Source organism: Oryx dammah, unplaced genomic scaffold, assembly GCF_014754425.2.
Source record: "Oryx dammah isolate SB20612 unplaced genomic scaffold, SCBI_Odam_1.1 HiC_scaffold_27, whole genome shotgun sequence".
Lineage (NCBI taxonomy): Eukaryota > Metazoa > Chordata > Mammalia > Artiodactyla > Bovidae > Oryx > Oryx dammah.
In genome coordinates this window covers 110,923,228-111,067,406 of record NW_024070211.1, presented here as the reverse complement: position 1 = coordinate 111,067,406, position 144,179 = coordinate 110,923,228, and the positions used below count along the sequence as shown (strand labels likewise).

General features: G+C 40.9%; 1 protein-coding gene and 1 non-coding gene across 2 annotated transcripts; both read right to left on the bottom strand.

Moving 5' to 3' along the window:
- Positions 1-94,987: 94,987 nt before the first annotated feature.
- On the bottom strand, positions 94,988-126,965 carry LOC120854918 (cytochrome b reductase 1). The gene is made up of 4 exons (XM_040229333.1): positions 126,665-126,965; positions 112,131-112,339; positions 99,064-99,218; positions 94,988-98,505 (listed from the first exon to the last, which is right to left on the bottom strand). Exons 1-4 carry the CDS (start codon positions 126,855-126,857, stop codon positions 98,205-98,207), a joined length of 858 nt encoding a protein of 285 aa, XP_040085267.1. The 5' UTR covers positions 126,858-126,965; the 3' UTR covers positions 94,988-98,204.
- Positions 126,966-131,828: 4,863 nt separating this feature from the next.
- Positions 131,829-132,041, bottom strand: LOC120855226. The gene has a single exon (XR_005719193.1). It is a non-coding gene; the product is annotated as a small nucleolar RNA U3 (small nucleolar RNA).
- Between the last annotated feature and the right edge of the window lie 12,138 nt (positions 132,042-144,179).

The window sequence follows — 144,179 nt, the reverse complement described above, 5'->3', positions numbered from 1 at the left end:
ACTTGCCTTGTTCCCTAAGGGGAAAAACTTACAGCCTTGAAATTACTTCTTTTTTTTTAAAGGTCAGAATATCTCCTCCTTTCATTGGAAGAGTAACCAAGATTATTTCATGGAGTCTGGTCTCTCTTAAGACCACGGGAACCCCCTCAGCTGTTATTTGGCCCTACTCACACAGGAAACTGTGTCAGCTCTGGACTGGAAGAACTGATGACTCCAGCTTTCAGGCACTGAGCTGAAAGAGGTGTGGGAAATACCTAGATATAGTCTGTAATTTCCATCTACTTAATAGGGAATAGAGACTGTGTGAAACCCTTTAAATAGTTTCTATCTCCTAGTGTCATGAAATTTCTATCTCATTGATTAAAGAATCACTGCCGAAACAGGGATGCATATCTGTTTTTCAAATTCTAAAAATCTGATTAAGTAAGTAAAGGTATATATAGCCTTAGAATGCAGTACCATAAAACTTGAGATTAGTGTGGTAGTTCTCTATATGCTAATGGAAAATGACCTTCATTATAATTTACAATTGAAAAAAGTAAGGTACAACCCATGGCTGATTCATGTCAATGTATGGCAAAAGCCACCACAATATTGTAAAGTAATTAGCCTTCAATTAAAATAACTAAATTAATTTAAAAATAAAAAATAAAATCTAAAAATAAAGTAAGGTACAGACTCTCCAGAATGAAAACTACAATCACAGAAAGTTAACCAAAATGGATCACAGACTTGTGTAACTCATTGAAGTTATGAGCCATGCTGTGCAGGGCCACCCAAGATGTGCAGGTCATGGTGGAGAGTTCTGGCAAAATGTGGTCTACTGGTAAAGGAAAAGGCAAACCACTTCAGTATTCTTGCCTTGAGAACCCATGAACCGTATGAAAAGGCAAAAAGATATGATACCAGAAGATGAGTCCCTTAGGTCGATAGGTATCCAATATGTTACTGGGAAAGAGTAGAGAAATAGCTCTAAAAAGAATGAAGAGTTTGGACCAAAACAGAAATCACACCCAGTTGTGGATGTGTCTGGTGGTGACAGCAAAGTCCAATACTGTAAGAACAATATTGCATAGGAACCTGAAATGTTAGGTCCATGAATCAAGGTAAATTGGACGTGGTCAAGCAAGAGATGGCAAGAGTGAACACTGACATTTTAGGAATCAGTGAACCAAAATGGACAGGAATGGGTGAATTTAATTCGGATGACAATTATATCTACTACTGTGGGCAACAGTCCCTTAGAAGAAATGGAGTAGCGCTCATAGTCAACAAAAGAGTCTGAAATGCAGTGCTTGGGTACAATCTCAAAAATGACAAAATGATCTTGGTTCGTTTCCAAGGCAAACCATTCAACATCAGAGTAATCCAAGTCTATACCCCAAACACTAATGCCAAAAAAGCTTAAGTTGAATGGTTCTATGAAGACGTACAAGAACTTCTAGAACCAACACCAAAAAAGGGATATCCTTTTCATCATAGGGGATTGGAATACAAAAATAAGATGTCAAGAGATCCCTGGAATAACAGTCAAATTTGGCCTTAGAATACAAAATGAAGCAAGGCAAAGGCTAACAGAGTTTTGCCAAGAGAATGCACTAGCAACAACCTCTTCCAACAACACAAGAGATGTCTCTACACAAGGACATCACCAGTTGGTCAATACCAAAATTAGATTGATTATATTCTTTGCAGCCAAAGATGGAGCAGCTCTATATATCGGCAAAAACAAGACCTGGAGCTGACTGTGGCTCAGATCATGAGCTCCTTATTGAAAAATTCAGACTTACACTGAAGAAAGTGGGGAAATGATCTAAATCAAATCTCTTATGATTATACAGTGGAGGTGATGAATGGATTCAAGGGATTAGATCTGGTAGACAGAGTGCCTAAAGAACTATGGACAGGGGTGTGTAACATTGTTCAGGAGGTGGTGACCAAAACCATCCCAAAGAAAAAGAGATGCAGAAAGGCAAAATGGTTGTCTGAGGAGCCCCTACAAGTAGCTGAGAAAAGAAGAGAAGTTAAAGGCAAAGGCAAAAGAAAGATATACCCATTTGAATGCTGAGTTCCAAAGAATAGCAAGGAGAGATAAGAAAGCCTTCCTCAGTGATCAGTGCAAATAAACAGGAAAACAACAGAATGGGAAAGACTAGAGATCTCTTCAAGAAAATTAGAGATACCAAGGGAACATTTCATCCAAAGAGGGCCACAATAAAGGACAGAAACAACAAGGACTAACAAAAGCAGAAGATATTAAGAAGAGGTGGTAAGAATACAGAGAAGAACTATACAAAAAAATGTCTTAATAACCTGGATAACCATGATGGTGTGTTCACTCACCTAGAGCCAGAAATCCTGGAGTGTGAAGTCAAGTGGGCCTTAGGAAGCATTACTATGAACAACTAGTGGAGATGATAGAATTCCAGCTGAGCTATTTAAACTCCTAAAAGATGATGCCGTTAAAATGCTGCGTTCAATATGTCAGCAAATTTGGAAAACTCAGCAATAGCCAGAGCCTGGAAAAGGTCAGTTGTCATTCCAATCCCAAAGAAAGGCAATGCCAAAGAATGCTCAAACTACTGCACAATTGCACTCATTTCACATACTATCAAAATAATGCTCAAAATCTTTCAAGCTAGGCTTCAACAATACGTGAACTGAGAATTTCACGTTCTTGAGCTGAGCACAAGCTGGATTTAGACAATGTAGAGGAATCAGAGACCAAATTCCCAGCATCTGTTGGATCATAGAAAAAGCAAGGGAATTCCAGAAAAACATCTACTTCTGCTTCATTGACTATACTAAAGCTTTTGACTGTGTGGATTACAACAAACTGTGGAAAATTCTTAAGGAGATAGGAAAACCAGACCACCTTAGCTGTCTCTAGAGAAACGTATCTACACATTAGAAAGCAACAGTTAGAACTGGACATAGAACAACGAACTGTTTCAAAATTGGGAAAAGAATACATCAAGGCTATATATTGTCATCCTGCTTATTTAACTTATATGCAGAACACATCATGCAAGCTGGAATTCAGATTGCCAAGAGAAATATCAACAACTTCAGATATGCAGATGATACCACTCTAAGATGGCAGAAAGTAAAGAGGAACTAAACAGCCTCTTGATGAAGGTGAAAGAGGAGAGTGAAAAAGCTGGCTTGAAACTCAAAATTCAAAAAAGTTAAGATCATGGTATCTGGTCTCATCATTTCACCGCAAACAGATGAGGAAAAAGTGGAAACAGTGGCAGATTTTATGTTCTTGGGCTCCAAATATCACTGCAGAATGTGACTATAGCCACAAAATTAAAAGATGCTTGCTCCTTGGAAGAAAAGCTATGACCAACCTAGACAGCATATTAAAAAACAGAGAGATCAACTTTGCCAACAAAGGTTTGTAGAGTCAAAGCTATGGTTTTTCCAGTGGTTATGTACAGATGTGAGAGTTGGATCATAAAGAAGGCTGAGTGCTGAAGAATTGATGCTTTTGAATTGTAGTGTTGGAGAAGACTCTTGAGAGTCCCTTGGACTGCAAGGAGATCAAACCAGTCAATCCTAAAGGAAATCAATCCTGAATATTCATTGGAAGGACTGATACTGAAGCTGAAGCTCCAATATTTTAGCCACCTGATGTGAAAAGCTGACTCATTGGAAAAGACCCCTATACTGGGAAAGATTGAGGGCAAGAGGAGAGGGGATAACAGAGGATGAGACGGTTGGATAGTACCACTAATTCAATGGACATGAGTTTGAGCAAACTCCGGGAAATGGTGAGCAAGCCTGGCTTGCTGCAGTCCATGGGTCCGCAAAGAGTCGGACATGACTTAGGAACTGAACAATAACAAAATAAAGAATAATTTGTGTAGAATTAAAATTCTGAAAGAGATGGGAATACCAGACCACCTGACCTGCCTCTTGAGAAATCTGTATGCAGGTCAGGAAGCAACAGTTAGAACTGGACATGGAACAACAGACTGGTTCCAAATAGGAAAAGGAGTACGTCAAGGCTGTATATTGTCACCCTGCTTATTTAACTTATATGCAGAGTACATCATGAGAAACGCTGGGCTGGAAGAAACACAAGCTGGAATCAAGATTGCCGGGAGAAATATCAATAACCTCAGATATGCAGATGACACCATCCTTATGGCAGAAAGTGAAGAGGAACTAAAAAGCCTCTTGATGAAAGTGAAAGAGGAGAGTGAAAAAGTTGGCTTAGAGCTCAACATTCAGAAAACGAAGATCATGGCATCTGGTCCCATCACTTCATGGGAAATAGATGGGGAAACAGTGGAAACAGTGTCAGACTTTATTTTTTTTGAGCTCCAAAATCACTGCAGATGGTGATTGCAGCAATGAAATTAAAAGACGCTTACTCCTTGGAAGGAAAGTTATGACCAACCTAGATAATACATTCAAAAGCAGAGACATTACTTTGCCGACTAAAGTCCGTCTAGTCAAGGCTATGGTTTTTCCTGTGGTCATGTATGGATGTGAGAGTTGGACTGTGAAAAAGGCTGAGCGCCGAAGAATTGATGCTTTTGAACTGTGGTGTTGGAGAAGACACTTGAGAGTCCCTTGGACTGCAAGGAGATCCAACCAGTCCATTCTGAAGGAAATCAACCCTGGGATTTCTTTGGAAGGAATGATGCTAAAGCTGAAACTCCAGTACTTTGGCCACCTCATGCGAAGAGTTGACTCATTGGAAAAGACTCTGATGCTGGGAGGGGTTGGGGGCAGGAGGAGAAGGGGACGACCGAGGATGAGATGGCTGGATGGCATCACGGACTCGATGGACGTGAGTCTGCGTGAACTCCGGGAGATGGTGATGGACGGGGAGGCCTGGCGTGCTGCGATTCATGGGGTTGCAAAGAGTCAGACACGACTGAGCGACTGAACTGAACTGAACTGAATCCATTTTTATAAAAAAGAAACATCCATGTGTGAGCTATTTTTGCAAGGATACATAAGAAGTGAGTAATAATGAATGTCTAGAAAAGAGGGTTCGGAGAAGGCAATGGCACCTCACTCCAGTACTCTTGCCTGGAAAATCCCATGGACTGAGGAGCCTGGTGGGCTGCAGTCCATGGGGTCCCTAAGAGTTGGACATGACTGAGGGACTTCACTTTCACTTTTCACTTTCATGCATTGGAGAAGGAAATGGCAACCCACTTCAGTGTTCTTGCCTGGAGAATCCCAGGGATGGGGGAGCCTGGTGGGTTGCTGTCTGTGGGGTCACACAGAGTCGGACACGACTGAAGCGACTTAGCAGCAGCAGCAGAAAAGAGCGTTAGATATCTAGGGTAAAATGATTCTGTGGCCCATTTGAATTTTTTTAAAAAAGTAACATGTGACAACAACTCCCAAAAAAACCCACACGAGTTTTTATTTCATTTCATTTCATTTTTAACACTTAAAAAAAAACATTATCAGTGTTGATTAAAAAGATTGTAATGGCTGAGATAAGATCAGTACTCCAGATATTATTTAGTTCAAACTACCATGCCATTCCTGATTCTTAAATTGGCATGACTGAGGAGGAATCAGGCAAGCAGTAGTACTGAAGGAGTTTTTTATTTTAGGGGGAGAGCTGAGAAGTTTGTATTTTAAAACTTCCTAGAATAGTTTGTAAGAGAATGTAAAATAGATAAAAATTGCATTTGTTGAACACATTCATATCTACAGTTACACTTGAACTCAATATGCCAACATATAGAAAATTTTAGAAAAGAAACATATTGAACATACTTTCAGGATTTCATTTATATGAAAGTTTAAAGCAAGAAAAACTAATCTTATGATATAAATCAGAATACCAGCTATGAGTATGGGGATATTGCCTTGAAGAGGAAATGGTGAGGTTTGTCGGGTGCTGGTAACGTTCCATATTGTGGTGTGGGAGGATTACGCAAATTTATATATGAAAAATTCATTGTATAATTATACACTGTAAAATTGTATGAATTTTATGGATTTATATAATGTGAAAATAAATTCTACCTTAAGTACGGTCCTCTTTACTGTAGATAAACTATATTCAAACAGTTCTGTTCAGTTGCTCAGTCGTGCCCGACTCTTTGCGACCCCATGAATTGCAGCACGCCAGGCCTCCCTGTTCATCACCATCTCCCGGAGTTCACTCAGACTCACGTCCATCGAGTCCGTGATGCCATCCAGCCATCTCATCCTCGGTCGTCCCCTTCTCCTCCTGCCCCCAATCCCTCCCAGCATCAGAGTCTTTTCCAATGAGTCAACTCTTCGCATGAGGTGGCCAAAGTACTAGAGCTTCAGCTTCAGCATCATTCCTTCCAAAGAAATCCCAGGGCTGATCTCCTTCAGAATGGAGTGGTTGGATCTCCTTGCAGTCCAAGGGACTCTCAAGAATCTTCTCCAACACCACAGTTCAAAAGCATCAATTCTTCGGCGCTCAGCCTTCTTCACAGTCCAACTCTCACATCCATACATGACCACAGGAAAAACCATAGCCTTGACTAGACGGACCTTAGTCGGCAAAGTAATGTCTCTGCTTTTGAATATGCTATCTAGGTTGGTCATAACTTTCCTTCCAAGGAGTAAGCGTCTTTTAATTTCATTGCTGCAATCACCATCTGCAGTGATTTTGGAGCTCAAAAAAATAAAGTCTGACACTGTTTCCACTGTTTCCCCATCTATTTCCCATGAAGTGATGGGACCAGATGCCATGATCTTCGTTTTCTGACTGTTGAGCTCTAAGCCAACTTTATCACTCTCCTCTTTCACTTTCATCAAGAGGCTTTTTAGTTCCTCTTCACTTTCTGCCATAAGGATGGTGTCATCTGCATATCTGAGGTTATTGATATTTCTCCCGGTAATCTTGATTCCAGCTTGTGTTTCTTCCAGCCCAGCGTTTCTCATGATGTACTCTGCATACAAGTTAAATAAGCAGGGTGACAATATACAGCCTTGACGTACTCCTTTTCCTATTTGGAACCAGTCTGTTGTTCCATGTCCAGTTCTAACTGTTGCTTCCTGACTTGCATACAGATTTCTCAAGAGGCAGGTCAGGTGACCTGGTATTCTCATCTCTTTTAGAATTTCCACAGTTTATTGTGAGCCATACAGTCAAAGGCTTTGGCTATAGTCGATAAAGCATAAATAAATGTTTTTTCTGGAACTCTTGCTTTTTCCATGATCCAGCGGATGTTGGCAATTTGATCTCTGGTTCCTCTGCCTTTTCTAAAGCCAGCTTGAACATCAGGGAGTTCACGGTTCACATATTGCTGAAGCCTGGCTTGGAGAATTTTGAGCATTACTTTACTAGCATGTGAGATGAGTGCAATTGTGCGGTAGTTTGAGCATTCTTTTGCATTGCCTTTCTTTGGGATTGGAATGAAAACTGACCTTTTCCAGTCCTGTGGCCACTGCTGAGTTTTCCAAATTTGCTGGCATATTGAGTGCAGCACTTTCACAGCATCATCTTTCAGGATTTGAAACAGCTCAACTGAATTCCATCACCTCCACTAGCTTTGCTCGTAGTGATGCTTTCTAAGGCCCACTTGACTTCACGTTCCAAGATGTCTGGTGAAGAATAGAGTAGCAAATTAAACTGTTGCAGTTAAACTTACAAACCATCAGAAAGATGTAACACCCAAATCAGAAGAGGAAGGAATTTGAAAGGGTTAAAAATGTGTCACCCCAGTGATCCAGGTATCACTAAATATTCAGGGGACTCCAGTCTTCCCCAGGTAGTTGACTCCAGTGTTTATCACCTTGTGGTATGCACCCTCATCATACAAAATTTGTGAAATGATGTAGAAAAGAAAGACCAACATTAGTGATACACAAAACTTTCTGATAATTATACTTTTATTATTTTTCTGTAAATGTCACTTGCTTGATTATAACTGTGCTAAAATGAAATAAACTTAATATATACATTCCTGTGAGCTTTTTAGCAGGCTAAGAACGTATTTCCTGGGATCGTCTCATAAATGTTGCATCTCTCGTTTTTTTCCCTCATGTTATTCATAGATTCTATAAGATTTCACTTTGTTTGTGTTCCTGATGTTTCCACCATCCTGCCTTTGTGCTTTGAGACTGCTCATCTTTTTTTTTTTTTTTTGAGACTGCTCAACTTTTTCATGTTAACGATTCCTTCCAAGTCACTTGAGTTTTTAATATTTCTAAATATTTCCACTTCACCTTCAGGAAATGTATCTGACCTTGTCTTTTAGAAACATTACACAACTAACTGTTTTCTTCCAACTTTGAGATCTATCTTAACTTTCCCATTTCCTCTCATGCCTAAGGGGAAGCTCTTTAAGAAACTAACTGCCTGTCAGGGAAGTGTTTATGAGCTGACCAGCAAATCCCTCCTCATAATTTAACAGCATTACTTTTCTATTATCCTTATTATTGTTCTAGTGTGTATTTTTCCCTTTGGCGTGTTTGCTGCATTGTTAACTTAATATAGGTTTTTTTTTTCCTTCCATTATTTTCTCTACTTGTCTTGATGCACATATTTTCTCTCTTAGTGTCAAAATAAGGTGATGGTGAATTATGAGTCCCTTCTGAGCTGAGGACACTTTTGTAATCTGGTAACCTTTGGCAGGAAGTACATATCCTAGTGAATGATGGAGCTCTTAAGACTGATTCACCGTAGAGCATTACAGAAAATAGGCTGAGGGTTCAAAAATTCCAGGCAAGTTTCTTCCCCTCAGCGTGGTGTATATACTGTGCTCTCACTTTTCTACCCCCTATTATGTGGTTAAGAGAGAGGAGATAATGATGGCTGCTTAAAGTTACCTATAATGTACTCAAAACTCTGTTAGGTGTAATGGTTTTAAAAGGTAGAATGAAAACACAGCTAGGAGATCAACACAAAAGGAATCATTTTCTGATAGAGACAGCAAGGCTTGTGTGCCTCTTGATACACACCTGCAACTTCCATTAACTGTAACGGGAATTATGAGTGCCACATTAAAGGAGTGTATACCCCCATCCCAAAGGTGGTAAGGAGAAGCCTTTCTCCCCCAGAACTTCTATTGATCCAATTTCTTGTGGTAGAACCAAATCTTCTTATCACTACGTATTCAATATGTCATCTTTCTAATGTAGGGGTGGAAAACAACAATCACTAATTGTCCATTGACTCAGTGGACATGAGTTTGAGCAAACTCAGGGAGATGGTGAAGGACAGGGAAGCCTGACATGCTGCAGTCCATGGGGTTGCAAAGAGTCAGACACGACTTAGTGACTGAACGACAACAACCACGATAATATACTTAAACAACCGTCAACCCTATGTAAAGGCCAAATCAGATCCAGATTGATTAATTTTCAGGTTAGAAGCATTGATCTGTAATATCCCTCTTTGAGTAAATATTTATTCAATATTTGACCTTACTGACTTTAGGCAAATTTCAGGGTGGTTAACACAGAAATGAGCTTCTAATTATACAGAACTGTTGATTAATGACACGTACAGATTTGTATAATGGGAAAAGAACTTTGGATTCCTCAGTGATCTTTTTAGCTATACATGAATATAGAAATCTTGGTCATTGACAGGTGCTGAGCTTCATATGTATATATCTCTCACTATCCCCCAAGCTCCCAAAGCATGCGTCCAACTCCCCACTGGATATATCCCGGAGATCTACAGGTACGTCAAATTGAGCATGTCTGAAACTGACAAGTCATCTTTCCCAGCAAGACTGCTCCTCCCCATTCACCATCTCACTGAATGGAAACCACAAATCCTTTGGTCATTCCAGCCACAGTCCTGCAAAACCATCCTTTCACCTCCCACATCTATCACTGTTGATTCCATTCCCTAAATATTTTCTGGAGGCAGCAGAAAGACATCTGTGGTGCTGAGCAGGCAGGCTGTAGCAAGCGTGACTCTGCTTCTGCTGCTAAGTCGCTTCAGTTGTGTCCGACTCTGTGCAACCCCATAGACGGCAGCCCACCAGGCTCCCCCGTCCCTGGGATTCTCCAGGCAAGAACACTGGAGTGGGTTGCCATTTCCTTCTCCAATGCATGAAAGTAAAAAGTGAAAGTGAGTCCCTCAGTCATGTCCAACTCTTAGGGACCCCATGGACTGCAGCCTACCAGGCTCCTCTGACCATGGGATTTTCCAGGCAAGAGTACTGGAGTGGGGTGCCATTGCCTTCTCCAAGCGTGACTCTAGCTAGCATCAGATCCAGGCAGATGGTCCTCACACTTCCCAGGAAATGTGGCAGCAGGAAATAAGAATCCAGGCACAGTGACCAACAGGGCTAAGGTTCAACCTCAACAGCCCTGGGCTCAGAGAACTAATAGATTAGTGAGAGAAGCCAGGGGTGGAGACACAAAATAGGGGTTCCCAGGGTTGGGATGGTAGGCAGGGACTAGGTCACACATGGTCTGAAAAAAGAGTCAGTTGCTGGAAGCCACAAGGTGAGAACTGAATCAGCATTAAGGGTGACCTCAGGCAGAGCCACAGAGCAGTAGATCCCATGGTCCTTTTGTTTCCCTGGTCTTGAAGCCAGTTAATCTCAGAGAAGCTGAAATGGGAATAAAGGAGCAGGTGGAGTTAGATCAGCTTTGGGCTTCTAGGATTTTGGGGCCAGTGGGCATCACATCAGCTGTCACTGGGTGCTTTTTATAACTGTCTCACTAACATCTCCCTCACTGTTTTAACTTACTGTCTAAGAAGCTTTTCTCTGAACAATTGCACAATATCACAGGAATAATAATATTTGTGCCATTGATTTCACTGTTCTCAAGTGTATTCCAGACTATCAAGTCACCAAAGTAAAGACAGTAAATTGCAGATCAGGCCTCTGTCTTGCTTGGCGTCAGTGCTTCCCTGGCGCTGAGAACTGCGCCTAGCCCATGGCGAACACTCAAGAAATAGTCATTGAATTTTGAATGGATTACAATGATATTGTATTGGTGTTTATCACTTTGGGCCTTATAGATTTACAATTCTAATAGTTAAAGACTCATGAAATCCTTTGTTATAAAGGCAAGTGAAAAAATAAAAATATGTTTGTAAATAGAGTATGGTATCAATCACTTATAAACAATTACGCAGGGAAAAAACTAGAGGGAAACTCACCAAAATGTTAAGAATGTGGCGAGACAACAGGGCCCAGAAGAGGAGTTGATAAAGGAGAGTTGGATGGTCCTAGAGGGAAAAGTTTTCATTGACTGGGTGGGGATATAAATAAAACCACTCAGGGAGAACCAAACTTTCTCAGAAAGCATGACATCCGCTATGCAAAGGCCAAAGGGAGTGTGACATCAGAGGACATCACATCGTTAGCAGCTTTTAGACAGTTAAGGCTGAGAAAGTCCAGCCCTGCAGAAAGAACTTGATGTTGAAACAGTGTTTGTCAAATTGTGTCCCACAGAACCCAGAATTCAATATGTAATAATATTTAGGAAAACTGTAAGTCTCTGATTCAAATTTCTTCAATGTTTACATCACTAAAAGAGCAACGATCATCCATTCACCCTAGTTTCAAGTGTATGTTTTTATCCAAAGTGTGCTCTTTGATTAACTTTATTAGCAAATGTTGAGTGTTATAAAGCTGACTTTATAAAATAAATCTGTGCTGATAAAGTGTTAGTCACTTAGCTGTGTCCAACTCTGCAACCCATGGACTGTAGCTCACCAGGCTCCTCTGTCCAAGCAGGCAAAAATTTTGGAGACAAGAATACTGGAGTGAGTTGCCATTTCCTTCTCCAATGCTGATAAAACATTGGCCTTATCTTTTTCCGTATTGGGCTTTGAGTTTTATGAGAAAATTTTATTGGGGGAAAAAAAGGTTCTACTGCTTAAAACAAAAGTGGAAACTACTGCCTTCGGGTTCCACAGTCCCATCTGGAAGCTGCCCACTGTGCAAAATGGAGGAAGCTGAGCCAGGGCCCACATTACAAACGCTAGGGAGTTTTATCTTGATGGCAACAGAATCACTGATGCATTTGTAAGCAGAGGGGTTACATATTCTAATTTTGAGACATATCTTTGGTAGCTGTTTGAAGATGGACAGGTGGGCAAACCAAGAACAGAGGCAGGGAGATCAGTTAGTAATTTAAGTGAGAAATGATGAGATGAAAGAGGACAATGGGAGAATTGGGAATAGTGTTGAGAAATACTTATTAGATAGAAACAGTAAGATTCCAGGGCATAGTACACATGAGAACTCTGAGCAGTATTATAATCTGGTTCATTTAATGAATTTAGGAGCAAAGTGATATTCTATGAACACAATTTGAATATAAAAGCAATCAAATGTAGAAATTTGTGTACTAATTTACTTTTATTGAACAAAAAGCATAGTCAGTAGACTAAGAGATGACACATTCAAATTAGAATAAGTCAAGGAGAATGCATTTACCAAAGGGACCATAACTTCCCCAGATATGAGGGGTTAGGGAAGAACCTAACCAGTCCTGAATAATCATTGAAATCAGTCCTGAATATTCACTGGAAGGACTGATGCTGAAGCCGAAACTCCAATACTTTGGCCATCTGATGCAAAGAACTTACTCATTAGCAAGGATCCTGATGCTGGGAAAGATTGAAGGCAGGAGAAGGAAACGACAGAGGATGAGATGGTTGGATGGCATCACCGACTCAATGGACATAGTTTGAGCAAGCTCCGGGTGTTGGTGATGGACAGAAAATCCTGGCGTGCTTCAGTCCATGGGGTTGCAAAGAGTCGGACACGACTGAGTGACTGAACTGAACTGAGGGAAGAACGATAAGTGATACTCAGGAACCAGCGTGGAACTCAAAGCTGCAGAGCTGTCACCAGTCCTGAAGCTTGAAGGAGGAGAGGAAGGAGAATGACGGAATTCCGAGAGGAGAGAAGAGTCTAGGGTGTGAATTGACTTGAGAGGAGCAGTGACCGTCTAGCCAGGAACCCAGGCAGTTAAGTGTATCTTACAGGGCAGCCACTAGGGGACTATGTGTCCGGATGTCACTCTCACTCTAATCCTCCTGGGGCTGTCTGTTAGCCAAACCCACTCAGAAGCCAGAGAGCACAGGAGGTGATCTAGGCAGCTCAGCCTCCTGAAGCAGAAAGAGGGGTGGAGAAGGATAAAGCAGGGTGGAGGGGTAAAGTATCATAGGGAGAGTATCAGATGCCCTGTTAAAGCTGTTTTAATTCAAATAATAGAATAAACACCTGTTTCTGGTAGACATCTTTGCATGTTAAGTTTTGGATTTCAGCTGTTTGTAACTCCTGACTTCATCTCAGGGTAGGTACATATCATAAAACACTCAACAAAGATTAGAACAGTGCCTACAAGGAGTGTGTGCCTGTGTTTTCACTAGTCAAGGACAATATTTTCCAGGAATGAGAACAATGTGTATTTTGTCACTTATATAAGAAACTGCATGTGGAAATGAGTTAACTGGTACCATATTTTTAATTAATTATAATAATAGAATCTTGCTGGGCAACATCTCAATCTTTATTTTGAACTTATTGGATACGGAGGAGGAAAGGAAATGGGGGACTCTAGAAGTCTTTAAAGCCATTGTATTTTATGGAGATAGATCCATAACTTCCTTTTTTCTCCACCTAAATGCAGAATCATTTAAGAGAGGGAGGGAGAGAGATGAATTCAGGCAGATGGAGATCGCACCATCACCCTATTATTGGTAAAGCTGCAGGACACTGTAACATGCCCATATTCACTTTGAACTCGGCAGCCTTATCTAGTCAGTCACTCACAGCCCTGAACAGCACCTGCTCTCCTTGGAGAAGGGGGCACAGCATCTATAAAGCTCACATCAGAGAACTGAGGGTGTGCTTTCTTTAAGTACACGGATGCCAAAGGAAACAAGAAAGAACAGAGGAAGAAGGAAACTGATTATACCCAATGTTTTTTCTCCCAAACTCACCAGTTAGATAATTCTCTCTTCCTCTTACAGGGAGGAATAAGGGAAGGGATGGGAAGAGGGCAGGAGTGGTACTCTGGAAGAGATTTCATGACTAGGAAATGTAAGGTGAGGAGAAAGGAATCTCTTTGCTGAATGAAGGCAGTATCTTGGCTAACTGGATGCTATTAGGAAATATAGGAGAAGGGGAAAAATTGTGGCTTAGTTTGTGAAACGTTTGCCTTGACAAGCCACTGTACATCCCCATCTTCCCCTTGAGAGGAAAATGGAGATGTACAGCAGGCAGTTGTATACGTGGATCTGGAGTTCAAGAGAGGAAATGGGCTGGAAATGTAGATTTGAAAGTCGTATATGTACAGATAAATGAAAATGGATATGGATAACAATGCCTTGAATTCAATGTACATAAAAATAGAAGACAGCTCTATATGGAAGCCTGGAGAACACAAGCATTCAAGGAAACAGGTGGAACAAAGTGATTATAAAAAATAATGAAGAAAGACAAGAGTCAAGAGTGAGTGGGATTATGTAATCTACAGATTCCATAAAAAGGAAGCCACTACCTGTTACACTAGCCTGCTCAAAGTTGTGAAACTATCTTTGACTATGCTCTTCATATCTAACTTGGTCAAAGTCACCTTAGTGAACTAGTTTTAAGAGGAACCTAGTGACTCAATTCGGAGAAGGCAATGGCGGCCCACTCCAGTACTCTTGCCTGGAAAATCCCATGGTCAGAGGAGCCTGGTGGGCTGCAGTCCATGGGGTCGCTGAGGGTCGGACACGGCTGAAGTGACTTCCCTTTCACTTTTCACTTTCATGCATTGGAGAAGGACATGGCAACCCACTCCAGTGTTCTTGCCTGGAGAATCCCAGGGACGGGGGAGCCTGGTGGGCTGCTGTCTATGGGGTCGCACAGAGTTGGACACGACTGAAGTGACTTAGCAGCAGCAGTGACTCAATTGGGATGAGATAGAACACAGGTGAAGGTATTCAGGAGAAGAGTTTCTGAACTCAACTCAAATCAGTGGATTTTCATTATGCACATTTATAAGGTGTGGTGATTAACAGTCTAGTGGAGGAGGGAACACAGAAATTAGGAAAACATGGGGATTTGCCCCAAGTTGGGAAAATACCTTGATTTAATTTTTCTAGTCTACCCTCAGTTCTGAAACCTTTGACAGTATCTGAGTTGGGGTAGAGGTAGTAAGGAGTCATTCAAGAGGGTGGTCTGGACAACTTTATTAACAATGAAATAGGGCCCCACACTTAGGAAAGATCCAGAAGTCAGTGTCTCTTCTATACCTTATTCATAGAGATTTTTTGATTCAGGTGGTTTAAGGCATTAATTGGCAAACCATCAGTTAATTGAAAAAGTAAATTACCTATTACATCCAATTTCTCAACCAGACTAGATTATTATACGACTCTTAGTGACCCCATGGATTGCAGCCTACCAGGCTCCTCTGTCCATGGGATTTTCCAAGCAAGAGTACTGGAGTGGGGTGCCATTGCCTTCTCCAACTAGATTATTAAGATGTGTCAAATCATTGATTTTGATACTGTTTTGGATTCTACTTAAAGAAAAATCAAAGGAAATACACACACATATATATATATATACAGAGTAAATGGATCCTCACACTTGAAGCTAACTCAAAGAATAGTAAGGTCCATGCCAAAATGCATCTCTGCATGTGCGTGCGCTCATTTCTTAAAATCATTCTTTGACTGACATTTATTTTATAGGGCTTCAGGATGAAATAAGAAAAAAGAAAAATACATGAAACTTATTTAGAAAAGTGACTATCACATAGTGTCTAATGAACATTTTTAATTATTATTATCGTTATTGTTATCACTATTACTCCCCTCTTTTAGGAATATAGAAATAGAGGAAGTGTGCATGTAGATAGAATCTTTCTCCACTATACTTGCAACAAACAATTTGAGATTTAGAAGCCTCTGGAACAGTAATTTCTGAACTTTTCTAATTCAGAGAGGCTGGTGAAAAACGCAACCTCTCCTTGAGTAAATTCACAAAGTATTGCACAAATTTTGAAGGAATAAGCCCTTTCAGCATAAGCTCTCAACTTTCCAGGGTGGTGAGACAGGGAGCCAGTTGCAGTTACTGTAGACAGTGTCTAAAAGCACTATGTTAAGTGTGGAGATAGAACACAGACACATTTTTAAAAGATTTTAAAATAGCCGCTAACCTCATGCAGCCAACATTCAGTGGAATAATAGTGTGTGTCCAGGCCTCTGTTGAAAATTATGGAAAATGCAAATATCTGTAAGGCTCTAGATGTCAGGGTCTCACATTCTTGTGGTGGAGAAGTACTAGACCAGAATCATGTTCAAAGTTCAGAGGCACAGGGCTAGGAGGCAGCTTGCTGGAAGTGGCGACTGAGTGATTATACTTGTTCCTGTAAAACTAATGATGAATTTAAAATATATTTACTGAGCTGCTCCAGTCAGTAAAAGCTCCAATTAAGGCACCATTAAGGGACTTAAGAGTGTAATGGTGAGGAAGACATTCCTGAAAAGTTTAATGATCTCAGATCCTGACACAGCCAGAAAGTCATTAGTCATTAATGCCATGTCTGGATCTCAATTACAAAGTTCTTTATAAGAAAAACCCCTGGCATTTAATAGCACACAAGATTATACCTGATTTGTGACAGAGAAAAACATATGCCTTTTCAAATGTATTGTTAAATCTCCATGTTTTCAGTTAAGAAAAGTGGCCAATTATGAGCAGAAACTGCTGAGTAAAAATCCATAGCATGATCACGTGCCAATTAGATAAGTATTAGCACTGAATTGAAAAATAACAGAAATCCAAAATTGAACATAGTATTGTGCTGATTAATAAGACTATGACTGTGCCTATATTGCTTAGTTGCTAAGTCATGTCCAACTCTTTTGCAAGCCTGTGGACTGTAGCCTGCCAGGCTCCCATGTCCATGGGATTTTTGAGGCAAGAACACTGTAGTGGGTGGCCATTTCCTTCTGCTCGAACCTGTGTCTCCTGCATTGGCGGGTGGATTCTTTACCACTGAGCCACCAGGGAAGGCCCATCAAGTAATTCAGTTAATTCCCGGTGCAACGTGTAGCAACTCCTTCAGTGTAAAGCTGCAGTGAATCTAGAGAAAACTAAGCATATAGAGTCTCTTCTGCCTTCTTAAATATCCGTGCATTTATTCATTCATTCAACAGCTATTTACTGTGAACATCTGTATAAGGCTTAGTGATGGGCACTGGGAAACCGCGTGAGCCATACAGTCAAGGTACTCATGAATCGTACAGTCTAAATGAATGATGATCAACTGTGATAAGTACTGGGAAAGAGTCAACCCGGGGCAGGTAACAACAGACTGAAGATCTTTTAAGATAAGGTGGTCCAGGGAAGCCCTCTGGGGAGTTAGTTCAACAAAGATCAGAATCATAAAGAAGTCAGTCTTAAAAAGGCAGGCAGGGAAAGAAGGGAAGGGTGGAACTCTTGGGCTACTTAGCATCTGAATTCCTTCCCTGAATGCCTTCTCCTGAAGCAAGTCTCAGTAAGGGGCAGGCTTCTCCAAAGCCCATCTACTCTCTTTTCTAGCCTTCCTTGCAGTTAGGGTTTTGGAATGTGACCCAGGCTCAGTCAGAGTCATTTGCCCACGGAAGTAAAACTAGTGAGACCAAGAAGCAGAGTTGAGAATTTCTTTTGATGGCAATGAGTGTAGTAGCAACATTCAGTTTCTAGAGCAGTGATTCCAGGATTCCCTTGCAAAGGCAACAGAGCCCTCTTCAGGCTGGTTCTGGGTATGATTTTGCCTGAAGTTCTGTATGTCCGGCTCTGCTTTATTTCTCCCTAATCTTCAAAGCTCGCGTATTGCAGTCTTCCTGGAAATTCTGGGAGCTACCCAATACATTCCATTTCTCTTAGGCCTCAATCGGCCAGAGTCAGTTTCTGATGATTCCATCTAAAAGTCCTGATAGGTTGGAGCACATTGTAGGCAGAGGAATGTGCAATAGTCGTCATAGGAGAGTTAGAGAGAGAGCTTGGAGGAACGAAGAAAAACCCTGGGTGGCAGCATTAGTGAGAAAATGTGGCTCGTGGATAAGATGGGTGCAGCCAGCAAGCCTGGCAAGAGTCAGAGCAAGCAGGCCTCTAGAGCAGAAGTTGGAAATGTGCTGAGCCTACCTTTTCTCAGGGAGACTCTAACTCCTGATGCAACACGTCTCTACTGATGTCTGAGGACTCTGAGGCAGGACTAAAGGGTTCTGGATGGGTGGTTGCCACTCTGCTGTGCCAAGGAATTCCAGACCATGCTCTACTGAGAAGGCTAAGCCTGAACTTGCCATTTCTAACTCTGCAAGATCTCTCTCTCCTTGAAGTACTAAGATGTGTGTCTCTAAAGGCATTTATAGCATTAATTTGGTTATATGTTTTTCAGTGTCACATCCACCGTAGACACTAGCCAACTCCCTGGGGTCACAGTGGAGAGGTGGAATGATTTCATGCTTTGGATTAAGACAGATCTGGATTTGGGGGGAGGTTCTGTCAATAATAAATTATATGATCTCAGACAAGTTGCTTCACCTCTCAGAAGCACGATTTTCTCATTTGAAAAATGAGGATACCAGTGCCTCAGTGAGGATTATATCATTATATATTACTATGCAGTACCCACCACATAGTAGGCACTTGTAATGTCAATCCTTTTGTTCCTCAGTATTTCATTGAAGTCTTCTGCAGCTACGAAAACAATATATTAATAAATTCATTGCTTTTGTGCTTACTTTATTGTAAAGTGTTAATTTAGAATCAAGTAACAAACATTGCTTTCTTAGTTAAGAATTTGATCATGAAAATTTCCTTTTTTTCTCGAAAATTCCCTGAAAGTTTATTGCCATTTACTCAGTTCACTCCAGCAAAATTACTAACCAAAAAATAAAAAGTTTTTTTTCCCTTATAACATCCCTACATTAATAATGTAGAATACAAGTAAAACACTGTGTCCAAAACCACAAGGTGGATTTTGTTCCTCTTGAGAAGCAGCTGTACTAAGTCACATCAGTAGTGTCCGGCTCTTTGCAGCCCCATGGACTGTCGCCCACCAGGCTCCTCTGTCCATGGGGATTCTCCAGGCAAGAATACGGGAGTGGGTTGCCATTTCCTCCTCCAGGGCATCTTCCCAACCCAGGGATCGAACCCATGTCTCCTGTGGCTCCTGCATTGCAGGCAGATTCTTTATTGCTGAGCCACTGGGGAACCCCGGAGGAATATATTATTCAAATTCTGATTGTCCTAGACAAAATATTCCCTTATATAATATTCCCTGGGCTTGAGTCTTTTTTCATTCTAAGAACTTGAAATCATAGATGCTCTATAGATTTGTCACTGACCAAATATGTCACTCAGCTCTGAAGACATTAAAAACTTTGAAACGTTCACTACAAAACAAAAATCCTATAACCTCCCAAGCCCCTTGCTTACTGACTTGCTTAAATAATTCAATCTAATGAACTGAGAGTCTTTTAGAATCCTTTTCTTTCCTCCTTGCCTCCTGGTCTTTTAACATACATTTTCTGATCTCCATTTTCCTCTGATTTCTTTCTTCTGTTTCCTTGATTTTGGCATAGTTTCTCTTCTCAAGGCTGGCACTGTGCTGAGGAAAAAAAGAGGTTATATATGCAAATGCACAATGTTTCCCTTCAAATGGCAAATGAGACAAAGCAGCTAGGATACAGGATTCATTTGTCTTTCTTCCTCTAACTACTTTCTGTAAACCACAAGCACTTGCAACCAGTGAGAGACCAGTCAAGGTAGATCTTGATTTACATAAGGGGTTTGATAATGTTGTTTTTGAAAACCTGCACTCTCTCTTTAAAAATTCCTATCTTCTTGGCATTGAAGTAGCACTCTCAACACCAAAAATTCCTACTTAGCCCTGGTGATTGTAGCCTCAAGTGAAAACATTGTCACAACTTCCCACAGAGGGAAGGGAAGAAGCTTTTATTGCTGCTAAGTACAGATGTGAAAAATAATGAACAACTGAAGAATATTCTTACGGGATAATCAGGCGCTTGTAGTCATTTCTTGGCAGGTTTGCTTTGGAATTCTAATCACTAACAACAGTTCAGATTTTCAGAGAAAAGAGTACCTACCCGTGAAAACCCTTAGGCAAGACAACTGGAAATGCTTATTGTGAAGAAAAACAAAAATACAGCAAGATATATCTGTGGCACATGAGAGGATGCATAAGTGAGCATTGGAAAGTTCTTTTGGTATTGGTCTTGAGGTGCAATTGTTTTAGGCTTTAACCAAATCAACTTTGAAAGCATCTTGCCTTCATGTAAAGGGCTAATCATACTTAGTAGGAGGAATCAATGCTCAATTCTGCTCTATGTTATAAGTTTTACCCACAAGTGTAATTGATTTCCAGACCTCTGAAACCAAACTAGTTAATGAGAGTAAATGAAACCCCTGACTCAACGAACAAACTAATTTAGGGGACTAGCGCTATTATTCTATCTTTAACAGTAGGTTTCCAGTGGCCTACAGTTAGGTGAGTGTATTCACCTAACTCTCTGCCTCCCACATCCACATTTAAGGAGCCATGTGAATTCATTGGGCCCACTCAAATCACATCATCATCATCATCATCTTTTAAGATCAGCTGATTAGCAACCTTAATTCCATCTGCAACCTTCATTCCCTTTGCCATGTAAGATAACATATTCACATGTTTTGAAGAGTTAGGACCTGATTTGGTGGGTCCTTATCCTGCCTATCACACTTCTCAATCAGACTGTAAACTCCTACGTGTCATGTTTTTCTCTGCATTTCTCATAACAAGAAGAGGTCTAACTATATTTGCATTTTGATTGTTTCCTGAACTAATAAAGCTTCTCAAAGGGTGGTCTCAGGGGCGTTGGTGGTCTTTGACTTTCAGGTATATTGCAAGTTCTATTAAAATGCAAGTCTGAAAAATATGTAGCTAAAGAACCCTCAACAAGTTATCTTCATTGCCGATACAAATTTATATTATTAAAAAAAAAAAGAAAGAAAAGGAATTTAATGATATTTTTTCTACAAAAACAAAGGAGTAAGCCAAGACAGGAGACATAGGGCGTGGGAACCAGACGAGGCAATGCAGGGCAGGGGAGAAGGGCGTTCTCAACATCTAACAGGACTGGATACAACCAAGCCACGTGGGAGCTGGAGAAGGTTCGACTCCAGTGAGATGTCTGTAAGATGATTAAAATGGAACAGCTAGATTACTTGATGTGTCTGATGTACTAGAAGGATATTTACACTTCTTTCAGAGAGTTTGGGGGATGAATCAGAAAATTAAACAAATAAAAATATGAGGCAATTATTGTACCATAAAGAAAATGTATTTCTAGAATACTATGTAGCTTCACTGTGAATAATAATCATTAACAAAATGAATATTGAATTAAATGAAATATTGATTAGATCAATACTGAATATTGATTCAAATGAAAATATAAGTACATAGGAGAATGAAGAGAAGATGGTGAGGAGAATATGTGGATAAGAATGAAATTCTCATCTTCCGTAGTAGGAAGTCAAATAAAATCTGAAACTGAAAAAAAAAAATCAAGAAATAGTAGCCTAAGAATATTATTTAGAAACAAGGATAAGCAGCTAAAAGAGCAGATATTATTGGAGGGGAAGTTTGGGGCTGAGTCCTGGTATTATCATTTGACTGTTTAAACTACATATGTGTGTTAATTAATTAAAAATTAAAATGAAGACAAAATATGTCTTAACATTTTGAAAAAAAATTTTCTAATGGAGGGGTTATTTATAAAGGCAAAATTCTTTTAAAAGTTGCCCTCCCTTTCTTCTTTATCTCTTTCTCTTTGTCTCTTTTGCTTATGGCAAGTAGTCCACAGGAACTTTTATTCTGACCAGAGTGATGTTTATTTTATTTCTTGATTCTAAAACTGGAAGGACTACAGTATGATTTACCCTATTAACAAATCAACATGCAGGCCAGGTAAAGGTGATCAGATGGTGCCTGTACAAAGGGATCCGGAAGAACTGTACCAGGAATGGCAGGGCATTTCAGGAAGAGTATCGAACGGGGATGAGAAGGAGTGCTGATAAGGAAATAATCTGGCTTATATTTCTGTTAGACCGAACGACTGGCTGTTACCTAAGTGTGCTATGTTTTCTTTCCAGTTGGTTCTTCATATACATTTATAAACCAAACATAACTAGACTCATCATTACTGATATTCCTTGGATATCAAAAGATGCTGAACTACCTATGCCTGCATTATTAACTCTTTTACTTTATTTCTGGGGGGCTGTCCATGCTTGCTTTGTAGGATTTTAAATAACTCCTAAAATGACGTATCCAGAGGAGACAATTTAATTCAATTAAGCTTTGGCAAAACCTCTTCCCTCCTTCCTGTTCTCTCTTTGCCTTCTAGTTTAATAATTATGAGCACACAGTTAGGCAATGATTTGTGGGCCAATGAGACAAGATTTTAAAAATTAGAACTGTCTCAGTAGTTCCAGCAAATGTGGTTGTCCCAGGTTCTCAATTGTGGGTTTGTTTTTTTTTTAAGTGCCAAGGTAGTTGGGCAAGATTATGGATTTACAGATGAGTTTTCTTCTACTTGTGTTTTGAGTTAAGAGTCCCTAATCTTCATTGTGTGTGTGTGTATGCGCACACTCAGTCTTGTTTGACCCTTGGGAGTCCTGTAGTCCACCAGCCTCCTCTGTACATGGAATTTTCAGGCAAGAACACTGGCTTGGGTTGCCGTTTCCTTCTCCAGGGGATCTTCCGGGTCCCAGGGCTCGAACCTGCATCTCTTGTGTCTCCTGCATCACAGATGAATTCTTTACCACTGAGCCAAGTGGGAAACCCCAATCTTCCTTATATGTTTTCCCATTAAGTTGGGCAGTTTGATTAGTCAACCCCAGGAAGAGGCGTTTGGAAGCAGGAGGAACTGGAGCTACCAGTCCAAAGAAGCTAGTCAAAGAATGGCAGGCAGTAGATATAATCAGGCAAGAGGGCAACGTCTCTCCCTGATACTGACAATATCCCATGACGATGGCTCTGTTCTGTTACAGTTCATTCAATTTTTACTGAGCATCCCAGTGCCTGCCACTGTTCTAGATGCTGGGGATACAGATGTGAACACAGTGTCGTAATTCTGTCCAATCTTACCTTTTTCAGATGCAGCCACGCAAATTAAGAATACAATTGAATTTTCTAACCCCTATTCAAAACCCAGTCCAGCATTCTTACTGGCTTCATTTGACCAAAAACTTCAGAGGAAAGAGAGTTTCCCTTGAAATTTGCAGTGTCCCCAGCTTCTGATCCCTCAGGGGGAAGAAGCTTTATTTCTTAGGTAGTTTGTCTGTTCCAAAGTGTTCTCCCACCCCACCATCTCTCAGATAAAGGACTAAATTCCATAAAAAGCCACAGCTACCCCAAAGGAGAAATCAGCCCCTAATGATATTACACTTGCACAAATTGAAATGGGGTTAAAAGCTCAGATTGTGGATTCTTAGATTTTTTGCTAAGCTGGAAGCTTTTATGGGCTCACTTTAAATTGAGAGGCAGAGTTTAGATCCTTTTGTTACTTAAGAGACTGAGCAAATTAGCAAGTCCGAGGCAAATCTTTTTTGATTACTGAACTATTACAAATGCCTCCTGGCCAAAGAATAACCTCTCTCCAGAGGGAAATGTTCAGCAGGACCTTTTGCTTAAATTCATAAAATCTGTTAAAGCAAATCTCTCACATTTCCATTAAGTCGGTAAATTACTTCTAGGGGAAAAGGATAAAATGCCGGCAATAAAATGGCTGGACTATATTAATGATGGGAGGTGGGGCTGCAAAGGTGGAAGAATTGATGCTACATTTACAGCGCAGAGAATTTCAGGCTTTTTCACGTGTTGAGCTAAATGTAACTGATGTCACCTTCTCCTCCCCTAGTGAGAGACAAAGTTATCTGTCCGCAGAGGCTTCACCAAATGCGTTGTGTGGCTGACATTAAAATGACTACAAGGTTATTTCTTTCCATATCTATTCCCTTGGAAAATTTTTCAAGATTTTATTGTAGATGGGAAAAATGCATAATGCCATAGGAAACAAAGCCCTCGCTACATTCTTGCTACTGGATTATTGCCATTCTGTCTCAATGCTGATTGAAATCCAAGATTCGGTATCTGAGCCTTAATGAGATGCTGGCAAATATCTTTCTGCCCCGCTGGAAATGTAATCTTTCTATTGAACATTTTGTCCCAGTGAATCTCATCTGCAATAGCATTTTGCATTTGAATCAGGGAGGTCAGTGCTTGATAGCAGACCATGTGGTGCTGGCTCTGTTCACTTTTGGGTGAAATTGATCCCTGAAGGTGTTGAAAGTACAGCAGTGAGTCATTAACCACAATTATCTAATTGCTTCATCCAGATGATTAAAGTCATCATACCACTGCCCAATTTGTTGTGTCTAAAAATCGGACCTTCCTATAAAAATAACTTGCCAATTCCTGTGTCCACAATGCTTCCCAAATATATAGAATTAGCATATTGTCTCAATGCATCTAGTATACAGGCATTATATACTTACTTAGAGAAACTCATGTATGTCATAAGAGTTGTCCCTAAAAGGGTCATATTTTTATACCTTTCATACATTTTTCAGTTTTGCATGAGTGAAGAAGTAGTTCATGCTGTGAACGTAACTTAAAATTTTAAGTTAAAATACTCTGTCTCTTGTCTAACCATCGGCATTTTCTGTGCCTTTGAACAGAGTTAATCATCAAGCATAATGCTAAATTATACTTTTGTTTCCTAAGGCTGAGATAGCAGAAAAGGGAGTGTCTAGCTAGTGGTTTTTTACACAGAGCAGAAACAACAGCAAAACACATTCACAAATATTTGGCTTGGTAGTTAAATAATTTATTCCATATCTGCAAGCAATAAAGCATCCCTCTAGAATGCATGCACACATATATATGCATATTTTTAAAGTAAATGTGTGCTACCAAAATATAAAAACTTGCTTTTCATGCTGTGCTAATATCAAAAGACTGAGCATTTAACTGCTATGTGGACATGGCTTTGCACATGTAAATTGAAAATTTACACGTAAATTTGCACATCAAAAAGGCCTAGCATATTCTAATTTAAATTCACTTAATTTAAATAGTGACAGATTATGGTTCTTTGCAATATGATCAATTTAATCAAAAAATGAATAGAACTACCAGAGAGATTTGCCTATATTAGTAGACCAAAAGATTAGGTTGCAAACACAGTCATTGAAATTTTAAGTATTGAAGAAATTCTAGAAAATAAACAGCTGATAAATGAATGAATTTTAAGTTTGAGTAAATATAAGACCTAGTACAATTTCAGAGTACTAAACTCATTGTCATCATAAAGTAACCTTAAATAAAGAAAGAGGAAGGGACAATTTTGGTATGATGATTTAATAATAGACCAATACAATTTTCTCTAAGTAGAGAAATAAAAATATTTAAACATGCCTCAAGTTTTTGTAATATGTATTTTAAATCTTAACATTGTACAAGCACTTTGAGCCAGCAATTCCATTTTTCAGAAATTATACTAATGAAACTAAGAGTGTAATAAGGATGCTTGAAGGAGTTTAGCTACAATTATCATAGTGCTGTTCATTACAGCAAAAATAACATTAGAAAAGTCTAACAATTTTATATTAATGATTTGGTAGTGCACGTTATTTCCAATACAGAACATGGATTCTATACAATGAAATACTATGTAGCTATCAAAATTATGTTGCAGAAATATAATTATAGAAATGTATTTGTTGATATAGAAACATATTTTCAATGTTATGCTGCGTAAAAAAAAAGTTCAGTTTATACAACAGTACACAAGTATGAAGGACTTCCCAGATGGCATGGTGCTAAAGAATCTGCCTGCCAATACAAGAGACATAGGTTTAATCCCTGGGTCAGGAAGATTCCCCGGAGTAGGAAATGGCAACCCACTTCTTGCCTTGAAAATTCTATGGACATAGGGGCCTGGTGGGCTATACAAAGAGTTGGTCACAACTGAGCAACTGGGCATTCATACAAGTATGATCCCATATATATGAATATGTATATAGGTGTGTGTTTGTTTTCAGGAAAAGTTGTCATCAAAACCTTGAGTGGTGATCTCGGAGTGGCCAGGGATGTGATTTTTATTTTCATTTTTTGGGTCTATTTTTTTAATTTGCCTAATTTTAAAAATTAAAAATAGAACAGGAATGGATTGCTCCACAGTGCTATAAGTGTTATATATTATTCTAGCTAGGATTCTATCTGGCTTTGCCATTATTCTCTTAAAATTGAGGGAATCCAATCTCAGCAATTTTCCAATCCCCTCTCGTCTCTTGAGATTAGGAAAGAAACTCCAGGAAATTGGAGAAGAGCCTCTGCTCTTCAGTTCACTGTGGTTGGCACTTCTGATAACTCCTCATCCAAAAGTGAGTGGCTTTACTGGTGGCCATGTGCTTCCTGCTCAGTGTGGCCACAGGGGCCTTCACTGGGGTGTAGGCTCAGTCCCCAGGCATCTGTTCAGCCTTTTACCTTCATGACAGTGCTGGTGGGGCTTCGAAGGAGCTGATATTGCTACCCCCACTTCCAAATTAACAGTATTTAACAAATAGGATTTTTTTAAAGGAAGTTTCGAAAATGTAAACTACTTTGTTATGTCCTTTATTTTAAAAAAATGTACAAGGGATTACTCTCTTAAATATACAAACAGCTCATGCAGCTCAATAACAAAAAAATAAACAACCCAATTGAAAAGCAGATGGAACATTTAAATAGACATTTCTCCAGAGAAGACAAATAGGTGGACAAAAAGCACATGAAATGATGCTCAACATCACTAATTATTAGAAAAATGCAAATCAAAACTACAATGAGGTATCACCTCACACAGGTCAAAATGAAAATGAAAGTGAAAGTTGTTCAGTTGTTTTTGACTCTTTGCAACCCCATGGACTATACAGTCTGTGGAATTCTCTAGGCCGGAATACTGGAGTGGGTAGCCTTCCAGGAATCTCCAGGGGATCTTCCCAAGCCAGGGATCAAACCAGGTCTCCTGCATTGCAGGCAGATTTTTTACCAGCTGAGCCACAAGGGAAGCCCAAGAATACTGGAGTGGGTAGCCTATCCCTTTTCCAGTGGATCTTCCCGACCCAGGAATTGAACTGGGATTTCCTGCATTGTAGATGGATTCTTTTCTTTACCAACTGAGCTATGGGAAGCCCCAGGTCAAAACGGCCATCATCAAAACAATCTACAAGCAATAAATGCTGGAGAGGGTGTGGAGGAAAGGGATTGCTTCTATACTGTTGGTGAGAATGTAAACTGGTACACTCACTATGGAGAATAGTATGGAGGTTCCTTAAAAAGTGAAAAATAGAACTACTCTATGACCCAGGAATCCCACTCCTGGGATATATCTGGAGAAAACCATAATCTGAAAAGATACTTGGACCTCAGTGTTCATTGCAGCACCATTTACAATAGCCAGGACATAGAATCAAGCTAAGTGTCTATCAACAGAGGAATGGATAAAAGAAGATGTGGTATATATATATATATACAATGGGACATTACTCAGCCAAAACAAAGAACAAAATAATGTCATTTGCACCAGCATAGATGGACCTAGAGATTGTCATACTGAGTGAAATCAGTCAGACAGAAAAGAACAGATAGTATATGGTATTGATTAAATGTGGACTCTAAAAAAATGATTCAAATGAACTCATCTACCAAACAGAAACAGATGTAGAAAACAATCTTATGGTTATGGGGCAAGGAGGGATAAACGGGGAGATTGGGAATGACATATACACACTACTATATATAAAATAGAAAACTATTAAGGACCTACCGTATAGCCCAGAAAACTCAATACTATGTAATAATCTATATGGGAAAAGAGTCTATTAAAAAGAGTGGATATACGTGTAACTGATTAATTGTGCTGTAGGGCAGAAAGTAACACACAACATTGTAAATCAACTCTACTCCAATAATAATAATAATAATAATAATAATAATAAAGAAGGTAATGGCATTTAAGCCTTATTTTTAAATGTATAAGAACAACAGCTAACTATTCCTAACACTTTCAGGCAATGAATGACACCAATGAAGACACAATCTTTGTCCCCAAGAAACATAATTAAATTAGCCATTTTTCACTGCTTCCTGGAGAAAAATTAAAAGCAGGTCTACAGACAAGAAAGACTTGTTCAGCTCAGGCAGCTGCCTTTCCCTCTCTGCTCCCACCTCTTCCCAAATCCACCATTCCCAACCCTTGCCACTGTTGCAATGTTGGGTGTTCTGATAGTCAGCTGGTGAGTACAGCATTAGCCTGAGATCCCCTTCCAGATGAATGAATAGGACTTAATGCTGGGAGATCACTGGACTGGCTGGAGATGGTACAGTGTCTGACCATATACAGGCCCTTGGGAAAAAAACAGAATGATTTGTCATTGTCTATCAGGGGCTGCCTCTAAATGATTTGGTTTCTGCAAGGTTGGAAGAGAGAAGGAAGCTTTATACAAAAAGGTGCTGGCATCAATAACACCCACCAGACTTGGAAAGAGCCCATCTGCAGAGAGGAGACTGGAGCCCAGAGAGCCAACACAGGACACACCAGCCTGGTGTCTGTGTGTTGGACATGTGGATGGTGACATTTGAGCCCTACCCTTGTCTCAGGACTGTGTTCCTTTAGTAAGAGCACCATTTAGTTGGACATAATTGACAGTGAACGTTGTTAAGCCTAGGATTGGTGAGATTACTGGATTTCCTCTAGGGGTCTTTGCATATAAAAATTAATTAAAAATAACTACCCAGGTGATTGAAGCAGTTTTGCTGGATGAAGAGGACTTGATCAGTCAATTGTTTATTCAAAACCCATCTCTTATTTTTCTAGACACTGAGCAGGATGGAAAAGTATGAGATTCAGATTCTCTCCCAAAGGAGTTTACCAACTAGATGGCGAGGCAATTCCTCCTACACAAAACAATCAGATAAAAGTTACAGACACTGCATGGTTCAGGTAATTCTGGGTTAAACTCTGTTTTCCTATCTGTAGTGAGAGAAGGTTGGGCTGCCCACAAAACCTTTTGATTCTGACAGTGCTTTAAACTTCTGTAATCCTGTGATGCTTCTAATGCTATGAATCTGTCTCTATTTCCTCATCTCCATATTGAGACTTAATAAAGTTAAAACATGGGCCTAAAACAACACTGAGGCTAGAATCAAGGCAAATCCTGATACAGCAGGACACTCAGTTAATGGGTTTTGTGGGCTCCTTTGTTAGGGGAAAGCACAGCAAAATCACAGCAAAAGAATCTATGTCAGGTGGGAGTTTATACAAAACAGAAGAGAACTTCCAAGATAAATTGTGTGATCTTCTCCTAAGTCCTTAGTATCTACAACTAACAAATGAGGCCCCAGGATGGTCACTGAGATATCACGATTTAGCAAAGAAAGATTTAAGTATATTCATTGTGCCATTCTTATGAAAGAAAGCACTTAGCACATAATAGGTGATTAATAAATATTTATTGATATAATTAATTAAATAAAGTGATTGAATAAATGAATAAATTTTATCAAATGTTTCAGAATGATAAAGATGTGATACATATATACAATGGAATATTACTCAGCCATAAAAAAGAACCAAATATTGTCATTTGAAGGAAATAGATAGACCTGGAGACTATCATACCGAGTGAAGTAAGACAGAGAAAGACAAATATCATCTGATATCACTTATATGTGGAATCTAAAATATATTACAAATGAGCTTATTTATAAAACATAAATAGACTCACAGACATAGAAAACCAACTTATAGTTACCAAAGGGGAAAGGGGTGGCAAAGGGATAAATTAGGAGCTTGGGATTAATAGATATAAACTACTGTATATAAAATAAACAATAGGAATCTACTTATAGCACATGCAATGATATTCAATATTTTATAATAACCTATAATGGAAAAGAATCTGAAAAAAGAATAGATATGTGTGTACAACTGAATTACTTTGCATGTACACCAGAAACTAACACAACATTGTATCAATAAATCAACAATAGTTCAATTTTTTTATATTTCTTTATTTGGCTGTACCGAATCTTAGTTGTGGCATATGAACCCTTAGTTGGGGCAAGTAGGATCTAGTCCTGCCCAGGGATTGAGTCCAGGGCCCCTGCATCGGGAGCACAGAGTCTCAGCCATAGGACCACCAGGGAAGTCCCTATAGTTCAGTGTTTTTAAAAAGGGTTTCTGGCTGGGTTTCCTGTTAAGCAGAATCAAGAGACAGAGAAGAAGGCAGGGAGGAGGACGAGAATGACCAGGCAGAGAAATGAGCTCTGATGCAGTCTGAATGAAGGCCTCCACCAACCATAGTAGGGCTCTGGAACTGGCGTGGTCTTCCAGAGTCATTCCAAATTGGGTCAAGAAGGCCTAAGCTTTATACCCACTCTGATCAGCTTTGGATGTGGGCTGTCCATAGAAGGAAGCCCTGGACAAGGAAGTTCCTCAAAGAGACAATTCCCAAACAGAGCTGATAGTGGAGAACTGTCTTCTGAGAGTCCTACCAATAGGGAGAATACGTCTGCAGCAGATTGAATAATAGCCCCCAGATGATATGTACACATCCTAGCCTATGAATGTGACTTCATTTGGAAAAAGCATCATTGCAATCATAATTAGGTTAAAGATCTCAAGATGAGACTACCCTGGATTACCTAGGTGGTCCCTAAATCCAATGACAAGTGTCTTTATAAAAGAGAAAGAGGAGAAGACTCAGAGACATGGGGGAAATGTCCATGAGAAGACAGAGATGTAGATTGGAATTATGCAACCACAAGCCAAGAGGTGCCTGGAGCCACCAGAAGCTGGAATAAACAACAGAGCTTCTACTCTAGAGTCTTCAGAGGGAGCGAGGTCCCACCGACGCCTTGATTTCAGACATCTCGCCTCCAGAACTGGGAGAAACTAAGTTTTTGTTGTTTTAAATGGGGTAATTTTTCTTGCAGCATCCCTAGGAAACCAAGTCCTTCTTCCTGAGTGGGGATCTCTGGGTAACTCATCTCAGTGTCTACCAACACAAGGATTGAGAAAGATGGGGTTTCTGATTAAACCCATGAAAACTCAGAAACCTGTTTTTTAATGTTTCAATTCATTTAAGGTTTTTTGAGGAGGGATTGCTCATGAGAAGTGATACACAGAACAGACATTAGCAATCTTAACAATCACTGTACGTGACATAGAATGACTCTAGATTCTGAGGCTGGTATACGTTCTCAGTATAAAATGATCTAATTACCTGGTAGGATCCCTGTAGAATTCCCACAGAAGCAGGCTACACTGGTATTCTTTCAGAGACACCTACTTTACTTACCTTACATTCTTACCTAGAAAGGACATTTTTGCTATAATATATCTTATTTCCAAAAAAGAATTATAATATTTCTTATTCTAATGTGGTAACTGTACATTTATAGACTTTCTACAAAAATTCTAAATTATATACATTATGTGATTATAATTGCTTATAAACTGTGTGTGCTATAATTTAATTGTATTTTGAATAAAAGATTTGCATTTTGTAAGAGCATTAGGTATTTAGCTACCAAGTCAATAAAAGAAAAGAAATCAAATTAACATGGAAAGTTTAAAAATATTTACATTTTAACTAAAATAAAGGGGGAGGGAAACCCAGATTTTTCTTACAGAGAATTAAAGTGAACTTTACAATTCAGAAATAATGTTCCATCAAGAAAATTGCATTTGTGCTATTTGAAAGGCGAGGAGAGGGTATATATCTATGAAATACAAAGCACAGAACCGAAGGTTTATAGAAAAACCTGGAAAATCATCATAGCTTATTTTTGAAAAGGCTCTTGCCCCGATGAAATTTTGATGTGTTCTTTACATAGCTGAATTGTTTCCCTTCATTGTTGAGTGTCACAAGGCAGAGAGGTCTAGAATTACCATGTTATGAATGTGACTGAATTGGTTTCAAAAATATTTCAAAATAGGTAGTTATCAACAGGGGATTGAAATTCTCATTTAACAATCAGTATTATTTTAAATGACTGCAAGATTTTTTTTTTTCCACATCTAGGCAGTACTAATTGGTCACACTGAACACAAAGAAATGTTGTATTTGGTAATATTTAACATCAGTTAAAATATCCTGATACTTGGGTTTCAGCCCAGTTTCTTTGCTTCTTTTAAGTCAAAGAAACCCTTTAAGGAAGAAAAAAGTGACTATAGCAGGAGGGAGCAAGTAAAGAGAGAAGGAAGACTGAGGAGATGAGATGAGAGGAATCAAGAAGCTCAGAGACAAATGGAGCAAGCATTCAAGGGAGAGATTTCCAGTCTGAAACTCTTCTAGAGAATAGAAAAATAGAGAACACAAACTCATTTTATAAAGCTAGTATAGCCTTTATACCAAAACCACACAAGTACAAAAAGAAAATTTATAGGGCCTTTTTCTCATGAACATAGATATACAAACAGGTGAAATACTGCCAGCCTAAACCCAGCAATGCACGAAGAAATGATAAACCATGATGAGGTTTGGTTTATTTCAGAAAATAAGAGGTAGTTTAACATAGTTTTATTATCATTACAATATCAACAAAACAAAGAAGAAAAAGCACATAAACATTTCAATCAATGTAGGAAAAGGATTTGATATACAGTGAGAAGAATTCGTGATTTTAAACAATGCTTAGCAAATGAGGAGCAGGAAGAAACTTTTACTCTCATGAACGGTGAACATATTACATAGAGGGAACATTACATATTCACTTTTCCAATTACATAGTGAACATTAAATGTGTAATGTGAAAGTCAATCTCTTTAAAGCCAAGAATAAGACAAGGATGCCCACTGTTATTATTACTGCCAGTTCAATATTGTCCTGAAGGTACTTGAGGGGAGGGAGGGAGAAAAAGATACTAAACTGTCAATATTTTCAGGGGGACAGCCAAATAAAATGAGACCCCGCCATTATAGAAGAATTGCTTTGCTGCCAGTGCTCTAAAGACAATGTCCACGAGTATTTGCTGTTGAATCCCTGGGGTATCCCTGCTTCCTACATCTTACTCTGTGGAGTGTGCTTCTCTCTAAATCAATCCACTTCTTACCTATTGCTTCATCTCCATGTTCTTTTGCGATGAAGCAAGAACCTTAAATTTACCAGCAACAAGGGCAACAGTACGATCTGTAATCCCAGAGCTCAAACATTACAGTCTAGAATCTACATGAGTATAATACGAAGGCCCTATAGATCCTGGCACAAAAGGCCACTCCAGGCAAACACCAGTCAACAAAGTGACAAACAGACCCAAGAAACCACTCAGGCCAGTGCACCATTTTCCATTTCTGCCCTCAGTGGTTTTTCCAGCATCATCTCAGAGATCTCACTGAACTGCCATCTTGTATGAGAGCAGAGGTTTCTTCTTGGGCTGCCCGGTACCATTTTGGCACATTGTGGTACACTCAATTTTGGTTCCAGGTCAACATTTTCTAACGTGACCTATGCATCCAGTCAGGGATTTATCCTGAGTTGCTGACCATTCACAATCATTCTGTTATCTGCTTTGTATTGTAAATCTTCACTATGCCTTCTCTTTTGCAAAGCATGTGGCTACATCATTAGATCAATAAATGTTTTTAAATAACATTAAATTAGCATTTTTAAAGAAGCTACTGCATGTTTTGGCTGCAGTTAGAAGTCAGAATTTATCAATGTCATTGATAAAGTTTCCACCTTTGCACACACTCTCTTCTGTTCATCTCTCCCCACTACCCTCCGAAAGGTTGTTATTAAAACACCTCTCAGATGGCAACCCACTCCAGTGTTCTTGCCTTGAGAATCCCAGGGACGGGGAAGCCTGGTGGGCTGCCATCTATGGGGTCTCACAGAATCGGACACGACTGAAGGGACTTAGCAGCAGCAGATTGCCAGGGGGTGGGGGGTAGGGGTTGGTTATAGTGCCCTCAGGTGTCTCTGCTTTCCAATGGCATTTTAAAACTTTCAAAGGATATATTGTTTTCATTCATGTAAAATACAGTTGGGCTGCCCTGGTGGCTGAGATGGTAAAGAATCCTCCTGCAATGCTGGAGACCTGGATTCAATCCCTGTTGGGAAGATCCCCTGAAGGGGGGCATGGAAACCCACTCCAGTACTCTTGCCTGGAGAATTCCATGGACAGAGGAGTCTGGCAGGCTACAGTCCATGGGGTCGCAAAGAGTTGGACACGACTAAGCTAAGAACAGCACACATAATAAGTCATGGCATTTTAAAACAGTAGCAGCAAATCTAACATTCTTAAATTGTACATACAAGGTAAGACAGCTCTGAAGAGCCATAAATGACTCAGACTGGTCACCTTGGTCTCATGGTGAATTTCAAATTTAACAACAGAAAATCAACAAAGATTTGATACCAAGGATAAAACGTATCTAAGGGGAAGATGATGAAATTGTTACATCACCCTGAAAAATATACCTAAAGCCACCATAAACATTGAATTTCTATAGTTTTGAAACCAAGTTGCCTTTATCATCTCTGTTCACATTTTGAAGAATTGTAGTACATTTTGTGAGAAAATACACATTTGACAGTCACTCTCTCTTGTACTCCCCAGCATAAAGTCAGAACTATTTACTTCAGAAAGGTTAATTTCAAGTCAAGCTTCACTTTTTGTTTTAAAATAGGTCTTAAGAGAGACTATGTAAGCATAGCCTTAATTTAATTGGTTTAACACCCAGGAAACTCATGTAAAATTAAGGACATTTATGACAGAAACTGTCATGGCAAAGAAATTATTACATTCTCTGCTCCCTTCAGATTTTTAATTCATAGTTTTACAAGAACACCTCAACTTAATTGCTTTTTTTTTTTCTTTTCTACCCCATAAACTTATAAAACTGTCTCAGCCCAGGAAAACTGCTGCCATTTGCTGGAACTGGCAAATAGGTCATCCTAGTCAGTAATAGCAACCAAGAGCAGGTATCAAAAGATGCAATTTCAAAAACATAGCTTTTAAAAGAACATACATAGCGTTTTTCTCCTTGCTGAGAGAGCCAGTAAGTGTTAGAAGCAACATTTGAATTGAGATTTTCTGTGGACATCATCCCTATTCTTCATCCCACAAAACTTTGGAGAGAGTTAAGTCCCAGGTCATTCAGTCCAGTTCAGTTGCTCAGTCGTGTCCGACTCTCTGCGACCCCATGAATCGCAGCACGCCAGGCCTCCCTGTCCATCACCATCTCCCGGAGTTCACTCAGACTCACGTCCATCGAGTCCGTGATGCCATCCAGCCATCTCATCCTCTGTCGTCCCCTTCTCCTCCTGCCCCCAATCCCTCCCAGCATCAGAGTCTCTTCCAATGAGTCAACTCTTCACATGAGGTGGCCAAAGTACTGGAGTTTCAGCTTCAGCATCAGTCCTTCCAACGAACACCCAGGACTGATCTCCTTTAGGATAGACTGGTTGGATCTCCTTGCAGTCCAAGGGACTCTCAAGTGTCTTCTCCAACACCACAGTTCAAAAGCATCAATTCTTCAGTGCTCAGCTTTCCTCACAGTCCAACTCTCACATCCATACGTGACTGCTGGAAAAACCATAGCCTTGACTAGACGGACCTTTGTTGGCAAAGTAATGTCTCTGCTTTTCAATATGCTATCTAAGTTGGTCATAACTTTCCTTCCAAGGAGTAAGCGTCTTTTAATTTCATGGCTGCAATCACCATCTGTTGTCATTTTGGAACCCAGAACAATAAAGTCTGACACTATTTCCACTGTTTCCCCATCTATTTCCCATGAAGTGATGGGATGAGATGCCATGATCTTCGTTTTCTGAATGTTGAGCTTTAAGCCAACTTTTTCACTCTCCTCTTTCACTTTCATCAAGAGGCTCTTTAGTACCTTTTCACTTCTGCCATAAGGGTGGTATTATCTGCATATCTGAAGTTATTGATATTTCTTCCAGAAATCTTGATTCCAGCTTGTGCTTCTTCCAGCCCAGTGTTTCTCATGATGTACTCTGCATATAAGTTAAATAAGCAGGGTGACAATATACAGCCTTGACGTACTCCTTTTCCTATTTGGAACCAGTCTGTTGTTCCATGTCCAGTTCTAACTGTTCCTTCCTGACCTGCATATAAGTTTCTCAAGAGGCAGGTCAGGTGGTCTGGTATTCCCATCTCTTGCAGAATTTTCCACAGTTTATTGTGATCCACACAGTCAAAGGCTTTGGCATAGTCAATAAAGCAGAAATAGATGTTTTTCTGGAACTCTTGCTTTTTTGATGATCCAGCGGATGTTGGCAATTTGATCTCTGGTTCCTCTATCGTTCTAAATCCAGCTTGAACATCTGGAAGCTCTGGGTTCACATATTGCTGAAGCCTGGCTTGGAGAATTTTGAGCATTACTTTGCTAGTGTGTGAGATGAGTGCAATTATGTGGCAGTTTGAGCATTCTTTGGCATTGCCTTTCTTTGGGATTGGAATGAAAACGGACCTTTTCCAGTCCTGTGGCCACTGCTGAGTTTTCCAAATGTGCTGGCATATTGAGTGCAGCACTTTCACAGCATCATCTTTCAGGATTTGAAATAGCTCCACTGGAATTCCATCACCTCCACTAGCTTTGTTCATAGTGATGCTTCCTAAGGCCCATTTGACTTCACATTCCAGGATGTCTGGCTCTAGATGAGTGATCACATCATCATGATTATCTTGGTCATGAAGATCTTTTTTTACAGTTCTTCTGTGTATTCTTGCCACCTCTTCTTAATATCTTCTGCTTCTGTTAGGTCCAGACCATTTCTGTCCTTTATCGAGCCCATCTTTGCATGAAATGTTCCCTTGATATCTCTAATTTTCTTGAAGAGATCTCTAGTCTTCCCCATTCTGTTGTTTTCCTCTATTTCTTTGCATTGATCGCTGAGGAAGGCTTTCTTATCTCTGCTTGCTATTCTTTGGAATTCTATATTCAGATGCTTATATCTTTCCTTTTCTCCTTTGCTTTTTGCTTCTCTTCTCTTCACAGCTATTTGTAAGGCCTCCCCAGACAGCCATTTTGCTTTTTTGCATTTCCTTTCCATGAGGATGGTCTTGACCCCTGTCTCCTGTACAATGTCACGAACCCCAGTCCATAGTTCATCAGGCATTCTATCTATCAGATCTAGGCCCTTAAATCTATTTCTCACTTCCACTGTATAATCATAAGGGATTTGATTTAGGTCATACCTGAATGGTCTAGTGGTTTTCCATACTTTCTTCAATTTAAGTCTGAATTTGGCAATAAGGAGTTCATGATCTGAGCCACAGTCTGCTCCTGGTCTTGTTTTTGCTGACTGTATAGAGCTTCTCCATCTTTGGCTGCAAAGAATATAATCAATCTGATTTTGGTGTTGACCATCTGGTGATGTTCATGTGTAGACTCTTCTCTTGTGTTGTTGGAAGATGGTGTTTGCTATGACCAGTGCATTCTCTTGGCAACACTCTATTAGCCTATGCCCTGCTTCATTTCATATTCCAAGGCCAAATTTGCCTGTTACTCCAGGTGTTTCTTGACTTCCTATTTTTGCATTCCAGTCCCCTATAATGAAAAGGACATCTTTTTTGAGTGTTAGTTCTAAAAGGTCTTGTAGGTCTTCATAGAACCATTCAACTTCAGCTTCTTCAGCATTACTGGTTGGGGCATAGACTTGGAGCAGGATTAATCTTGGGAAAAATGAATGATATATCTCTGACATTACTTTTTAAGGGCTAAGTTCTGAAAGGTATTACTGCCTCTCTGGAAATCACCCTTCTGGCTCTTGGTTTCAGATTTTATTTCATTCCTCATGTCACTCTCCATATGATAGGTGGATGAATTAAGATCAAAATTGTTCAGTCTGGGAAAAGCTTTAACCTGAGATCTGAGGAAAAGGGGCTGGAGACAAAGAGCAGCCTCAAAAGTTCATGAAGAGACTATGACAGCTTATCAGGAAAGTACCAAAAGCCATACTCCAATAAAAGTCTGAAAAAATTCAGATATCAAGCAACAGACATGTATTTCCAACCATAGGGGGAAGCTTGCAAAATTTTGCTGGATGGCATTGGAACTGTGAGAGCTCCAGAAGTTCTTGGCACAAATGACTTCATATAAACCACGACAGTAAATATGTGACCAAATTCTACCACGGCTGCTAGTAGCCTAAGACCCAGGGAGGCTTAGTGGTAATTCAGAATCCAAAACCAGACAAACCAAAACCCCAAACAAACAAATGAACCCCAAAATGTTTAATGTAAACATTATAAGAACTCACAGCTGAAATCAATCTCAAAGCTTCCTTTTTGAGTGTCAAAGAAAAGGCTGGTAAATGTACTATGAGACATGAGGAAGAGGACTAAAGAACATTTTTGGGAAAACCACTGAAGTTCCTCAAAAATATCAGTCATGAGTTATATTCAAATGGTTATGATGTTGGCTAGAATGAAAAGAATATTTGTTATCATGATGTTAAAATTTATTTTTAATAATATTAGCTTCCAAGTTTGGAAACAAATCAAGATAAAACCATCTAAATGATTATAATATTTTAAAAATACTTTTTCCAGTGTTAATTTTTACTAGGAAACTTGCCTCAACACCTAAAAGTTAATGTGAAGATTTAGACCTACCTATGATGAAGTGGGAGAAGGCAATGGCACCCCACTCCAGTACTCTTGCCTGGAGAATCCCATGGACGGAGGAGCCTGGTGGGCTGCAGTCCATGGGGTCGAGACATGACTGAACGACTTCATTTTCACTTTCATGCATTGGTGAAGGAAATGGCAACCCACTCCAGTGTTCTTGCCTGGAGAATCCCAGGGACGGGGGAGCCTGGTGGGCTGCCGTCTATGGGGTTGCACAGAGTCGGACACGACTGAAGTGACTTAGCAGCAGCAGCAGCAGCAGCATGATGAAATGATCTGGAATTCAATGTAAAGGAATGAATTCGTTTGAGGTGGGGGTTGGTGGGGTGAGAAAGTCATGTTTGAAAACCATGTGGTTTAGAAGGCTATGCTTGGGTGTATCTGTTGGTCCATATATAATCCAGAAATCAATAGTCACATGAGAGGGAATATAAAATGTCTTAGATCCTGGCTCTCAAATGTCTAAAAGCTCTGCTATGGGAGGTCTGGTGCTTGAACAAAAACTATAGAATCTGCACTCAGAAATATAAGTGCCTTGAAGAATTAACGGAAAGGACGAGGAAAGAGAAACACCAACTTAGCCATTCAATTGGCTAAGCAGACATGGGGCTAAACGTTTGCACCTAGGTATGAATAAACAAATATGCTGAAATCACTCCTCTGTGAAGTTGAAGGTTTTGTACTTTGAGAGAAATTTAATAAATTATAAGAAAGGGAAGGGAGTCTTAGCTTTAGAAATATATTATCTAGGAATTTATTAATGTTAAAATACCTGTTTTATTTCTATAGCTATCCCAGAGGTCTATATCTTGGCATCTTATCCTGAGAAATTGGGACTAATTAGAGAAGAAACATGGAAGTGGTTTGAAACATAGAATTCTTTAATCTGGCTACTTGTACATATAAGCTATCCCCTGGAAGTGGTACAGATATACAATTTAACTCCTGGTTTCCTTGCTTTAGGTGTTTCCATTTTTAAAATGATGTATTTAGTGTTTTGTGCTTAGGCAAAGAAATTCAGGTTTTCTTAAAAACAAATCAAAAGCCAACCATTGTCTGGGTAAGGAAAATGTTTAAATGGTAAAATGAAAGTGATCAGCTAAACCAAGGATGAAAAAAGTGAAAGTGGAACTCGCTCAGCCATGTCCGACTCTTTGTGGCCCCATAGACTGTAGCCTGCCAGGCTCCTCTGTCCATGGAATTCTCCAGGCCAGAATAGTGGACTGGGTAGCCATTCCCTTCTCCAGGGGATCTTCCCAACCCAGGGATTGAACTCAGGTCTCCTGCATTGCAGGCGGATTCTTTACCATCTGAGCCATCAGGGAAGCCAAAACCAAGACTATGATTTGTTGAATGGATATTTAATGAGCTTCTGTCATTTAAATGGCACTATGATGATTGGCCAAACAACCCGAATAAGAAAATGTGGAAGTGCTTATATGTTAGTGAGGACTGTCAGGTTTAAAGGGGATAAACATAGCATTCAAACCAGCTTTTTTTTTTTAACCAAAAATGATAAAGGGAATTTACTGGCTCAGTTCAGTTCAGTTCAGTCGCTTAGTTGTGACTGACTCTTTGCAACCCCATGGACTGCAGCACGCCAGGCCTCCCTGTCCATCACCAATTTCCGGAGATTACTCAAACTCATGTCCATTGAGTCAGTGATGCCATCCAACCATCTCATCCTCTGTCGTCCCCTTCCCTCCCACATTCAATCTTTCCCAGCATCAGGGTCTTTTCAAATGAGTCAGCTCTTCATATCAAGTGGCCAAAGTATTGGAGTTTCTGCTTCAGCATCAGTCCTTTCAATGAACATTCAGGACTGATCTCCTTTAGGATAGACTGCTTGGATCTCCTTGGAGTCCAAGGGACTCTCAAGTATCTTCTCCAACACCACAGTTCAAAAGCGTCAATTCTTCGGTGTTCAGCCTTCTTCACAGTCCAACTCTCACACCCATACATGACTACTGGAAAACCATAGCCTTGACTAGATGGACCTTTGTTGGCAAAGTAATGTTTCTGCTTTTTAATATGCTGTCTAGGTTGGTCACCACTTTTCTTCCAAGGAATGTCTTTTAATTTCATGGCTGCAGTCACCATCTGCAGTCATTTTGGAGTCCCCAAAAATAAAGTCTGACACCGTTTCCACTGTTTCTCCATCTGTTTGCCGTGAAGTGATGGGACCAGATGCCATGATCTTCGTTTTCTGAATGTTGAGCTTTAAGCCAACTTTTTCACTCTCCTCTTTCACTTTCATTAAGAGGCTCTTTAGTTCTTCACTTTCTGCCATAAAGGTGGTGTCATCTGCATATCTGAGGTTATTGATATTTCTCCCGGCAATCTTGACTCCAGCTTGTGCTTCTTCCAGCCCAGCGTTTCTCATGATGTACTTAGCATATAAGTTAAATAAGCAGGGTGACAATATACAGCCTTGACGTACTCCTTTTCCTATTTGGAACCAGTCTGTTGTTCCATGTCCAGTTCTAACTGTTCCTTCCTGACCTGCATATAAGTTTCTCAAGAGGCAGGTCAGGTGACCTGGTATTCTCATCTCTGTTAGAATTTCCACAGTTTATTGTGAGCCATACAGTCAAAGGCTTTGGCTATAGTCGATAAAGCATAAATAAATGTTTTTTCTGGAACTCTTGCTTTTTCCATGATCCAGAGGATGTTGGCAATTTGATCTCTGGTTCCTCTGCCTTTTCTAAAACCAGCTTGAACATCTGGAAGTTCATGGTTCACGTATTGCTGAAGCTTGGCTTGGAGAATTTTGAGCATTACTTTGCCAGCGTATGAGATGAGTGCAATTGTGTGGTAGTCTGAGCATTCCTTGGCATTGCCTTTCTTTGAGATTGCAATGAAAACTGACCTTTTCCAGTCCTGTGGCCACTGCTGAGTTTTCCAAATTTGCTGGCATATTGAGTGCAGCACTTTCACAGCATCATCTTTTAAGACTTGAAATAGCTCAACTGGAATTCCATCACCTCCACTAGCTTTATTCATAGTGATGCTTCCTAAGGCCCACTTGACTTCCATTCCAGGATGTCTGGCTCTGGATGAGTGATCACACCATTGTGATTATCTGGGTCATGAAGATCTTTCTTGTACAGTTCTTCTGTGTATTCTTGCCACCTCTTCTTAATATCTTCTGCTTCTGTTAGGTCCATACATTTTTGTCCTTTATTGAGCCCATCTTTGCATGAAATGTTCCCTTGGTATCTCTAATTTTCTTGAAGAGATCTCTAGTCTTTCCTATTCTATTGTTTTCCTCTATTTCTTTGCACTGATCATTGAGGAAGGCTTCCTTATCTCTCCTTCCTATTGTTTGGAACTCTACATTTAAATGAGTATATCTTTCCTTTTTTTCCCTTTGCTTTTGGCTTCTCTTCTTTTCTCAGCTATTTGTACAGCCTCGTCAGACAGCCATTTTGCCTTTTTGCATTTCTTTTTCTTGGGGATGGTCTTGATCCCTGTCTCCTGTACAATGTCACGAACCTCATTCCATAGTTCATCAGGCACTCAATCTATCAGATCTAGGCCCTTAAATCTATTTCTCACTTCTACTGTATAATCATAAGGGATTTGATTTAGGTCATACCTGAATGGTCTAGTGGTTTTCCCTACTTTCTTCAATTTAAGTCTGAATTTGGCAATAAGGTGTTCATGATCTGAGCCACAGTCAGCTCCCAGTCTTGTTTTTGCTGACTGTATAGAGCTTCTCCATCTTTGGCTGCAAAAAATATAATCAATCTGATTTTGGTGTTGACCATCTGATGATGTCCATGTGTAGACTCTTCTCTTGTGTTGTTGGAAGATGGTGTTTGCTGTGCCCAGTGCATTCTCTTGGCAACACTCTATTAGCCTATGCCCTGCTTCATTTCATATTCCAAGGCCAAATTTGCCTGTTACTCCAGGTGTTTCTTGACTTCCTATTTTTGCATTCCAGTCCCCTATAATGAAAAGGGATTTCCCTGGTGGCTTAGACGGTAAAGCGTCTGTCTACAATGCGGGAGACCTGGGTTTGATCCCTGGATTGGGAAGATCCCCTGGAGAAGGAAATGGCAATCCACTCCAGTACCACTGCTTGGAAAATCCCATGGACAGAGGAGCCTGGTAGGCTACAGTCCATGGGGTCCAAAGAGTCAGACATGACTGAGCAACTTCACACAACTTCACACATAATGAAAAGGACATCTTTTTTGGGTGTTAATTCTAGAAGGTCTTTTAAGTCTTCATAGAACTGTTCAACTTCAGCTTCTTCAGCATTACTGGTTGGGGCATAGACTTGAATTACTGTGATATTGGATGGTTTGCCTTGGAAATGAACAGAGATCTTTCTGTCGTTTTTGAGACTGCATCCAAGTACTGCATTTCAAACTCTTTTGTTGAGTATGAGGGCTACTCCATTTCTTCTAAGGGATTGTTGCCAACAGTAGTAGATATAATGGTCATCTGAGTTAAATTCACCCATTCCAGTCCATTTTAGTTTGCTGATTCCTAAGATGTCGACATTCACTCTTGCCATCTCCTGTTTGACCACTTCCAATTTGCCTTGATTCATGGACCTGACATTCCAGGTTCCTATGCAATATTGCTCTTTACAGCATCGGACCTTGCTTCTATCATCAGTCACATCCACAACTGTGTGTTGTTTTTGCTTTGGCTCCGTCTCTTCATTCTTTCTGGAGTTATTTCTCTGCTGATCTCCAGTAGCATATAGGGCACCTACTGACCTGGGGAGTTCATCTTTCAGTGTCCTATCTTTTTGCCTTTTCATACTGTTCACGGGGTTCTCAAGGCAAGAATACTGAAGTGGTTTGCCATTCCCTTCTCTTCTTTACTGGCTACTGTTACTGAAATTTCAAGCACTGCTTCAGGCACTGTTAGAGCCTCAGTGTCTTATCTCTCTCTTTATCTCTTGACTCTGCCCTAAAGGAGTTAGAAGAGCTGGAAAGGAAATTCACACTTTAAAGACTTTAAGGTCATGTTTACAATTACCATTAAGGAAAATACCCTTGAAACACTTACATCTTGGTTCCTATTTCTTTTTTCTTTAAAATGAATGATTTGAACCTTCATTTCAAAGGTTTCTTTTAGCTTCAACATTTACATTTAGCAAATAAAAATAAATACATTTTAATTTCAGATAAACAATGAGTGATTTTTTAGTCTAGATATGAACTGAATATTGTGTAGAATATACTTATACAGGGGACTTCCCTAGTGGCTCAGACAGTAAAGCGTCCGTCTACAGTATGGGAGACCTGGGTTCGATCTTTGGGTCGGGAAAATTTCCTGGAGAAGGAAATGGAAACCCACTCCAGTAGTCTTGCCTAGAAAACCCCTTGGACAGAGGAGCCTGGTGTCCGTCCATAGGGTCGCAAAGAGTTGGACACAACTGAACGAATTCACTTTCTACTTATACTGAAAAGTTTTCATTGTTTATTTGAATTCAAATTTATCTGGGCTTCCTGCCTTTTACCTGGCCACTCTAATCCTGGACTTTAATTTCCATCCATCCACCCTTTCATTCAATCCCTTATTTATCCACTCACCCTTCCATCCATCCATCCACACACCCACTCACCCATCCACAGATTTATTCAAACAGATAGCAGATGAGTACCTGCTCTATGGCCAGATAGGTGCTAGAAATATGGTGAAGAACAAAAAACAGACAAGATTTCTGCTCTCATGGAACTTTCAACCCCTTTAGCTGGGAAGAGTGACAATAATCATATAATTGACATACATGACATGTACATGATAACATATGACAATAATATATAATTGCTAGCCAACTTGAGTGTGCTGAAGGAGAGAGGAGAGCATATTACAAAGGACCGGAGGTCAGAGAAAGCTTCCCTAAGGAAGCTGTGATGGAAATGACAGCTGAAGGCTGGGAGAAGAGCATTAAAGGTGAGAAAATACCCTGTGTTTCTTGTCTATATTGAGATTAGTGGCTGCAGAGTTGGACTGAAAGATTGCTCGGCTGTTCTTGGGCAGAGTTGGAGGAAAACATGAGTAGGGGCACCCTCTTACCTCCTCAGTCATTCCGGTTCTTGTTACACCCCCAGCCTGGCTTTCCATGAATAGGAAATACCACTGTTACCCGAGGTAACTCTTCTTCGAATGTCATGATAAGGAAACATGGGCTTTAGAAGATACAACTTATAGTGCCAGTCCTGAAAACACATTACTGGTCCTATATCGCTTTTGCTTTTTAATGATGAGTAATGACACATGGAAGTATTTTCTGAGTCAGAAGACCCGGATTCTGGCATTCGGTTTGCTGCCAGCCAGTGGCGAATCTCCACTGAATCTCCCTGTGCCTCAACCTCCTTAGTTATCACGTGGGACTCACATTATGAATGCAGCCTTGTTGCATTGTTGTGAGGGTTAAAATAACACGAAAATTTATGTTTGAAAAGTGAGTTTTATTGTTATTATATTACTAGTCATACTGAATCAGTTACTACCGTTGCTTTTGGCGTGGAATAACTTCTATACAATTTTCAACAAAATATGTCTTCTGATGTCTTACTGAGTATAGTGAAACTTGGACAGAAATAAATGTGAATAAGTGGTTTTACAGGTTTTTCATCAGTTTAATGAGAATACTAGTATAGTACTTGCTAGGTTTCCACCAATGTGGGGTTGAGAGGGTTAATGTGCTTAGAGCTTTTTGAAAGTAGGTTGCTTCCTGAACACAAATATAAATCTCACTTGTTATTATTACTATCATTATAGCTGATGTTTCTTTTTTAACACATTAACTTTCCTCCACTGAGCAAACTGCTCAATTGTTGGGAAGACTCATGTCGTCATTTGTCTCTTCTTGATGTGTCTCGCTGCTGTTGAGCTAAACAATTCTTTAGCTCCCAGGGTGCTTATTTAATAAATGATGCTGTGAAGTTCCCAAAGAAAGACTTTCAATTTTCCTCTTGTGTGATGGCTGTGATCAAGTTCCAACACCCTGTGGTCTGGTTCAATGAGAATGTACACTTGGAACTCATTCACTAACTTGCTTGTTGTATTTAATCTGTTAAGTTATATAAACTGTAGAAGTACCTAATGCTTTTCTTCTTCTCTTGACAATTTTCTCCTTTACTTTCCCTCAAACTTGGGGAAAAAAAGTTAATTGCTGTATTTTTTTGAGCTAATTTTCTCTGACTTCTACAAGATACTGTGAAGAAGGTTATCTGTATTTTATGTATCTCTTAAAATGCACAAACACACACACACACTACATCCTGGCTAGAAGTTGAGTGGAAATAATAGCTGATGCCCTGAAGTTGTAGAATCATGGAGTTATCAGAGATTTTGAGTTCAAGTTTAACTTATTCATTTCCCAGGTGAAGAAACTGAGGCCAGAGTTCATATGTGGAGCCAAGATCACAGGACAAAGGCAGTCTTAAAATGTGACCTGACCACCAAATCCAGCCACACATTCGTTGTATTGTCTATGGCTGCACTTGCACTACAATGAGATGAGTGGTTTCCTTTTCCTTGTTTTGTTTCTAATTTTACTTAATAATCAATTATTGTTTTAATGAGGTGTAATTGACATAGACATTATATTTGTTTCAGATGTACAACATAATGATTCAATATTTGTGTATATTCCAGAGTTGAGCACTTTTAACAGACATTGTATGACTCTCAAAACAAGATATTTACTGCCTGGCTGGCCCTCACATAAAAGATCACCCATCTCTCTGTAGACTTTCGGAGTCTTCTCCTTCTAGCTGGTAGGAGAGCAGACATGAAGTATATATGAAGTGGGGGCTGGGGAGGTGTGGGGGTAGCCAGGCCTGGAGGGTATACATCGTTTCTGCCCACATTCCATTGGTGAGCATTCATCAAATGGTCCCACTTAGATGCAAGAAGTGTTGGGAAATGCAGTGCTGAGCAGCTGATCCTCAGTGCAAATGCTACTACTCTATGAAAGTGGGACCGTGATTCTTAATGGCTAGCTAGTTGTCTGTGCCACCCTTGGGCAGAAACTGCTGGTTTCCTACTGTAGTAGATAGTTTGTGGGTATTTGCTGAATACATGGCCCCCATCCCTGAGAACTAGAGCCTTCCAAAGCGTGGGCCTCTTTAGCCACATCTTTACTATCTGACTCCATTGCTTGTTATCCATAATTACTGAAGCAGAGAATGACATTTGGTCCAAAATATAATTCTAGAAATTTTCGCCAGATACTAAGAAATGATCATCAGTGTCTGTTTTTTTGTTTGTTTTAATATTCTTCACTTACTAAACATTTTAACTGGAATGATATATACAGACTCTCAGTAGAGGCCATGTTTTGCTTTAGATCTATTCCAAATCTAAACGTTACATATCCCTGAACCTTTAAAAATGATACACATAGCTTATTTGGCTAAGATAGTTGTTGTTGTTTAGTCACTAAGTTGTGTCTGACTCTTTTGCAACCCCATGGACTGCATCCCGCCAGGCCCCTCTGTCCATGGGATGTCCCAGGCAAGAATACTGGAGTGGGTTGCCCTTTCTTTCTCCAGGGAATCTTCCTGACCCAGGGATCAAACCCACGTCTTCTGCACTGGCTGGGAGATTGTTTACGAGGGAAGCTACCAGGGAAGCCCAAGATACAAGTAAAGCATCATAGTTATAATCAGTAATATAAAATTTACAAGGAAAGGCAAAAGATCACTGTCTTTCAGTATTCTTCAACACAATAAAGTGTTTCAATTGGACACAGAAGCTGTGGGACAGCCACCTGTAGTCCCCAGAGAAAAGCAGAGAAAGCAACACTGCAGAATGAGCAACGGATGAAACAGAGACACAGCAAGCAGAGACAAGAGGCCGTGGGGCTCCGTGAAGAGCACGGCTTGTTTGGTTCCCGATTCTTTTTGGACTCCTGGTTCTTCTTTTGCATGAGGCCCATCTTCCTTCCTAACTGTGAGGCTTTTCAGATACCCATGGTAGTGGACATATATGGTTTTATCTACCCTGAACCCTTTCCTTTATAAAGGGGAACAACTCTTCCTCCACGCCATACTGTCACCCAACATGTGATCACATGACCTTGCTTTTTTATCCTCAGTGGTGAGTACACATACATACATATATACACATATATAGCTGACTGTTGAACAACACAGGTTTGGAATGTGCAAGTCTACCTATATGTGGAGTTTTTTCAGTCAATATACAATTAGTCTTCTGTATCCATGGATTCCATGTCCATGGATTCAATCAACTTGTGATCATATACTAAAGGGACTTGAACATCCATAGAAGGTGGGAAGCTGTCCTCGAACCAATGCCCCATGGAAACAGAGGGACAACTGTGTGTGTGTGTGTGTGTGTGTGTGTGTATACATACATCAGTCAGTTCAGTCACTCAGTCATGTCCAACTCTTTGCAACCCCATGAATCACAGCACGCCAGGCCTCCCTGTCCATCACCAACTCCTGGAGTTCACTCAAACTCATGTCCATCGAGTTGGTGATGCCATCCAGCCATCTCATCCTCTGCCATCCCCTTCTCATCCTGCCCCCAATCCCTCCCAGCATCAGAGTCTTTTCCAATGAGTCAACTCTTCGCATGAGGTAACCAAAGTATTGGAATTTCAGCTTCAGCATCAGTCCTTCCAATGAACAGCCGGGACTGATCTCCTTTAGAACGGACTGGTTGGATCTCCTTGCAGTCCAGGGGATTCTCAAGAGTCTTCTCCAACACCGCAGTTCAAAAGCATCAATTCTTTGGCATTCAGCTTTCTTCACAGTCCAACTCTCACATCCATACATGACCACTGGAAAAACCATACCCTTGACTAGACAGACCTTTGTTGGCAAAGTAATGTCTCTGCTTTTGAATATGCTATCTAGGTTGGTCATAACTTTCCTTCCAAGGAGTAAGCGTCTTTTAATTTCATGGCTGCAGTCACCAACTGCAGTGATTTTGGAGCCCCCCAAAATAAAGTCTGACACTGTTTCCACATACATAAAGTAGAATAATTATTATTCACCCTTAAAAAGAAGGAGATTCTCTCATATGCTACAGATGAGGAACCTGGAGGACATCATGCTCAATGAAATAAGCCAGTCACGAAAAGACAAATGATGTATGATTACAGTTATATGAGGCACCTAGAGTAGTCAAAATCACAGAGACAGAAAGTAGAACAGTGGTTCCAGGGGCTGGGGTCTTGTTAAGACCAGGCAAATCCACGGAGACAAAGAGTACGTTAGTGCTTGCCATAGCTGGAGGGAGTGAAGAATGAAGAGTGACTGCTGATAGGGACAGGTCTTCCTTTTGGAGTAATTAAAATCTTATGGGATCAGAGAATGGTGATGGTTATACATCTTTATGTACATAATAAAAAACTGCTGGGTTTTAAATTATTTTTATTATTTTAAAGAATTGTATACTTTAAAAGCATGAGTTTTATGGTATGTAAATTCCATCTCAGTGAAGATGTTATTTTTTGGAAAACACTGCAGTGGATTTCAGAGCATATCAGTTGCTGCCTGTCCCCTGCCCCCCAAGTCAATTATACTCCCTGTAGATATAGACCTACAAGGTGCATTTTCATGGCCCCCACACATAAAGCTCTATCACAAGTGTATTTTTGGTGTTGATCATGATAATAGTTACCTAAAATGCATTAATTACAGGCCCAGAGTAATGGACTAAATTATTTCCCCCAATGCTTTCTTTTTCCAGAATTTAGCGAATGCATGGTCCTCCTCACTGAAGGTATATGAGTTTTGATGCTCCTGTTTCACTACTGCAACCATCTTGAGTCTCAAAGAACAAACGATACATCAGCAGAGAGTATGAAATGATTTCAGATCTACCCTGTGACTGTAACAAACATAAAAAGAAGTTTGAAACCTCTTGGCGTTCTCGACTGCTGACCAGAACCATACTTATGCAAACTGTCACTGGGTTGTTACTGCCATCATCCTCACTTTGGGCAAATCAAATGCAGAAAAGGAAGAATGGGACAAGTCCTGCTGAAATAAATTGGGAATGCTTGTGACTCAAGGTACATGGTAATTTTCTTAAGTTCCAGATTTATCAGTTTAAGTGGAAGATAAACCAAAATCTAATTTAAAAAAAAAATGTCCCAGAGAGATGGAAGGGATGAAAGGAGGGAATCGTAATAGAAGCCAGGCATTTCTAAAGTGACTTAGATATTTGACTTTGGAATCATGTAAATGTTTTCCATGATTAAAATAACTATGAAAATAAATGAAATTAATAAACCCAATTGTGGATTGAGTGGGTGGCTTAACTACACAGAGAACTATTTTAAAGTATTTTAAAAATACTAATTTGACTGAAATGTACCCTAATACAAAAGGACTGTAAAAATAAACAAATTTGAATTTTTCCAGCAGTCATATTGCTAATGATAATATTGATACAGCTATTCTAAGCTATTATATATGTAATAAGATAAAACAAATAAGTAATTGTGTTCTTTAGAAGCTAAGATTTTCAACATAAAAGAATTATAAAATATTAGAAGTAAAAAGTATGCAATCCTAAATTTGAATTAGAAGTATAAATGCATGATGCATTTTCTATTAAAAAACATTTCCTAGTTCCATCTACTGGAAAGGCCTAGGAATTATGATGAACCCAGTCTCACTAATCTGTTCTGGCATCCAGACTGCAGTCTCTAAATACAACTTCCAACCAAAAGCAACTAAGGTCTCTTGGAGAGACAGCTAATTAACTGGGGCAGGGAATGATTGTGACAAGCTTGGGATACCTTGTTAGAAAATCAGGACACTATGAAAAACTACTGGTGTCATGACAAAAGGATTCAAAAGCCAATATGAAGAGACTCCCGCAGGTTACAATAGGGACAATTCAAGCATCAAGATGAATAACTGCAGTGAAATGAAGCACACTAAAACCAATAAGTTTCATCTTTGGAGAGTGCTGGGAACCTAGTCATTTTTCTGAAAAAAAAAAAAAAAAATCAAGCTTTTATTCTCACTTCCCTGTATTAATTATACCTCAGGACAATCAAATTGTTGATGAGACAAACCTTTACTCGATAGATCTAGGCTAGTAAATGAAGAAGGAATGACAGGATAGAGTATGACCATTTTACTACCCTCTAATGAATTTGTGGATATAGGTTACCTTCTCAGTGAGCTGCTGACATTACAGAAACAACCAGACATTTTTCGCCCCCTAGTGGAAGCTCACCATTATGAAGTATTCTTGATAAAGAAGCAAACCCAAATCCAATACAATGGCAATCAACAACGTATCTATATTTCAATTTCAATTAACTTAACTTAAATTTCAATTAACCTCTATGTGCTGTCCAATATGGTAGACACTAGCCATTTGTGTCTATGTAAATTTAAATTAATTAAAACAAAATAAAATAATTCAGTCCTTCAGTCACATTAGTGAAGACACAGGATGCAGATACAGAATATTTCTATCTTCATAGAAGATTTTGTTGGACAGGACTGAAAATGTAACCACTAGTTTATAAGAAGTACAGGAAATAGAAGAACATGATTCACACAATGTGAGGATTCAATCACCAAATCCAGAATGTTGGAAACTCTATTGAGACAGATGATCTAGGTGTTTCAATCAATAAATTACAAAGGGGAAAAGGCGGTGGGGAGGGAGAGCCTATAGTTTAAAAGAGACAAGAAAAACATCAACCAAATGTAAAGTATGGATCTCATTTGAACACTGACTGGATATTTGATGATACCATGAAAGTAGTATTATCTTTTAGTGTTAGTGACATTGTGGTTATATCTAATACATAATTATGTTTTAGAGATATGTCTGGTAACGTTCACAGAAGTAATGATTTAATGTCTAGATTTAGCCCTAAAATCCAGTAGAGACAGAAAGTAGACCAGGGCATAAATGGTATAAGATTTGCCGTACATTGACAATTCTTGAAGTTAGAGATTCTGCTAAACTAGCCTGGTTTTTTATATAGGTCTGAAGTCTGCCAGAAGAAAAGGTTAAAAAATGACTGGTTTATCTTTTAGATTCATAAAGTAGGTCTGAATCCATCTGGTACTTTCTGCTGTTGTATCTTTTGTTATTCTCCACATCAGAATGCTTGCAGCATAGAAAGGGTGGCATCACATTGTGACACTTGGTTGTCTGATGAGCTCTCTTACCCTACGACAAGTTACGTAAATGTGCTTTCCCATTACATTAGCTGTAAGGCCACTTGGTAGGTGTCCAGTGGCCATTTGACATTCAATGTACACTAAGAAGTGATCATGGCATCCAAAGAATCACGGAAGATGTTGGAAGTTCAAAGATTAACAATTCATAAAGAATAAATGACTAAAATAGTCACAAAGTATAGAGAAGCCAGAAGAAGGGATTGGTCCATTACATCTTAGGGTGGTATTGAAAAAATACTTCACAAAGAAGGTGAACTTTGCACAACACTTTGAGAGAATGAAAACATGCTTTCCAGGTTAATAGCATGAGCAAAGACAGGCAGGCATGAAAGAGGCTGGCATGTCTGAGAGACGACAGTGTATCTCAGTGCTCTGGAGGTGTTCATTAGTAAAATTCAAGTGATTACTGTCTTATTAACAGGAAATCTCAGTTCAATTCAATAAACTTTCAGTTTGATTTAATTAATACCTAGCAGAGCAAATGAATAACTGAAAATATTCTATCACCGAAGCAGTTTTTATGTACTTAACACTCCCCTAGAGTCTGTGGAGGGTCCAAAAGAAAAATAGGAAAAAATCCTAAAGGATTTTTTGTCTTGGTAGAGAAGTAGGATTTACATGTGTGGAATAATTGCAGAGAATGATTAGCGAATTCCCAAGGAAGACAAAAAAACAGAATTTCAAAGAGACTTAAAAACCAAGGTTTTGTTCTGAGCTAGTTTTGTTGGTAATGACATTCAACACTGAGGGCTCCAGGACATGTATGAAGCACTCACACATACTTCCTCATTTAAGTTCAAGTTCACGAACAGAAAAAATCTAGGTCCCAGTGACTTGTATAATGGATATTTTTCTTCCATGTTTTAACTGTAGATACTGGGAATATCATCCACCACGTTTGCCTTGCTCAACTTCAGCTGGTCTTCATATGTACACGTGTACCTGCATGGGGGTTGGGGAGTATGGGGAGGTTGGGTATATGCGTCATGTGATGAGACTGACACAGGGAAGACTTCAGGCTGCCTGACTATGGTGAGACTTGGTGTGAGCAGATGAGCTGGGCCAATGTGATTCATTCTCGAGGCAAACTGGCCTGCAAACGCAGAAAGAATCAGCTAGAAGAGGAGAGAAGGGACAAGGGAGCAAACACATGAACAGCAAGAAGCTGAATCACATTAATGGCCAAATACCAGTGTGAAGCTCCCATAGTCCACCCAACTGCCCATTCTGGTCTTTCTAAGGTCTAATTATTTGGATTTTTCCAAGGTCTCTTTGCACATTCATCCTTGTATAGATAGTATGAACTTGAGAGTCTTAGGACTCTGATTTGCAAAGATGCTTTTCTAACTCACCTGTCATCTTTGGTTTCAACTCAGTTTCTCTTGGATAAATACACATCAGATATGGAATTCTTCCTCCCCTGTTCTCCTTCCTTTCTCCCAGAGGGATATATATTCCCTCATGGAGAGGAATGGGGATCAGGAAGGAGCTCTGGCCTGTGAAATGTTCACCCTCCCTGAGACCCACGTGGTCCTGGGTGATCTCCTTTATTTTCATTGCCTCCCTGGCTGATGAACTAACCCCAATAATTCTGAGGCTGGTCTACACTGTGCTTCTTCCTCCTTCAGGGGCCCAAGTAGTCACTCCCACTTCCTCTTTGAGGGTCAGAGGCTCTTGATTGTTGCTCCTGAACCACGCAGGAGTACACTGGATCTGATAGGATGTCCTAACCTATGACACTGATGTGTTGCCTACTGTGCTAAAGAGGCAGGTTCAGATCCAGTAAAATAATGTGTGCTCAGCCGTGTACGGCTCTTTGCGACCTCATGGACTGCAGCCCTTTAGGCTCCTCTGTCCATGAGATTTTTACAGGCAAGAATTCTAGAGTGGGTTACCATTCCCTTCTCCAGGGGATCTTCCTGACCCAGGGATTGAACCTGCGTCTCTTGCATCTCCTGCATTGGCAGGGAGATTCTTTACCACTAGCGCCAGTTGGGAAGCCCTAGGAGGCAGGCTGGGGAAGCCCTAATCTAGTCTAAGACAAGATCTACCTGAAGCCTCATGCCCCACCTCCAGCATCTCAGTCTGCTCAGGAACAGTGTTGGATGCAGCACTTCTCTGTGAGGTTTGCCCTCTCCTCAGCTCCCCCCCAGGCCCATGCACAGCCCCTTCTGTCCGTGCAGGAATGCTCAGTCGTGTCTGAGTCTTTGCAACTTCATGGACTGTAGTCTGCCAGGCTCCTCTGTCCAGGAGCCCACCAAATGCTGCTGCTGCTGCTGCTAAGTCACTTCAGTCATGTCCGACTCTGTGTGACCGCAGAGACAGCAGCCCACCAGGCTCCCCCATCCCTGGGATTCTCCAGGCAAGAACACTGGAATGTGTTGCCATTTCCTTCTCCAGTGCATGAAAGTGAAAAGTGAAAGGGAAGTCATTCAGTTGTGTCCGACTCTTTGCGACCCATGGACTGCAGCCCACCAGGCTCCTCCGCCCATGGGATTTTCCAGGCAAGAGTACTGGAGTGGGGTGCCATCGCCTTCTCCGCCGCCAAATGCTATCTTTCATTTAACAATCTGCACTCTGTCACACGTGATTTAGCCAGGCTGAGTGAAACCCAAGTCCTGGATAAGTTCTCCTAGAATCTTTTTTCCGATCACCTGCTCAAAATTCACTTTTGAAAGATAGGTAAGCTGCTCTTGTGTGTTCATGTAAGCTTCTCCTCTCTGGGTGTTGCTTCATGTTCTTCATATTGAGCCCTTTCAGACAACGCAACCAGACTTGCCTCTCTCAACCAGTCTGGCTCCTGCACTGGACAATTTACTTCCAAAATTAGTTTCATTTCTCTTCTTAGTTTTAAGAATATAAATCGGAACTCAAAGGTAAACAATGATTTCTTTGTTCTTGCCTTTGTACACTCTCTTTCTAAAGACAGTGAGCATGCAGAGTAGCCTGCTGTCTGAAAGGAAGAAAGAGTAAAATAGTTACAAGAAAGCTTGGGGAGAAAGCCTTACTGGATATTGCAAAGTGTTATCTGCTATATAACAATACTTGAGTATCTTACTTAAGTTTCTTAAAACCTGTGCAGCATAGCACCAGAATCCTCTTTAAAATGCTGATATTTGGGCTCCAGGATGATTTATGATACAGATTTCCTGAATTACAGTGCAAGATTTTTATGACCTCTGTCCACAGGAAACAGTCCAACCCAAAATACAACCAAGCTTTGAAATAGCTTCATTATTAGATTGTTCTACATAACTGATTCTCTTCACTTGACACGTAAGATACATGAAACCTGTAGATAATCTACTCACTTCATTTTCACAATTATCTCCAACATCAATCTAAATATACTCTTTTTATAAGCATGGACAATTACCTTTAATAAAATAATTGAAATACTAGTTTGAAATTTTTCCTTTTCCAGTCCTTGAGTAGGATATTAATGAAGAGGATATGGCGTGGGGGGCGGGTGGTGGGGGCGCTGGAAATGGCAAATAAAATGGTAGAGATTTTAAAAGCCCAATCCATTTGGAACAACTAATATTATTAACATGGCCATACTATCCAAAGCAATCTAAAGATTTAATGCAATCCCTATCAGAATACCCAGGACATTTTTCAAACAATTAGAACAAATAATCACAAAATTTATATGGAACCACAGAAGACCTCAAATTGCCAAAGTAATCCTGAGAAAAAAGAACAAAGAGAGAGGTATAAACCTCATAGACTTCAGACTATTCTACAAGGCTATAGTAATCAAAGCAGCATTGTATTGGCTCAAGATCAGACACAGAGATCAATGGAACAGACTAGAGAGTCCAGACGGGGTAGGCAATGGCACCCCACTCCAGTACTCTTGCCTAGAAAACCCCATGGACGGAGGAGCCTGGAGGGCTGCAGTCCATGGGGTCGCCAAGAGTCGGACACGACTGAACGACTTCGCTTTCACTTTTCACTTCCATGCATTGGAGAAGGAAATGGCACCCCACTCCAATCCTCCTGCCTGGAAAACCCCATGGACGGAGGAACCTGGTGGGCTGCAGTCCATGGGGTCGTGAAGAGTCGGACACGACTGAATGACTTCCCTTTCACTTTTCACTTTCATGCATTGGAGAAGGAAATGGCAACCCACTCCAGTGTTCTTGCCTGGAGAGTCCCAGGGACGGGGGAGCCTGGTGGGCTGCCATCTATGGGGTCGCACAGTCGGACAAGACTGAAGTGACTTAGCAGCAGCAGCAGAAGAGAGTCCAGAAATAAATCAATGCACTTACAACTCAAACACGACTGAGCGACTGAACTGAACTGAATCTATGACAAATGAGGCAAGAATATACAATGGAAAAAAGACAGTCCCTTCAACAAGTCGTGCTAGGCAAACTGCATAGCTACATGTAAACCAATGAAATTAGAACGCTTCCTCACACCATACCCAAAAACAAACTCAAATGGTTTCAAGACCTAAACTTAACACCTGAAACCATAAAGCTCCTAAAAGAGAACATAGCTGGAATACTCGGACATAAATCATAGCACTATTTTCTTGGATCAGTCTCCTAAGGCAAAAGAAATAAGAGCAAAAAACAAATTGGACCTAACTAAACCTAAAAGCTTTTGCACAGCAAAGAAAACCATCAACAAAATGAAAAGACAACCTATGAAATGGGAGAGAATACTTGCAAATCATGTGACTGACCAAGGGTTAATATCCAAAATATACAAACAGCTCATGTAACTCAATTTCAAAAACAAACAATCCAATCAAAACATGGGCATAAGACTAGAATAGATATTTTTTCAAAGAAAACATAAAGATGGCTAACAGGCACATGGAAAGATATTTAACCACTAATTTTAAGAGAAATGCAAATCAAAACCACAATAAAGTATCATCTCACATCAGTCAGAATGGTTATCATTAAAAAGTCTATAAGTAACAAATGTTGGAGAGGCTATGGGGAAAATGGAACTCTTCTACACTGTTGGTGAGAATGTAAATTGGTGCAGCCACTGTGAAAAAAATTATATTTCCTTTAAAAACTAAAAATAGAAATACCATATGACTCAGCTAGTCCTTTTCTGGGTATATAACCGAAAGAAACCAAAAACACTAATTTGAAAAGATGCATGCACCCCAATGTTCAAGCAGCATTATTTATAATTGCCAGTGTATGGAAGCAACCAAAGTGTCCATCAACAGATGAATGGACAAAGAAGGTGTGGTGTGTGTATGCATACATATACATACATACATGCTTGCAGTGAGATACTGCTGCTAAGTCGCTTCAGTCATGTCCGACTCTGTGCGACCCCATAGACGGCAGCCCACCAGGCTCCCCCATCCCTGGGATTCTCTAGGCAAGAATACTGGAGTGGGTTGCCATTTCCTTCTCCAATGCATGAAAGTGAAAGTGAAAGTGAAGTCGCTCAGTTGTGTCAGACTCTTGGCGACCCCATGGACTGCAGCCTACCAGGCTCCTCCATCCATGGGATTTTCCAGGCAAGCAGCCACAAAAAAAAATAATGAAGTTCTGCTATTTGCAACAACATGGATGGACTCGGAGGTTATTATGCTTGAGTGAAGTAAGTCAGACAGAGGAAGACAAATCTGTATGATATCATTTGTATGTGGAATATAAAATATAATATAAATGAACCGATATGCAAAACAGAAACAGATTCACAGATATAGAAAACAAACTTCTGGTAAACAAAGGGGAGAGGGATGGGGAGGGACAAATTAGGAGTATGCGATTAATAGACACAAACTACGATATACAGAACAGATAAGCAACAAAGATATACTGTATAGCACAGGGAATTATACCAGTATCTTATAATAAAATACGATGGAAAATAACCTGCAAATACTCTGAATCACTATGCTGTAGACCTGAGACTAACACAATATTGTAAACCAACTATACTTCAATAAGAGAAAGAAAAAACCCAAACCATGCCAGGATTACAACTATGTAAAATGCACGCATGCAAATTCAGGGCAGAAACGAAGCCTGGAAAATGGAAGCCAGCTGACTTTTAGTGAGGTGGGATTGTGACGTCTTAACTCTTTAAAATTTTTAGCTAACATTGTGTTAGAGGAAACATTCTAAAGCACAAAATAATTTAGACTTACAACAGAAAGATCATTGTTAAAGATTGGGAGGAAATGGGAGAGAGAGTAGAAAAATAAAGTCTAAATCATCTTTAAATCCTGGTGAATTCTAACTAGTCAATTCTTCTTACCTGGGAAAAAAATGACAATAAATCTATGATATTTAGAAATTACTTTAAAGCAAAGTTCAACCATCTCTCACAAGTATGGGTTGTGTAATTAATTTCATTAAATGGGTATACAGAAAGGAGACAGTTTCCTTTCAACCTAACAATTTAGATGTCTAATTTGAGGTCGGATCCCTTTTTGCAGAAGACTTTTTTTTTGTCTGGCAAGTACAGTAAACCCTGAGCCTCTCCTGTTCATCCTGTCTGGATTATTTGCTTACTCTGGGAAATGAAAGGATAGCATGGTTTGGGAATCAGGAGTTGTTATTCTCTGCCTGCATATCATGTTGGCTTTTTCTTTGTAAAAAAAATCACAGGAATATATAAAAGTTTTTGATGAATAGAACCCTTTATTTTTAGGAGAAAATGGATGGAACAGTTTGGGGCTTTGGGGCCGCCTGTTGCTTTAGTGTGAGCACCTCCCACTGCTTTGACTTTTTATTCCCCCATGTACTTGGTGCCAAGTTTTACATGGCCTCGGTGGGGAACAACTGGATTTAGCATAAGTAAGAATAACTGCTTTTCCCCTGGGGAGAGACAAAAAGGATAAGTGCACAAGGTGCAGAGACAATATTATCAGGAGTTATATTCTTGTTCGGCTCTTTTATTCCCTCTGAATCCTGGATTCTGTTGCAAATAATAAAAGCAAGAAGCCAGTTGGCTTGGAGCCAAGGTCTGGGATTAGCAGAAGAGACTATTTTATTTGGGGCTAAAAATATGTTTGCCAGTGATGGCTCTATACATTACAAACATGGCCATTTGGATTAAAATTTGTTTCTTTCTTTCTGCAAATTGAGATATTGCCAGGAAAGCACAAATTAATAGCGATTTGAATTAGGCAGGGAAAGACGGGTGACTGTGAGTGCCTGGGAAGCCGCCCACAATGCAGGCACACCTGTTACTGCTTGCCACACTCTCTCGGTTTGCACTGGGTTCTCTGAATTTGGGTTGGGTTGTCATTATTCCCTTAATAACCTGCTTCTTGTTCTGTTACTTTAAATTGTGAGATACTTTTTATCCTTACACTCTAAACCAAACGATGTCATTTTTCCCTTTTCCCCCTCCTTTCAAATTTTGCCCCCTCCTTTTCCCTATAAAATACATCGAATTAGTTACAAAAACTTCATTTTGAATGCAGGCAGACCTGGGTTGGAATCCTCATTTCCCTGCAGGCTACCTATCTTTGTGATCCTAGGGAGATTAATTTTTCATTTCAGTTTCTTCATTGATAAAATGAGGAATAGTAATGGTACACATCTCATTAAGTTTTGTGAAATTATATACAAAGAGCATTTTGCGTTGCACTGTGCAATAGTAATGTTGCATAGTGATGGATAACACTCAAAATTTTAACTCAATTTTTATTGCACAGTAAAGTGCTATTCAGAGAAAATTTTATAGCTAAAAAATACAAAAAATTAAGAAAACCTGAAGAATGAGATAAGCATTCAACTTTAAAAGTTAGGAAAAGACAAAGAGAATGTTACAAATATGATGACTTCCATTTCTGGTTATATGGAAGACTAGATGTCCAGAGAAGTCTTCCACTATGGAACTAAAAATTCTGCATAAAATAAACTTTAGTGAAAAGTGACAGTCGCTCAGTCACGTGCTACTCTTTGCGACCCCATGAACTACACTTTCCTTGGTATTCTCCAGGCCAGAATACTGGAGTGGGTAGCCTTTCCCTTCTCCAGGGGGTGGTCCCAACCCAGGGATCAAACCCAGGTCTCCCTCATTAGAGGCGGATTCTTCACCAGCTGAGACAAAGGGAAGCCCAAAGGGAAAAAGATGGGGATCTTCCCCCAAAAAACCTTAAAAGCACGTGGCTGGCCTATGGGGAAAGGAGGAATATCCTTGCAACAAATAACAAGAAAGTAAAAATTCAGAGAAGTAAGCCTATGTGATGATGGTATTTGCCAGGAGGTGTCTGGCCATATGCTGAGGAAGACAGACAAAAGCATGAGGCCTGTAAAAAGCTGAGATGATGGACAGGAAAACATCCATCAGTTCAGTTCAGTTCAGTTCAGTCGCTCAGTCATGTCCGACTCTTTGCGACCCCATGAATTGCAGCACGCCAGGTCTCCCTGTCCATCACCAACTCCTGGAGTTCACTCAAACTCACATCCATCGAGTCGGTGATGTCATCCAACCATCTCATCCTCTGTCGTCCCCTTCTCCTCCTGCCCTCAGTCCCTCCCAGCATCAGAGTCTTTTCCAATGAGTCAACTCTTCACATGAGGTGGCCAAAGTACTGGAGTTTCAGCTTTAGCATCTCCTTCCAAAGAACACCCAGGGCTTATCTCCTTTAGAATGAACTGGTTGGATCTCCTTGCAGTCCAAGGGACACTCAAGAGTCTTATCCAACACCACAGTTCAAAAGCATCAGTTCTTCAGCGCTCAGCTTTCTTCACAGTCCAACTCTCACATCCATACATGACCACTGGAAAAACCATAGCTTTTTGACTAGATGGACCTTTGTTGGCAAAGTAATGTCCTTGCTTTTGAATATACTATCTAGGTTGGTTATAACTTTCCTTCCAAGGAGTAAGCGTCTTTTAATTTCATGGCTGCAGTCACCATCTGCAGTGATTTTGGAGCCCCCCAAAATAAAGTCTGACACTATTTCCACTGTTTCCCCATCTAATTCCCATGAAGTGATGGGACCAGATGCCATGATCTTCGTTTTCTGAATGTTGAGCTTTAAGCCAACTTTTTCACTCTCCTCTTTCACTTTCATCAAGAGGCTTTTTAGTTCCTCTTCACTTTCTGCCATAAGGGTGGTGTCATCTGCATATCTGAGGTTATTGATATTTCTCCCGGCAATCTTGATTCCAGCTTGTGCTTCTTCCAGCCCAGCGTCTCTCATGATGTACTCTGCGTAGAAGTTAAATAAGCAGGGTGACAACATACAGCCTTGATGTACTCCTTTTCCTATTTTGAACCAGTCCGTTGTTCCATTTCTTGACCTGCATGTAGGTTTCTCAAGAAGCAGATCAGATGGTCTGGTATTCCCATCTCTTTCAGAATTTTCCACAGTTTATTGTGATCCACACAGTCAAAGGCTTTGGCATAGTCAACAAAGCAGAAATAGATGTTTTTCTGGAACTCTCTTGCTTTTTCCATGATCCAGAGGATGTTGGCAATTTGATCTCTGGTTCCTCTGCCTTTTCTAAACCATATGTGCCAGAATTCCAGAAAGATTGTTCTAGGTACATTCAAGAGTGTTGACCAGGGATCTGGTGGTGAGGGTGGGGTGCCCTAGAAAGGGTGATAGTGGAGGGAATTTACCTTTGTCCTTAGATCTAAATAAAATGTAAAAATGGGGAAAAATACTTGGAGAATATTTGACCACAAGTTTGTCATTACATGTGTTTGAGGCCAGAATTTATACCATCAGTGTTATCCACCATCTCCCCCAATCAATCTGAGCCAAATATTTGGTTTAAAGTGCCCCCAAATATTTGGTTAACAGGAACAGAATATCAGAATAAATCTTAAGAAGGCAGAAGGATGGAAATAATAAGAGAAAAAATTAATAAATAGAAAGTAAAGGAACAGTTAAGTATAGTCTTTTGAAAAGATTAATAGTGATAAAGCTTCAGAGTTGCCCAAGAGGAGAAAACACTAACAACATTAGCAATTGGAAAGAGGACATAATTTGCCAGTAAATTTGAAGCCAGGTGAAACGCACAAACTCCTGCAACAGTGTTTCTGAGACTTCAGCTTGTATCATAGTCACCTGGAAGCTTTTTAAGAAAAGTGATCGCTGGGACGTCTCCTTAGAGCGCCTGATTTAGGTCTGAGATGGAGTCTGAAAATCTGCAGGTTTAGTAAGTTCCCAGGTGATGAAGCATTGAGAACACTGTCACGGGAAATATAAATTACCAAGCACATTCTGGAAGAAGTGGAAGTTATTTTCTAATCCAGGACTTTTGCACATCATGGCATGTACGCACAAAACCCAAGAACATTGTATGACACATGGGTAGACAAATGAAACTGGCCCTGGCTGGCAATAATATGCTCTTGAATTCTGCTTATCCTGGGTGTGCCTTGACCTACCTGTTCTTTGCATCCCTGTGGATAGAAGGAGCAGTTTCTGGGCTCACTTGTAATCCACACTCCATACAGCAGTGTGCCTTGCTTCACTTGCCGGAAAGTGCTATGCTAAGATTTATTCTCAGACATAATAATTATCTATTCCAGCATTAAAAACTACCCCTCCCCTCGATTTAAACAGCTTAAAACAGCATTTTTTTATTATCTCACAGTTTCTATGGGTCAGGAATCCAGATGTGGCTTAGTTGGGTCCTCTGGCTTGGGAATCTAACAAGGCTGCTGTCAGGGGGTGGGCCAGGAACCACAATCGTCTTCTGGGGAAGAATCCACTTCCAGCCTCACTCCATGTGGTTGTTGGAGGGAATTAGTTCCCTCCCAGGCTCTTGGGCTGAAGTCTGCTTGGTTTCTCCGTTCTCTGCAGGCCTTGGTTCCTTGGCATGTGGGCAGAGAAACTTTTCAAGCATTGTATATAAAGATGGATTGCCCAAACTTTCTTTGTTGGTCCTGAAAAGAACCATGAAAGAACAATAACTGTCATTCAGATTGAAGCTGAAAAAGCTGAATTATGGTTAAAGGAGCTGGAAGTATGAAGATTAATGTGTACAAGAGGCAAGGGTCCCTGGTATCAGTATCCAGCCACTGATAAGTTGTTTATTGATCATTCTCCACAAGCAACTCCTGACAACTAATATTTTATTTCTCTAAATACAAAATGTACTCTCTTTCAGTTCAGTTCAGTCGCTCAGTCGTGTCTGACTCTTTGCGACCCCATGAATTGCAGCACGCCAGGCCTCCCTGTCCATCACCAACTCCCGGATTTCACTCGGACTCACGTCCATCGAGTCAGTGATACCATCCAGCCATCTCATCCTCTGTCATCCCCTTCTCCTTCTGCCCCCAACCCCTTCCAGCATCAGAGTCTTTTCCAATGAGTCAACTCTTTGCATGAGGTGGCCAAAGTACTGGAGTTTCAGCTTTAGCATCATTCCTTCCAAAGAAATCCCAGGGCTGATCTCCTTCAGAATGGACTGGTTGGATCTCCTTGCAGTCCAAGGGACTCTCAAGAGTCTTCTCCAACACCACAGCTCAAAAGCATCAATTCTTCGGTGCTCTGCCTTCTTCACAGTCCAATTCTCACATCCATACATGACTACTGGAAAAACCATAGCCTTGACTAGACGGACCTTAGTCAGCAAAGTAATGTCTCTGCTTTTGAATATGCTATCTAGGTTGGTCATAACTTTTCTTCCAAGGAGTAAGCGTCTTTTAATTTCATGGCTGCAATAAAAACTAAATTAATAAATATTAAAAAAAAAAAACCTTGCTTCTTGCAAGAAAACAGGAAGAGACAGAGAATAAGAGCTAGGCAGAAGTCCTGTTTCTGAAACCTAATCTCAGGATAGCAGCCCATCCCTCTTGCTGTATTCTATTAGAAGCAAGTCACTAGGCACAGGTCGTCCTCCAGGGGAGGGAATTGCACATGGCTTTGGAGACCAGGAGGTGGAGATCCTCAGGAGCCGTCTTAGAAGTCTGCTTACTGCACAGGAAGAGATATCACTGGGTGGTAGCATTAATGCACAGGTTCAGTTTTACTATTAATAGATAGTTCCAGATTACTACCTATCGCTGCAGGATGGCTGCCATGATTACAAATTCTCACCAACACCTGCCATTGTCAGACTAAAATTTTAATTAATCTGGGGGGTAATAAAACAAGAATTTGTATTTCTCTAGTAACTAATGATGGAGAAGCCAATGGCACCCCCCTCCAGTCCTCTTGCCTGGAAAATCCCATGGATGGAGGAGCCTGGTAGGCTACAGTCCATGGGGTCACGAAGAGTCGGACACGACTTAACCACTTCACTTTCACTTTTCACTCATGCATTGGAGAAGGAAATGGCAACTCACTCCAGTGTTCTTGCCTGGAGAATCCCAGGGACAGGGGAGCCTGGTGGGCTGCCATCTATGGGGTTGCACAGAGTCAGACACGACTGAAGCGACTTAGCAGCAGCAGCAACAGTAACTAACGAAGTTTATTTACACCATACAGATGTGTTCTTCTGTGCAAGGATGTTAATATTTGTCCATTTGTATATTAGAGTTTTATCTTTTTCTTATTGGTTCAAAGGAGGTCATATGTCTGGTTACTAACCATGAGTCCACTACATGTGTGATGTGTATCTTCCTCCAGTTTTTTACTTCTATTTTCACTCTCTTGATATTGACATTCTTTGAGGAATAGCAGTTTTATTATTTTAATGTAGTTGAATTTATGCTTTCAGTTTTATGTTAAGAAATCCTTTGTTGCTTCAAAGCAAGAAAGGTAATGCTCTACATATTCTTCTGAAGTTTTAAAGTTCTATCTTTAAGTCCTGTTTCTATGGAGAAGTGACTTCTGTGTACAGTTGTTAGGTAGTTCACTTAACTTTTTCCCTTGTATGGCTAATCATTAACATTGAATAGTCTATCTCCTCATCCTAGTCCACAATGTCATACATAAATTTTTCTTATATAAACAGATTCATAGGTCTTATTCTGTACATGGTTTTGTTCCACTGAGCTACCTCTGAACTGATAACATGTTCATAATTATTAATTACTTTATAATAACAAATCTTCATATCTGGTAGTAGGACCATTGATTCTCCTGATTCTTCTCAGGATTGTTTTGGCCATTCTTGGCTCTTTGCTCTCCTGTATCTTAGAAGCAGCTTGTCATGTTCTATGTATAGAATATCATTAACTGTATAGGTTATTTTAGCAAAATGTTGTTTACTTCCTCACTAATGTCCTTTACTGATGTTTCATGATTTTTTTCCATAAAGGATTTGCCTAGCTCTTGTTAGATCTTGGAGAAGGCAATGGCAAATCCATTCCAAGGGGCTTAAATTTTTTTTTCCATGTAACTAGTATCTTTCTTTTAATTGTGTCTTTTATATATTTATTGCTAAAGGGTAGATTTACGATTATATTTTGTCTTTTGATCTAAGAGTGGCCTGAAAACTCGTTTTCCCAGGTCTTTTCTGGCTTTAGTACCAAGGTTGTGCTAGCCTTAGTTAATGAGTTGGGTAATATTCCCTTTATTTTTCTATTCTGCAAGATTTCATGTATGATTGGAACTGTCTTGGGTGTTCGACTGACTGTGCTTACCTTTAGAAATAGTGAGGCCTTCTGTTTACTTTGTTGGAAAATTTGTTGCTGCTAATTAAATTACTTTAATGATAATAGCAGAATGTTCTGTCTGGTGTGCCATGTAAGCAAACTCATGTGTTCTGAATGGGCATCAGTTTTTAAACTCTCACACTGGAGGAGGCCAAGGAAGCTGGGTAAGGAGTGAGCGTGGGCTGCAGGAGCCTCTGGCCTGGCTGTCTCTGGCCATAAGCATCCTCATCCCCTTACTCCACTGTGTCTTTGATGTATATTACTAAAGGCTTTTGATCTCTCTGTAAAGATCTTGAGCAATTTCGTTAGATTTATTCCATGGTACCATAGAACTTGTTGCTATTACAACAGGCATCTTTTTTTCAAGGCTGAGCCCCTTAGCTGTGTGGCTCTGGGAAGGTTACTTAACCTCTCTGTGCCTCAGTTTATTGATCTGTAAAATGGGGTTAATGTACTCTTGCTTGACATGCGGTAACTGGATATAATTATAGTGGTGTATTCATTTTTTAATCACTCATAAACTATACTTTTTTAAAAATTGGTACTTAAAAAATTTTTTTTCTAATTATCTGTTCCTGAAACACAGATGTGCAATTTTACTTTATCAACTGATCTTATTTATGGCAAATTTACCAAACTCTCCTATTCTAATTATTTTTCTATGTAATAGCTTTTGTATGTGTATGCTGGGATAGGAAGAAGGTTGGGAAGCATTGCCTTGGAGAAAGTTTAGTCTTGGTTTCTTCATCTATAAAATGGGATTGAAAAAGTATCTGCTTCATGAGATTGTTAAGAGGATTAAATGAGTTAATCCAAGTCAGGCAACAAAACAGTACCTGGTAAACAATAAGTGTTTAATTTCTGCTAGCTGTTATCCTGGGCTTCCCTGGTGACTCAGACAGTAAAGAATCTGCCAGCAACGGGGAGACCCAAGTTTGATCTTGGGTCGGGAAGATCCCCTGGAGAAGAGAATGGCAACCCACTCCAGTATTCTTGCCTGGAGAATCCCATGGACAGAGGAAGCTGAAGGGCTACAGTCCATGGGGTCCCAAGGGTCAGACCCCACTGAAGCGACTAAGCATGCACATTATCCTGCCTCTTCCTTTACTTAAGACATTGTATTCCCCTCCTGCAGGCCCATCCTGATACACTAGGCTTCCAGCAGTGGTTTTGACGTTTAGGTCTGACACCCGCTTTTAGAAACTGATAGAAGTTTTGGATCCTTACCCCAGGTAAATACAAAGACAGATAACTTTGCATGTAATTTGAGGACTCTCATGATCCCCTTATCTTCCCCAACCTCTGAAAGGTTTATAGATCAAGGTTGGCAATCCTGCTCTAGAACATTTCTCCTGGCTTCCTGGAGGAGTTCAAACTGTTCTAGTGGGATACTCTGTGCTGCTGCTGCTAAGTCGCTTCAGTCGTGTCTGACTCTGTGCGACCCCAGAGACGGCAGCCCACCAGGCTCCCTCGTCCCTGGGATTCTCCAGGCAAGAACACTGGAGTAGGTTGCCATTTCCTTCTCCAGTTCATGAAAGTGAAAAGTGAAAGTGAAGTCGCTCAGTCATGTCCGACTTTTCGCGACCCCATGGACTGCAGCCCACTAGGCTCCTCCGTCCATGGGATTTTCCAGGCAAGAGTATTGGAGTGGGGTGCCATCGCCTTCTCCGGGGATACCCTGTAGATTGGGCTTAACGTACTCCGCTTCTAGTCTGACTATGACATTGTGCCCCGTCTGACTAGATGGAACGCCTTCCTGCTCCTCTGACTGGTGGCCCAGCTTGGGTAATCAGGGCCAGGTCTTAGCTTCCTTTTCAAGCCTGTATCTTGGCAGACAGCTCGGAACCCCTGACATTCATTAGATACGGCCCAGCGCTATAAAGGTTTATCTTCAGGGCAGGGTTTCTCCGTGTTGGCAATGTTGACATTTGTGCTGGGCAATTTTCTGTGATGTGTCTCTGTGCCTTCCAGAACGTTTAGCAGCAGAACGTTTAGCAGCAGAACGTTTAGCAGCATCCTCGACCTCTATTCATTAGATGCCATTAGCATCTCCCAATTATAGTAATCTAAAATATCTCCAGACATTGCCACATGTCCCTTGGTGAGACAAAATAACCTCTGGGTGAGTCACTATTCTAGGGTGCTTAAGCTTATGCCTGGAGTCCTGCTGTCTGCTGGCAGACCTCTGGATTACCAACTGCAAGCCAAGTTCTGCAAAGACAGCTGGCTCCTAGGTTTCACAAAGCCATGTTCTGCCTTCCAGTACAGGGGCCACTGTAACTCTTGTAGCATCTTGCTGGTGCCAATGGTTTGCCTGGACTACTAATTGTTCTGTCTCAAGATACAATTTTCTCTGGCTTGAGTGAATAGCTCTTCACAACCTACACACACCCCACCCTCCAGCCCACCTCCCCGATACCTGCTAGCTTTTCCACAGGGATGGGGTGGAGTTGATTTCAGTCTTTGAATCCAGTTGAGATCCAGTTAGTTCTTCTAAGAGTAGCTGTGTTGTGAGATATGGCAATGAGAAGTTTGCTTTCTTAGAAAAGTAATCTTCACAGGGGTTTTACGTGAAAGAGTCTGTCCTTTTCCCATGTCAGTGGAGGTAGGGTTTTCTGAAGGCGATAAATTGCCCCATTCTACCGTGCCACAAGTCAGCCGGGAATGAAAAGCAGAACAACAGAACTGCAGCCTTAATAGATGCCAGCAACACAAAGGTGGTGAGCTTAATAACAGAGCCTTAGAGAGAGGGAGGAAGATTGATTGATTGACTGAAAGCTTAGAGCAGAGAACAGAACGAGAGAAAGAACATTGTGTAATGAATGCTTTTCAAAGAGAACTTATCTAAGAACCCCAGCAGAGAGAGAGAAGAGAAAGAAAGTGTAGAACAAATCGTTCCTTGCAGTTCCCCAAACCTTCCCTGGTTCATTACAGTGGTGCAGGGAGCCCTGAAAGGTGTCCTCCACAGGCTGACACAGACTGACATGGGGAGAAAATCCACTCGAGCAGGCAGGAAGTGGTATCCAATGGCTTTGACAAGTTAGAAGATTCTCTCTCTCCTGTGGAGTATGGTGACTTTCCTTTGCGAAGCTTTTTCCCTCTTGTTGCTCTGTCGTCTTTAGGATGTTTCCCTCATCTTTGTGACCAGGATGGTTCATTCTCCCACCTGTGTCCCTGCTAGAAAAAGGGGGAAAGGGTAGACACACCCCTTACTCTTAAAGGCTTAACCCAGAAGCTGCACACAATATTTTGGCTCACATCCCATTGGCCAGAACTTAGTCATATGGCTACACCACCTGGCCACACCTAACTGCAAAGGAAGGTAGACATTCTGGAAGGTCACCTGCCCAGATAAAATCAGGGGTTCTCTCTGAGAGATTTCTTCACCACCTCTAACCTAAGGGCTTCTTGGCTGCAGACTTCCCTCCAAATTCAATTTTCAAAATGCCCTCAAGAACCTGTCTAGAAGATCTATTCTCGGAAGACAGAAGATGGAAAGGCAAACAGTGGGCAAAGATGGAGTCCTCTTGAACAAAAATGGGGTGCTAAGCACGTAGGTTTTGTTTAAAAACTCCTAAAAGGGAGGTGTCTATAACACCATCAGGCAGGCAAAGTGACCTCATCTTGTTAGGGCCCTGCTTCTATTAATACCAGAAAAGTTGCTAAGAACTGCTGTGGAATTCCAGAGATGATTGAGGCAATGCTGTGGGCTGATAGCAAACGGCACCTGCTTGTTGAACTGGGATCTGAAATGTACCCATTGTTCCAAGGCAGTCATCCCTGCGAATGTTCATCTTCCAAAGGAGTGACATTTAATTTGTGGATGCCAGAACATTCCTGCTGCTGCTGCTGCTGCTAAGTCACTTCAGTCGTGTCTGACTCTGTGCAGCTCCATACATGGCAGCCCACCAGGCTCCCCGGTCCCTGGGATTCTCCAGGCAAGAACACTGGAGTGGGTTGCCATTTTCTTCTCCAGTGCATGAAAGTGAAAAGTGAAAGTGAAGTTGCTCAGTCGTGTCCGACTCTTAGTGCATTCTGAGACTAAAAGAATTAGAAACCTAGAGGGGGAATGTCTAGGCCACACTGGAAAAGATGCTTCGTTATACTGAGAACCTCTGGATTATGCAGAATGTGGTCTCTTGGCTGGAAAATCACAGCAGTCTAGCCTTCAGTGTCAAGAGATCCAGAGGTTTATGGTTACAGGATGTCATAGGATTTGTAAAGCAGTGAAGACAGAAATGGAAATTAGGAAAGAACTATTTATATGAAAGATATTTTGATATATATAATTTTATGATTTTTTTTACATTTAAATCAACTTTTTAGAACAGTTTTAGATTTACAGAAAAACTGAAAAGATAGTGCAGTTTCCATACAAATCTTATATATTAATTTTATTTTCAGAGATAAATGAATTTATTACAGCACAGCCAGAAGCATGGACATCTGCATATTTGTATCTTATATTTTTATACGAAGACTTTCTTATTCTGAAATATTTTAATAAGGAAATAAAGAACAAAAATTGGTCTGTAGTAGAAAATCAGAAAACATACCATTTTGGCTGTTTTGCCACTCCCTAAACATGAGATTTTTTAGCAAATCACTTAAACAACTTTGAATCTGAGTTCTGTCAATTATAAAACAGAAATAAAACTAGTGTTTCATACAGTTGCTATGGTGACAACATAGTAAAGTACACCTGTGAAATGTCTGTATATGGACCTATTGTAGACTCTGGAACACTGATCAAATTGTAGTTCTAATAATTATTCTGCAGTGCCCTACGATATTTTAAGTGACTGAATACTGTTCATGAGCTGACATTCAAGAGTTACTGTCATTAGCTTACCATAGTGTGGGCAGCTGACTCAAGTAAGGGTTACTAAATTGATGTTGGAAAAAAATTAAAATCATTAAACAATTGAATTTCTACTTGTAAAAACAAGTGGAGATTTTCCACTATGAAAATAAATATAAAATTTTAGATGATCTAATAAACATTTTCCACAAATAAAACATTTAATATGAATGATGAAGGGTGTGAAAAAGAAATAGTCCTTAAGTGTCTCAAGTTTACTGTCCCTACCTCCTAGTATAAGGAGTGGAGACAATGTATCTGGAGGGGTTTTATGAACCAGAGGGGAAATAAGGATTTTCCTAACTTGCTGAGGGACTTGGGGAGGTTTGTAATAGGTTGTTATCAATGGTTATCTCTGGGTGATGGGATTCGGAGGTAATTTTTTTCTACTTTTTAACTTGCCTAAATTTCCTACAATGAACATGCATTGTACTTTCATAATAAAAGTTGTTTAAATGCTAAGTGTTGTCAATGTTCCAAATAGATAGATGGTGGGTTACCTTAGCTTGGTTAAAACAAAAACTATGAATCCTTTACTTACTTTTTGCTGGCTAAAAAAACACAAAAGCTATGGATCTTGAAAAGCCCTATCAGCTACTAAGAATATTCTTCACACTTTACGTTTCCAAGATAAACCACCAAGAAGGTGGAAAGAGTCATAAAATCAGTGGACAAAGTGTACACTACTTCAGTCGCTTTTGAGATTCACAGTATCTCATCAGTCTCAGGTTTACAAGCTTGAATTTTCTCTTTAATATAACAACTAGTCTTGAAAGAAAATCTGCTTAACAGTCACCTGAAAATTCAAGAGAACACTAAAAATAAAGAACAATTTTTTTTTTTTTCAAAAGCATGGTCCACACAAACTGGCTTGAATAGACACATTATTGAAAGTAGATACCACATGTTAACCCTGCCCTTTATTTGTGGAGGTCATTGTTTTATGTAATTTGCTGTTGTTTAGTTGCAAAGTCATCGGAGAAGGCAACAGTACCCCACTCCAGTACTCTTGCCTGGAAAATCCCATGGATGGAGGAGCCTCGTAGGCTACAGTCCATGGGGTCTCGAAGAGTCGGACACAACTGAGCAACTTCACTTTCACTTTTCACTTTCATGCAGTAGAGAAGGAAATGGCAACCCACTCCAGTGTTCTTGCCTGGAGAATCCCAGGGACGGCGAGCCTGGTGGGCTGCCGTCTATGGGGTCGCACAGAGTTGGACACGACTGAAGCGACTTAGCAGCAGCAGCCTCAGTTGCAAAGTCATGTCTGACTCTTGTGTGATCCTGTAGACTGTAGCCCACCAGGCTCCTCTGTCCATGGGATTTCCCAGGCAAGAATACTGCAGTGCGTAGACGTTCCATTCTCCAGGGGATCTTCCTGACCCAGAGATTGAACTGGTGTCTTCTGCATTGGCAGGCAGATTCTTTACCACTGAGCCACCAGAGAAGCCCATTTTATGTAATTGAAAGTGAAAATGAAAGTGTTAGTCACTCAACAGATCCCATGTCTGACTCTCTGTGACCCCAGTGACTATAGCCCACCAAGTTCATCTGTCCATGGGATTTCCCAGGCAAGGATACTGGAGTGAGTAGCCATTTCCTTCTCCAGGGGATCTTCCCAACCCAGGGATGGAACTCAGGTCTCTTGCATTCCAGGCAGATTCTTTCCATCTGAGCCAACAATTGGGAAGCCCCCAAACAAGACACAGGTGTTGGAGATGTAATATTGGTCTTTGCTACTCAAGTGTTGTCCCCTGACCAGTTACCTGGGAGGCTGTTTGACAATCAAAATCTCAAGCTCTACCCTAGATCTGCATTTTGACAGGCTCTGCATGTGATAGGTGATTTGTAGGCACATTTAACTTTAAGAACTATTGATCTATTGAATGTTCAGCTCTTTCTGAGCTGCCCTATCTGATGGTATTGGCTAAGAGATCCAGCTGTTTTGGAAGCACTTATAGAATGTGGAGGTCAGTCATTGGTATCAGCACTTCCAAGAATCTCATCTTTGTTGATTCATCTAAAAAAAACCTGTCCAAACAAGTCAGGAGTAAAGATGAAAGGTGGGGTAATCGTTCAAAGAAATTAACATGACCCAGCAATCCCACTGCTGGGCATACACACTGAGGAAACCAGAAATGAAAGAGATGCATGTGCCCCAAAGTTCATCGCAGCACTGTTTATAATAGCCAGGACATGGAAGCAACCTAGATGTCCATCAGCAGATGAATGGATAAGAAAGCTGTGGTACATATACACAATGGAGTATTACTCAGCCATTAAAAAGAATACATTTGAATCAGTTCTGATGAGATGGATGAAACTGGAGCCGATTATACAGAGTGAAGTAAGCCAGAAAGAAAAACACCAATACAGTATACTAACGCATATATATGGAATTTTGAAAGATGGTAACGATAGCCCTGTATGTGAGACAGCAAAAGAGACACAGATGTATAGAACAGTCTTTTGGACTCTGTGGGAGAGGGAGAGGGTGGGATGATTTGGGAGAATGGCATTGAAACATGTATAATATCATATATGAAACGAATCACCAGTCCAGGTGCGATGCCTGATACTGGATGCTTGGGGCTGGTGCACTGGGGCGACCCAGAGGGATGGTACGGGGAGGGAGAAAGGAGGGGGGTTCAGGATGGGGAACACGTGGCGGATTCATGTTGATGTATGGCAAAACCAATACACTATTGTAAAGTAATTAACCTCCAATTAAAATAAATAAATTTATATTAAAAAAAGAAATTATCAGAGCTTTGTGCAACCCCCCCATATTTCAAAAATTCATTGTAATATTTTTAATAATAATTGAAAAGAATCTAATGTTAATCAACAAGAAATTAAAGAAATTATGGTGCATCTAATGGCTGCAAAGTAGCCATTAAAATGGAGAAGGCGATGGCAGCCCACTCCAGTACTCTTGCCTGGAAAATCCCATGGACGGAGGAGCCTGGTAGGCTGCAGTCCATGGGGTTGTGAAGAGTTGGACACGACTGAGGGCCTTCACTTTCACTTTTCACTTTCATGCATTGGAGAAGGAAATGGCAACCTACTCCAGTGTTCTTGCCTGGAGAATCCCAGGGCCGGGGGGAGCCTGGTGGGCTGCTGTCCATGGGGTTGCACAGAGTCGGACATGACTGAAGCAACTTAGCAGCAGCAGCAGCAGCACCCATTAAAAATCATGTCACAGGAGAAAGTTTATTGGCTTGGGAAAATACCCACATCATATTTCTGAATGAACAAAGCTGGCTACAAAATATGGCCTGATTCCATTTTCATGTTTTAAATACACATATATGCACAACAACAACAAAAAAAACTGAAAGAACATACTCTGATGTGTTAGCAATGGTTACAGATTTAAAGTGATTTTTTTTCACTGCATTTTTCACATTTTCTGCATCAAAACAATGTTCATTTTGTACAAAGAGTAAGTGTTGTTATAACCAAAGAACACAACCCTGAATTTCTGGCTATAAATGATAGAATTTTTTTTTCAAGTAGACACTCATTTCTGCTTTGAATCAACTAGAGCCAATATTCAATATTGACACTGACTTACTTTTGCACCAGAGCCATGGGTTTTCATCCTGGCTACATATTGTTGTCACCTGGGGAGCTTCAAAACAAACTAACAGCAGCAAAAAAGAACTGGTTTCTGCCCCAAACCCCTTGGCACTTGGAATTTTAAAAGGCTTCTCAGAGTTGAGAACCACTCAGCTGGATGGGAGGATATTCATGGTTAGTTCATTTCTGAAAACAATTTACTATGTAATGTGTTTTAGTTATGAAACCCTATGGTTATATATTTTAGGTTTTTTTTATTAAAGAATAGTTTTTAAGATCCTCCCACTACCATTTTATTTAGCAATATACAACAGACACTTATTGGACATCTAGACTATTTTGTTCCCTGTGAGTGCCACAGTAACCCAGAAGATCAGTCAGAGAGGTATTAAGTCCGTCACATGGAGGGGATGGCTCAGAGCTCGCAGTTCTTTCGGGAGAGGGCTCAATTCTGGATTCCCAGAAGCTGAAGCCACTGGTCTCCCTTCCATCACCACATGGTTCCTAGTGTTACAAATTTATGCTCAGCTTTAAGAAGGCATTTTTCTAGTCCATGGTTCTTTTTCTTTAAACCCAGCTCAAGCATACTTAGTTTATATCTGAGGGCTGTGCAAGAGTCTTCCTTTACATTGAACATTAGGGAGTGTCAGCTCAGAGATTTCTGAGGACTACTGTCATGATCGTCATTTTGTTGCCAGAGCTGTCACCGGATCCTTGCTCAAAACTCACCAACCCCCATCTTTAACAGGAGCCAATATAAATCTCTACGTCAGAGAGTCTGAAAAGAAGATAGGAATCTATAGGAAGAGAAAAACACCAGATGGAACCAGCTGGAACCAAGATGGCAATGAATCTGACCCTCAACAGATCCTGAATCTCATTACATGCTGATTTCACTACATTAGCGTGTTAAATGACACACCTCCAGGCACAGCACCGAAACTGGAAGTAAAAGACCAAAAAAGGTTAAAAAGAGGGTGGCACCCCTCTTCCTCAGAGAGCCTTGCCCCTTCCCTGGAAAACTACTGCGTGTACCTCCTCTTCATTAGCTTCACTCCTCCTCTCTGTCTTCACTCTAAAATCGAATCCTTCTTGCCAGAATTGCGAGAAGTTCATTTGTGAACAAAGTTCCCGCTTCTCCATTCTCTGGCCATTGAATAAAGCTTGCACTGCTTCAGTCTCAGCTTTGGTTTTATTTTCAGCTGCACCAACCCTAACAGGAAAAGAAACTTCCCCACACAGGCAGAGGGCCATGGCCAGACTAGGGTCTGAGCAGGGTCCGCAAGACTTAAATTGGTAACACTTTGGGGGGCTTAGGTGCTAAGGGGTTCAGAGCTTCTGAGTAAGACAACCAGAGACTTGGTGTGACATATCCCAGCTGAATTTGGATTTTAGCAATAGTGTCCTACAAGAAGAGTCCGCTGGAACCAGCTGTAATTTACCTACTGTCAAACAATTCTGGTAGATTAGCCGCTAAGTCGTGTCTGACTCTTGCGACCCTACGGACTGTAGCCTGCCAGGCTTCTCTGTCCATGGGATTCTCCAGGCAAGAATACTGCAGTGAGTTGCCATTTCCTTTTCCAGGGAATCTTCCCAATCCAGGGATTGAACCCGGGTCTCCTGCATTGCAGGCAGATTCTCTATTCACTGAGCTACTAAAATGCAAATTGTTTAAAAGACCGTTTCTCTGAATATTTTAGCTGTTGGCTTCCTCTGTACCTTCACAGCGTAAATGTATGTCTTATTATCTGGAATCATTCACATGCTTAGTACACTCTCAGAAATAGGCATGGTTTTAAAATAAAAAAGCATTTCACCAAGTGTATTGAATAAAGAAGAAAGAAAAGGATGAAAAGAATGTGAGGCTACTTGTACTAGATATCAAACTATTGTTTATGTTATGTGTGATTAAATCTGAATAATTTTTAATGGAAAATGGTTACAATGTTTTTCTAAATCCCAACACTAAAAGAAACAACCAAATCTGACTGAAACCACTACCTCCCTGTTGGTGGTGAGGTCAATGGCAGCCTTGGTGCCCTTGGAGCCTGCAGGTTGAGAGTCGTGCAGTTGCTGCCACCTCGTGGGCAGTTCAGATAGTGCAGCCGGGGAGGCAGCCTTGGCCACCCAAGGGAGCAAGTGCTCCACAACCCAGCTAGTCACTGACACTTTCAAAATGCTTCAGCTGAGCTCACTTATTATGTTGGAAGCCGAAAGGCCTGTGCGGTTTATTATGGGTTTGTGGTGTTTATTAATCCACAACGATATTGTTTTTGATAGACAACCTAAGATTAAGGCTAATAAAAGTCTCTGGGAATGTGGACTCAATAATTTTGTTGGCTTGGGAACAAAGAAGAAAGTCAGTAAATAGTACCTGGATCCTCCAGTAATTACTCCATCTTATAAATTACTGTTTTCTCTTATTCCAGCTCATAGTCTGTCATTCTAGAAAGTATGATATATTAATTTTTAGCTAAGAAATATCCACAGGGAGTAATCAGAGTCAGCACCGTACAGTGAAAAAGATTACCATTGAAATTATTTATAAATGACATCAGAACACTGAATATTAACAAAGTGATTTTCATCTGCTTATTAAATATCCAGAGATACATACGCACTGAATCATGTTGTTCTAGCTGACATTTGAAAGGTTATGTGTTATTCAAGAAAGAAACTTCCACCTTCAAGTTGCCATCATGGAAATTCCTTCCTATTCTTTTTCTTTTTTCCTTTTAAATTTTATTTAAATTTTAATTATTATTAAATAGTTAAGTCCTACACAATAAAAATATGAACTTGATCATGGCTGACCCCATCACTCAGCTTAAGAAGGGAAGTGAAGTCATTCAGTCGTGTCTGACTCTTTGAGACCCCATGGACTATATAGCCCACTAGGCTTCTCTGTCCGTGGGAATTCTCCAGGCAAGAAGGCTGGAGTGGGTTGCTATTTCCTTCTCTAGGGAATCTTCCCAACCCAGGGATCAAACCTGGGTCTCCCACATTGCAGGCAGACTCTTTACCCTGTGAGCCACCAGGGCTACAGCTTAAGAAACACAATGTAATCAACACGAGGAAACCCTCTATGAACCATCACTGCGTGCTCTTCCTTCCCATCACTTCACACTTTCCACTCCCGTGAACCCCTGAATTTGGTGTTTGTCCTTCCCATTGGTCTCTTTATGCTTTGTATACATAGAGAGATATATAGTGTTTTCTATACATGTCTATATACATATATAGTGTGTTTTCATGTGTTAAAAACTGTGTTCAAATGGCTTTTTTTCTGTAACTTGAATCTTTTTTCCTTCAATGTTATGATTTGTGAGATTCAACCATTGCATTACTTTCCTAGGGCTACTGTAACAAGTTGCCATAAACTTGGAGTCTTAAAGCAATAGCAGTTCATTCTCTCATAGTTCTGGGAGCTAGAATCTGTAATCAAGGTATCCTCAGGGCTTTCCCTCCCTCAGGACACAGAAGCATCTGTTCATGCCCTGCCTCTTCCAGCTTCTAACAGCTCCAGACACTCCATCCCTGCAGTCTCTGTTTCCACCTTCACAGGGCCTTCTGTCCTATGTCTGTGTCATTGGATTTAGGACCAATCCTCACCATCCAGGATGATCTTCTCCCAAGATCATTACCTACGTGTGCAAAGCCTCCAGTTATTATGTGGGGGAGGCAGGTTTCCAACCCACACATTTTGACTAACTCCTCTGACAGTTGGATTACATGTCTCTAAGCTCAGGTGGCTGGGACTTCTGGTTATTTAAATAAAAGGCATTTTGTGGGGCATTGGTTCTAAAGCTCAGCCCGAACAGGTGAAAACTAGTCCTGCGAGGTTACGGGTGGAAGAAATGGCACACTGGCTGGGGACGCAAGAAATCTGGGTCCTGGAGTCAGTCCTCTCTCAGCATGCATACATGCTAGATCACTTCAGCTGCATTCAACCCTTTGCGACCCTGCGGACTGCAGCCCACCAGACTCCTCTGTCCTTGGGATTCTCCTGGCAGGAGTACTGCAGTGGGTTGCCATGATCTCCTCCAGGGGATTTTCCTGACCCAGGGGTTGAACCACGTCTCTTATATCTCCTGCACTGGCAGACAGATTCTTTGCCACTAGCGCCTCCTGGGAACCCCCAGTCAATCCTCTCTTGACCCCCAAACTCCAAGGGACAGGAAGGCATTTTGTTCCCGTTCCTCTTCCAAACCATTTACCTGATTTAACTGGCAGGAAGGTTGAGAAGAAATAGCTACTGGCTCACTCCATAAGTTTGGACTTGAGGTGCAGAGTGGGATTTTTAAAAATACTTACTTTTTCCTTTTTATTACTAAAGTAAATAATCTTATGGAAATTTGAAATGTAAGGGAAAATTACTTTTAAGCCCACTACTCTAACCTATTTCTTATATGCACAGTTTTACAGTTGTAATCATTTCAATCTAATTTTATAACTTACAATAATATATCATTTTCTCTGTTGCTATATAATCTTCATAAATAATTTTTTAAGACAAGTATTTTCATCTCCATTTTACAGGTACAGAAACTGAAGCTCAGGAGACTGATTTACTAAAGATCCTACAGTTAGTAAGTGATAAAGCTGAGGACCATAAAGAAATTGTAATTTATAGTGCCTAAAACCCTATAATTGGTACAAGGTTATACTCACATATGCGGATATTTCTAGTAACCATCCAGTAACATTTATACAACAACTTCCAGTCGTCTGTGGCCACATAACAAAGTACCTCAAAACCTAGTGCCTTAAAACAATGGTTGTTTTTATTTTCCTCGTGGATTTGTAATTTGGGTAGGGCTTGGCAAGGACAGTTTGTCTTTGCTTCCCGTGGTATATCTGGGGGTGGCTAGACTGGTGGTGGGACCACCTGCAGGCTTGCTTAGTCAGGTTGCCGGGTGATGCCGGCTGGGAGCCGGGACCGCAGCTGAGCTGTGACCAGAACACCTCCACACAGCCCTTCCCTGTGGCTGCCTGGCTGCCTCCCACACGGGGAGCTGGGTTCCAAAGGCAAACATGAAAAGAAGGCAAATTGCCTCCCCTTGTGTGTTCTTGAGAAGTTATACAGGATCACTTCTGCCATGTTGTATTAATATTTGTTAGAAGCCAGTCATAGAGGCCAGCCATTTTCTAGAGAAGGGGAATTAGGCTCTATCTTGGTTGGGAAGGGTATCAAAGAATTTGTAAACATGTTTTAAGACCTCACATCTGCCCACTGGACATGAATTATTTACATTTCCCCTACATGTAAGATATAATCCCTCCCCTCTTTCTAGATCCTTCAAACATTGTCCCTAGGCAGCATCAGGTTTTAGGTCCATGATCAGGTCCCAGGATGGTTGAGGCTCTTTGGGTTCTGTCCCCTGAGTGTAACTCCTTCCAGTCTGAAGATCTGTGAACCAAGAGAAAAGCTGTCTGCCCACCACACCCAGTACACAGAGGTGGGTCAAGCTGCGGACACTGAGGTTCAAAATGGGAAGCAGACAGCAGTCCCTGGCCCACAGCCGTTCTGAAATCACTGAGCCTGTGCTTGCCAGTTCCCTCAGTCTTACTTCCTAGCAGTTGTTCACTATAGCTGGACTCAATTGCGCCCTCTGAGTCATTGTTTTAGCCCATCTTTGCAGCTGAGTAGTTCTCTTAGACAGCTTCTTCATTTTTTAAAAAGTCTATTTATTCATCTTATTTTGGTCTTCCCTTCTGTGAGCGGAGGCCACTCTTTGTTGCAGTGCGCAGGCTTCTCATTGCTGGAGCTTCTCTTGCTGCGGAGCGCCGGCTCTAGAGAGTGGGCCCGGAAGTTGTGGTGCACAGGCTTAGCTGTCTGGTGGCACGCGGGATCTTCCCAGACCAGGGATCCAACCTGTGTCCCCTGCCTTGGCAGGCAGATTTTTTACCAGGACTACCACGGAAGTCTCTTCGTAGACTGCTTCTTGCCCTTTGAGGATTCGAAGGCCTGAATGTCTCTTTTGGCCTAAGCTGATTATATATATATACATATATATATATATATAAACGTAGGCTTCTTATCAATCAATTTATAACCAACTCCATTTAGCAAAAGCCATACCCACGAATCTCATTTCACCTGTCTCTACCTTAGTGTATCCAAAACTGCTGTCTGAGAACATCCTTATGGTCTGCAGCGCTTTTGTACACTTGAAAGTATGTATGAAGCAACACCGTAAAACTACCTGAGGTCTTTACCGGCCTGTCTTTTTGGAGCAATCTCTCAGAGCTATCTGAGGTGCTGCCTCCCAGGCTGCAATCCTCATTTGCCCCAAATAAAACTTAACTAGCAAATCTCAAAAAAAACACAACAAACCTGCCTGAAGTCTTAACAAAGAGCTCCACAGTCACACCTCTGGCTTACCTCCGGGCTGTGTTTCATGACCATGCTCCAGATTTGATCTTCACTGGAAGCCACTTCTTTTGCTAAAAGGAGAGGTGAGGAAGAAGAAACTGTTAACCTAGCAATTCCTGTTTGCTAGATATTTAACAGTTCTTTCTTATTTTCTCTCTCCTCTTGCATTTTATTGTAGTAAGAACAACCGGGCAGCACCTTCAATTCTCTTCCTGAAAAAATCTCCTTAGGTCATTCAGGTAATTTGGTGTATTTTCTATCTTCCATGTTACCATAAGTGTCGCCAAACTTTCAGTCACTATACATTTCCCCCAAGTAACATTTCCTCACTTTCCTGTCAGCCCTAACCAATAACATCTTCAAGAACCATGAGGTTCCCTTGAATGGTCTCTTGAAGACCCTCCCAAATTCCTGCCCAGTCTCTAAGTCGTTGCCATATATTTTCACTTTTCTTGGTCATGATACCAAACCCTGTTCTAGTTATCTGTTGCTACAAAACAAACCACCCAAAACTTTCGTGACTTAAAACAGCAATGACGTTTATTTACTCATTAATCTACAATTTCCGAAGAACTTAGAGAGGATAGTTTCTGCTGTCTTCAGTGTCAGCTGGGCCACCTCAATAAAACTAGTGGCTAGATCACCCGAAAACTCACTCACTGACACGTCTGGTGGCTAACGCTGGCTGTCTGCTGGGAGCTCATTGCTAACCGTTGTTGGAATACCTACACTTGACGACGTGTGACCTGCACGTGAACTTTCCCTGCCACAGCTTGGCTTTGTCACTAAATGGTGAAGCTATCCAAGAACAAGCATTCCAAGAGAGGGAGGCAGAGGAAAACTCGTCTCCAAAGTCACTTAGTATTATTTCTGCCACATTCCATTCTTTAGACATGAGTCACTGAGTCTGGCCCATGTGTAAGTGGAGGGGAATTGCTGCTGCTGCTACTGCTAAGTCGCTTCAGTCGTGTCTGACTCTGTGCGACCCCAGAGACGGCAGCCCACTAGGCTCCTCAATCCCTGGGATTCTCCAGGCAAGAACACTGGAGTGGGTTGCCATTTCCTTCTCCAGTTCATGAAAGTGAAAAGCGAATGTGAAGTCGCTCAGTCGTGTCCAACCCTCAGCGACCCCATGGACTGCAGCCCACCAGGCTCCTCCGTCCATGGGATTTTCCAGGCAAGAGTACTGGAGTGGGGTGCCATTGACTTCACCTATTCCTGGAAAAGTAGTGTTAGTTGCTCAGTCGTGTCTGACTGTTTGCAACCCATGGACAGTAGCCCGTCAGGCTCCTCTGTCCGCAGAATTTTCTAGGTAAGAATACTGGAGTGATCAACTATTCCCTTCTCCAAGACATCTTCCCGACCCAGGGATCGAACCTGAGTCTTCCACATAGCAGGCAGATTCTTCACTGTCTGAGCCAGCAGGGAAGCCCACCTGTTGCTGGGAGGAGTGTCGAAGAATTTGAGGACTTGTTTTAAAACCACCTATTAAACGGCATCCTTAGCACCATTCTGCAGATGCAGAAGAGACTTCAGAGACAGATTTGCTGAAGGTCTTCCAGTTAGTAAGTGATAAAGTTTAGAACCATACCATGTACTCTCCATAGTTAATTACAAAATAGCTCACGTACAATCTGTAAAGTGCTGTAAAGCTACATTTCACCTAGGAAAGCACAGTTGTAGATGTGTGAAGGAGAGGGAGGCCATGGCAGAAACTTTCTAGTAGGCCTTTGCACACATAAAATACTCCGATAATGTTAGAATATACACAGAGCACTAGTTCATGCATGTAATATCTGCGAAAATTCTCAAATGGCACATTTCTGGATTCATATGATTTCAATTGTTAATTGAGTGAACATTAAGATGATTTCAATTGAACTTTTCTAGCTTCTTAACACAAGGATAATAACCCACCAGCCGTATGGGTTATGAATCAAGGAACTTGATTACTTCTTGTGTGTAATGAAATAATTTATTCTGCTGTTAGTGTTCTTTTTTAACATAATTTTTCTTTATTTAGATAGTTATTTTTGGCTGTGCTGGGCCTACATTTCTGCATGGAGTTTTCTCTAGCTGTGGCAAGTGGAGGCTACTCTCTATTTGCGATGCTTGGGCTTCTCATTGTGGTGACCTCTCTTGTTGTGGGGCATGGGCTCTGGGGAGCTGGGGTTTCAGTAGTTGCGGCTCCCAGGCTCCAGAGCACAGGCTCAACAGTTGTGGCAAACAGTCTTAGCTGCTCCAAGGCATGTGGGATCTCCCTAGACCAGGGATCAAACCCATGTCTCCTGCACTGGCAGGTGAATTCTTTACCCCTGGTGGGCTCCTTTTAATGACGTGTTAAAATTGTTCTTTTAGAGAATCAAACTGTCATAATGACCAAAACCATCTTCAGTCCTGACTTCAGAGCACCTAACCAAGTTCTACACTTCCATCAACCACTCTCCAGTTTGACGTGCAATGCACTGGCTCCATATTTGGCTAAGTAAGAGTTGGACTGTGAAGAAAGCTGAGCACCGAAGAATTGATGCTTTTGAACTGTGGTGTTGGAGAAGAGTCTTGAGAGTCCCTTGGACTGCAAGGAGATCCAACCAGTCCATTCTGAAGGAGATCAGCCCTGGTATTTCTTTGGAGGGACTGATGCTGAAGCTGAAACTCCAGTACTTTGGCCACCTCATGTGAAGAGTTGACTCATTGGAAAAGTCTCTGATGCTGGGAGGGACTGGGGGCAGGAGGAGAAGGGGATGAGACAGGATGAGATGGCTGGATGGCATCACTGATTCGATGGACGTGAGTTTGAGTGAACTCCAGGAGTTGGTGCTGTGCCAGGGTCCAGCCCCGGTGGATCCAGGGTAATTTGAAGGTGGGGATGGAGTCGGCGTCCTGGAAAAAACTTATTTAATTACAGATATATAGAGAGATTAGAAACGGATAGTGTAGTAGGAAAATTAGTGGAGAAAAAGAGGCTGAATAACTGGTTTACGTGCAATACTAATCACCACCTACGTAGGCCACAGGCGTCTTTCCGTTCTCCCGAAGGAGAGGAAGCACTGAGGCCTCCCTGGTCCAGTCTTAGAAACCCCAGCAAAGTTAGTAGGCTTGGTGCATACCCTCGTACCAGATGGGAATTTAGCCAGGAAAACAGGGAGCGAGAAAGAAATGACACGGGGCAATCAGTCTTTCCAGAAACTGATCCGATTTCTTTATTTTTCAGGTTAGTTTATATACCTTTTGTTATACATAGGGATGAATACAGAGTCACGCGGGGGTCAGCAGACCTGACCCTTGTCACAATCAGGTGCTTCATATAAAATTATACAAAGGTCTTATGGGTTTTTACATCATCTTCTGGCCATGAGGTCTGCTGACATTTTATGGCCCTTTGTGATACCAGTCAGTTAACCAGAAAACTTATTTTTCCAGGGGTGATTTTTTTCTTAAATCAGGTGCCACCCTCCAAATAAAGTTGCATTCCTATAGGGTGAGGGTGTAGTGAGTTACAATCAAGAAAGGAATTTACTTAACCTAAGGTTTAACATGATTAATCTTAAAGGTTAATACTTATTTCTCCTATATGCTAGTTATATTCATTATAAGGGCAGGGAATATGGAGATTTAGCAGCAAACATCAGCCCAACAAATGAAAACCCTTCACCAATGTTCCCTTTACGATCTATTTAGTCTTAAGATAGTGATAAAGTTACATTTTTGCATAGCAAGGACACAATGATTTATAACAAAGTTCAGTGATCTATAACAAAAGAGAAAATTCATTAACTCAAAAAGTCTAGTATTGCTAACATAAAAAACTACTATATTTCCTTTTCTATATTCCAAATACATTGATTAATATATTCCCAGGTGCCTAAGGATATGGAGGCCTGGCGGCAATCACTGACTCAACAATGAGAAAAGCCGTGTGCTAATACTAAAAACTCTCTGTGCTGTTTATGGTTGAGAGGTTGTCACACAAACTAGTCTGTCAGCAGAGAGGTTTGACCTGAGACATCCTTGTCACACCCAGGGCAGGGAATTAGCAGTGATTATTGGCAGGACAAATGAAAAACCCTTTACCAATATAATTTCTAATCAACCCACTATACTAATACTAATAATTTTCTAACTTCTCAAAAGAGTCTGTATTTAGAAAGTTTTAAAGCATCTCGTGCCTCTCACAGTTGGGGGGTTGTAAACAATCACATGTGGCCGGATGAACCTATACAGGCAGGCTAGATAACCTTCAGAGTTCGTAAGTTGAAACACTCTTGTCACGCCCAGGAATTTTTATTAACTTGGAGCTGCAAGTTAACTCCTTCTCCGAGAGAAATGGTTATGGGGGAGAGCCCTACATAAAGTACTCTGGTTTTGGGGTAGATGCTCTGGAACAGGGGGTTTCCTGAGGTTTGATCATGCCTTTGCGTATGCCAAGCCTCCTTCCTCATGACCTTTGCCATGGGTGGAGTTCCTCACGCTGGCCCCCGGCAGTGCTGGACAGGGAGGCCTGGCGTGCTGCGATTCCTGGGGTTGCAAAGAGTCGGACACGACTGAATGACTGAACTGAACTGAACTGAACACAGGGGAGCCCTTTAATATAACATGATATTGGGCTTTTTGGATTCTCAGAAAGTGGCAATATGCTCACCAACTTTTGCCCATAGGTATTCTTGGTCTCAAAGTTAAATTTTGATGAGTGATCAGTTTTCCTTGTCAAATACCTCGTGTTTCCTTTTCTTAGATGGCATTTACCTTTGTCTGTGTGTTTGCATTTGAACATAAGCACACATCCTTATGTGAGCATGTTCCAGCTAGTTTCTCAATTGTTTACTGCTGATAGGCCTTTGAATTTTCTTGGCAAGCCTGTTGTTTTGCAATGAGGAAAAACAATCAAATGATGATATATTAAATGAAGTGTTGTGTCCAGCAATGTAACTAAATATCTTCTGAGAGGTAAAAATAACTTTCTCTGACACTGTTATGTCCTTAATGATTATGCTTACTCTGTGTAGTTTTTCTGGAACAAAACACCAGTGCTTATTGATTTTGGCTCATATTCCCTAAATTAGTCAACATCTACAATCTTAACCATTAGGTACAATATTAACTCTCCAAGGACAAAGATATTTAGCTTAATCTCTCCCTCTCCCACAGCAATAGCAAACACAATCAGCATTGTTTGGTTCAGATGGTGTTTGCCTTAAAAGAATAATGTACTTCGAGGAAAGTAAGGCATTTAGACAATCTTGCTTAGGAATTTATCACCAGCATCTGCTATTTTCCCCATTGCTTTGGTTCAGGGTTTCTCCCTTTTGCTCCCTTCCTCCAAGCTGTTCTGAGCCACAGGGATTTGATTCTGGTCCATCTAACTCTTTCCTCTGTTTATTCCTTACCCTAGTTCTATCTTTTCTGTCACCTTTACAAGGACCACTCTCTTCGTCTCATTTCTAGAGTCCTCAATACCTAGATTACAAAGTTTTACTCCACCCTTAAGCCTTGAGAATTCTAGATGATTCTGCTACAGAAAGATGGAAATGGTAGTGTAAATTGAGTACAGTTCGTAAAATAACAGAGACTCACAGCATTCTAGCTTGAGCCTAGGGCAGTGCCTGTGCACAGAGGAGGTCTTCAATAAGCAATTGGTGAGTGAATAAGAAGGAACTGTTATGGGAGAGACTGGGGAGATCAAGTGACTTGTTTGAGGCTACACTCATGGACAGTGTTAAGAGTTCTTACCAGAATCCAGATCATCCTGTTGTATCCAGTTCTCACGCTTCTACACTACCCAGCTTCTAGTAATTTGCATTACCTTTGCAAACTTATGAATGTTTATGGGGATCTGGGGGTCAACAGTGCTACAAAGCAAGAGGACCCACGGGCCAGTCTGAAGTCTGACCAAGTTGGGCTCTTAGCAGATGCTTTGGTTCTCTTTCCTGGGGTTAAGAAAGCATTTATTTTACTTTTAAAAATATTGTCTCTGGTTTCTTGTTAAATAGATTACACCAAGATTTGGATAATGTCAACCAGGCAGATGGATTTCTGACAATACATAATTTTAAGTACTTGTAAATGTTACTCTTAGTACAAAAGCAGTGGATGTTAATTATTGGAAATACAGGTAAAATAAAAATAGGTAAATTTTAAATGCCCACGTGTGCCTGCATTCAGTCATGTTTGACTTTTTGCTACCCTTTGGACTGTAGCCCACCAGGCTCCTCTGTTCATGGGATTTTCCAGGTAAGAATATTGGAGTGGGTTGCCATGCCCTCCTCCAGGGGATCTTCCTGACCCAGAGATCAAACCCGAGTCCCTTATGTCTCCTGCTTTGGCAGGCGGGTTCTTTACCACTAGCACCAGCTGGGAAGCCCGCCACTATCCTACTCTGCCCCAAGGAGAGCCATCATCAACTAATTAACTATTTGCTATATTATGTTGTTGGTTATGTACTAATATATATGCATTTATACACACACACACACATATATGCACATTCACATTTACAATTGTTTTATATGTTGTTTATTTTACTTCACAATATTTTTCCATATTAAGTATTACCTACAACATAATTTTTGATGACATAATTTTTTATAGCACAACATTGTATTTGTCCAGCCTATTGGACATTGTTTCCAAAGACAAGAAAACTTTAAAGGTGATTTGCATACAGACAGGGCAAGAATGATTCTCAGTTCCTACTTGCTTGCAAGCCAGTGCTCTGGAAATAAGAGGGTGCAGGGCAGCACGCACTGGGTTGCCTAAGGAAGGGTCTAGCAGATAGTCCGAGGAAAACAGCTCTTGACCATCCCATCCTCTGGGCCCCTCTTTTCTTCCTCCCTGAAGGAAGATCAAAGATTTTCACAACCTGCAGATCCTGTGGGTTTTCTTCTTGAAATCAGTTAAGTGTTTGCACTTGGGAAGTTCAGGGACCTAGGAGTTGAATGGGGAATGAGAAGAACAACTTCATACACTTAATATAGTTATGGAGGGTGGAAATATAATTTTTAAAGTCTTTTTAATGAAGCAAAGGAATATGTAGGCAGTTCTCCATGCTGATTTAAAATGACAAACTGCAGGTTAGGAAGGACGTGTGTGTGTGTGTGTGTGTGAGAGAGAGAGAGACACACACACACACACACACACACACACAGAGAGAAAATGGGAGCAGAAGGCTAGGTAAAAAAGGAATGATTTTCTGTCCCATGGGAACTGAATCATAATCACTAGTCCACACTCATGCACACATTTGAGTTATGTTTGTACTTTTGCTCCCCTGGGATAAAGTCACACTTGAAAGTTGTTACTAACAGGACTTCCCTGGCAGTCTAGTGGTTAAGGCTTTATACCCCCAATGCAAGGGGCATGGACTCAGTCCCTGGTGGGGGAGCTAAGATCCCACATGCCACATGGTGTGGCCAATGCAGGTGCATGAAACGAAATGAAAGGAAAAATTAAAAGTTGTCACGACTCCCTTTACCTCCGCTCTCTTTTACTTTCCTTCTTCCATTTGAATGTTCTAGGTAAATTCACCGGGCCCAGAATCTTCCAGTCTGTCTGTTCAAAGATCCCTTAGCTAGAGATTTGAGGGGAAATCTGAGCTCTGAGAGAAGAGGGTTGGGCTGAGAAGGGCAAGGCTGCCTTCAGCCCTCTGCCTGCACCCCGGCTGGGCCCTGGTAGAGTACGGAAAATCATTCAGTGGACCCTGGACACCAGCGTGCCTGTGTTGCCAGGGCTAAGCTGGGGGCTGGCCCCCTGCAGTCGATCCAGTCCAGTTTCAAAGTCCTTCCAGTCCCTGAGCCACAGAACAGGGGACATCACCTCAGAATCTTAACATTGGGGAAATCCCAGACCTAATCCAGCACAATGTTCATCCAATACTTATGTTTCTTTCTTTCACTTTCATTCTGAAAGTGAAAGTGAAGTCACTCAGTCGTGTCCGACTCTTTGCGACCCTGTGGACTGTAGCCCTCCAGGCTCCTCCGTCCATGGGATTCTCCAGGCAACAATACTGAAGTGGGTTGCCATTTACTCCTCCAGGGGATCTTTTCAACCCAGGGATTGAACTGGGGTCTCCTGCATTGCATGGGGATTCTTTAGAGAGCTGAAAAGCAACAGGTATGATTTGATAAGCTGGGCTTGTGGCAGGAGCAGGGTTCTGTGAACCCTCTGAGGGGAAATGCTCCACCCAGATCAAGGGGTGGTGGGAGCAGAGGCATAGGAGGGGAGCAGGAGCCAGAGTGGGGCTGCCCTGGGTGATGCCTGACGCAGGTTTTAGAGGAGACGCTGAATTTAGCAAGGCACAGAAGGTGGGGTGATGTTTGGTCTCCTTTACCAGATGTTGACCATCTTGTAAGCTATTTCAGGGAGGTGGTTGGTGCTAAGCCTAGAAAGGAACCAGTACTTAAAGCAGTTAATCTGCCATATCAGTGTAGTATTGTAAACCAGAATGGAGTTGCAGAGACTTCATGCTACACAATAGGACTTTAGGTACTCTGTGTACTTCATAAATTAGTAACCAGTATTATCTTCACAAGATTTTCCCATCTGTTTTTCCCTCTTCTTCTTCACAATCTTTTTATTCTAAAAAGAGATATGATTTCTGTACTAAAGGGGAAAATTAACTTATGCCAAAGATACCACCTGGGAAAAGATCAATTTAAAATTAAAAAATAAAAAGTTGGGTTGCTCACTTGGAACAAAGTACTGAATTGGTCAGTAGTAGAGTGACTTCACTTTAACTTTTCACTTTCCTGCATTGGAGAAGGAAATGGCAACCCACTCCAGCATTCTTGCCTGGAGAATCCCAGGGATGGGGGAGCCTGGTGGGCTGCCGTCTATGGAGTTGCACAGAGTCGGACATGACTGAGGCGACTCAGCAGCAGCAGCAGACTTCTTTCTGCAGTCCATGGGGTCATGAAGAGTCAGACATGACTGAAGTGATTAGCAGCAGCAGCAGCAGCAGACTCCTTTCAGAATCCAACTAAAAAATGCCTTTGCTTTCACACGGTGCATATCCCCTCAAGGAACCTATCCTTGCATGTATTTGTTTTGTCTGTATTCCCATCTCAAAGTGTCAAGCTGTCGGAATAAGATCTCATATTCAGAAAATTTCTCTTGTCCAGTGACACAAACCTAGATGCTCAGACATTTTTAAGTGGCGATCACAATCACTTAATATTCCCTTACAGTTCTTACCTTACAACAAAGGTCAAACTCTCACCTTAATTGCAGGCTATTTAAAACAGGTATGTTTTCTACAGCATTTAATTAAGTGAGAATTAAATCTAAATGGATAATAAGCAAGGTCTGGTTTTGGCAAGAAGTTGTAAGGACATCTTGAATAAGGCTGTCCTCTGATCAGTTTTTCCCAACGCGAAGCAGTCATTCTGCCGCTATTCCATTAAAACAAACAAAAAAGACCTTTCTGGTCAAAATCAGTAAAATACTGCATATTATATAGTCTGCCTTGTAGATTCACATCATATAAGCATGTTATAATGATATGCTAATTCATATCATTAGCAATGAAAGGGCTTCCCTGGTAGCTCAGCCAGTAAAGAATCTGCCTGCAATGCAGGAGATCCCAGTTCGATTCCTGGATCAGGAAGATTCCATGGAGAAGGAATAGGCCACCCATTCCAGTATTCTTGGGCTTCCCTGGTGGCTCAGATGGTAAAGAATCCGCCTGCGATGTGGGAGACCTGGGTTCAATCCCTGGGTCAGGAAGATCCCATGGAGGAGGACATAGCAACCCACTCCAGTATTCTTGCCTGGAGAATCCCCATGGACAGAGGAGCCTGGCAGGCTACAGTCCATGGGGTCACAAAGAGTCGGACACAACTGAGCGACTAGGCACAGCACACAGCACAGCAATGAAAAGTGTTGCAAAGTTCTGGTTTCTAGTAATGGAGGAGTAACTTCTATTAGACAAGACCTTCCACAGATAACAACTAAAAATTCTGGAAAAAAATTTTTTAAACTACCTGAAGACACTAGAAAGCAATGGAAAGCAGGCAGAAATTGGAGTAGAGCCTGCATTTGGAAAAAGGGATTGGCTCTAGGTAAGTTTCCATTTTTAGTTTTTCTGCTGGAGAGAGGCTCTGATCTCTGTAAAGCAAGGAGGCTGAAATTCAATAGAAAACTCTAGGCTTTATCTGCTTGAAGAACCAAAGGACAAAGTTCAGAGTGACTACAGCAGCTTGAAAGAATGGAGAGAATCCTAGGCAGAAGAGACGCTCTAAGGAAGAGTTTTAATTCCGCACATAAACTCGAATCACACCTTTGGCTGCCCTTGAATTGTATATGCATGAGCACATTGTAAAAGAGCTGAGCAGAAATTTCAGCTGCTGTTTGCTCATCAGTCTGACCAAGTTTACTGCCTACTAAAGCAAAAGGTCAGTACTCCTTAGAGTAGCAGCCCCCAACCTTTCTAGTACCAGAGACCAGTTTCATGGAAGACAATTTTTCCATGAAGTGAGGAGTGGGAGGGGGTGGCTGCAGGATGACTCAAGCATGTTACTTTTGTTGTGCACTTTATTTCTGTTATTATTACATCAGCTCCACCTCAGATCATTAGGCATTAGATCCTGAGTTTGGGGACCCCTGCTTTAGAGGAATATGACCCAGAGTCTCTTCAACCATTAACAGTGTCTAGGATACAATAAAAATTGGTAGACATACTAAGAAATACAAATGCAACCCACATTCAAGAGCAAAGGCAATCAGTGGGAACTCATCTCAAAATGATCAAGACATTGGTATCAGTAGACAAAAATTATAAAGCAGCTATGCTCAGGGATAGAAATGGAAACATGCTTGAAATGAATGGACACAGAAATCCATGCCCATACCGATCACAACCAAATTCCCAAAAACAAAAAACAAAGGAAAAGTCTTGAAAACAACAAGAAAGAAAGTTACCTTACCTATTAGGGAAAACTATTTAAATGACCACAGATTTCTCATCAGAAACCATAGAGGCCAGAAAGGAATGGGGTAACATTCTCCAAGTACTGAAAGAAAAAACTGTGAATGCAGAATTCAATATTCACTGAGAATATCCTTCAAGAATGAAGAGGAAATAAAGTCATTCTAAGATAAAAACTAAGAGAATGTGTTGTGAGAAGACCTGCCCTAAAAGAATAGATACAGAGTGTTTCCCAAAAAGAAAGAAATCTTGGAACATTGGAAAGGAAGGAATAACAAAGGAGAGAGTAAATATTAATATATATGGAAAATGCAATAGATTTTTTCCTGATCTTGAGTTTTGTGGGAGAACTTTGTGGTAATGCAGTACTTCTGGATCTTGACTGTGGTGGTGGTATCATGAATCTATACATGATAAAGTGGCAGAGAACTATAAACTCGCAATGCACCAATGCCAGTTTTATATTATACTATACTTATGCTTCCCTGGTGGCTCAGAGGTGAAAGCATCTGCCTCCAATGCGGGAGACCCGGGTTCGATCCCTGGGTCGGGAAGATCCCCTGGAGAAGGAAATGGTAACCCACTCCAGTATTCTTGCCTGGAGAATCCCATGGACGGAGGGGCCTGGTAGGCTACAGTCCACAGGGTCACAAAGAGTCAGACACGACTGAGCGACTTCACTTTCACTTTCACACTTATGCAAGGGCTTCCCCGCTGTCTCAGCGGTAAAGAATCTGCTTGCAAGGCAGGAGCCACAGGGGACCCGGGTGTGATCCCTGGGTTGGGAAGATCCCCTGGAGGGGGGCATGGCAACCCACTCAGGTATTCTTGCCTGGAGAATCCCATAGGCAGAGGAACCTGGTGGGCTGCAGTCCATAGGGTTGCAAAGAGTTGGGCATGACTGAAGCGACCTAGCACGCATGCATGCACACATATTTATGCATGACATAATCATTGGGGCACACTGGGTCAAAAGTACATGATACCTCTGTACCATCTTTACAATTTCCTATGAGCCTATATTATTTTAAAACTATTTTTTTTTAAGTAGAAGAAGAGGGAATATAAAGTACAGAAATGTTCACTGACTTGAATTCTTACTAAAATATATATATATAATTTTTAAAAATGAACAGAGCCTCAGTGACCTGGGAGCAATATCAAATTTTCAAACACATTGTAAATGGAGTTCTAGAAAGAGAAGGGAGTATGGGGCAGAAAAATATTTGGAGACACAATGGCTAAAAATGCCCCAAGTTTGGTAGAAGACATAAATTTATAGATTCAAGAGGCTCAGTAAGCCTAAAATACAACTTTTAAAAAAAGCATACTTGAGTATATCATAATTAAACTGCCAAAACCAAAGATAAAATCTTGAAAATGGCCAGAAATAAAAAAACATATTACATTCAAGAAAACAATAATACAACTGACTACGGCTGATTACTTTTTTTTTTTTTTGCTCTATTATGCAGTATGCAGGATCTTGGTTCCCAGGGCTGAAACCCAACTCCGGCAGCAAGAGGGCCGAGTCCTAACCACTGGACCACCAGGGAACTCCCCTAACTACTATCTAAACATCATCAGTTATTGAGGCAAAAACACAGTAGAATAACATCTTTAGGGTGTCAAAATGAAAAATCTATCAACCCAGAATTCTACACCCAGGGAATATATCTTTCAAAAATGAAAATTATATAGACAATTTTTAGAAAAATGAAAACAAGAATTTATCATCAGCAGACCCACACTAAAGAATTACTAAAGGAAGTTCTTCGGATGAGGTAAATGATGCCAGATGGAAACTTGAACTTCAGGAGAGGATGACGAACACTGGTAAACTACTTGTGTATTTCTTTCTTTCATAAGATTTTTAATTTGAAATATGGTCTAAGCAACATGAATGTAGTACATCTTCATTTCTTTAAAATACTTATGATTATATAAAACAAAACTGTTAACATTATATTGTGGGCTTAAAATAATATGTATAATTCACTGTGACAGAGGAAATGCAGGTTGTGTGTGGTCAGTAAAAGGGAGCTGCCTGGAGGGGCCAGGGCATGGTGGGCACTGTGACATGTCTAGACCACTTGCAAATTAAACTGAATGAGCTAATATATATAAAATTACATGACAGTGTGCTTGAGTCATATATTTTTAAAAATGTCAGAAGTACCTGCCAATTAAGATCTGAAATGAAATATGCTATGCCTGAAATTGATAGTATAAATCAGTGACAAAATATGTAACTTATACAAATTCAATTTATACAATGTCATGGCTCTATCACATAATAGGACATTCCCAATTACAGTGTTATTACACCTACACAACATAAAATACTATTAACATTTCCCAGGAGACAAAAAGTAGGTGAAAAAGACTAAATGAGCAATTAAATTACGATTCAATGAATATTGACACTGCTCAGTTACTAATTATCTTTTTTTGTGTGGAAAAAAAATCCAACCATTCATCCATAATGAATTATGTGTTTTCCCAAAGATTATGTGTGTGCTCAGTTGGTCAGTCATGTCCGAACTCTTTGTGACCCCACGGATTATAGCCCACCTGGCTCCTCTATTTATGGGATCCTCTGGGCAAGAATATGGGAGTAGATTGCCATTTCCTCCTCCAGGGAATCTTCCCAACCCAGGGATCAAACCTGTGTCTTTTGTGTCTCCTGCATTGGGAGGCAGGTTCTTTACCACTAGCGCCACCTGGGAAGGCTTTCTTGAGAATAAGTTACTATAAATACAGAGTTCTGTAATAACTAGCAGTTTCATTATTTTTAAAAATATTTATTTGACTGAGCCAGGGGTCTTAGTAGGGCTAAGCGGGATCTGTAGTTGTGAAATGTGAGATCTAGTTCCCTGATCAAGGATTAAACCCAAGCACCCCCACGTTGGGAGCGTGGAGTCTTAGCCACTGGACCACCAAAGGAAGTCTTTTTCTAACTTAACACTGTGTCTGCTTTGATTGCCTAAATTTTGGTTCCCTTCTATACTACAGAGTACGGTGCCAGCTTAGATGCTATATGGAGGAAAACACCATGACAGTTTTGAAAGTCTCTGATCCTTCTGGCAATATAAAGGTATGGTACTCAGAGTACACGGTTTAGAGAAATCTGACAGCATTTTCAATAATAAACAAACTGTCGACTAAAAAATTAGTTTACAACCTGAAAGCAAAGAGTGTTTTATTCGGTGGGAAAAGCTTAGGACTTCAAGTCTGGGAGACAGGATCTCAGGTAGACCTGAGAGACTGCTCCAAGGAGGAGGGAGTCAGGCTACATACAAGTTTGTAACAAAGTGGGCAGGCAGTTTGAACACCAAAGATTATTGTTAAGTAAGGAAAACCAGATAGCAAGGTAAGGAATTTAGCATTCTATGTATGGGAAGAAGCAAGAGTCTGGGATTTTTTAAGTCATTCCTTTCATATGCATCTCAGCTATCTGGGCCAGCATCTGTATCTGGTTTTTGACTTCTCACTGCCCCCTTCCCCCCGACTCCCACCCAGCTCCTTGGCAATCACCATAGGGGGCATGGTGGCATGTGCTGGATTGCAGGTATTTTTTTTTCCCTTTGGGAGACTTCATTCACATTTGGATGCCCAAAATTGCTGATGGCTGTTATATCCTGGTTTACTGATATTCCATTTCACAAAACTTAAAAAAAATTCTTCCCCATTGAAAAACTAACAAAAAAAACCTGGGAAAGAGACTTTCAGAACAATGTCTACAACATAGATAATATACACAAATAGCTTCCAAAATAACTTTTATTACTATATAAAAACAAGAAAAAAATAGATGCATATTTTTCTACAAAATTATAAAATATTCAGGCTATTTAACATTTTTGCATAAATGTATTGCAATTAAAAGGATAGATTTAAACAGAGAAATATTTTCCACTAAGAGTTTTCAGGTACTTTGTAGAGGATAAAGAAGTTTTCATTCTTCCATACTTTACTATGTGTAAAGTATAGCAGACATAGCAGTTACCGAAGACACAGCAGTTACAGTTTTCTGTCAGAGTTATCTAAAAAAGGACATACAAAGATAAAAATTCCATCATGCTGCAATAAAATTAGCAAAAGCTTTACTTCAGGCTTTCAACTTTGGCAGTTGAGGTCAATCAGTTTTGCACTGGAATTTCCAACTCAGCAGGGAAAGAGCCTAATTAAAAGCAAGACATCCTCTTTATTTTGTCCTTTAGAAACAAAAATCACTTGTCAGTATTCCTTAAAAAGTGCGATTACCTCCTTTGTCATTTGATCATAAGGTCTGAGATACTGTTTCTAACCCACACAGCTTAAATGAAACCAGGAAAGGAAAGGGAGGAAGGTACTTTGGAGGGTGGATTTAGTTTGACACAATGAGCACAGGAATCTGTACACTTTTGATAACATTAATTCAAAAAGTATAATCGTCCGAGTTTCTCAATAAACGCTTAGAGACAAAAGGCTTTAGTGTTGATTTAGATGCGTGTTAAAATATAGCTTTTTTCCCTGAAATTAGATTATGGGGTAAGGCAAGCCAGACAATCTCTGTAGATGATATAAGCTATAATTATTTGGGAAGATTTCAATCACTGTTTTGGAATTGACACCTAAGGCTTTCTTCTCCCGTGTTCTTTTTGTGGACTTTTTAATGAGATATTTTGGGGGGCTATGCTTTAGGTAGGAAATACCAGCTTTATGAAAGATAAAGGTATAATTATCATTAGAATAAAAGGTCCATTAAAAGAATCTCAAACAGAAAGGTTTTCTAGATATATTTTACTATGCATTGTTTTCACAATGGTTAAGAAAGAAAGAAAAGAAGTTCCTATAATATCTGTAAGATGAACCTCACATTAGCCCACAAGAGGATAAAATAAAGGGCTGAGATGAGGAGTGCTCCAATACTTCTCAATGGGGCAGCACAGTCTAGTGCCAAACCCATAATTAACTTTTCATTGATAACCTCTTTCCTGGCCTGTATGAAATGGAATGGCAGCTTCAATCCTTGGGGTGGTCATTAACCCCTTGCCCCCCAGAATACCTGGAATTTTGTGCACCTCTATGTAATGAAACATCCATTTACCAAAATATGTTTCTGTGTGACAATTCAATTCCCCCTTCCACTTAGGACCCAAACTGCATACTGCATACATATATCCCAGGCACTGGGCTGGGCACTGGGGATCCCGATGACTATTCCCAAAATTTTGGAAAGAGAATGAAGAAGACAACAGTGTTTTGGCAAGCGACTTGAATGATTATCATCAAACTTCAGGGATGTGATGGAGAGTAGCTCGCACTCAGTCCATGGGCATAATTACCAGTTACCCTAAAAGGAAATTCGCTAAACACCAAAGACGTTAAGTTTACTTGGTAGAAACAGTCTAAAATTGCAGGGAAACCAAAAATCAACCCTCAGATAAAATGCATTGTTTCAGCATAGGCACCACTGTAGGTTTTAAGACAGGCCAGAGCCTAGACAGAGATCTCATGCATGAAAACTGTCATCTCTGAGTCTTAATTCACTACTGAGAACCCAAAACACAAGATACCCCCTAGAATTCCACCCAATCAGGAAGGACCCTAGCTTTTGCCCCCAGGGAAGGGCAGACCATGAAGTTCATCTCTCCTACCTCCAAACCCAAAGCTATTTAGCAGCTAAGATTCTGAAGAACTGAAATGATAATTGATGAACTTTGAAAGCTATAGATGTTCTTGCCTAAACCTCTCTTCATTACCAAGACACAATTTTAAGATCAAAGGAGCATCAAGGTAAGCCACGGCTTGTTGGCAGTGGCAGGGTGCCCATGGTGAATCTCCAGGTAAGGGTAGGCCCTCTTTCTTGTTTATTTGAGGAATCTGCCTTGTAAACAGAGCCAGAAGGTAAATTTTAAAAACTCTACTGCATCCCACCAAATGAGGCTTATCCAAGGGTGGGTCAAAACAGGTGTAAATTAGCATGGGCTTCCCTAGTGGCTCAGAGAGTAAAGAATCCACCTGCAATGCAGAAGATCTGGGTTTGCTCCCTGGGTTGGGAAGATACTCTGGAGAAAGAATTGGCAACCCACTCCAGGATTCTTGCCTGGAGAACCCCATAGACAGAGAAGCCAGGCAGGGACTGGGGTCGCAGAGACACGACTGGGTGACTTAGGACACACGCATGAAGACAACAACATAGCAAATCACGGACTGACCTGAGGTGCCACAATGCCAGTCTTGGAGTCTCAGTTTCACTACTCATTAGCTGTGTGACCTTCAGGCAGGTTACTAAACTCTTTCAGATCTCTCATCTGTAAAATGAAGATTTTAATGGTACCTACTGCAAAAGTTGTATCTGGGGATTGAATGAGCTAAGATTTATAAAGTGCTTAGGATAGTACTGGCACTTAGTAAGTTCCATGTTTAAAAACACCAGAAACTTGGGGGAAAGTGCTCTTTGAGGTTTGTAGAGCAGTTTATACTGCTTATGTATTCAGGTATATTCTCATCATAATTAGGTTTGGAATCTGGATCATAAAGTACACCAAACCCAAGGAAGCCTTGGGATTAAGTCAATTTGGAAAAACTTCTAGGTCTGACCAGAGGAGACCTTCAGCAACCTATAGTCCTGTCACCGCTCCAAAGTGCCCGAAAATAAACCCTGGTCTCCAGGGCCAGTCTAAGGACAGACCAGCTGGGGAGGGAGCAAAGGGCAGCTACGGGGAAAAGGGAGCCAGTTCCTTTCCTACATTTTATGATCTGATTCTAAAACTTTATAACTGGATTCCCAGAATAAACAGAAAATGACTACATGATAAGAGGCCAGGGAAGCTGCCAGTTTATCAGATTTACCAACTGTAGACACATTTGGATCATTTGTTCTATGCAAGGCATTGTGCTAAATGCTTTGGTCCTCAACGAGAAAAAGGTAATATAAGCACAATTTATATCTACTGTTATTAACATTTACATTGATCATCTCCCTTTCAATTTGGGTAAGTTCATAAGCCTCAGTCAATATAAACACTTTCAAGACACCCTATTTTCTGATTAGAATAAATATTGACTCTGTGGACCTCAATCATCTCATGGGTAAATAGGAGAAGCTAAACTGGAGAGCTAGTTTTTTAAACTGGAGTTATATGGCTCCATTGCTACCCCACTTTACATGGTGGATCTCTGTCCAGCCTCATCAAGGGTGATGTTTCTTTTCCTTGCTGCCGCTTCATTGTTTAACTCCGAATCTGATTTGTCCACGTTGCCAAAGTTCATTGCCATGGAACTTTCCACTCCTTCTGGAGCACCTCCGTTTGGCTGAAGAAGGACAGAATTCGGTTCTTTAGGACGTTTCCATTGTGGTCTGGTGACTATCCAAAAAATGAGAGCCCCAAACACCAGAATCAGAAGGCCAAGGGTGTTTGTGAAAACACCTTCTGGTGGCAATGAACTGTATGAAGGACTTTTCCTACAGACAAAGAGAGAGTATGTCCAGTTACAAACAGGGTGATACAGCAACATGCCAAACAGTCTTGAATTTATTTGCTCAAAAGGCACACTGGTACAGTGTGTGTACATTCAGCATAAATTCCCTTAAAGCTTGATATTAAGAAATTCATATAATTCACTCAGTGGATTAGTACAAAACTTAACAATTTCATAAAGTATGAAAATAATATAGCATCTAAAACATTTGCACCACTTACAATCAAAAAAAGGATGATACAAAAATGTAGGTATATCATAATTATAGTTAATATAAAAACATGTATATCAAAACAATTGAAAGGGCGTGTATAACTTCAAAGGTTGCTTTGTAAGAGTGGTACAATTTGTTGGACTGCTTGGTTTTTCTTTCAAGCATTATTAATGCTATATTACATGTATAACACATTTTTTAAAATAAATATTTAAATTTTTTATTTTCACCATTTAAAAAATTTTGTCACATTTATATTTGTCCAATGAACAAGTATTTAATATTTTGTAGCTGAAGAATTGCAGTTAGGAAAACCATGAAACTTACAGGGCAAAAATCAGTTTCTCAGTCAGTCCCATAAGTACAGTTGCAATCACTGTTCCAAAGATGAAAAGTCCGGAATAAACGTGTATGGGCATGAGAAGTGCTCGGAGAGAAAGTGGAGCCCAAGGAAGCAGAAAGACAAAAAAACCTAGGAGAAGCTAAACATCAAAAAAATCAGAGGTTATCAATTAATTGTAAGTTTTAACTGTTTTAAAATTAATGTTAGAGAACCAATATGTGCACAATGAGAAAACATTTCATTTAGAACCAGGTTTCCCCATTCTAGTTCCACTCAAAAGTGACACCTACTATGACTTTCTCAAGCATCTTTTCATAAAATTTCTATGACTAAACAAGCATATGTGTGTGTGTGTTTAAAGAGAAAGTGAGTCAGACATAGAAAACAAACTTATGGTTACCAAAGGTTAAAGGGTAGGGAGGAATAAATTAAGAGGATGGTATTAAAACATACTCCCTACTATACATAAGATAGATAACCAAAAAGGACCTATTGTATAGCACAGGGAATTATAGTCAATATCTTGTAATAACCTAAAATGGAAAGAATCTTAAAAAGAATGTGTGTGTGTGCGCTCGTGCGTGTCTCCCCAGGTGGCGCGAGTGGTAAAAAAAAACCCGCTCGCCAATACAGGAGATGTAAGGGATGTGGGTTTGATCCCAGGGTCAGGAAGATCCCCTGGAGAAGGGCATGGCAACCCACTCCAGTATTCTTGCATGGAGAATTCCATGGACAGAGGAGCCTGGCGGGCTACAGTCCCTAGGGTCGCAGAGAGTTGGACACGACTAAAGTGACTTAGCACAGCACAGTACGCGCGCGCGTGCGCGCGCGTGTGTGTGTGTGTGTGTGTGTGTTATAACTGAATCATCTTGCTATATACCTGAAACTAACACAACATTGTAAATCAACTATATTTCAATAAAAAAATTTTTAGAGAGAGTGAGAAAGAGGGAGTTTTTAAAAATGTAAGTGGGGTTTTATTGTACATACTTGTTCTGCATATTGCTTTTTTCTCTCAACAGTATATCTTGCAGATCTTTTCATATCAATTCATGTTTATCTAATTTATTCTTTTTAATGGCTAATATTTTAAGACTAACAAATTATTCAGTTCCTTATTAATGGACATTTCTGTTTCCAGTTTTTTGCTGCCATTAATAAGGCTACAGTGAACATTCTGATACTTAATTGTTCTTCTCAGTTTCCGTAAGATTGCCAAGTAGGAAGGGAATTAAAAGATTTTTAGGTCACTAAATCTAAGTACAATAGGACACATTTTGTCAGTACAACCTAAAGAAAGCTATGTGGATAAAACATGACAATTTTTTTTTTTTTAACGAGGAAGAAATGAATTCTGCAGAAAATTCTCTCCATCTCCTCAATAATTAAATCCTTACTGGGATATTTCTCTGCAGTGAAGACAATAAGATTCTTACAGAAACTGAAGTCTGTAATGCCTTGACAGCTTGTTTTGTTGTCCCACACTCCTGCCCATTAAGGAATCACTTCTCCTCCAGAAAATAAAGATGACTTAATGACCACGGAGTGTAGAGAGGTATTTTTTTTCAGCTATCTCTTTGGGATCTACCACCCTAACAAAACAACCATGAGAAGAGAGGAGAATGAGAAGAAACACTAGCATCACTGTTCATTTTTCCTGACTGAGATCAAAGGGGGATAGAGAGGAATGAAACCAGAAGGGGTTGGATGCCCTAAAACACATGGAAAGTAACTGAAAATCCATTTTATAGGCTGGTTTGCATATTTTATTTTTCATTAACATCACAAATGCCTGAATATATTAGAAATGCAGAGAGCCCTCCTTGGTGGTTCAGTGTTCCTAATCCTCCTTCAGTGCTCTTTAGTGATTGATTCTTTTAGTATTGATATCAAAGGGCAAGCATTCTAATGTATAGGTTGTACGTTCTATACAAAAATGGGGCTCAGGTGAGTGACTGACAAAGATTTAGAACAAATATATTTCTATGAGTAAGTCACACTATCTTTCCTGTGACTAATCCACAGAAATATATATTTTTCCATATTCCTATTCTCCTGCCTCTGCTGAAATTCCTAAGATTCTTATTGTTTTGAATGATTCTTACTGTTTTCTCTTATTTCTCTCAGGATTTATCTTGTGTGTCTCTTATAATCCCATAAAGCTCAATGATCTAAGTAGATGGGACATCAGACTTCCAGGACTCCAGGGTGATTTCGCTCTCCTAAGTCTTACTTTTGCTATGAAAACATTTTTTTCAACATCAAGTTATTTTTAAAAAGAAAGGAAAAAAATTACAGGATGCTTATCTTTTATTAAGTGTTCCAAATTATGCAAATTTATAACATAAAGATTTATAGTTTATATTAATCAGTCTTTATTTCCTTTGATTTCTAAGCATGTCTCTTTGGGCCCATGCTTGTCTTGTGGAACAATGTATCCCCCACAAGCTAGACAGGTATACAATGCATAATAGGTATTTAATTCTGTTGAAAAATGGATAAGTGTTTTTCAACAGAGTTAAATGGGGTCCTGTAAGCAAATTTCTGATGTCCCATCTACTTATGTCATTGAGCTTTATGGGATTATAAGAGACACACAAGATAAATCCTGAAAGAAATAAGAGAAAACAGGAAGAATCATTCAAAAAATGAGAATCTTAGGAATCTCAGACGAGGCAGGAGAATAGGAATATGGAAAAAATATATTTCCATGGGTAAGTCATGAATAAAATTTCAATGACATAAAATGATATTCTCAACCATGGAGGTGTTAATGATCTATAGCTGAAATGAAAAATGCCATCTTCAGGTTGTAAAGGAGCCTACCACAAAGCTTTCAGTTTCAACAACAGTTGACTTGTGTCATTCTAGTACGCAAAGCCCTCGGCTGAGCCTTTCGATGCATTATTTGCCCTTGGTTCCTACGATGTTGTGAAGGATGTGTGAAAGCCTTAGTTTCTAAGTGAGCAAACTAAGCCCAGAAAAGTTCAATAAGTCCAAAGGTCACAAATTGCAAATGAATGAAACTGATTCAAACTGAGGTCTTCCAGATTCCAAGTCCTGTGTTCATAAACACTACCAGCTTTTTGGATGTAAGCAAGGAAAAAGTCAGGGACCACATTTTCTCCTGCTAAACAGAAGTTATAAAGTTGTGACGTGACATTTCTGAGAAGTCTAGTTAGTACACAGATAAAACAATAAGAGGTAAGAATCTGAATATTTCAGAGCGCAAAAGAAAATCTTGAAACAATTAAAAATGTTTCAATTTGCTCAAGTTTAATATTAGAAGATCTATTGATGTAATTGACTATATTAACAGATTAAAGAGGAAAAACTGAAGTCACATCTCAACATACGCAAAAAATATCCCATAAAATTCTACATTCATTCATGATTTCAGGTCTTTCCTGGTGGCTGAGCTAGTAAAGAATCTGCCTGCAATGTGGGAGACCTGGGTTCAATCCCTGGGTTGGGAAGATCCCCTGCGGAAGGGAACCGCTACCCACGCCAGCATTCTGGCTTGGAGAATTCCATAGACTGTATAGTCCATGGGGTCGCTAAGACTCAGACATGACTGAGCAATTTTCACTTTCATGATTTCAAAAGAAAAACAAAACCAATTCACAAACTGGAATAAGAGAAAATGTGAAGCATCTGTACTGAATAGTGAAATGTTAGAAGTATCCTCTTCAAAAAAAGAACAGTTCAAAGATTCTTATCTCTACCTCTATTTTATACCCTGTAAATAATTCTATATACTTCTATGTACTTCAACAGGCTTCCCTGGCAGCTCAGTTGTAAAGAGTCTGCCTGCCAATGCAGGAGATGTTTGATCCCTGGATCAGGAAGATCCCCTGGAGAAGGAGAAGGAAATCCACGCCAGTATTCTTACCTGGAAAATCCCATGGACTACAGTCCATAGGGTCGCAAAAGAGTTGGACACAACTTAATGACTAAATGACAACAAAAAATATACTTTAATACTTCTATGCTCTTCAATTCCACTGGCTTGGATGCAGACAAAAAGAGACAAAACTGGCAGTGCAGATAAATGGCAAAGATAGGGACAATTCAATAAATGGTGCTGGGGAAAGAGTTTATCAATATGGAGAAAAAATGAAGTTAGTAACAATATCACATCATGAACTAAGTTAATTCTAGATGAATTAAGTACTTCATATCAAAGATAAAACTTTAATATTCTTAATAGAAAACATAAAAGAAATTAATATTTCCAATAATATTATTGTAATGTAACCTCTTGGCTATTCATAGGTTTTTGTCTTCGACCAACTGTTCTCAAATATTAGCGTGTATCTGAATCACTTGCAGGGACTATGAAAGCACATATTGCTGGGCCTACCCACCTTCCGCCTCCCCCACCCTCCACTGTGAGTTTCTGATCTAGGAGGTCTGGAGTAGAACATGAGAAATGGTTTGTTTTGACCTCAGGGTACAGAAGGATTTCATAAACAAGTCATCAAAACAAAACAAAATATGATAACTTTAAAGGAAAAAATGATCAGTTTGTTTCATTAAAATTAAGAATTTCTATTCATCAAAAAATGCTAAGAAAAGAGAAAATACAAGCCTTAATGCTTGAAGAAATATATAATACATACAAATGAAAAGGAATCTGACACAGAATGCCTACAAATCTTTAAGAAAAAGGAAAACAAACTCATTGTTTAAATGCACAAAAGACAGGAACAGGTATCTTTTTTTAGAGGTGAATCATGAGTAACCAGTGAAATAAACAAGAAAATTACAAGACATCATTTTATATCCACCACTTTGGCAATATTTTAAAAGTTTGAAGAGGATGTATGTTGGCAACAATGTGCCATATGTGAACACTTATTTGCTGCTGACAGCAACATAATTGGAAACACTTTGGAAAACAAGTTGACACTATTTTAGACTGAGTATACAACTACTATTGTAAGAATACCTAGACTGAGTATACAACTGCTATTGTAAGAATACAGCCAGAGAAACCTTTGCATATGAGGGCCAAGAGATGTGTATGTGAATGTTCAATTCAGCATTGTCAGAAACAGAAAACAACTCAAAATCGTCTAAAAGTGTAATAGCAAGAGAATAGATAAGTAAATGTGGGGTCTATTTATGCAGCAGAATACAAAAGTAGAAATGATTAAACTACAGCTAGAGGAATCAATATAGTTGAATGGACAGAATGAAAAAAATTGTAATCAAATACTTATGATACTGTTTCTTAAAAAATAAAAAAATACAAACGAAACAACATATTGTTCGGGAATTTACAGCATGTGGTAAAATTACAAAGAAAAACAGGAGTGAGGAAAACCTGGAGAATGGTTACCTGCAGGAGTTGGGATAGAAAGATGTGGGATCAAGTTGGGGGCAGGGGAGAGGGGTTCTATGTTTTCTAAATTAAGGTGGATGGTGGAATTATGAGTTAATTTTGTTATGATTCATAACTTCTACATACACACATACACACACTGGCTTTTTTTTTTTTTTTAATCCCCTAGAGGCTAGATGTCACAAGTAGAAAAAAATGCCTACAACTTGAAATGCTTTGCAATTCATAGACAAACAGAAGAAGCGTGAAGACTTTTCAGCTTGTTTTGGTTGTATTGCTTTGTTGCTAGTCCCCTTTCTTTGCTCCGTTCATTTATTGAAACAGCCTGGACCCTGGCTTCATTTGGCCGGTAAATCTTGACTTTGTAAAGTCCTTAAACTAAAGTTCAAGATCGCTAAGGTAATCTCTTGACAATCTCTCCCATGCTCTTCATACTCTGTGGTAGGTTTGTTTCCTGAGTTGGCCTTGGGAAGAATGCAAACTGACCTCACAAACTCAGATGAATGGCCTGCACACAATTATACTTTGCAATTGAAGTGCACAACAGTTGGCGGCTGTGCAAGTGAGCAGCAAGCAGGCTGCTGTAGCTGCTCCAAGAGGGTGGGACTTCCTGTTCTCCACCTACAAGTGGCAGCTCCGAGAAGCTCCACTTACAGAGAGTTCATCCTGATTCACGGAGAAAATAGTTTTCCTTTTTACTTCTAACTTAATCTGACAGAGGCACATCTCTGTCAAAGCATGTTTTCGTGGTTCATGAATTTTTACAACTAAGAATAGGGAGGAATCTTTGTAAATCTTAATCAGAAAGAGGCTTGAAAGTGAAAGTGAAGTCGCATCAGACTCTGCAACCCCATGGACTGTAGCCTACCAGGCTCCTCTGTGCATGGGATTTTCCAGGCCAGAGTTCTGGAGTGGGCTGCCATTTCCTTCTCCAGGGGGTCCTCCCAACCCCAGGGATCTAACCCAGGTCTCCTGCATTGCAGACAGACGCTTTACCGTCTGAGCCACCAGGGAAGCCTAAGAAAGAGGCTTAGCTCCTATCAAAAGTGAAGAAAGCAAGCTTAGAATTGGTTTCTTTCCATGGGGATAGGAAATTTTCTTTCGTTTAATTTCTTCCTGAGAACAGCTGGGTGATCTCTTCTGTCACTTCTTCTTCAGGGAAGCAATGCAAGTAACTTAAAAACAGCTTGGATGCAATAACTAAATAAAGTTGGAATGTAGTCATCTGTCCCAGAAAAGGAATAGGAAGGAAATGGTTCATCTGGTTTCCAAACAAACAACCAGAAGTTACCACACATGACATGAATGTTCACAACCTGATTTGAGGGGACACTGTTTGCTTATTCAGTTTTAAAAATTGTGTATATATGATCTTTTGTGACATGTGATTTACTTGTATTTTAAGACAAAAGAGCCACAAGTTCAAGCAAGAAAAACAAGATGCATTTAAAAAGTTAATACCCTCCCCCAGAACAAATAATTCCCCAACAACCCCACAATGGTATTCTGGTATATTCTCCCATAACTTTCTTTACCCATCTACACATAAATGCTTTTTTCCCTTTCTTTCCTCCCCCCTTCTCAAATGACACTTTACTATACACATTATTCTTCAGTATTTTTTTTTACACTGAAGAACATATAGGAGATGCAAGAGATGCTGGGTTCAATCCCAGGGTCAGGAAGATCCCCTGGAGAAGGAAAGGGAACCCACTCCAGTATTCTTGCCTGGAGAATCCCATGGACAGAGGAGCCTAGCAGGCTACAGTCAGTCCATGGGGTCACAGAGAGATACAACTGAGCATGCACACGTATCACACAGTAGACAGAACTACATTCTTTGTAATAGCTGTGTCATATTCAACAGATTCGCCACAAGTTCTTACTGATGGTCATTTAGTTTGCTTCCCATTTCCTGCAAGCACTGCTGCACTAAAAATCCTTTTGAGAGTTCCTTTTGTGACAGCTTTTTATTTCTGATCTCCCCAAATGTGGGACTGCTAGGTTAAAGAGTAAGTTATGTTACAATGTTGTGTAAGAGTAAGCATATATATATATATTTTTAAAATAATAGATATTAACAAACTACTTCCCTAATTTGGTGGCAATTCACTTTTCCATGAGCAGTGTTGGAGAGTACCCTTACCTCACCTCTATGCCAGCAATGGATATCATTATTGTTCTATTTCATGGGGGGGACAATGATATTTTATTGTTATTTTAACTTACATTTCCCTAAGGTTGGACATTTTCTCATATGCTTATTGGTGATTTAATTCCTTATCTGAACTGTCTGTTCAAATCTTTTGTTCAGAGTTCTGTTAGGTTGACTTTTTAATTACTAATTTTTAGGAGTTGTTTTGTATATTAAACACATTAACCCTTAACACAGGACAAGATTATTCCCCATATTTCCTTGAGCAGTTCCTGCCAACTTTATTATCTTTGGTCACATATACAGTCAGTCCTCTATAGTCCCAGGTTCAGAATCCATAAATTTCACCAACCACAGATTAAAAAAATGTTCAGAAAAATAACTGCAGAAAGTTCCAAAAAGCAAAGCTTGAATTTGCCATAGACCAGGAAGTATTTATATAGGACTTACATTGTATTCACATAGCATTTACATTGTATTAGGTATCATAAGTAATCTACAGATGATTTAAAGTATATGGGAGAATGCATATAGGTTATATGCAAATGTGTGCTTAGTCACTCAGTCGAGTCTGACTCTTTGCAACTCCATGGACTGTAGCCTGCCAGGCTCCTCTGTCCATGGGGATTCTCCAGGCAAGAATACTGGAGTGGGTTGCCATGCCCTCCTGCAAGGGATCTTCCCAACCCAGGGATCGAACCCAGGTCTTCCTCATTGCAGGCTGATTCTTTACCATCTGAGCCACCAGGGAAGTCCTATATGCAAATACCACACCAATTTATACAAGAAGCTTGAGCATCTTTGGAATTTGGTATCTGAAAGGGTCCTGGAACCAATCCCCCAAAGATACTAAGAGATGAAAATAATTTAAAAAAAATTTATGTAGCCATATCTGTCTTTCTTTTCCTTCTAGATTTCTTGTCAACCTTATAGCCTCCCCTACCTCAGTATTATACAGATTACATGCTTTTTAATTTTCTTTTCTCTTTTGATTTTGGAGTTTTTTATATCCATATCTTTAATCTATTTTATCTAGAATCTTTTTTTTCTTTTCTATGATGTACATAGTCTTTTTGTTTGGTTTCCTTCAAATGGGCAGCCAGTTATGATGATAACAGTGATTAAGCATTCTTTCCCTGGTAAATTAAAACACTATAATGTCATAGAAAAAGTTATTATATATACTGTCTGTCCTCTGTGTTCTCGCCATGAATATATTTTGTTTATTCCTGTGGGAATACCTTGTTTTGAATAAAGCTGGTCTACCTGCACTTCTTCAAAATTTTCTTGGTTATCCTTGGGTACTTATTCTTTTGCATAAAGTTTAAAACTCTCATTGGGTTTAAAATTATAATAAATAAAAATATAGTTGAAGAGGGAAGAATGTTTCTATATTAATTTTTCTCTCTCAGTAGCATGGTATTCCTCTCTTCATATCATATTTTATGTTTTTTGGTAAAATTTTATAGTACTGCACTGTAAGATTTACAGGATTCTACTTCCTATTCTAAGTGGTTATTCCTAGTATAGGGAAAAGTTATTGGATTCTGTTGGCTATCTTTTATCCAGATACCTTTCCAAATTCTTTCATAATTTAGTCATCTCTTGGATTTCTAGATAGTCATATGATCTGAAAACAGGGAAAAAGGTCACACATTTTCTGTTAATGTATTTTTTTCATTGGGTGTACATTAGCTAAAACCTCTAAAATGAAATTGAACACAAAGGTTGCAAACATCAGTGTTTTATTTATTTAATGGAAATGTCTTCAGTATTTCAGAGTTTAAGCTTATATTTGCTGTTAGATGTTGGTAAAGGTGTTTATTACTAAAGCTGCCTCCTTAGATATGAAGTATGCAGTACACAACAGGGCCACGTCGAAGAGGAGCTTGTTTCCGCTCAGTGTACTGGATCGGTTTAAGCATTAGTTCCTTGTAGGTCAAAGTATAAAACAATCTGGAACTAATGTCTTTTTTAAATGATAGATTTCAAATGACCTTACCAATTGCTTATAATGTTATTGGTCTGCTTAGGTTTTCTAACTCCTCTTGGGTCAAATTGTTAGTTTATACTTGGCAAGAAAATAATCATTTTTTCTTTAAGATTTTTAAAATATTACCATATTATTAAAATTTAATAAACTGTCCTAATTTTAAAATATTATTTGTATCTGTGATTATATTTTTTAAATCCTGAATGATGTGTATATTATGCTTTTTCTCAATCAGATTTGCAGTGGTTTATCTATTTTTATCCTGGGCTTCCCAGGTGGTGCTAGTGGTAAAGAACACACCTACCAACGCAGTAGACACAGGAGATATGGGTTCAATCCCTGGGTTGGGAAGATCCCCGGAGGAGGACATGGCAACCCACTCCAGTATTCTTGCCTGGAGAACACGATGGACAGAGAAGCCTGGTGGGCTATAGTCCATAGTCGCAAAGAGCTGGACACAACTGAAGCAATTTGCACGCATGCGCATTTATTTTATTCTACTTGTTTTAAAGAACCAGCTTTTCGTTTTATCTATATTTCTATTTTTTTTAATTTATGGTTCTGATAGGCTAAATCTTGCCCTTTCCCAAAGATGTCTACAACTTAATCTCTGCAAGCTGCGAATACATTATGCTACACAGCAAAAGACACTTTCCTGATGTAATTAAGGTTGTAGATGCTTCTGACTGGGGGAAAACCCTGGATTATATGGGCAGCCCAATCTAAACACATAGACCCTTTCAGAAGCAGAGAACTTTGGCTGGAGGAAGAAGAGATGAAGAGGAGAAGGAGGGAGAAGTCAGAGAGATTCCAAGCCAGCTTGATGGAGGAGGGCCATGTGCAAGGAACAGAGTGAGAAGCTAAGAACAACCCTGAGCTAATAGCCAGTGAGAGACTGGGACCTCAGGCTTACAAGCACAAGGAACTAGATTCTGTCAGCAACCTGAACTATTTTGCAAGTTGATTCTACCCTAGAGTCTTTCTATAAAAGCCCAGGCCAGCTAACACCTTGACTTTGGCCTTGTGAGACCCTGAGCCGAGAAACCAGCCAAGCCAACATGGATTTCTGATGTACAGAAACTGTGAGGTAATATATTTATGTTGTTTTAAGCCCCCATGTTTGTGGTAAACTGTTACGGCAACAACAGAAAATAATACAATTGTTCACAGATTTTTTTTTTGGATGGGAGGGAGGGAGTCTTTACTATTCCTTGTATATTTTGCTGTCCATTTTTTATTTTCTTTTTTCCCTTCTTGTTTTACTGAGATATAATCAATCCTTTATTTTCTTAAGTGAATACTTCATTTATATATTTTAAGTTTTCCTTTCCAATAAATAAACATATTTAAGCCTATATTCCTCTGAGAACCATTTTATCTAAGACCCCAAAATTTTAGAATAAATATTCTCTTTTTTGCTAATTCCTATATATTTCTTGCTGCTGCTAAGTCACTTTAGTCATGTCCGGCTCTGCGCAACCCCATAGACGGCAGCCCACCAGGCTCCCCCGTCCCTGGGATTCTCCAGGCAAGAATACTGGAGTGGGTTGCCATTGCCTTCTCTGATACATATTTCTTAATCTTACATATTAAGATATAGAGCACAGCATAAAATTGGTTTTCAGAAATTCCAGCTTAAAAGATCTGGTGTAAGAAACTTTGTTTTCATTTTAAAAGCTTTTTATTGTTATACAAGAAATGCATGTATATTTAGAAGATACAGAAAGTGGAAAGAAAAATAATCAACTAGAATCCAGCCACCTAGAGATCATCAGCATTAATATTCTGATACATCTTTGCAAGTGCTCAGAGAATGCTTTGGCATATAACTAACTTAGCAAAGGCATCTCATCTAATCCATTTTACGTTTGTACTCAGAGCCACAGAACCCTCTCACAGGGAAGCTACACGGAGTGGAGTGGGTGGTTTCCATTCGGCTCCTCAGAGACACGGCCCTCCACTGAGGCTGCTCACACACAGGTGAGGGATGATGGGGATGTTGTGGAGGCAGCAGGACCAGGTGGGGAGGGCTCAGGATTGGCAAGACCAGGACCTGAGTCCTAGCTCTGCCACCTATTCTTCCTCAGTGACCGTAAAGGTTATCTCACATAAGGGATTACAGGAGGTGAGCAGAATGCTATCTGCTCAATGCGCAGAGTGTTATCTGCAGAACGCGCTCTGGCTCTCCCTTACTGCGTTCTGGTGTGGCCCACAGGAGGTGAGGCAAAGTGAGGGGAACAAACAGCTGAAAGGAGAACAGCGAGCTGAGAAAGTCCCGAAAAGATGCTAGTAGGCCAAGGGGACACCCAAAGCAACTGAGGGATGTCCCCTGCTCGTACCATCCTACTCTGAAGGGGAAGGGCCCACGGGCTGCAGCAGAGGAGGACACTGTCTCCCAGATGAGAACACTGAGGGAAAATCAGCTTTGAGGGCAGGAGATCTGGGCTCGGCTCGGCCATCCAGTATGGGATCAGGAAGATCATGTTTGATACAGGATTTTCCCTGTGCTCCCTCTTGTCTGGCACTTTCAATCCCCTGATCCTTATCTCCTGGTATGCTAATCCAAATTAAATAATTAATAGTGTCCATATAGCTATCAACTTCTATTTAGTTAAAATTAAAGAAGACTTAAGGCTTTAAAATCCTTACTTTAAGAAGAAGAAAAATGACAAATAAATGTCTTCTGCTGCTGCTGCTGCTAAGTCACTTCAGTCGTGTCCGACTCTGTGCAACCCCATAGATGGCAGCCCACTAGGCTCACCCATCCCTGGGATTCTCCAGGCAAGAACACTGGAGTGGGTTGCCACTTCCTTCTCCAATGCATGAAAGTGAAGTCATACATTCATATATATGCCTTGAGGTTTTACAAACTCACTCCCATTTCTTCTCATATATCCACAGAAAAGTAAGTTCACAATGATGTCCCAATCAGGAGTTGGATATATGTACTAAGGAAGGGAAATGAATTGACATAGTTTACAAAGATTTTTCAACAAAATGATTAACAACAAAAACTTTAAAAATTAACCTTTACTTTTGTGACCTTGAACAGCCAAATTCCTATCTCACTCCATTAACATGTTTAAAAATAGTGCTCTCAAGAGTATGTGTTTTAATAAATAGAGACATTTAATAAGTGAAATGAAAATAAAACAATCACTGAGCCTTCCAAATCTAACAAAGATGTAAAAATTCATCTCTTTACTCATAAACTTAGAAAATAGAAATGACAGGGAATGTAGGAAAGAAATATAGAGCTCTTGCCTATGCTAGTTCACCCAGCACATGGAATTTAAAGTGCAAAGAATGGCAGCCTAGAAATGATGAGATGGCACTTTCTCAACATACATATGTCCATATTTAAAACCTCACACTCATGCTCATAACTGAATTCTGGTGCCCCCTCAAGGGAAAATACTTATAATGGAAACAAACTGAATGATGACTAGTGGAAATGAAATGATTTCCAAGAAATTATGAATGAACAGAAAACATCGACAGTATCTGAACTGTTTTAGGTTTTGTATCTTGTTTAGAAATACACTGAGATACTGACCTGTAAGATGTAGAGAATGACAGCTGTCAGTCCAACCCAGCTGTGCAGACTGTACATGTTGGGGATTTTCTTGGCATTGTGGAAATCAAAAACAGCCACCAGAGAAATAATTGCAAGAACGGCAGCAACAGTGTTTAGCCCCGCATGGATGGATTTCATCAGGAGCTTGCTGCATTTCCAGGTCCATGGCAGTCTGTACACAATGATGGCTGAAGAGAGAAGAAAGGGGACAGAATGTAGTGCTGCTGTTCTTTTAACCAACACGAGATGAACATTTTGACGCAGTGAACACTCCTTCTATGAAACCCTTTTCTGTTAACTTCTGCTTCTCTCTTCCCTGCCTCTCAGTGGTTCCTTCTTGAGCTCTTTGCTGGCATCTTCTTTACTCCCAACTTATGAATGAACCTTGATGCCTTTTAGGCTCAGTCTTTGGATTTTTTCCTCTCTCTGTGGGTGATCTCATTCAGCCTCTCACTAAAATGCTACCTCCATGGTTGGGACTCCAAAATTCTCATCTTCAGCCCAGAACTTTCTTCTGAACTCCAGACCTACATATTCTAATGGCTTCTTGACATCTCCACATAGATGCCTCTCAAATCTCTCAAACTCAACATGTCCAAAACTAAATTCTTAATCTTATGGTCTGGTTTCTTCATATAAGTGCCTTAATTTGACAAGAAAAAGACAGGCTAAAAACAGAAAAAATAAGTGCAAAGATTTAAATAGATGAAAGAGTATATCTAAGTATTTCATAAGAGAGTATATCCAAGTGACTAGTAAACATAATAAAGATATCAACAGAAAAATGAGACTACCTCTATCACACGTCTGAATGGCTGAACACAGAAAATACTGAGTACTGGAGAGGCTATGAAACAGCAAGAACTCTCATGTCTCTGCTGAGAGTTTAAATGAGAACAAACACTTGGGAAAACTAGCAGTATCTACTTAAGCTAAACTTATGCATACCTTTTGTTGTTATTTGGTTGCTAAGTCATGTCTAACTCTTTTGCAACCCCACGGACGGTAGCCCACCAGGCTGCCCTGTCCATGGGATTTCCCAGGCAACAATACTGGAGTAGGTTGCCATTTCTGTCTCCAGGGAATCTTCCCAACCTAGGGATCAAACCCATGTCTCCTGCATTGACAGGTGGGTTCTTTACCACTGAGCCATTATGATCTATTAATTCTACTCCTGGGCATATGCCCCAAAGAAATATATACATATATTCACCAAGAGACATGTATTAAGAGTATTATTATAGCACTATTTGTTGTGGCCAAAACCTGGGAAATTCCCTAATGTTCATCATTAAGAGAATGAATAAATTGTGATATATCCATACCATGGCATGAATGATTTAAAACTAGAACTTCACCCAATGATATGGATCAATCTATAATGTCAATGCCAAGAAACTAGACATAAACAAATATACACTGTATGATTCAATTGATACTAAATATATAAATAGGCAACACTCATCTTTGCAATAAGAAAAATCAAGACAGGAACTTCTCTGGCAATTTAGTGGTTGAGACTTCATGCTTCCAATGCAAGGGACATGGGTTTGATTCCTGGTCAGGGAACTAAGACCCCAGGTGGCCAAAACCTAATTAATTAATTGCCAGATACATTTAAAAAATTGAAAAGTCAAGAGAGTGGCTGCCCTTGTGAAGAAGGGGTATAGCAACTGGAAAGGAATGCACAAGGGATTTCTGGGCTCCCACTAGTAATCTGATTTTCAACCTACATGCTGGTTACACAGGTAATCAATCACTGAAGGAAGATGCATTAAGCTATACAGTTATACATATGCTTTTCTGCATGTAGAGTAAACTTCAGCAAAAAGTTTCTTGAAAAGCTTTTTCTTAGTGTCCTGGCTTAATCAATAGATTATATGGCCACCCTATCCAGCATGCAATTAATTTTGTTTAGAAGGCAATATCCTGCCCCAACCTACCCTCATCCCACTCCTTATGTTCATTTCAGGGAAAATTTAAATATCTGGAAATGTATGGCAGCTTGCAAAGTTTAAAGAATACTCTCTTGGAAAATGGGTTCCATTATATTAGCAATGGGGCACACAAATTTCTTAATTCCAGAAAAGCAGCAGCTGCAGAAGCTGCTGCCTTTTCCCTTCAAAGACATTTATATTGAGTATAAGAAACTTAATTGGATCATAAAATGTAAAAGATTATCTTGTCCATTTTCAGGCAGAAACACAAAAAACCTACAAAGATATTAATAGATGTGAATTCAGCTACTTTAAAGCTCTCAGCACAAGATGTCGATCTTCCTATTCTTTGGTTCCATTCTAACACTTGAGAGGCAGGCATCACAGTCAGGACAGATTCCTTTTATCTAACCCAAATGCTGAAGGTTGACTACCTACTCATTTTAGTGCATATATGGTTATCTCATAAATGTTGATTGATTATATCAATATTTCCTTGAGGAGATAGAAACTTTGCAGGTAATTATTTCTGTAGTCAATAAATCTTTTCAAACCATTTAATACAATACTTTAAGGTATATGTTTAAGGGAGGCTTTGCTCTGTAGCTTCCAGGATCCTAGTTTCCCAATCAGGGATTGAACCCAGGCCTGACAGTGAAAGTACCTGGCCACTGGTCCACCAGGGAATTCCCAAAAGGTATGCTTTTAAAAGCTAGTTCAGGAAGCTCCCTGGTGGCCTAGTGGTTAGGATTCCAGGCTTTCACTGTTGTGGCCCAGGTTCAATCCTTGGTCAGGGAACTGAGATCCCACAAGCTGTATGGCATAGCCAAAAAAAAAAAAAAAGTGAAATTAAAGAAATAAAAGCTAGTTCAACATCCTTTGTCATCTCTACTTCAATGTCTTTGAGGGCAGAAATATGACGGGGCGCGCGCGCGCGCACACACACACACACACACATGAAACCCTGAGCCCTTGCAAGGTAGTAGGCACCATACCAAGCGCTTTACTTGTTTACATTATAATGATCAACTCAACTCTGTGAGGAAGGCATAGTTACTATTAGCACTACACAAAGGAGGAAGTGGAGGCACAGAGAGGTGAAGTAGTTTGCTCAATATCATTGTTTTTTTAAATTAATAGCATGGTTATCACCCTCATCATATCCTCCAGGCACCACCCAGGGGAAGGACGTTTAGACTGCAGAACTTGAATGGATGCATCCACACACATAAAGGAAACACTCAGGATGTTTCCCTGAAAAGCAAATTATGAGCCATGAATCACAACAGCTTTTCCTCCCTAATCTGGGTCATATTATACCCAAAATTTCCAAAATCAAAACTAAGCTCAGATGTTCGAAATCAGGAATAGTTCTCAAGGCTGAGGAGAGTTCAAGGGTTACCGGGGGGATTCTGGGGTGCCTGGAATGTTGTTTCATGATGCTAGCATGGGTGTGCTCATGTGATGAAAACACGTCCCTTATGATTTAGGTACTTTTCTGCATGTATGTGGTTCTTGAACAAAAGTACCTTAAAAATGTCCAAAATTCAAAGACAACTATGTTCCCAGTAAAGAACTTTCACTTCTCAATACTGCAAGAACCCCAGAAAAATGTGTCAAATTTTTCACAAAACTGAAAGTCTACCCTCTTTGAGTGTCAAAACTTGATTTTTAAACTTTTCACATTTACTCAAATGTTTTTCTAGTTGGGTGCCCACTAGCTTTCCTTCTCTAGCAATAGCCTGAGTGGAACACAATCTAATCTTTTATTGATGGTTTGGGGTTATCAGTAAAACATACTGTCCTATCACTATGAAGCAGGAGAGGTACTTACCTCTGATCCAAGTGGGCCCAGATAATTATGTTTTTGTTTTCTCTAGTCCTTGAGTCTAGTTTTAGAATTTTCTATCCTCTTTTAGTTTCTTGCCCAGGTTAGGGTGCCTGCCTCCAACCTCTCCTCTCATCAACCTGCACCATCTATTATTCCTACCAGCTTTAAGTTCTAGTTAATACATTTTTAGGATGGCAAAACTCTTTTAACATCTGTTAAATATGGATGGTGAGTACATGGGGATCTGTTATATTCGTTTCCGTATGGTTGAAAGAGTTCATGAATAAAATTTCTGTAAGCCTGCTAACCTAACAGGCAATTAGTCTCACCTCTAAGTAGGGAGCTCGTGGAAACCTCAGTGGCTGTCTCGTAGGAGGGAGACATGGAGTTTTCAGCACCTGTCCTGCTGATAGAGAAGTTCTGCAGGGTAGCTGACTAAGTTTCAAATGCTCTCTGGATAAATGGAGGATAACTCCAAAGTGATACATTTGCATCATGTGTTTCCATGCCTTTTAAAATGCATAAATAACCCAAATACAGCGGACTTCAGGAGAAAGGGCAACCTTAACAAATCAACCACATTTCTTCAATAAGAAGCTTTTTTCAACAGCAGTAAAAACTGCCTGTAGAGTGGAATTTAAATATTTCTTCCTTCTCTGGCTTGGCACTTACCTAGATCCCATTCCTGAGGTTCAGTGAGAAGGAAGAAAAAGTTTTCAGAAGCCCATGAGGAGGGGGAATGCTATCAAACAGCTACTTGTGACTGAAACAAGGGTTTTCTGTTACAGGCCTGAGATGGCAAAACCATTTAGGGCAAGAAAAGGAGGGGAAACATGAACACATGTATGTGAAAAATACATTAAAAATTTTTTTTAACTTTAAACTTTGTATTTTGTATTGGGATATAGCTGATTAACCACGCTGTGGTAGTTTCAGGTGAACAGTGAAGGGACTCAGTCATACATATACATGTACCATTCTCCCCCAAACCCCCCTCCCACCCAAGCTGGCTGATGGTGGAACATACTGTTGTGATAAACTTGAAAAGGAAGGAGGGAAGGAAGGCAGGTAAGAGGGAGCGAGGGAGGGAGACCTGTGTACAATTATTCTTTCAACAATGAAGAGGGAAATGCAGTAACTGGAATTGTATTTACTTATTAGAAGTTTTCTCAGTTCCTAAGCAGCATCATCAACTCAGGGTTATGTGAAATACATATTCTCCAAGATGTAATCTCCGGTTTGACACCAGCTTTCCATCCATAGACAATTACAAAACTACCCACATACACAAATCCGTCTTATAGCAGACAATGCAAATGTAGGATTTGTCAAAGTGAATGTGGGGAGAAGGGCACTTGGAGGGAGAGAAATGTCCCCATACATAGAAAACAATTTGACTCTAGTTCTTCTGTGTTTAAATCTTGTGATTTACGAAGATAGGAGCACCTCTGTCTAGGTCAGATCCCAGCACTTAGCACGGAGCTCACAGAGCCTAGCACATAGCAGAAATTCAATAAATATGTGTTGAATATATAAATCTTAATAAAGTACAGTAATTTATTATTTCCCAGAAAATGAGCAGGTTCTCTTTTAAAATGCACAAATCAAAACTTCAACGGCTGACCCAAGTGTTGTGAGCGCATGCTCAATCATGTCTGACTCTTTGAGACCCCATGGACTAGAGCCTGCCAGGCTCCTTTGTCTATGGGATTTTCCAGGCAAGAATACTGGAGTGGGTTGCCATTTCCTTCTCCAGGAAAGGCAGTCAGACCTAACTACTGACCCAAGGGTTAGCTCATATAACACCAAATGGTCCTTTCAAATCAGTAAAAAGTATTCTGCCTTTGGACCCACTTAATAGCTTTAGATAAGCTTTAAGTGAACCACAAAATAAGACAAGAGTAAGTTACTGAAAGTGAAATACACTGGAATTTGAAGACCTTTATAAACTCTGCTTAAATATGGTATGCCCACCACACTTTTCTTAACTCTTTGAATAAAGTATTATTTTGACCTCCTTGGTAGAATGTTCCAAACAGGACTATCAAGATTTATAACTTATTTCCCTGTGTACCCCAGAATGTACCAGACTCAATCCAAAGGACCTCAAGTTTAAATGTACAAGCAGAGAACCCCCTTTAAGGATGCTTCCTGGAAAGATTCCTACAGCAACTATCAAGGAGAATCTGAGCTCTGAAACATGCCTGTATACTCAGACTGTCTCACAGAATGAATGTCATGAAACTGAAAACCTCTGGAGAATCAGAATGAAGGAAGTGATCTGAGTGATTTGGAAGATTTGTTTTAGCATGTTGGCACTAGAAGCATCTCTTTGAAGTGACCAAAATCCTCAAAAAGATACCTTCTTGATACCAAATAGTGTATGAAGAGAGAAAAATTCAATTAATTGGCTAGACATTTACAAATATCCAGAAATTTTGCATGTTAAAAACACCTGCTATATTTTCGCTATATTTTCTTGTGGCTCATATCAATATTATGACAGATTAGAAACAGTATTGGCTCTGATATCACTGGTGGTAAGTTTAACCCTGGTCAGGCATTTGACCTCTAAAATTAGGAGTTGAACTTCAAGTCCTAGACAGCTCTAAATATTTAGGGCTCAGGTTTTCTAAAGAAAACCATAGCTCAGCTCTAACAAACTCAAATAGGAACAGCTTGGAGATAGGACTACATCTTACTCATTTGTTTCACACAGTGTCTGGCATACAGTAAGTGCTTAAATAATGTATGCTAGTTAAATAAATAGGATAATATGTGAAGAAATTGAATGAGTGAATAAACAGACTTAGAAGGTACAGCTGAAGTCTGCAACCATTTTTAAGCCTGTTTTGACTTTTTAAGAAAGTTTCTATAGGAAAAAAATAGTTGTAACAAAGATTTCTGGTCTATTTTTCTTAAAAGGGAAGATTGTTCTACTTTTTAAGGGAAAAGTTGAAATGCTCACTAAGTCAAGACAGAAAACTCTAGAGGTCACTGGAAGATAGAGACTGGATTTGGTCCACAGAAGTGTTTTGTTTGATTAGCACGATGATGTAGGGGTTTTGGTTTTGTGGCTGGTTTACTTTTAGACTGAACCAGTTTTTTTTTTTTTTTTTTTTTTTTAAATCTGGATTCTCCTGGATAATGAGAAGCTCTGACCTCTGAGAGGATCCCCACATTGCCCCAACCTGCTGGAGCTAAGAGCTTTCTATTTTGCCAGGAGGAGGCCCTCTCTAGTTCCCTGCAGTTCCTACCCCTCACACAAAGCCCGTATCTATACCCTGTGGCAGAAGGATCTGAACTTTGGTTAACTGTGCTAGTAAACAGAGTGGCTTCTCCCAAGTGTTATTAGGCAACACTGCTTATAATAAAATGGACCACTGATTGGTAACCTGTGTCTGGACTGAGAAGAACAATGAAAAGTCTACAAACACCTGAAGAAAATGCCATACTTCGGGCTTCCTGGAGTGCAGAGTGTAACTGTCATATCCTGTTCTGGTTTCCTAGGGCTGCCGTAACAAAGTCCCCAAAACTGAGAGACTTCAAACAGCAGAAATGTATTCCCTCACAACTCTGGAGGCCAGAAGTCTAAAATCAAGTTGCTGGCAAGACTGGTTCCTTCAGGAGGCTCTGAGAATCCATTCCTCTCTCTTAGCTTCTGGTAGCTGCTGGCAATTCTTGGTGTTCCCCTGACTTGTACGCAGATGACTCCAATCTCTGCCTCCATTTTCACAAGGCCCTCCCCTCTGTGTGTCTGTGTCTCAAATTTCCTTCTCTTTTCTCTTAAAAGGACACTAATTATTGGGTTTAGGGCCCATCCTAAACCCGGGCTGATCTAATCCTGAGATCCTTAATTACATCTGCAAAGGGTTTCCCTGGTGGCTCAGTGGTAAAGAATCCCCTGCTAATGCTTTGATCCCTGATCCGAGAAGATCCCACATGCCATGGAGCAACTAAGTCCATGTGCCAGGGTTACTGAGCCTGTGCCCTGCAGCCCATGCTTCGCAAGGAGAAGCCGCTGCAGTGAGAAGCCCACGCCTGCAGCTAGAGCACAGACCCCCACTTGCCACAACTAGAGAAAAGCCTGCACAGTAACGAAGACCCAGCATAGCCAAAGATGAGTAAAAAAAAATTATATAAAAATATTACATCTGTAAAGATGCTAAGCCCCTTTCAGAGGTCATTGAGATTAGGACTTGAACATATTTTTTTGGAAGTTTCTGTTCAACTCACCATGTATTGTTTTCAGGGGCACTAGAAACCAGGTCCATAGAGTATTTACAAGAGATTTTGGTTCCTGCGGGCCATGGAGACCTTAAGCCCCAATCCCATCAATGGAGATCTCATCTCCTGATGGCTGGACAGTCACCTGGGGACAGGAGAGCTGATGGAGGGATTTGTGCTGCAAGGATGCCCACTAAGGAGCACCTGTCACTGCCCTGACAGCAAACTCCGGTTCCTGTCCTACATTCCTCCTGCATAGACTGGTGTCCACTGTGGACCAGGAATTTGTGTGTTTGAATGTTTAGTTAAAGCCAGGAAGACACTCTGGTGGGTGCTACACACCCAACCCACTTCACATATTCACTTTATATGCCATCCTTGTATGTATGACCCCTGGTTGCTACACACCCAACCCACTTCACATATTCACTTTATATGCCATCCTTGTATGTATGACCCCTGGTTTAAAGGACTGGCCAAATTTTCATTAATCTAGTGAATATTTATTGAATGCCAATTACATGTTGGGTAATTTTCTGCCCACCATGGATACAGCAGTGAAGAAAACAGACAAAGGAGCTTACATTCAAATGGAAAATAAAAAAGAAAGAAAGGGAGGAAGAGAAGTCGGAAGGGAGGGAGAAAATAGTCAGTGGTGAGAATTTGGTTAATATTATACTTTGAATTTAAGATTTTATTTTGAATTTGGAATTTATATGATTTTATGATGGCTTGGATGAGAAGTATGGAAGAAGCAGAGGCATCAAGGATGGCTATATAGTTCTGACATGAACATACATCTAGAAGGATGAAGTTGCCATTTAACGAGATGGGGAAGCCTATAGGAGGAGAGGTTTGGTGGGTATGAGGAAGACGGAGAGTTGAGATTTGGACATGTCTATTTGACATACAAGTTGAGAGTTTGAGTAGATGGATATTTGAGTCTGGAGTTCAGGGGAGAGGTCCAGGTGGAACATAAATAAAGGAGGATTCAGGGGGATACATGGTGTTTAAAGCCACAAGACTAGATGAGATGACCACGATTATGAGTGGATCAGGAAAGGAGAAGTAGTCAGAAGACTGAAGCTCAGGCTCTCTAACCTTAATGGATCAGGGAGACGAGGAGCCAGGAAAGGACACTAAAAGGAGTAGGCAGTGAGGACGGAAGAGCCGAGAGAGTCAGGGATCCTGGAAGCCCAAGTGAAGAAGTGCCCCAAGGAGGAATAGTGGGTCAGCCAAATGTTGATTTTTGGTCAAGCAAGATGAGGACCGAGAATTGATGACGGCTGGAATTAGCAATGTGGAGGCAACTGGTTATGTTAAGAGCAATTTTGGTGCAGCAGTAGACAGGAAGCCTGATTAGAGTGGGGTCAAGAGACAATAGGAGGAGAGGAACTGGAGACTGCAGGTATTGACAAATATTTCTAAAAGTTCTGTGATAAGGCAAGCAGAGACTTGAGGCAGTAGCTGAATGGGGAATATGGAGTCAAGAGTATGGTTGTTTTTAAGATAACAGACATTATAACACATTGGAAATAATCCAATGGGGTAGGAACTTGATGCACAAGGAAAAAAGGAGAGCTGCTGGAGTGAAGAGGTGCAGGCAGTAACACTCTAATAAGCTCAAGGCCTTTACAGTAGAGATGCAATTCCAATACACCATCATGCCCATTCTCCCGAGGCTGACTTAATTGGTGCTTCCAAGCCAGCTATAAACAGCAGAATCACTGAGAAGAAGGGAGGGCACTTCTCCTTTAGATGCTACTATTACTATCCCTGACTTCCCAGGTGGTGCAGTGGTAAAGAACCTGCCTGCCAACGCAGGAGACACAAGAGACTGTGTCGAGGGTTCGGTCCCAGGGTTGGGAAGATCCCCTGGAGTAGAAAATGGCAACCTGCTCCAGTATTCTCGCCTGGAAAATCTCACGGACAGAGGAGCCTGGCAAGCTACAGTCCACGGGGTCTCAAAGAGTTGGACATGACTGAACACACACACCCAACAATGCATTACTATCTCCACAAATGAGCGGCTGTAAAAGTGCATTGTTACAATTAACAATGGTACTGAGAACCATCATTCAACAACTATTTATTGGCTTACTTTGTGCCAGTTCTAGGTGTTATTCTAGACACTGGGGACACAACAGTGAAATATTCATGTCTGAAACATTTTTATTAGCTACATTACAAAGAGATCTGTATGCACTTATTTTTAACAAAAAAGAAAAATGTGTTTGGGGTTGTCTTGAATTGAATATTTATGCTTTGTAAAAAGCCCCATTTCTTTATGAGTGATAGGCTTTATTATCGATGGTGTTCCAAAGGCTCGTTTTGGAATAGGTATCTGAGGCACTTTCTCCACTCTCTGCCAGGTTTTACCCCAAGAGCCTTTCCAAATATATTTAAGTGGTCTTGGAATTTGGTCACTTTTAGGTACATTAATAGATATTGCACTTGCCTTTTAAGAACTACTCAATTTCGTCTTGTTAGTCTTTTAAATGTGACTTAAATGAAGTTATATTCTCTCACAAAACCAACTTGAGATCATTACACTATTGAATTTCTCTTCCCTCAGTTTATATAGTCAAAAGAGTTCTACACATGGAAAACTAAGGAGTATAGGATTGCTGAGACTTTTCACTAAATTTATATACCTGAATTTTCTACCTTTTCCTAAAAAACACTTTCCACCTTGCTGAACCTTTTAAAACGTCAACAGCTGCTTTAAGAGCATTTATTTGTTGCAGTCTTTTCTGTGGCCTTTTCAAGTTTTGTTTCTCTGATTTCCTGGCAGTATACTTATTTCATGGGAAACATTCCTTTCAGAGAAGCACAAAGCTCTTCTAAAGGTCTCTTTGAAACTTTCTCATTCATGTTTGCTAGATTTTCTACTAGTTTAAAATTTTATTTCAGCTTTAAATATCCTATAATCTATTATACTTTATTTTAGAACGCATATATTTTCCAAAAGACACACACAGACATTTATTTTGTAACTTTTGTATTACCCTTGCTTTCTTCAGAGCTTACTTCTTACAAGTGTTCCAAAGGACATATACCAGTTCTCATACAGTTTTAAATATTGTTTGCTGTCTGCATTTGTGAAGCATTTCTCTAATCTCTCGGGCTTCCCTTCTGACTCAGCTGGTAAAGAATCCGCCTGCAATGTGGGAGATCTGGGTTAGCTCCTGGGTTGGGAAGATCCCCTGGAGAAGGGAAAGGCTACCCACTCCAGTGTTCTGGCCTGGAGAATTCCATGGACTGTATAGGGGTCGCAAAGAGTCGGACATGACTGAGCAACTTTCACTTTTCTCATCTTTAAACATCTGTTTATCACAGAACTCAATTACATCATGTTCACTATTAGAGACCTGAAATAACATAGCCTAAAAATTTGCTCCCTGAAGCAATTACACACAGTACAAAAGGCTTTTATAACATAGATGATCTATAACATGTGTGTCCCCCCCACCCCGACCCCGCCTATCAAGTCAACTCTTTACTGCTACTCATTCTACTGGAGGCTTTCTACTGCGGGATGTGAGGAAGGGCAGGTGGGCCAAAACTCGCAAGAAGTCACGAGGTCTATGCATGTGCCTGTATGTATGAGAAAGTTTACATTCATGTCAATTAAATGCATCATCTACATAGAGAACAGACTTGTGGCTGCCAAGGGGCAGGGGGCGGGGAGGGATGGATTGGGAGTTTGGGATTAGCAAATGCAAACTATTACATATAGAATGGATAATCAATAAGGTCCTACTGTATAGCACAGGGAACTGTATTCAACATCCTGTGATAAACCATGGAAAAGAAGGTAAAAAATACTGTATATATGTATTACTGAATCATTTTGCTGTAGAGTAGAAATTAAGACAACATTTTAAGTCAACTATACTTCAATATAATAAATTTTTAAAATAAAAAATAAATGTGTCATTTGATTAAAGTGTTTTGGATCCCTGGAATCCAAATAGTAAACAGGATGGGTAATGTTGATAGGACAAACATTCCAAAACGAATACAAATACAGCAGTTATGCTTAAACGAATGCAGCAGATGAAAATTTCCAAAATATCCATGTTCATATTTTTGCCGCAAAGTGAATGTAAACAGACTTTTAAAAGCCCAAAGTTTAGACAAACTATAAATTCTTTTAGGAAAACTGTAATGGACTACATCATGAACAAAGAGTTTCAAAGTGTTTTTTAGATGAAGCTTTTTGCTTCTCTAAAAAGGATATTTTACAGAAAATATGCATATTGCCTTAAGAGTAGAGAAATGAAACTTGAAAATAAAACCACTGAAAACATGTATACTACTTCTATGGGCAAATTACTTACCTGCTCTGTGCCTCAGTTTACGCTTCTATATATCTGTGAATTAATGCCCTGAGTGGGTGCACAGAGGCACTCAATAAACGATAGGCCATCTCCTTTTTAGAAGTCAGGAAACAAGTATTATCACCTGTTTCCATTACTTTAAATTATCAGAAGATATTGTAGCCCCTCGGTAAAGTTCCTTAGTATTAGGCGCTGCTCAGAGGACTGGGTTGGAAGAGATGAAGAGTATTTCTACTGCTTTGAGCAAACAGGAGGTTTTGACAGCTCCAGCCAAACTTGAGGGCTCCACCAGGAAGGAAATAGTGCTTCTGCCAACAGTGACTTTGGAACTCGAGTATGTTTTTCTCATTTTAGTTTAGTGGCAAAATAACTTGAGACTTACGCAACAAACGACTCAGCTGTCCAGTGGTATTCACACCCGGGGGGATGCCAATCTCACACCAGGGAAGACACTGGCAGCAGCTTCCTCTGCCTCCCAGAGTGGGAAGATGCCACTTATCCAGCCACACTGGCCAAGGCTGCTGCCCAAGTTTTAAACGGAAACAAAAATCTTTTCTTTAGGAATGAGGTCGGTGCTTTGTTGTTCTCTTGTTTGTCTGGGGAAAGCTAAATACTGGTGGAGAAAAGGCAGCCTGCTCAGAGGCAAGGCCAGTGGTTTCAGCTGGTGGGCATCTGTTTCCCAGTCCTTTCATCTCCATAACCCCAGTCCACTACTCCTGCCTTTTTCTAAATGCTTTCTCTGTCAAGGCCTTGACTTCACTTTTTGGAAAGTGGTTACAAATAAATGGCGCTTGCGCCACTAGCTAGAGGTTCCTCCAGCCCAACAGCAGCTGAAAGAAAAGAAAGCTGTCAGCACATTGTGAGTGCTGCTGCTGCTGCTGCTGCACAAAGCCAAGAAGACCTGCCACTGAAGAGAGAAGAGGTAGGCGGGGAAACAGTGAAGGTGGTCAAAAGGTACAGCCCTCCAGTTCTAAGGAGATGCAATGTAGCAGAACGGTGGTGACAAGTAATAATAATATATTGTAGATCTGAACAATGCTAAAGAGACTAGATTCTTTAGCAATGTTCTAAATGCTAAGTGAGATGAGATCTAGTTCTCATCCCATCTCAAATGGGAAAAAATTGTAACTATGTGAGGTGATGGATGTTAATTAGTAATAGGTATTTCCATATATAATCATGTTATACACCTGAAACGAATATGTCAATTATAGCTCAAAACAAAAACAACCATCCACTGAGCCCTCCCTCCGTGCCAGGCTCATCCGAGAGAATGCAGGCCGAGCCAGCAAACCCCAAAGTCCCAAGCATAAGCATCTCTCTCACTCAGCTGGGCGGCCACGGAACCCCCGCGGGCATCTCTGGCCCCATGATCCGGGCCAGTGCCCATCAGGAAGCCCCGCAGGGGAACTTTCGCCAGTCTGCAGCCTCAAAACAAGTCGGGCTCAAGACTGTCCAGTAACCTGGAGATGCAGCGAAACACCGTTTTGAATCCTGGCAGCTTCTTGGGCTCGACTGAGTTTAACGCTCTAGGAGTGAAACCAAGTTGATGCTTCCTTCACTCACCCGTGAGGCCACCCGCTGACGGGCCCCTTCGCTCAGGGCTTTAGAGAAAACTAGAGAAGATGAAACAAGAGGCCAATTCTCCCCACTCCATTCCCCCCCGCCCCACCACCAGCACCGTTGCCGTCCTCTCCTAACCCGCAGCCTCAAAGCAAGTTCAACGACAGGCCTTGCCTAAAGAGATCTCCGCGCCCCTGATTGCGCAGGCTTGGTCCCAAAGGGGGCGATTTTCGGGGGGCTCGCGGGCTGCCTGGCCGCACCGCGCTCCTGCACCTCTCCTCTGCTCCCAAGCTTGGTGTAGTCTGGTGTAGCGTCCCAGCCACTCGCAGCAAACAGTTAACCTAGCCGGGTCGGTCGACCCAGCTACGCGTCTTCCAGCGAACCCGAGTCTCGCGCACCCCGCCCCACCGCCGCGGCTCCCGCGCTCGCCCAAGTCCGCCCGGCCCGCGGCCCCCGGGCGCCGGACCAGCCGCCTCCCTCTGCGCTGCCGACTCGGCTCTCCCTGGCCCCCGCTCCTCCTTCACCCCTTCCCTCGCCCAGCCTCCCTCGGTTGGAACTGGGTCGGGAACCCCGGCCCCTCCTCCCCCGCCGCCTCCCAGGAGGTGCCAGTACCGATGCCCAGGATGAAGACGAAGCCGGTGACCACGAGCACCGGGTGCCAGTTAAACTCGAGCGCGGTCCCGTCCCAGCCGAGCCCCTCTCGGTAGTGGAGGACCCAGATGAGGGTGAAGATCACAGACAGGAAGCCGACGAGCAGCGCCGACACCAGCAGCGCCAAGAAGCCCCTGTAGCCCTCCATGACCATCAGCGCCCCATACTCCGCGCGCTGGCGGCGAAGGCACTCGGCGAGGCGGCGGCCCCCGGTACTGGCCTGCGGCGGGACGCGGCGTCGACTTTTAGGAGCTGTCTCCGCCCCGGGGAGGGGCTTTGTCGCGGGCCTGCCTGGGATGCGGGGCCTCGGGGCGGGGGCAGCTGGCCCTTAGCTCAGAGGCTAGCCCCACCCTGGGGATCTCGTGGTCGGCGTCTGCGCTTGCCGAGAGCTCGAGTAACCGATCTGGTTAGTTGTTGAGAGCAAGAGTCCAGAAGGTTCCACACCCGCCGCTTTCTTTTAACTTTTCCCGGGTCTCTTCCTTCTCTGAGAGGAGGCTGAGTAAGGCAGTGGTGTGCACGCACAATCGGTTAACAGAAGAGAGGGGTCCGTCGGGTGGCTTTGTGTGTGATTTTGACTTACGAAGCCTCCTAAGCTGCACACCTAGAGGACTGGCTGTCTTTGATGCCTGTGAGACAGTGTGTACCTGGGCTCATCTAGCAAGGAAACTACTGGCAGTGAGCTCCTAACAGAGAAAGCAGACACCTCTGGGACCCTCTACTTGCCCATATGTGATAAAAATGGGTCTTAAAAGTGCCGCCTGTTCAAACGTATTTGGACTAAAGCCTCATTTTGGTGGCCTGAGCTTACTCGCCCCCTGCCCTCTTTCCAGCACTCAGTTCACCTTCCCCACTGGACAAGAAAAGTGACAGAAAGATCACTGCTGTTAAAGAAAGCGGGGCTGTGGCTGCAAGCTCTCCTAGAGTGCATTTGGGAACCTTCACTGCTAGCTCCTCCTGTGGCTCGTCTCCACAGGCTATTAATTGTTTACCGTATTGTCCTGTTGCCCTTGTGAAAGCCCTTAGAATGTGCAGGAGGTGTATGGGCGTGATTTTCAATGGAAAAGATAGGTTTTAGGCAAGGAAGTAGGAGCGTCACGCACTGGTAGTGGTCCAAGATTGAGGTCTAAGAGTTAGAGGCTACAGACTTCACTGCTGTCGAGTTTTCTCTTGATGGTAAAAAGAAAGGAAGAAAAAGAGTAAACAAATGGGAAAAAAAGGACCCCTAACCACAGTATGGGGCTTCACCCATGGCTCAGTGGTAAGAATCTGCCAGCCAATGCAGGAGACGCAAGTTGGATCCCTGGGTGTGGAACATCCCCTGGAGAAGGAAGTGGCAACCCATTCCAGTATTCTTGCCTGGAAAATCCCATGGACAGAGGAGCCTGGTGGGCTGTAGTCCATGGAGTCATGAAAGAGTCAGATGTGACTTAACAACAACACCCACAGTGTAAGGCTCTCTATGGTCTGGCCCTGCTGTCCATGGCTTCTCTCCCAGTTCTTGACTGTTTCCTATGCATGTCCCTGCCTCTAAAATTGCCCAACACCATTTCCACCAAGAAACCTTACCTGTGTCTGCCGACACCCCTATCTTATACACGGACAGAGGAGTCTGGAGGGCTCCAGTCCACAAGGGTTGCAAAGAGTTGGACCACAGTGACAGCATGGATGCCCACAGCCACCTCCCCATCCAGTGCCTCTCTGCACCACTTACCAAGGTGTGATACGCCGATCTATTCCTGTGGCTGTCTCCACTCCCCAGACAGCCCCCTTGAGAGTACTAACTGTCTAATTTATCATTTTATCCTTCCTTGACATATAGTGGGAGAAGGAAATGGCAACCCACTCCAGTATTCTTGCCTGGAGAATCCCATGGACAGAGGAGCCTGGCGGGCTACAGTCCATGAGGTTGCAAAGAGTCAGACACGACTGAGCGACAAACACATGCTTGGCATATAGTAGCTACACGGTAAATGCTGGCAGAAGAATGGGACAGACAGTGTCAGTCAGGGTGCTGGCAGGAAGAAAACGGATCATTCCAGTTGGGCAATTTAAGAATGAACAGGGCTATTTACAAAGTTGTGGGCAGGGTGTGGGAAAGCACAAGGGGTTTGCAGTGCCCAGACCTGAATGGGAGAGGGTTACTGAAATCCAGAGAGAGAGAGACAAAGACAGAAAAGACACACACACACACACACACACACACACACGAGAATAGTGTGAAAAGGGCGGCCACACTGGGGCCATGGTCTTGAGTTGAGGGATGCAGCCAGCCTGCAGGGGCCCCACAGGGAGGAAGAATGAGAGGGGCGTGAATATTCCAGCCTCCAGTCTCCTGCCTGGTCCCAAATGACAGAAGCTAACTGAAACCCAGAAGAAAGATGATATGGCACATATGGGTCAGTCTTCAGGACACAGCAGAGTGGAGAAGGGTGAGAGTAGATGCATAGGAATAAACAGAAACCATCGCCGCATCTTCTGGGCTTATTTTTTCAGACACTTGGGTTCCTGAGTGCTACAAAGATTCCCTGTTTAATTTTATACTGTTTCTCTTCCTCTTCGACCTTTAACTAGTCCTTCTTTAACAACAATATCACTGTGTCCCTATTCTTCTCTCAAAAAGTATCTAGTTCTTGTCCCCAGGTAACTTCTTTACACCCTTAGCCCAGCACCTTCACTCCACCCTTGATTTTATTTTACTCTGCAGCAGCAGCAAAGAATTCCAGACTCCATTTAACAAAACACCTTAGGAGAATGAAAACATGGCCAAATAATATGGATGATGTTGAATCACGTTGAAGTTACCAGCTAAACTGAGAAAACTTTCAACTTTTAAGTTGTCCTTTAAAGACCTAACTTTGATAAAGCTTGTCACTTTGAAGAGGAAACTTTTAAATAAAAAGATTGTTGTGGCTTGGTATGAATAACTTTTAAAAACAGAGTTGTCATCTAAGTTTCCCTCAGGGGTGAATAAACAGTTTGCCACCAAAGTACTTACTCAAATACTTTGTGAAGTACTTTCTCAAATACTTTGTGAAGTACTTTATAAAGTTACTTTGTGTGCCCAGACAAGTGGTGTCCAACTCTCTGCAACCCTGTGGACTGTAGCCCGCCAGGCTCCTCTGTCCATGAGATTTTCCTTGCAAGAATACGGGAGTGGGGTGCCATTTCCTCCTCCAGGGGATCTTCCCAGGCGTCAAACCCACACCTCTTACATCTCCTGCATTGGCAGACAAATTCTTCTTTTTTCTATCTTTTAAAAAAAATTAATTTATTTAAATTGGAGGATAATTACTTTACAATATTGTGATGGTTTCTGCCATACCTTGACATGAATCAGCCATGGATGCACATGTATCCTCCCCTCCTGAGCCCCCCCACCTCCTTCTCCACCCCATCCCTCTGGGTTGTCCCAGGGCACTGGCTTTGAGTGCCCTGCTTCATGCATCGAACTTGCACCGGTCATCTGTCTCACATATGGTAATATACCTGTTTCAGTGCTATTCTCTCAAGTCATCCCACCCTCGCCTTCTCCCACAGAGTCCAAAATCTGTTCTTCACATCTGTGTTGTTTTTTTTGCTGCCTTGCATATAGGATCATTGTTACTGTCTTTCTAAATTCCATATATATGCATTAATATATATTGTGTATATATTATTATACACGTATTAATATATATTAATAATATGTATTGGTGTTTCTCTTTCTGACTTACTTCACCTTGTTTAATAGGCTCCAATTTCATCCATCTCATTAGAACTGACTCAAATGCATTCCTTTTTATAGCTGAGTAGTATTCCATTGTGTATATGTACCACAATTTCCTTATCCATTCATCTGGCAGATGGATTCTTTACCACTGGCACCACCAAAGATACTTTACTCAAGTACTTTTACACCAGTGCTATGAAAGGGCTTCCTGATGTGGGGGAGATGGGGTAGGGCATGAACAAGATAGCCTTCCAAAAAATCTGAGATTCTAGAAACGTACATATTGGCACAGATTTGTATTGTCCCTGAGAGAGTGGGGAGAGGTATGGAGGGCCAGGGAGAGAAAACCTAAACCCCACTCAACAAAGAGATCAGGAACCAGCTCCCTGTTTGCCGTTTATGTGCTGATCTTCTGCGAGGCAGTGTTGCAGTTTTGTGGTGTGTACGGAAGTCCAGTATTCTATTGTAAAGTATAATAAGCTGTTTGCTTACTACAAGCAGTAGCTTGCTTTGTGGAATAAGTGGACCATTTTTTTAAACTTCTAGATGTTGACTGTGTGTTGGTTACTCTCTGTTTACCCCTCTCCCCCCCACCTTTCTTGGCCTTGCCCTGTGCCCCAAGAGGCTCCTGGCCCTTGGCTTCCTGCTGACTTTGGTGGCACTGGAAGATCAGAGGGCAGGAAGAAAGAGGGGTCATCGACCCATTTATCCCACCATGCCCCCTTGCTGGACCATGGTTTTTACAGTGGCTGTGTTCCTTTTTGCTGCCTTCCCCAACTACAGCTCTCCCAGGACCAGTAAGGCCAGGTCCCCTTGCTTCTACAGGCCTGCATGTGCTTGTGCTTGTTCCTGGTCTTCACCATTCCTTGTGGGGGGCTCAACCTAAACAGACTGAAGAGTCTGCTTGCTATTTACCCTCTGTAAATAGTGCCTGTATTAATTCAAGTCCCTCTCTCGAATGAAAGACTGCAAACCAGCTGTTTCCTGCAGGACCATGACAGAGACAAGTGTAAAAATACTCTTGCCTAATACTCCTGTTTCCCCAGGCTTCCTGCCTGTGCCTTCTTAGGAAATGTTAAGAAAGGAGGACTATGCGAAGCAAGAAGAAAAATCACGAGCAGGAGAAGTGAACTCCCACATCTTCATCTCTCCTCTCCTTCTAGGCGAGAGATTTGGGAATCAAAAAGCTGTCTCAGATGACTAAAATAGAGTGACTCACAGCTGACACAGTGACTCATGGTATAATCCAAGCCCAGGCAATGGTCAAAGGCTCCTTAGCAAAAGAAAACTAGGGTTGCAGTTTTGAAAGGAACACAGTCAAATCCCTGTTAATGGGAGGAATATACTTTCCTCCTGTGTTGTCTTCAGGGCAAAAACCAAAGGTCTGCTTTTCTTTTCTTTTCTTTTTTTTTTTAAACCACTCAGATGGTGTTCTCTCCCTCTTACTCTCCCAAAGGAAGAGAAGAACGATCATCAATGGCAATGGCAGCTGCAGAAGCAACACCAAGGACCGGCTTCCCGCTCAGGAGAGAACACTGCACCTCCTCCTCGTGGTTTCGGGTACTCTACACGATCAGAGAAACTTCTCTAGTAACAAACTATAGAAATGATCCCTGAAAGTATAGTCTTAAAGGTCTGCTTTTCTGAGGCGTGTCTGAGGGAACTGCTGAGGGGATTGGCCCCGGCTCTGGCAGTGGAGCCGGCCCCTGAGCTGAAGCTCCCAGAGTCCATCTGCACTCAGAGGGAAGCAAGGAAGGACTTCATCTGTGTCTGGCACAGCCGAAGAAGCCCCTGTGTGGAGGAGGCAGGAAGGAACTCTTCCCAAGGAAGCAGACCCAGGAGAAGAGGAAGCTGTGTGGGGAGAGCAGAGGGAGTGAGGAGAGCACCTGGAGAGGTGCCCAAGGAAAGGCTCAGCTCCAAAGAGCTTTTTCTCCGTGTAAGGGGAGGGGATGGAGGTTGGACCAAGGCATTGCTTCCACTCTCCACTGCTTTGTAAGATCTGCCTTACAAAGTGTGTGTGTGCAGTTGCTTAGTCGTGTCTGACTCTTTGCAACTCCGTGTACTGTAGCCTGCCAAGCTCCTCTGTCCATGGGATTTCCCAGGAAAGAATACTAGAGTGCATTGGTATTTCCTTCTCCAGGGGATCTTCCTGACTCAGGGATCGAACCTGCATCTCTTACTTTCCTGCATTCGCAGGCAAATTCTTTACCACTAGTAAAAAATCTACTTAGGAAGCCCCAAATCTGCCTGACCCTTCACTTAATTTTTGAATTTGATAAAAGGAGCTGGGGGCTGGGGGATGGACTTCAAAGTAATCAGTCTGCACAAAAGGGCATGCTGGCAGGCAAATTATCTCCAGGAATTAGTTAACCCTGGGAGGGGTGGTTTCCAGTCTGCAAGGATCCAAACGACAGTGAATTAAGAATACAGAAAAGAAAAGATGCTCAACATGGCTAATTGTTAAAGAAATGCACATCAAACCTATAGTGAGGTACTACCTCACACTGATCAGAATGGCCATCATTAAAAAGTCAACAAATAGTGAATGCTGGAGAGAATGTGGCAAAAAGGGAACCCTTCAACACTGTTGGTAGAAATGTAAGTTGGTGCAGCCACTATGGAGAACAGTGTGGAGGTTCCTCAGAAAACTAAAAACAGTAAGACAAAACTATAATTCCAAAAGATACACACACCACTACGTTCACAGTAGCGGTATTCACAATAGCCAAGGCTTGGAGGCAACCTAACTGTCCATCAACAGATGAATGGACAAAGAAGGTGTGGTGTCTATAGATACAATGGAGTGCTGCTCAGCCATAAAGAGAAGGAAATAATGCCATTTGCAGCAAATGGATGCATCTAGAAATTATACTAAATGAAGTAAGTCAGAAAAAGAAAGACAAATACCATATTATCACTTATATGTGGAATCTAAAATACGACACAAATGAACCTGCCTATGTGAGAGCTGGACTGTGAAGAGGGCTGAGCGCCGCAGAACTGATGCTTCTGAACCGTGGTGCTGGAGAAGACTCTTGAGAGTCCCTTGCACTGCAAGGAGGTCCAACCAGTCCATTCTAAAGGAGATCAGTTCTGGGTGTTCTTTGGAAGGAATGATGCTAACGCTGAAACTCCAGTACTCTGGCCACCTCACGCGAAGAGTTGACTCATTGGAAAAGACTCTGATGCTGGGAGGGATTGGGGGCAGGAGGAGAAGGGGACGACCGAGGATGAGATGGCTGGATGGCATCACTGACTCTATGGACGTGAGTCTGAGTGAACTCTGGGAGTTGGTGATGGACAGGGAGGCCTGGCGTGCTGCGATTCATGCTGTCGCAAAGAGTCGGACAGAACTGAGTGACTGAACTGAATTGAACTGATGAAACAGACTCATAGATGTAGAGAACAAACTTGTGGTTGCCAAGGGGGAGGGGGAGAGCAGAGGAACGGACTGGAAGTTTAGGGTTAATAGATGCTAACTACTGCCTATAGAATGGATAAACAACAAAGTCTTAATGTATAGCACAGGGAACTAAATTTAACATCCTAGGATAAACCATAATGGAGAAAAAGAATGTAGATAGGTGTGAAACTGAGTTACTTGGCTGTACAGTAGAAATTAACACAACATCATAAATGAACTATACTTCAATAAAAAATAAAGACTGTAAACTTCCAGTTATAAGATGAATAAGTACTAGGGCTGTAATGTACAACATGATAAATATAATTAACTCTGCTGTATATCATATATGAAAGAGAGCAAATCCTGAGTTCTCATCACAAGAAAAATTTTTTTCTGTTTATTTAATTTTAGATTTATACAAGATGATGGATGTTCACTAGACATAATCATTTCATGATGTATGGAAGTCAAATCACTATGCTGTACATCTTGAACTTATACAGTGCTATCTATCAATTATATCTCAATAAAACTGGAAGAAAAAAAGAATATGGAAAAGAAGAAAATATAGTTAATACAGAGAAAAGGTGTTTAAAGACACACTCCTGGACAGACTGACAAGGTTAGACTAGAGAGCCTAAAATCAAGTCAGAGAATTACAAAGGAAAGAATGCTCTGGAACGCTTATGACCAAGCTTTCTTCCACATAAATCAAATTTTATAAGCACATTGGATTATTTGGATGGCACTTTATAGTATTGAAGAACCAGGTTATATTATCATTAACCAGGAGCTATAAACATTGTTTACCTCTGGAAACTTTATGGGACGCTTCATTGTTTGCTTTGTAATAACAGGAATAAGTGCTCTAATTATAGTCTTCTCTCTCACTGATGCATTTTTTGAAGGGTGTTCACAGATGGAGTGTCTCAGAAACATATTTCCAGAATTTTGGCTCACAGCTGTCAAGATTTTATTAAAGTATGGAGGGATCATACTTGTCCAAAACAAAACTCTGAAAGTAGACCAGACAGGATTTTTTTAATTGGCCAAATATTTGACTAAATAAATTTTATCTACAAATAGCTTAGACAGACCTCACTGAATCATGGAAAGCCTTGATTACAATTTCCGGAAGCAGGAAAAGCTCTATTTTAGAGAGAAAAACCAAATGGTGTAAATCCAAATTTTACTTTTGTTCCAGAATAATTTAGTATGGCTTCAGTCATTTATATATTGCTCCAAGTCTCGATCCTTGAAATTCCAGTTAACATGAAGCATTTTGGAATGAGGGAACATACGCTGTTCCAGGACTTCAATCTGCTGTGTAATCAGACAATTTACATGGGTCAAAAGCTGGGAGACAGTTTGCTCCTCTGTGACAGGATGGTTTCAGGCTAGATCAGGATTCTTAACCTGATGTCTATGGATAAAATCTGAATGGGAGAAAATTTGTACCTTTATTTTCATTCATTTCTAAGTGAAATTCAGCAATTTATTTCATTATGAATGCAGACAGCAAGCTCCATTAGCATTCACAGTGACTGTGATTTTGTTACCAATAGAAACCACTGTTAGTCTCCCATCCCACGGAGTGCTGTTGCAGGCATCTCAGCTCATCATTTGTGCTCAGCACTCTTAGAATAACAACAGTTATTAAACCCGTGGCTAGATCTTATAATGCATTAATAATGAAGCACCTATAGTGTTGTGTCGCAAATGGTTTCCTTTTTAATTTTGATAACCCCACTTCAATGTGACTGGTTTCCTTTGTAATCCCATGTTTAAAAATATTTATGCATTTGAAAACAATATTTGGAGGAGAGGTCCACAGCCCTTATTAGGCCTTTGAAAGGAGTCCATGGCACACAGAGGTTAGAATCCCTAAGGTAAATGACCTCTAAGGCTTATGTTCAGTTCAGTCGCTCAGTCGTGTCCGACTCTTTGCGACCCCATGAATCGCAGCACGCCAGGCCTCCCTGTTCATCACCATTTCCTGGAGTTCACTCAGACTCATGTCCATCAAGTCCGTGATGCCATCCAGTCATCTCATCCTCTGTCATCCCCTTCTCCTCCTGCCCCCAATCCCTCCCAGCATCAGAGTCTTTTCCAATGAGTCAACTCTGCATGAAGTGGCCAAAGTACTGGAGCTTCAGCTTTAGCATCATTCCTTCCAAAGAAATCCCAGGGTTGATCTCCTTCAGAATGGACTGGTTGGATCTCCTAGCAGTCCAAGGGACTCTCAAGAGTCTTCTCCAACACCACAGTTCAAAAGCATCAATTCTTCGGCGCTCAGCCTTCTTCACAGTCCAACTCTCACATCCATACATGACCACAGGAAAAACCATAGCCTTGACTAGACGGACCTTAGTCGGCAAAGTAATGTCTCTGCTTTTTAATATGCTATCTAGATTGGTCATAACTTTTCTTCCAAAGAGTAAGCGTCTTTTAATTTCATGGCTGCAGTCACCATCTGCAGTGATTCTGGGGCCCAAAAAAATAAAGTCGGACACTGTTTCCACTGTTTCCCCATCTATTTCCCATGAAGTGATGGGACCGGATGCCATGATCTTCGTTTTCTAAATGTTGAGCTTTAAGCCAACTTTTTCACTCTCCTCTTTCACTTTCATCAAGAGGCTTTTAAGCTCCTCTTCACTTTCTGCCACAAGGGTGGTGTCATCTGCATGCCTGCCCTTAAATCTATATTTTGAATAGTTGGATTCAGAAAGCCAGGGGAAGGCTATCAATTAAATCAACCTCACATCATACAAAGTGCAGTCACAATCTTTCCATGATAGAAATACAAAAAACAACCCTTGAAGAACTTGATATATCTCTTGGAAAACAAACCTAGAAAAATCTTATGTCTTCTTAATCCAGAGCTATTGTTAAATGCCAAGTTGTCCTGAATGTCATACTTCCTCAAGAATAAAAGTCAGTCTCTTGATTACTTTACATATTGATGGTCTGGTATATTTGTTCTATAAGCATAGCCAGGTCACGCAAGAGTGTCAGGCAGGCCCTGTTTGTTATGAGTATCCTGTTGTTGTTGTTTAGTTGATAAGTCATGTCCAACTCTTTTGTGACCCACCAGGATCCTCTGTCCGTGGGATTTTCCAGGCAAGAATACTGGAGTGGGGTGCCATTTCCTTCTCCAGGGGATCTTCCCAAACTGGGGACCAAACCTGCGTCTCCTGCATTGACAGGTGGGTTCTTTGCCACTGAGCCACTTGGGAAGCCCACGCCTCTCCATATATACCTTTCTCCCCTACTTTGGCTGTTCTCCTTTCCAGTAGCTACATTTTGTACAAGAACACCTAGTACTCAGACCTGCCTACTACTGTTAAGGTGCCAGATGAAGACTTGACCTTTTTTTTTTTAACCCCCTTTCAGTATGGGGGCTTCCCTTGTGGCTCAGCTGGTAAAGAATCTGCCTGCAATGTGGGAGACCTGGGTTTGATCCCTGGGTTGGGAAGATCCCCCAGAGAAGGGAAAAACATTTTTGTCAAAAACGACAGAATGATCTCTGTTCGTTTCCAAGGCAAATGACAGAATGATCTCTGTTCGTTTCCAAGGCAAGTTCCACAGTAATTCAAGTCTATGCCCCAACCAGTAATGCTGAAGAAGCTGAAGTTAAACCGTTCTATGAAGACCTACAAGACCTTCTAGAACTAACACCGAAAAAAGATGTCCTTTTCATTATAGGGGACTGGAATGCAAAAGTAGGAAGTCAAGAAACACCTGGAGTAACAGGCAAATTTGGCCTTGGAGTACAGAATGAAGCAGGGCAAAGGCTAACAGAGTTCTCCCAGGAGAATGCACTGGTCATAGCAAACACCTTCTTCCCAAACCACAAGAGAACACTCTACACATGGACATCACCAGATGGTCAACACCGAAATCAGATTGATTATATCCTTTGCAGCCAAAGATGGAAAACCTCTATACAGTCAGCAAAAACAAGACTGGGAGCAGACTGTGGCTCAGATCATGAACTCCTTATTGCCAAATTCAGATTTAAATGGAAGAAAGTGGGGAAAACCACTAGACCATTCAGGTATGACCTAAATCAAATCCCTTATGACTATACTGTGGAAGTGAGAAATAGATTTAAGGGACTAGAACTGATAGACAGAGTGCCTGATGAACTATGGACGGAGGTTTGTGACAGTGTACAGGAGACAGGGATCAAGACCATCCCCAAGAAAAAGAAATGCAAAAAAGCAAAATGGCTGTCTGAGGAGCCCTTACAAATAGCTGTGAAAAGAAGAGAGACAAAGGCAAAGGAGAAAAGGAGATATACCCATTTGAATGCAGAGTTCCAAAGAATGGCAAGGAGAGATAAGAAAGCCTTCCTCAATGATCAATGCAAATAAACAGAGGAAAACAATAGAATGGGAAAGACTAGAGATCTCTTCAAGAAAATTAGAGATACCAAGGGAACATTTCATGCAAAGATGGGCACAATAAAGGACAGAAATGGTATGGACCTAACAGAAGCAGAAGATATTAAGAAGAGGTGGCAAGAATACACAGAAGAACTGTACAAAAACTATCTTCACGACTCAGATAATCACGAAGGTGTGATCACACACTCACCTAGAGCCCGACATCCTGGAATGTGAAGTCAAGTGGGCCTTAGGAAGCATCACTATGAATAAAGTTAGTGGAGGTGATGGAATTCCAGTTGAGCTATTTCAAATCCTGAAAGATTATGCTGTGAAAGTGCTGAATTCAATATGCCAGCAAATTTGGAAAACTCAGCAGTGGCCACAGGACTGGAAAAGGTCAGTTTTCATTCCAATTCCAAAGAAAGGCAATGCCAAAGAATGTTCAAACTACTGCACAATTGTACTCATCTCACACGCTAGTAAAGTAATGCTCAAAATTCTCCAAGCCAGGCTTCAGCAATACATGAACTGTGAACTGCCAGATGTTCAAGCTGGCTTTAGAAAAGGCAGAGGAACCAGAGATCAAATTGCCAACATCTGCTGGATCATTGAAAAAGCAAGAGAGTTCCAGAAAAACATCTCTTTCTGCTTTATTGACTATGCCAAAGCCTTTGACTGTGTGGATCACAATAAACTGTGGAAAATTCTGAAAGAGATGGGATTCCAGACCACCTGACCTGCCTGTTGAGAAACATGTATGCAGGTCAGGAAGCAACAGTTAGAACTGGACATGGAACAACAGACTGGTTCCAAATAGGAAAAGGAGTACATCAAAGCTGTATATTGTCACCCTGCTTATTTAACTTATATGCAGAGTACATCATGAGAAATGTTGGGCTGGAGGAAGCACAAGCTGGAATCAAGATTGCCAGGAGAAATATCAATAACCTCAGATATGCAGATGACACCACCCTTATGGCAGAAAGTGAAGAACTAAAGAGCCTCTTGATGAAATTCAAAGAGGAGAGTGAAAAAGTTGGCTTAAAGCTCAACATTCAGAAAACGAAGATCATGGCATCTGGTCCCATCACTTCATGGGAAATAGATGGGGAAATAGTGGAAACAGTGTCAGACTTTATTTTGAGGGGCCCCAAAATCACTGCAGATGGTGATTGCAGCCATGAAATTAAAAGACGCTTACTCCTTGGAAGGAAAGTTATGACCAACCTAGACAGCATATTAAAAAGCAGAGACATTACTTTGCCAACAAAGGTCTGTCTAGTCAAGGCTATGGTCTTTTCAGTGGTCATGTATGGATGTGAGAGTTGGACTGTGAAGAACAAGGCTGAGCACTGAAGAATTGATGCTTTTGAACTGTGGTATTGGAGAAGACTCTTGAGAGTCCCTTGGACTGCAAGGAGATCCAACCAGTCCATCCTAAAGGAGATCAGTCCTGGATGTTCATTGGAAGGACTGATGTTGAAGCTGAAACTCCAATACTTTGGCCACCTGATGCGAAAATCTGACTCATTGGAAAAGACCCTGATGCTGGGAAAGATTGAGAGCAGGAGGAGAAAGGGCTGACAGAGGATGAGATGGTTGGATGGCATCACCGACACAATGGACATGGGTTTGGGTGGACTCCGGGAGTTGGTGATGGACAGGGAGGCCTGGCAGGCGGCAGTTCATGGGGTCACAAAGAATCAGACACGACTGAGCGACTGAACTGAACTGAGCTTCAATATGGGGTGAGTACAGGTCTCTTTCATGCTAAATGTTGATGGCTCTTGATCATACTAAACATGAAAATTATTAATTCTGTGATTACTTAGTATGTGCCAGGCACAGTTCTGTGAACTCTCCAGACACTTATAATTTTTACAACAGCCTTATTTTATAGATGGGAAAACCGAGCAACACATAATGTAAGCTACCTGTACAAGTGTCCATGGCATAGAAAGAGAGGTTTGGGTTTCAAACTCAAGTAATCTGATGCTATAGCCCTCACTCAGAAACACTGTGCTAAACTGCCATAATTTATTTAACAAATTCCCCATTTGTTGATATTCACATTTATGTTGCTTATAGTTTTTCACTACTAGAAAATGAATGAATGCATTTATAAATAAATAATTTTATACATTTCTGGTTGTTTCTTTAGGGCAAATTTCTAAAAGTTAAACTGCTAGGTTAATTTAAAAAAACAAATTGCTAACTTACTTCATAAAAGATTATACTAATTTGATCAGAACTATATGATCATGCATTTGCCTATGAGGCTTCCCGTGTGGCTCAGCAGCAAAGAATCCACCTGCAGTGCAGGAGATGCAGGAGAGTCGGGTTCTATTCCTGAGTTGGAAAGATGCCCTGGAGAAGGAAATGGCAACCCAGGCCAGTATTCTTGCCTGGGAAATCCCATGGACAGAGGAGCCTGGCAAACCTGTCCATGGGGTCACAAAGAGTTGGACGCGACTGTTTGACTAACACTTTGCCTTGACTTTAGTCTGTAAAAATACTGAATCACTACGTTGTATACCTGAAAGTAATATGACATTGAACACTTGAAACGAATGATATTGTAAATCAACTATGCTGCTGCTACTGCTAAGTTGCTTCAGTCGTGTCTGACTCTGTGCGACCCCACAGACGGCAGCCCACTAGGCTCCCCTGTCCTTGGGATTCTCCAGGCAAGAATACCGGAGTGGGGTGCCATTGTCTTTCAATTTAAATATACATGTACAGAATACATGCATACATGAATGGGGGAGAAAAAGAATGTTAGTTCTTCACTGAGCATGAGAAGACTGAGATTCTGCAACATCTGACAATGTTTTAGTGTGGTGAGACCTAGGGGATTATCTGGGTTACTTTAGGTCATCAACAGCATTCTCAGCTCTTTCTGAGTACCTCCTGGTTTGAGCAGGGAAACCCTGTTTCTCTATCTTGTCCTTGAGATTCTCAAGCTCATTTCTTCTGATTGCAATCCTGGATTGAAGAAAACAGGAAAAACAATTTCCTGCTAAGCATATTTCTGTTCTCAATTTCCTTATATGTTGTAACTTTTTAGCACACATGATTTTGAGAATAGTATGTGTCTCTTGAGAGTCCCTTGGACTGCAAGGAGATTAAACCAGTCAATCCTAAAGAAAATCAACCCTGAATATTCATTGAAAGGACTGATGCTGAAACTGAAGCTCCAATACTTTGGTCACCTGATGCAAAGACATAACTCATTGGAAAAGACCCTGATGCTGGGAAAGATCAAGGGCAGGAGGAGAAGGGGGACGTAGGACAAGATGGTTGAATGACATCACTGACTCAATGGAATGGGAGTTAGAGCAAATTCCGGGATATGGTTAAGGACAGGGAAGCCTGATGTGCTTCAGTCCATGGGGTTGCAAAGAGTCTGACACAATTGAGTGAACAACAAAAATGATTACTATTACCCATGCTACCTAAAATTACACTTTGCCACAGCACCTCAAATTTGCACACCATAAAGATCTATTTTCCATATGCTTCAGAAATCACTGCAGTGAAGGTTACTTACCTGTTTTCTGAGGTTCTCTCCCCTTGTTAGACCCTACATCCAATTAATGGGTCTATTCTACCCCCTTAGAAATCCATTCATTTCTCTCCATTTCACTGTTACTCTAGTTCCAGTCACCTTCATATCAAGCCTAGATCAGCAAACAACCATCCAATTGGTTTTCTTGTTTCTATCTCTTCCATGCAGTGCATTTCTAACATTTCATCAAAAGATAATCTAAAAATGTCTGCCTCAGCACATTCCCCCAATTAAAAGTCTGCCAGTGGCTCCAGGTTTGGCAGTTTGGCATGACATGCAAGGCCTTTCTGACCCAGCCTTATCCATCCCCCCAGTCTCACCTCTCTCCACTCTCCTCCAGGAATCTCTGCTGCCATCATCCTAAATTACTTGGCGCCCCACAAATGCTGTTTTCTCCCTTCCTTTCTGATCTTGCCTTTGCACACACTGCTGCTGCAGACTAGGATTTGGTGGCCACATGACCCCCTCTTCTGCGTGATGACTCAGTCCAGCCTAGGAAGTTGCAAATTGTTTGCAAATATAATCATGTTTGTTGCCGCTGTAAACTTATACAGTTCTCAGGCCTATAGTAACATAATCAAGGAAAAAACTGAGATGAATTGTCAGATATTTTGGTCAAAAAGATCAATTTGACAAACAAAAAATAATTATAAGAATGATGAAATAATATTGAAAAGAAAAGAGAAGTGAGAAGCATGATAAAAATAGTGCTGAGAGAAGAGTCCTTTAATCTCAGATCAGATTCCTTGCTTAATATGCATGGTGCTCACCCCAAACTCAGAACCAAAGAAACAACATTCCTGTTTCTCACAGGTCTGGGTTTATATTATGTTTATGATGGAAACATGGGATAATTAAGTAGATTAAGATTTCAAAACGAGGTATCTGCAGAAGAAGGGACATATATATATATATTTTAAATTACTCTGCTCCTGGGTGGTTGCATAATGTATATTGAGCTGACATTTCTGAGTTTGGTTTGTTGGTCATAGTTTGGTTAGTTAACTGCACCCTATGTATTTTCAGATTCATAAAGGGGAAATATAAATCTAGAAAAAGTCACTTCTTCACAATATGGTGATTAATTAAAAATCTTTCTGCACATATGGCTGTGGAGGCTGGTGGTAGAGGACAAAGCCTTAACTGTCAGGAGGGATCCTGGGTAGCAAAATCTCTCTGTGTAGATTGGTCCAGGCCCCAGAAGACTTCTGTCTGAGCTCTGTGGAGAGCGTGGAGTGTGGAGATACAAAGTGAATAAGACCTGTCTTCCCAGGGCACTTAGCAGCCACCTGAACAACTCAGTTCTGGGGGCAGGTTTGGTGCAATCCGGACTCCAGGCATCAGTATAAGCCTAGTGGAAGACTGCAGTACCCCCATAGGGCTGCTGCCAAAGTATTTGCTGAGAGATAAACTGCCTGGGAACTCCTAGAATTTGGGGAGTAGGTAATTTAAAGGGGCTTCCCAGGCAGCACTAGTGGTAAAGAATCCGGCTGCCGATGCAGGAGCTGCAGAGGACGCAGGTTCAATGCCTGGGTCAGGAAGATCCCCTGGAGGAGGGCATGGCAACGCACTCCAGTATTCTTGCCTGGAAAATCCCATAGACAGAGGTACCTGGTGGGCTATAGCCCATGGGGCCGCAAAGAGTAGGACACGACTAAGCGGCTGAGCATGCAGGCATACACACAACCTCTGGATTAAATGGGCTCCAGGCAACAAAATTGAGCTGTTACTCAAAAGTAGCTTGAGAAGGCCAGCAGTGGCTATAAATACTATAAGGAAGACTCTTCAAGTTATTTGGTATAAACCTAACCCTTCTTTATTTTTCAGTTTTCCCCCTTTACTTTGAACACATAGAATTAGAACTCCTAATAAAGATAAAATTATGTGAAAATGACTTTAAAAATTGAAGTATAGTTGATTTACAATACTGTGTTAATTTTTGCTGTACAGCGGTGGTTCAGTTATACACATACACACACACATATACATTCTTATTCATAATCTTCCATTGTGGTTTATCACAGAATATTGAATTTAGTTTCCTGTGATATATACTAGGATCTTGTTGTTTATCCATTCTATATGTGATAGTTTGCTTCTGCCTGCATGCTCAGTTGTTTCAGTCATGTCCAACTCTTTGCAACTGTAGCCCACCATGCTCCTCTGTCCATGGATTCTCCAGACAAGAATACTGGAGTGGGTTGCCATGCTCTCTTCCAGGGGATCTTCCCCCACCCAGGGATCATGTCTCATGTCTCCTGCATTGGCAGGCAGGTTCTTTACCCCTAGGACTACCTGGGAAGCCCTTTCCTCCACTATCATGGGGCAAAAGCACCTCCTGCATGTGGAAAGAAGAGATGGCCAGTGTCCTAGGTCCTTGCAACTCAAAATGTGGTCCTTGG

Bases quoted from the DNA above. Each gene is read 5' to 3' on its own strand.
- LOC120854918 (XM_040229333.1), bottom strand. From the start codon at position 126,857: ATGGTCATGGAGGGCTACAGGGGCTTCTTGGCGCTGCTGGTGTCGGCG. The intron at 112,340-126,664 runs GTACTGGCACCT...TTCTCTCTTCAG, and splicing joins CGTCTTCATCCTGGGCATCG to CCATCATTGTGTACAGACTG. The intron at 98,506-99,063 runs GTAAGTTTCATG...CTTTGTCTGTAG, and splicing joins GAGAAACTGATTTTTGCCCT to GAAAAGTCCTTCATACAGTT.